Source organism: Ceratotherium simum, chromosome 13, assembly GCF_057802395.1.
Source record: "Ceratotherium simum simum isolate JZ-2026a chromosome 13, ASM5780239v1, whole genome shotgun sequence".
In the NCBI taxonomy this organism is placed as follows: domain Eukaryota; kingdom Metazoa; phylum Chordata; class Mammalia; order Perissodactyla; family Rhinocerotidae; genus Ceratotherium; species Ceratotherium simum.
This window is the reverse complement of record NC_141912.1, coordinates 6620220-6764398: the sequence shown is the minus strand read 5'-3', so window position 1 is coordinate 6764398 and position 144179 is coordinate 6620220. Positions and strand designations below refer to the sequence as shown.

The window sequence follows — 144179 nt, the reverse complement described above, 5'->3', positions numbered from 1 at the left end:
ATGTGTTACTAATGTCACAGTTGAAGAATATTTAGGGGTAACAAACACAAGTAGCCGGAACATGCCAGTACTGACAGTTGACCACATTGTTATCAACATTCTTAAGTGCCTGCAATTCTTGGAATCACAGAAGTTTATGGTTGGAAAATTCGCATAGAGGTTACCTGGTGGAGCCCTGCCATGGAGGTAATCCAGACACAGGTGTGATTTGCTCAAGGTCAGCAGTTAATGCCGACCTGGGATTAGGTGTTTTGATTTCCTGCTCAGTGCTCCTTCCCCCGCACCCCACCGCTCCCTTATTGCTCACACTAATATATTGCAGGTCCTATTTCTACAGCCTCCTCTAATTGGTTTATGTTCACAGGACACGCTCTTCAGGATAAGATTACTTCTTTTTTTCATATTACTTCCCCGTCCTCTCCCTCCTCCTTCAGTGTTGTAGAGTCGCTGCCGCTGAGTCTCCGGCTGAAACCAGTTAAAAGGGACTTCCTGCCGAGTGACTCTGCCCAGGCAGCAGGTCTGCGGAGCTGGGTGTGAAGGAGAGTCTTGGTTGTATTCTTTTGGAGATGTCTTACACATCAGTCTTGAGCTAATTTTGCCATGCTCAAAATGTGCCTGAGTTACTCTGTGAACACTCTGAATCACAGAATGTCCAATTTAGAGATTTAGAATAGAGTCTGGTGGTTCACTAACTATGCTCCAAGGAACCCTGGGGGGGCTCCTCAGGGAGTGCCTTCTGTTCGACCTCTAAGAGCAGGTTCAGCTGGGGAGCTGAGCAGACCCAGGTTTAGGCCTTTGTCCCCTTTCCTGAGTTATTCACTTGGGGTTCTGTGTAAGACTTCGTGTGAAGAAAGGGTTCTGTTGCTACAAAATAGTTTACAACAACGGATCTAGTCCAGCGGTCTCGTTTTAAATATGGAGAAAACGGAGGTTCAGGAGGAGGGAAGAGGGGACTGCAATCACTCTGCAAAGGTCCAGGAGCAGGGCTGGAAACCTGGTCTGCAGACTCCCCCAGCACCCTGCAGAGCTGACCCAGCCCTTCTAAGCAGCTGCATTATTGGCTCAATTGAGAGATTGAGCTACTGGAACCAGCTCTGTGGTGACTGCTCACCTAGGAAAAGAAGGGGACAAAATTAATACTCCGCGACGACTGTGTAACAGACACTGAAAATATACACATTCACTCGTTCAGAGCAGATTTATGTGCCAGCCACTTGGAATAGATACCACCTCTGCCTGCCACGGGTATTCTTTCATTTAAGCTTACAACAAGACGGCAGGAGAAGCTGCAACGTGTTTCCGGTGAAGGTTCCGAGAGGTTAAGTGACTTACAGGGTAGCACAGCTAGTAAGTGGCACAGCCCCATCAGAACTGACGTCTCTTGAGCTCCATATCTGCTGTGCTGGGCCACGTCGTGTGCTAACACATGTTTTATTTTTTTAAAGACTCAGGAAGTCAGCAGCTGCCGGTTGCATGAGAACCTTCCAAATACTTGAAACTCAGTGAAAAACAGAAACAAACAAAAAAAAAACCTTGAGATTTTCCCTTACCTATTTAGAAAGTGGTAGGTCTCCCCTCCACCCCTGTTCTCATGGGTCTTTATTAAGTGGAGGTTCCTCATAATCTGTCTCCCTAGTAGGGCCGGCATGATTCACCCCCACGCCACTTAGCCCGCCTCCTGCTCACAGTGGAAAACGTTGCTCATCCTGCTGCTTAGCTTCGGGGTGGGTCTCGGAGCAGCTGTCCCTTGGGGACATGGGCGAGGCTGAGTGCTGTGCGAGTGAATGTGAGAGATGCAGAGATAGCAGTCATGTGCTGTGGAGGGAGAGTGTTTGCGTGCACCAGTGCACGAGGGGGCCAGCCTTTGGTGGTGCAACAAGTTTCTAATTGTCCACGTATTTCAGAAGACAGTGTGTCTCAATAGAGTCCCAGCAACTTCGGAAGATATTTCAAGCCCTTTTTGTTCGGTCATATTTGAGGCTTCTTCCTGCTGGACTCTGTCCAGCCTCTGGTCCTCTAAATATTCTTCGCAGAGATCAGGAGCCATTTTGAATAAATTGGACTGATGTGGGTGCCGGGAAGGAAGAGGATGGTGGAAAGACAATGGGAAGGGAAGCACAGGGTTTGTGCCGACTCTTCTGGGAAATGTGATGGCTGCCAACCCTTTGAACATTGGCTTTTTCAACCCTAGTACTCAGGACCTTTTTTCTCTGCTCTTAGGGGATGTTAAAAATTAGTGGTAGTAATGGTTTGATGAGGACTTGGGCATGGCCATGTGGTCTAATATTAAGGCTTGCTTGCCAGCTATAGAGGTAAATACACTGTCCCTCAATTTAAAAATTAAACCATAACTCTTTATGAAAACATTTGAACTTAAATAGTAAGCTGAGTAAACTATTTCAAGTGAGCACAAAAAATTCTAAAGAAATTAAAACCACAGCATCTTTTGGCATCTTTCTTATTCATTTTTAACTAGTTAAGAACTTATGATCATATTCTCTCCCACCGAAAAGAGGTAATTTTCTGTATTACTGCTAAAGAAGGATGGTATACTTTCCTCTCCCAGGCAGCTCAGTCTAATATTTCATTCTTTTTTAGCAACTCCTTAGCAAAGGCAACGGCAACTCTCAGCAAAGTACCTCTGGGCAGGAGATCAATGCCAAAATAAGACCTGGGAGGGGGCTTGGTGGCCCTGGATGCCAAGAGGTGGTTGGAACTGCTGTGGTTTGGCCAGCCTAAGTGGTCCCTGCCCACCTGGCCCCAACGCCTTTTCACGAGGGCAAACATTTGTGACACACCCCCAAGACTCTATAACAATGTGGGCACACACCCTGGGGCAGGGGGCAGGCCTGTCTTCCTCACTTTGTGAGCTTGAGTGGAGTAGCGGAGGGAATGCACAATGAAAATATTTTACATTTGTGTGTTGCTTTCTGACCTGCAGAGTGCTTCTGTGTGCATTTTCCCATCGGAGGATTCCAGGCAGAATCCTGACGGGGATAAACAGGTTGTCCACCCCAAGGGACAGATGTTACTTGGAAGTGTTGGTATTAACTGAAGAGCCCTTTAGAGACTCTCCTTGCTTATACTGGGCCAACATAAATCACCCAGGGACGGCCGTGCATTGAGGGCATGCTACATATGGGAAGGTTTTCCTTCCTTTTTAAAGAGATTACGTCTCTATTCTCTAAGTGTGCTTCTTCGCCTCCCCTGTCATGGATTTCTTTCTTTCCAGGAAGCCAGCTCAGGTCACAGGACTGGATCCTTGAAAAGGACACTCAAGCGCATCGGGAATGGGAAGGCCTGGACCTCTTGGGGGAACATTCCTCCCAATTCTCTTAAGAGCTTAGAGATTTGGAACTGGTGGTAACTGGTAAAGTTTTCAGTGTTTGGTGACCAGCCAGGGTCCTGAGCTCTGGGAACAGCCTTATTTAGCTCTTTAAGATTTGGGTTAGACGCTCTCAAGAAGCTGGTGCAGGGGAGAGAAATGAACAATTGCCTCTTGCTCACAGACGGCAGCCAAGCAGAGAGTTCTGGAAGACTCAGCCGACAGCTGAGAGAGAGTCCAACGAAACAGCCTTGGACCAGCTTCCAGAGGAGAATGTTTCTTCCCCAACTGCTCTGCATCTGCCTGGATGTCAGCCAAAATCTGCGAACACCACAGCACTGGTGTGCTTTGGGTGAGGCTCGTGGCCATAGCGACAGGATGGGAGCGCCCCGGCCCTGAGAATGAACAGTGGATAAGATACGGATCAGGCAGGAGAGGCACAGGGAGGAGAGGGAAAGGTTGCCTGAAGAATGGGGCCTTATTGCCACTTGCCTTATTGCTGTGGATGAAGGAGGGACTAAGGTCCACCTCAGACTCAGATTGTGGCTCAGACAAATTCCTTCCCTCTAATGAGCAGGTGCAGCTCAAGCGAGGAGCTCATTAGACGCAGAGACTATAACCATCCCATTGACTTGTTCCCAACAAACAGAGCGAATTCACTGCAGCAGCATGGATCACGTGCCGCTAACCTGCTGTGGGGTATTCTCGACATATTTATGGCAAAAACGCTCTCCAAGAACAAGGTGTTGCCTAAGAGAATGCATGTTGTCTTCCCTTGACCAAATCTTCAGTAAGTCTCATTCTCACTCGGTGTGTAGGAGAAAGAATAAAACCCACCCCAGCGAGAGAGGAATACGTGCTGTGTGTGGGAAAGCTGCTGTTTGAGCACAGGGCTCAGGGTCAAAGATGTGAGTTCTAACCCCAGCAATGCCATGACCCTTCACATGACCTCTCTGTGCCTCAGTTTCCTCCTCCATAAAATGAAGGTGGTGAGGTAATCCACAGGACCTCTCCGGTTCTAAATTTCTCTATGTCTATGGACTATAGAATAAAAGGTTATGAGGTGCTTTCATTGGTTAACTGTTCTTCATTTTCTATTTCCATTTTCTTGAAGCCATCAGCTGGAGCTGAGGACAAGTTTTAAAAATGGATAGGTTTCTTTTTCTACCTTCTCTCCCTCCCTTTCTTCCTTCCTCTTACAAGTGTCATCCAGCCTCATGACTCGATGGCAGTTTTGCTAAGGTAGGCAATTGTAAAAAGTCACTTATCTCTTGTCAGTCTTATCTCCTCACCTCCAAGATGGCCCCGACATTCCTTAAGGCCTGGATCCCCTGGCTTGCTTTTCCTGCTCACCCATTCCACAGCAGGTCACCCATCAGAATTTCAAGCTGCTGGGCCCATGCCTTCTTTTGTCCCAGTGACCTTCACCTCAGTCCTGGCATCGTAGCATTTAAAATTGTTCATCTGAGGCAGTAATTCTCAACTCCAGCTCTGCAATGGAATCAGCCAAGAAATTAAAAAAAATAAAATAAAAATGAATGCCTGGGGGCCACCCGGGTGGAGCAAGTGGTTAAGTATGCGCTCTCTGCTCTGGCAGCCCAGGGTTTGCAGGGTCGGATCCCGGGCGCACACTGATGCACTGCTTGTTAAGCCATGCTGTGGCAGCGTCCCAAATAATGTAGAGGAAGATGGCCACGGATGTTAGCTCAGGGCCAATCTTCCTCAAGAAAAAAGGGAAGGATTGGCGTCAGATGTTAGCTCAGGGCTAGTCCTTCTCACAAAAAAAAAAAAAAAAATGCCTGGAGCTTCTGATTCATTGATCTTCACCAGTACTCTTAATGCTCCCCAAGTGATGCTAATATGGAGTTGCTCTGAAAGCTCCTCTTAAAAGGGAGTGAGCCTCCTTTTCTGAATGTAGGTCATTCTGACCATATGACCGGGGAGGGCTTCTTTGTATTCTGATATGGTTGCCCTTTTGGGGCATGCCCCTTAGATGTGAGGTCACTCCCTGAGGTAAGCAGACTCTAAGACGGTCCCCAATGATCCCCACTTGCTGGTATCCATGCCCTGGCGTATTCCCCTCCCCTTAAGCCTGGGCTGGACCTGGTTTGCTTCTAACCAATAGCGTACGGCATAAGTGATGGAAGGTCAGTTCCAAGATTTGATTACAAAAGACTGTGACTTCTGTCTTGCTTGCTCTGTCTGTCTGTCTCTCTCTGCCTCCTCCCTCTACCCTTGTAGAGCTCTGCTCTGAGGGAAGCAAGTTGATACAATCTGCTCAGCCCTATGCAGAGAACCATGGGTCAGGGAATTAACGCTTCTGGCCAACAGCCAGCGGGGACCTGAGGGCTCCTGACTCCCCAACATGAGTGAGCTTGAAAGTGAAATGCTCCCCATTAGAGCCTTGTGATGGCCATGGACACTTGGCAGCCTTGTGAGCGAGACCCTGTGTCAGAGTTACCCAGCTGAGCCGTGTCCAGATTCCTAGCCCACCAAGAGATAATAAAAGTTCATTTTGTGTGTGTGTGTGTGTGTGTGTGTGTGTGTGTGTGTGAGGAAGATTAGCCCTGAGCTAACATCTGTTGCCAATCCTCCTCTTTTTGCTGAGGAAGATTGGCCCTGGGCTAACATCCATGCCCATCTTCCTCTACTTTATATGGGACGCCACCAAGGCATGGCTTGATAAGCGGAGCTTAGGCCGCGCCTGGGATCTGAACCTGTGAATCCCAGGCCATCAAAGTGGAGCGCACGAACTTAACCGCTATGCCACTGGGCCAGCCCCAAACGTTCATTGTTTTAAACTAAGTTTTGGGGTCATTTGTTCCACAGCAATAGACAGCTAATACACTCCCCAAGAGAAGTGGATCCATAGACAGGAGTGTATTATTGGGAGGGCCAGGCTTTCTGTCCATTTTAAGGAATGGAAGGGTCTAAGAGCGTCTTCCCAGGGCTGGGTGGTAACCCAGCAGGGCCCACATTGCTGGGCTTAGGCAGGCAGATGCCCAAGAAGCTTCTCAAATGTCATTGTGCATTCAGATCACCTGGGGAATCTTGTTCAAATGTGGATTCGGATTCAGTAGGTCTGGCTGGGAGCCAGGGATTCTACAAGCTCCCAGGTGACACTGATGCTGCTGGTCTGGGGACCACATTTTAGGGGACAAGGAGCTGCACTGACCGGGTCGGGTTTCTCTCTGGTTACTTCCTTTTTAAATAGTCTTCTTTGTTCCAACCCTGACTTAGTGGTGCTTCAGGAAGCCAAGGAAGTGGCCTTTGCCCTTTGGGACAGAGTTTAGAAGGAGGAGCAGTGCCCCCTTGAGGCCACATAGGGGAGGCGGTGGTGAGGGAGAGAGACTTCTGGAGGGAATTTAAGATTTAGGTTGAATCACATGAAGTAGTCATTTACCTAAGTAAAAATGGTCAATTATTGGAGATTCTATAAAGTTCCAATTATTAAGGGATCAAAGTCTGGCTGCCCGTCCCTACCGAGAGGGCCTCCTTTCAGTGCCAGTCCTGGAGCGCCTGCTGTTACTTGAATAGATCCCTCAGCTGTGCTTCTCCAACTCTTCCCTGACCCACGTTCCCTGACCACAGAGGGACCCGAACCCTGACCCGAAGCATCCAAGAGAGAACCCTTGGAAGTCTTTTTTATTCAATCTTACTATTTCATGTGAATCAATGGAATGTGTTTATTATAATATAAAAATAATTTCCTTCCCAAATATGTGTGTAAAACTGCTGCTGCAGGAACATTTGGACTAGTGGGTGACCTGGGAATGCGCCTACACTCAGACTCCCTGACATCCAGCTCTGAACTTCCCATCTGCCACTCAGACCTCACCCATTTCCTCACCCTCGCTGACCGCCTGATCTCCACTCTGTTCCCTCCACATTTCCTTCTCACAGTCTGTCATTTCTCTTGTGCCTTCATGCTGGTCTCTGCCAAGCGTGGGTCCAAGATCAAACAATTTAACCATGCTCACAGTCACCCCCCAAGCCATGGACCTCCCACCACACCCTCCTGGACAGACCCACCCTCCTGGATAGACCCCACCGTCCCGGACAGACCCACCCTCCTGGATAGACCCCACCCTCCTGGACAGACCCCACCCTCCTGAATAGACCCCCACCCTCCTGGATAGACCCCCACCCTCCTGGATAGACCCCCACCCTCCTGGATAGACCCCCACCTTCCTGGATAGACCCCCACCCTCCTGGATAGACCCGCCCTCCTGGATAGACCCCCACCCCCTGGATAGACCCCCACCCTCCTGGATAGACCCCCACCTTCCTGGATAGACCCCCACACTCCTGGATAGACCCCCACCTTCCTGGATAGACCCCCACCCTCCTGGATAGACCCCCACCCTCCTGGATAGACCCACCCTCCTGGATAGACCCCCACCTTCCTGGATAGACCCCCACCCTCCTGGATAGACCCCCACCCTCCTGGATAGACCCACCCTCCTGGATAGACCCCCACCCTCCTGGATAGACCCCCACCCTCCTGGACAGACCCCACCCTCCTGGAAAAACCCCACTCACATGGCTAAACCCCACCATCAGTTTTCTCCCCATGGACTTTTGGGGTGCAGTGTTTTGCAGTGAAAAGGAAACTAAATGAGTCCCCTCAATTTCATGTTATCCAGCCTCTCATGGACTCTCCATGCTGCTCAACAGTTCCTAACTCACTCTTCTCTAAACTTGCCTGATGTTGAGTATATACTCAGGCTGTCCTAATAATGTAGATTTTTGGTCCCATCCCAGTTCTCCTGAATTAGTCTCCAGGGGAGGGCTTTGGGAATCTGCATTTTGACACTCTCGTCCAGGGATTCTTCTCATGAGGCGAGCTTGGGAAACACTGCTGTTACTCACCAAGGACGCCCTATTTTAGACCCCTCTGTGGCCCTTGGGGAGTTGTCCAGCCTCCCCTCTCAGCCCTGGCTCCCACCACCACCCCAGCCAAATTCAATGTGGCCTCCCTTCCCACTTAGAAGATTAAGGCCATCTGCTCTGTGCTTCCTAAGTTTCCCACCCTCCACCCTCACACATTCTCCACATTTCCTTTTCTTTCCCCTTCTCTCCTCATGGCTGACTTCTCTCCCGGGATCTCCTGCCCATCTCCTCTGCCACATCACCCTTCATTACCCCCTTTCATGTACATTCAGCATTTCCCCGATCAAAGGATTTTTTTTTGAATTGGGCTTTTTGTCTTCTCCTCCCCTCAAAAGAAAATATCTTACAGTAACTTAGCTTCTTCCTCAAGCTACCAGCTCATCTCCCACCTCCTTCTTACTGCTCTCTCCACGTAGGGGTCTCATCTCCCCCCAAGTGGCAGCCTCTCACCTCTTGCTTCTCTGGTCTCACAGGGGGCCTGCACAGTGCTTTGCAAGGCCTTTGCCATGGCCCTGGGTTAAAGCGGAGTCGGAGCCCCCTGCGGCATTGCAGAGCAGAGGTCATGGTTAGAGAGCAGGGGGCGCCCGGCTTGCCCTTGGACTGAGCACTCGGATTTTGCTTTCCCTGACACTGCTGCTCAGATCCAAGGCTATATCCTTAGTGTCTCCCTACAGATACACAGGCCGTATCTTTGTATGAATAACTACACAGAACCCAAGGAGAATGAGAAAAATGGCTGCTACGCGTGGCTCTGGAGGACGGAAGTTTGCTGAGGCCTGCAGGAGGGTTTCTTTGCACAGACTTGGTGTAGGTCCTCGGAGAAGACCCTCAGGAGCGGGGGAGGATCTGGGCCAAATTTCACCTTCAGACTGGGCCAGGGTACCCAGCACTGATTCTATTTACTCCCACCCACACCCACCAGCCTGTTAGGCACGTTTCTTTTGACTTTTAAAAAATCATTTATTGAGGTGAAACTCACATAACATAAATGTTACCACTTTAAAGGAACAATTCAGTGGCATTTAGCTACAAAGACCACCCCTATCTAGTTCCCAAACATTTTCATCACCCCAGGAGGAAACCCCAATTAAGCAGTTTCTCCCCATTCCCCCCTTCCCCCCAGCTCTGGCAACCACAAATCTGCTTTCTGTCCCCATGGATTTATCTATTCTGGATGCTTTATATAAATGGAATCATACGATATGTGACTTTTGTGACTGGATTCTTTCACTTCGCATAATATTTTCAAGGTTCATCCATGCTGTAGCTTGTGTCAGTATATACTTCGTTCTTTTTTTTTTTTTCTCCAAATTATTCCATTGTGATAAAATACACATAATATAAACTTTACCATCTAAACATACAGTTCAGTGGTGTTAAATGCATTCATAGTGTTGTACAACCATCACCATCATCCGTCTCCAGAACTCTTTTCATCTCATAAAGCTGAAATGCTGTCCCTATTAAACATTAACTCCCCATTCCTCCCTCCCCCCAGCCCCTGGCAACCACTCTTCTACATTCTCTATGATTTTGACTACTCTACTCATATAAGTGGAATGATAAGCAATTCTTGAAGCAAAAATGGGCTCTCGTTGCTCCACAGTCCTGCATGTCCTCATACGGCCCTGCAGCCCAGTATTCCCCACATTTTGCCTGATGAGAATCCTGTGGGGCTTGTATGACCAAGGATGACAGACCAGCCGGAAATCCCACATTAGTGGAGACTCCTGGCTGATTCTGACCAGAAACCAAAGAAAAAACCCGAAGAATCCAGTGCTTTCATCTTTCCCCTTAATATCTTCTCCTGAAAGATTTTTATATCTAGGCAGTTCTTCAACTGTGATCTGTGGTGAGCATTCTTTATGAGGACCTTATTACTGAACCCAGATTCTGCAACCTCCTGGAAGAAGGAAGTTGGCTAAATACTCAACTCTTTTCTCTTGCTTCATTTTGGTGACTTCAGAGTAGGCTGTTGGGACAGACAGACCTGAGTCTCTCCCATCTTTCTATAGGCATCTTACTAGAATCTTTGATCAATAGAGACCTGAGCAAGGAGAAGTTTAATCAGAGGAGAAGAAACTTGGATTCAGAGGATGGCTGAAAAGTCCCACTAAATGGTTCCTCAGAGTTGTTGTTCTCTTTGTTGCCTTGCTGATGAATCTAACAGGGAACATCAGCATGGAACCACCCCAATGTGCTCTCTCCCTCTCCCCTTTCTCTGTGCCTGCCCAGGACCCTCTGTATACCTCTGTCTACTTTGCTACAAGCTTAGACTGTGAGTTACACTGAGTCGGGGATTGTGCTTTATTCTCTTTTGTATCCATGATGTCTGGCACAATCCTTGCTCATATCAGAACTTGATAGAGTAGATCTTAAAAGTCCTCATCACAAGAAAAAAAAATTGTAACTGTGTATGGTGATGGATGTTAACTAGACTTATTGTAGTGATCATTTCACAGTATATACAAATATCAAATCATTATGTTATACGCATGAAACTAATACAATGTTAAATGTCAATTATACCTCAATAAAAAAAAAAGAACTTGGCAAATGTTGTTGATAAACCTAGAGCAGATATTTATTTATTTACTTTTGTGGAGCCCCTGTCTACCATAAACAATATTGATTAAAAAATGTATTACAAAATTCATGGGCCCCTGTGAGGCATGGTGAGTGATTGATTTAGAATTATGGGTAGAGAAGATGCACTTACATACTTATTTGTTGTCCTTTCTTTGTGAAGATTCTTCTTAGTGTCCAGGTATCATCACTTTCTGTTCAACTCCAGGAACCATCTGTCCGTGTTCTTTTTTTGTTAAAAATCTTGGCTAATTGTATCTCTCTCCTGTGACATGATTATTACTCACAGTGCCGTGGCTCTTCTGGACTTGTTTGTATTGAAACAACACAGATCTTCTTGCCTCTGCAGCTCCCTAATACCATGTATTTACTGGTGCTTACATCACCACTCCCAAGGCTGCCTGGTTTAGAGTGCATCTGTGTGTCCCGGCTTCCAGTGACTCTCCCCAAGTCGTTACTGTGCTTTGTTCATGACCGCAATCCCAAATCTCACCTGGAGCATGCAGAAAAATGTGAACAATTTTTCAGCCTCTGGTCATGAAATGTATTATTCTGAATTTTATAATGTGGGGAAGGGGCTCAAAATATTTGTGTTTGAAAGTACCTAGGAGAGTGAATCTTGAAAGTTCTCATCACAAGAAAAAATTTTGTAACTATGTATGGTGAAAAAAAATATTTATTATCTCTCAAAAAAAAAGTGAATTTGATAGCATAAAGGTAGAAGAACACATCTTCCAACTACATCTTCTCTTAACTCTTTAGACTATAATCCTGCATTCTTGGAGTGAGTTCTCTTTCTGTGTCGCCTCCACCCCTGCCTTCCACACATCACCACCAACGGGAAGGACAGGTCAGGGGCCCTGGGTGCAGCAACCAGAGGATCCCGTTTAGCAAGGAATGTCCATCCCTCCTCCAGCACAGGCTGAGCCCTGGAGAGCATGACATCGCCATGTTGACTGGAATCAAGAGTGGGCCTGGATTGTGTAAAAGGAGCCCTTCCTCCTCCTGCTGCTCAGGGTCACTAGCTTCTGCTAGGATGGTGGCTCTTCTCACCTGCTGGCTTGTGGACACAGGAGTTCAAGGTGCTCTGACATCAGCTATGGCTTTTAGTTCAATGGGAAGCGTTAAACTCCTCAGTGGTCAACTGGGAGTGATGGTAAGTGGGTCCCACTCCTGCTTCCACTCCTTGGTTCCTAGACCCATGTATTCTTCCTGTTGGAGACACAGAACCATCAATGTATCTCTAATTTAATATGTCCTGAAGGATGGCACTCTATCCTTTCAGAGGATTGCCTCTAAGCTGTCGTTTCAACTGCACTGTTTGAAGGCTATTCCAGGATTCTACGAGGCTAATTCTGGATGGTGCAGTATGTGATATGACCAGTGGATCCCACAGCCATGTGCCCACTCCTGCAAGTCCCTTTCCATAAAGTGGGTCCCCCGGTGTGAGGCTAGAATGTGTGGAATTCCATATCTGTGGATGAGGCATCCTGGAATCTCCTGGCTGGTGATGCTGACTGAGGCTCTTTAGGCAGTAAAGGCAAATCCATACCTGGAATATTTATCTATCCTATGAAGGTGAACTAATGGCTCTTCAAGAATGGAAGGGATCCAGTGGAGTAGCCACCAAGTAGCTACTGGTCTCTATATCAGGGCTTCAGCAAAGTCTCTGTTGCTGGCAGGTTGGACATTCAGAGGCAGCAGTAGCTCCACTGGCCTTGGTAAATGAGTCCATGTAGCTGGGCCCATAAATACCCACCATCTCTGCCACTGTGGCAACTCCCTTCATATATGCCCATTGCACCAGTTCTGGGTTGGCCAATGATGAAGGTTGGCTGATGTTAACTGGCTAAGTAATTTTATAATGATCTACTTGAGCATTGAGTGCCTCTCTTGTGATGGATACTTTCTGGTGAGTGTCAACTTGTAATACAGAAATCTTCAGACTTCATGCTAACTCCCATATGTCTCTCTACATGTTCTACTGGTCATGTGGGACCCCCCCACACAATATGGCCATAGGTGCAAGCTGGGGGAGGGGCCTTGGTAGAGCAATAGTGAGTAACTTGGGAGTCTGGCCTACCCAGCTCATGCAACTTACTTACTTACTATGTCCCCTATGGCCCTGCCCAGGTTTGATCTCAGATGTATCATTTCCATCTTGTCCCACCACTGACACCTCCAACCTCATAGGTCCACCAGATCATATGGCTTCAGTGGTGGGTGTGCTTGCACTGCAATTGGACCTACTGCAGAGCTCTTTCCTACTCCAGGCTCCACTCACAGTTAGCATCCTTCTGTGCCACCCAGTGTATGGGCTGGAGAAGTATTTCTACATGTGGAGTGTGTTGCCTCCAGAATCAAATGTGGCACACTAGACACATTCTCTGTGGTAGGGGATACAAGATGCAGCAATTTGTATTTTACTTTGGAGAGGATACTCAGGCACCATTGGACCCCCTAAAAACTTTGAAATGCAAGTCCCCGAATCTTCACAGGGCTTATCTCCAATCCTTTTTAATGCATGTATCTTACCAAAGTCTCCAGTGAACTAGCCACCTATTATTTCTTCTGTCCAGTCACCATGATGTCATTATATTCTGTGGGATGTTCAGGTGGTCCACATATCTTCAGACTATTTTATGACAGAAGGTGGGAAGGTTCATATAGCCCTGAGGCAAAGCTCTAATTGAATATTGTTTTCTATCCTATATGAAGGCAAACTATTTCTAATCTCCTTTCTTGACTGGAATTGAAAAGAATGCATCTGCCAGGTCAATAACTGCATGCTGTGAACTATATCCAGCACAGCTCCCGTGATCAGAGCTACTATTTGTTTAATTTGTTGTAGATTTTATTTATTTCCTAGGATCTATTCAGTTTCTGCAAGATCAGACTGGTGAATTAAATGGAGATAGGATTGGTACCATCACTTTGTACCCTGAGGTCTTTAATGGTGGTACAAATTTCTGCCATCCTCCCCAGAATGCATTATTGTTTGTTTGTTTGTTTTTCAAACCATTCTTCTTTCCAAGCCAAATATAAATTACTTAGGAGTAAGTCATCCAGAAATTCCACTTCATTAGCTCATTTAATTAAGAATGCCTGCCATGCCAATTGCTGTCAATGTCTATTTTTCTTAAATATTTGGACATGTGGCCCCTCCAACATCTTTTACTCTTAATGTTTGTATAGTTAGAAAAAGTTGCCATCAAAAGATGTTCTTACTCATTTTTGTAGCAAGTCGAGCTGGTTTTCCTCCATTTGCCCACCTTCCTCCCTATCTATTCTCTTCCCTCTCAATGTGTTCCATATCGGGAGGCTGACCCCTATGGACAGTATCACCACTTGGGATCCCTTGCCCTCTAGTCTCTTTTTGGATTTGGCCAATGGGAAGAACCAGCGGGGGATAAAAAGGCAGAAGAAGAGCGAAGTCAAGCGGTCTTTAACCCACATCTGTCTCTACTTTTCTTAGTTTCTTTTGTGGCTGCAGCTGCTGGCAGGGGTCCCTCTTCCTGGCTCCAGCTCTCATTGCCTTGGGTAACATCACGACCCCTCCAGATCTAAGGGAGGTGATGGCTTCCTGCTGTTGCTAGTCCTTGGGTGCCTCAACATCCTTTTCAGATTCTTTTATACGTATATGAAAAATACGAACTATGAAAAATGTTAAAGAGAGACAGTCTACCCCCTTCCACCTTCCTAAGGAGAAAAGATTTTGTTGGTTTGATTCAGGAAATTGATAGAGATGGGCCATGGGGAAAGGGAAAACATGAGAGTCTAAATTTAACTTGAAAAAAAAGGATTGCATGAGCTAGGACAGAGAGAGGAAAGTGAAAAGAATGGGTGTAGAAGTGGGTGGACAGGGCAGAGAGGGAGAGGGAGAGAGGAGAGGTGCAGCAGGCTACCATGAAATGTGGATGTGTGGTTCTTTGGGAGGGAAATGACAATGAGGATTTTAAAGAAGCTTTCTATGGATTATACAGTATGACTCCTTGCTGCCCATCAAGAAAATTTTCGGTTATGATCAACATTTCTCTTCAAGGCTATGGGGTTTTAAAACATGTGTTCTTTGACATTTGTCCCATCGAAAGATGTAGTCTAATTCTCTTCCCCTGGAATGTGGGCTTACTTCGAGTAGAATGCAGCAGAAGCGATTCTGCGTAACTTTAGAGGCTATGCCATAGGTGTTCTAGCCACAGTGCAACCCAGCTGACAGCCAGCCTCGACTGCCAGACCTGTGAATGAATGAATGACCCTTCAGATGGTTCTAGCCCCCAGCCTTCATGCCCACCCAGCGATGGTGAATGGAGCTGGGATAAGCATCCCTGACAAGCCCTGCCCAAACTGCAGATTTGTGAGCAGAATAAGTGTTGTAGTTGTTGTTTTAAGCCACTAAGTTTTGAGGAGGTTTGTGATGCAGCAGTAGATGACTGGAACAAGGAATAGGTGACTGGAACAACTGTTTTTGATTTACCCCCTGGCTAATGGGGGTATTTCCAGAGTTTTCTATTTGTTGTTCTCTACTATGATAGATCTTACCCCAAAGGCCAGGGACCCAATGTTGAAGCTAATCCAACTATCAGGTATATTGATTGCCATTGTGTACTTAGGGAACAAGCAAATGACCACAGGCATGTCAGTGGACCCAGCAGGACCACTGTGAGCTGGACATTAGCCAGGATGCCACTTATTGTCTGGCCCTGGAGGCCCCTACTCTAACATAATGACACTTTGGGTCTCCGGGTGTCATTGTCAACTCAGACCATGTGTCCAATAGTCCTTGAACTGTCTGAGAATTTCCCTTTCCCCAGTGATTAGTCACCTAGTAAATGACCTTGGGGAAGGACTATTGTTATGGGTTGAATTATGACCCCAAAAGAAGGTATGTTGAAACCCCAGCCCCCATACCTGTGAATGTGAGCTTATTTGGATATAGGGTCTTTGCAGATTTAACCACATTGAGTTCAGCTCATTAGAGTGGGCCCTAATTCAGTGGGACTTGCGTCCTTATGAAAAGGAGAAATTTGGTCAGAGAGACAGACGCGCATAGAGGAGAGATGATATGAAGACACAAGGAGAAGGCCATGTGAAGACAGAGGAATGGAGTGATGCATCTACAAGCCAAGGAAAGCCAAAGATTGCTAGCAAACCACTAGAAGCTGGGAAGAGGCAAGGAAGGATCCCCCTCCAAGTTTTAGGGGGAGGATGGGTCTGCTGACATCCTGATTGCAGACTTTTGGCCTCCAGAACTGTGAGAGAATAAATTTTTGTGGTTGTAAGCCACCTACTTGTGGTACTTTGTTACGGCAGCCCTAGGAGACTAATGCAACTATTGTCACAGTACAGCTTGCCACGGTGTTGCAAGGCTCTACCTCTTTAGTCAATGGGTTCCAAATCTGAAAAGTGGCTCAGAGCTAGAAACTAAACAAGGGGTCATGATATTTTATTGGGACATCCGTGCAGCCTCCTGGTCCTCTATTCTTGCCTTTGCTATTGTGGTAGGTATTAGGCAGGACCCTCCTTGGCTGCCTGTTTATTTTGCCTTGGCGGACACCATGCTCTGCTAACTATGTCCACAACTCCCTGATGGTCATGCCTCTATGGCTGCCTCTGAGATCTCACCAGTCAGTAAAGTAGTTGTGGGCCCATGGTTTCTGGTGGTTAGGTGCATCTTCCTGGCTGCTAGTACTTCAGGGCCCTCCGTCATTCTAACCATGGAAATTCGTGAGCCCAGCTCTGCGGTCACCCCCACTACAGTCAGCCCTGCCTGCAGAGCAGAGCCACCTCTGAGCGTCTTGGTGATGCTGGTGCTCCCTTACCAGCACATCCCTGATGGCCTTGGTAACAGGTGTGTCCTCTGTGCCTCCAGTGGAGCATCATGCTCTGGTGGGTCTTCTGCCTCACGTAATATACCCATTCCAGAATGCCCACTGCCTCTTCATCCCTTCCTTGGGCACCTGCCAGGGCAGCTCAGGTATTTCTACTTCACCTAGAATTGCCCATCGGTTTCTCCAGCAGAGAATTGTCCAGCCCCTGGGGTCCTTGCCAGAATGTTAAATCTTGACTCTGGAAAAATTGCCCTTGAGTTAACGCATTCCTGTTTTCTCTATTCTTACATTCTGGCCTCTTTGATGGAGTCCCCTCAAAATCCAGTCCCAGGTGGGCTGCCCTAGCTCATACCAGTAAATACAGCTAATTCTTGCAGCAACTTTGGTGTGTAATTTCTTTCCTGCCTATCAGGCACAGCACATCCCCAACTGGGTTATGCTGGACTTAACTATAGTCATCACCTTGGAGTGGAGAGAAGAGGTGGGGAGCTCCCAAGGGACACCAGGTACTTGGCAGGGAAGATTGGGAGAACCCTTGGATGAGGTACTGGTGCAGCCCCAGGGGAGGGCAGAGGGAAGGAAGGGCACCTGTGGTCTAAGAAAGTTTCTGATGGGGAGTCCTAAAGCCAAAGTCATTTGTTAGAGGACGCCCCATCTCCCAGACACGACACCCCCTCCCTTCTGAGTGTGAGACACTCAGATGCCTTGTTTATGAAATGAGACTGGTATTTATTGTACAGGAAGCTGTGAGGACTGAATGAGACAATGCCTGAGAATGTACTCCATTGACGATGGCAAATATATCCCACTCCCCTTTCTGTGCCCAAGGCAGATGTCACAAACTCATGAGAACGTTTTTTCCCAGGGGCCTGATTCAGTCCCTGAAACATTCTAATCTAATGGAGCAAGTGGTCTCTGAAATGAAATCTTATTCACAAGCAGGACGTAGGCATGGCCTGGCCCTCTGTCCCCAGAAAACTCTTTGTTGGGATTCCCAAGACATTTCAAGGGCTTGTTAACTGGTAGCTATGTCTAATGAGTATATTCTGTAACTTCCAGGTATTCTGTTAGGATACTATTATCCAAACAGTGCATAGCAAAACTTTGGTTCATTGGGAGGATATTCATTTCCTTGGGTTCGTTGACAATTTTTGATGTAGGGAAGTTGAGGGTGGAAGCTCCAGTAACCACGGTGAAGAGAGGAAGGGGGACAGCTGGATGTGTGTGTATGCAGAAATAGAGTAGGTGGAGCTGTGGGGATGGGTTGTGAAGAGTCTATTTCTCTAAGGGCTGAGGGTAAGGGTGTGTTCTTCTCCACGGGTCCCCACGGGGTCACAGGTCTGTGTCAACTGAGTGCAGGTTAGGAAATAGTGTGTTATGGTATTCAACTCCAGAGTCTCCTGTATTTAGGAGTAGAGTGAAAATGAAGGGAAAGGAAAATTTTTCTTCCGTCTGCTCCTTTCTCTTTCACTCTCCCGACTAATCAGACTTTCCTTGGGCAGCTCTGGGTGGAATGGAAGGGGATTCTCCTCAAAGCAGCCTGTGTTGGGTTCTATCAGGACATACACTCACATGCACACACACATGCACCACCACCACCACCAGTGTTGTCAGCAGTGTTCATACAAGAGGTGTTGCAAGGAGGCTGGAAGAGTCTCCACAGTCAGCGGAGCTCCAGGCCACGCCGTGTGCTAACGCTCACCAGCCAACACACACACACTGTTGACTCCATCTTCTCATTGTTTTATTTAAAAATTTTGTTCTTTTTGACTCAGGGAGGAAATGGGCCCCATTCTCTTCTCTTCCTCCCTTCCCCTAAAAGCTGTCTACATACATATTTTTCTATTTAACTCCTTGATGTCAAGGAAAGAGAATTCTCATAATTTTCAGGCTTTTACACTTCTGTCTCTAATGCCTGTTGACCTTGAAAAGAACTCTACTTGCCTTTAGACAGCCTCAGGAAAATCTCTTTTCCTAGCCCTGATTCGTCCTTTTGAGGAAGAGTTTGTGTCACAGATGCCTCTCTTACTGTAGGCTACACGAGGCCATGATGGTTATTGGTTAAAATCTGGGATTTCTATATTTTCCTTACTCTTCTTTTTTCCCTTGTTTCTTGTATAACAACCGCACATCCTTGATTTTTGCTGATTATTTCAGATAAGGATCTTTCTGCATTTAAAGAGGTAATTATTTTGTGTAACCTTGGTATTTGGATCCCTTACACACTCAATCATGGTAGGTTCAATGACATTTGTCAAATGATTAAGAGTAGGACCACAGGAAAAGGAAATTTTAACAATAGGAAAACTAATATTTATTTACATACTATAATTTGAAACATTGGAAATATGGAGAAATAGTGTTTTATTTCTTTGTAAAAAAATTTTTGAAAGTTTTGAACAGTGCTTACCTGCTTCTTCTCATTGTAAAGCTTATGGTATGGACCAAGCATCTTTTCTATACCTTGGTGAATTATTGTACTCCTTTCTAAATTTGGGTCAGCTTCCAACATTTTATTTTTTGCACTTTCAATGCCATGAAATATTTCCAAGAGTTCCTTTAATATGACTTTTTTTTTTTTTTTTGGCCAGCATCTTCATGCTTTTTGTCACAACTGCTTTCCTCATTTACTTCAATAGGTTCAGTAAGTCCCTCCGGCTGCATATCTAGAATCTCTCGAACAACAGCAGCAGCAACATTCCCACAGTCAGGTATTTCTTCTATGACTCCATTTACTTCTGATTATACTTTCACTTTCAACATTATCACTTTTTGTTTCTTTGCTACACTTTCATCTTTGTTGTCTAATTCTCTCTTTTGATTCTCCATTTCTGTAAAGTGTCACGTGGGTTTATCACTGGGAGATAAGGAAGCCACACAACTACATGCTTTGCTGTCTGTGTGTGAACTGACAACAGATGCGCAGTGACCACTCATCGACAGACTCTGAAGGAAGTGATGTGGTCGGTCTCCAATCATGATGCACGTCTGTAATTTACATAGTGATCTGTGGCCTGAAGAGCAAGCAGCAGAATTTGTACTTGATGCAAGTACTCAGTTAATACACTGTGTTAACTGAAATTGGAACCATGTTGTTGGGGGACTGGTGTTGTTTACTTCAGTTACCACAGGGTAACTTAAATTCATTCCTATGGGAAATATGAAAGGGAGGGCTGCCTGTATATTGCGTAGTGTGACGTGTGCCTGATAAGCAGGGCATAGATTGTCACTGGGCTTTTTTTTTTTATTATTCTTGACCCTCAATTTATAGATGTTCTTGTTGATGACATCAGTTGCTCATGGGTGAATGAGGTCGACTCCTCTGAGAAATGGCATTCCCAACCCTCCTCTTTGAATCCATTGCTCAAAAGCTATTAGAGGGAAATTTGCTTACCTGATGCTTTCTATAGAGGCTGCCATCTGTGGTACCCAGAGTGTGTTTCTGGTTGGTGATTCAGCAAGGGCAACAAGCGCTGGAGTTAAAGAAGCTGCAGGCTCTCTCAAACAATTTAGTGTGTTAATGCGCATTGTGAATCTCCCTGAGATATATCATGTTTCCTGCATTCTGAACTGCTATCATTTAAAAAGTGTCATCGGGTTAATAACAGCTTTATAGGAAGTGTCTGAGTCTGCCAGGGCTGCCATAACGAAGTACCACAGGCTGGGGGGGCTTAAACAACAGAAATTTATTTCCTCACTGTTCTGGAGACTGGAGTCCAAGATCCAGGTGCCAGCAGGGTGGTTCCTACCGAGGCCTCTCTCCTTGCCTTGAATATGGCCACCTTCACTCCGTGTCCTCACGTGGTCCTCCCCTTATGCACACACATCTCTTTGTGTGTCCAAATTTCTTCTTATAAGGACACAAGTCAGATTGTATTAGGGCCCACACTAACAGACTCGTTTTAATTTAAATGCCTCTTTAAAGGGCCTATCTCCAACAACAGTCACTTTCTGCAGGACTGGGGGTTAGGGCTTCAACATGTGAATTTTGGGGGGACACAATTTAGCCCATAACAAGAAGTAAAGAAACACTGTAGATCAATTATAAAATGAATTCTGATTTTAGAAACGTTGAAGAACAGGAAAAAAAATGAGTGCTAGAATCAAGAAAATGTGGTAGTGTATAGTATTTGTCAAATTTATTTGACCCTGGCACACTTTTTTTCATAAACCATCTCAATAAATTGGTATTCTATGCATTATACTTAATACAAAGTGTTGAAATGGCTGGTAAACAGACAGTAGGAAATAACTCCCTTATTTCTGTACACCATAGATAAATATATCTACTAAAAGAAGATTTTGTTTGGATTTCCTGGGTGTCTAAATATGTTCATAGGAAATTTACCACAATCATCAGGAGTTTAAACTCTTGTCCACAAGCACAAGTTTAAGGTGCTCCTTCTTAACTGCTGTCAGTTGCAGAATGGTCCCCTCCAATGGAGGTGAGCCCTTCCTTTCACGACGTTCCTTCCTTTCAGGGCCGCTCAGGTGCTAAATCTACACTCCATCAGTCAGGATTCTTTGGGTTGCACATGTGCCTCATCTATCTCAACTTGGAATGCCTCTAGCTTCCCATTGCAGTTCTCCTAAACCCTGGTGAGGGACAGCTGCAGGACTTCCCCTAGCACTCAAATGTGCTTGACCTGGAAATACGGGCCAATGGGGCTGGGGGCAGGAGCCAACGGATAAATGCTCCTGCCTCTCATCCCTCAGGCAGATGATTCTGAGATGCTCTATGGGTTGCTCCAACAGCCCTAGCTAGGTCTTTCTCCAGGCAGCTGCCTTGGTGGCTAGCTTGACAACATAGCCTTGTATTGACTTTTCCTATTTTCCTCACTCCTGCTCCCTAGACTCTCTTCCCAAATAAACTACTTCATGTAACACTCTGCTTCCAGGGAAACCCAGGCTAAAGCAGATGGGGTCTTATAACCAGCAAGACCTGTGTCCTGAGTCTTTGCCTGGGCTCCCCAAATAGGAGTGGGATGGGATGGGGTGCTGTGGTTAGGGTGGGGAAGGTGCAGGTGCCCAATGGAAAGGAGTGCTGTTTCCAGAAGCAGAGGGGAAATAAGCTGCACAGACCAAAAACAGGAGAGAGAGAATTATCCACTATCCATACAAAGGCCTTGAGTAGTGGTAGAAACTAGACTCCTAGAAATATGGTTGACTAAATGGTCAGGTTGGAAGTTCACCCCCAATTATGCCATAGTGGTATTTAGCATTCCCTCTATGTTCCACCCATTAGAGGATATGAAACAGTCACGTTTCCCAAATTCTTAGTCTCAGAACACACTTGTAGAGGACGTAAGACTATTATTCTCATTACAGAGATGGGAAACCAAGGAAAAGTGATTAATTAATCTCCTAAAGCCATAATAGAAAGTCATCGCTGAGTTGGGATTATGTTTTGGGCTTCCTGCCTGTTGCAGGTGAGCCCCACCTTTGACTGGAACCAACCCTGGGGAAGAAGTTTGCTGGGTTTCCGGAAGGCAGAGGTTCGCATTTGCATGCCCCGTGCTGGGGCTTCTGTCTGGGTGCAGCCAGGAGACTGCTGAAGTTGGTGTGCCCGAGGAAAGGGTGGGGAGAAACCATTCTGAGCCAGCCAGGCCCAGGAGGGTGCGGTGTCATCACTAACCATCTACCTTGACTGGACTTGCCCCCGCCGGAGAAGAGGCTCTCTGACGCCATCTATGACACCAAACAACAGAACGGGACTCATTCCTTCACAGACTGAGTCATGCTAACATACCATTCTTTAAAAGATCACTGTTTGTAGTAGAATGCAAAAAAAAATTGCCCCAATGTTTAGCTATTTTTTGTGTTGGTGAAAAAAATAAGGTTTTCAGGAGAAATTGTCTCCACTCAGGAATCTCAATGAAATACAGACAAAAACATGTTTCAACTTGGTTTTTTCTTATGGTGATTCTGATTTATTTTCAGCCTTTAGGGTGATGCCTGGGGCTGTACACCAATGGAGGGATAAATGGGGGGACAAAACGTATTTGACACTTATTAATGGCATTTACCTAGGTTACTTTTTTATGACAACCCTGTACGGCATGTACTATAATTATCCCTTTTGCAGATGAGCCACCTGGAGCTTAGAGAGGGTGGATAACATGAGCATCCCTGGGCAGGTTAAATGAGAACGCCCGGCTGTGCTTGACCCCAAAGCCTATGCTGTCTCCCCAGGCTTCCTAACCACACACAGTCTGGGTCTCGCACTGCTGATTCACACTGCCTGCTAATAGAGACACCCTGGAGGGTTGACTGCCGCAAGCCCAAACCATGGCTTTGTCATGTTATTTTCAAATGTGGTCTTTCCTACTGTTTATTATGGAGATCAGATTTTCCTCCTTCCCTACAAGTTATCTTCACACACACACACACACACACACACACACACACATACACACACACTCACACCCCTGCACCTGGCTGGGAGAAGTGGAAATGGGAGACAGCAAAAGTACATGTTAAATTCGAGTGGCCATATATCTTAGGCTGCTATAACAAAGTACCGTAGCCTGGGTGGCTTATAAACAACAGAAACTTATTTCTCACAGGTCTGGAGGCTGAAAGTCAGAGACAGGGTGCGAGCAGAGTCAGGCGAGGGCCCTCTTCTGGCCTGCCGACTTCTCGTTGTGTCCTCACGCGGCAGAAGGAGGGTGAGAGCTCTCTGGGGTCCCTTTTCTAAGGGCACTCATCCCATTCCTGAGGGCTCCACCCTCAGGACCTAATCACCTCCCAAAGGCCCCACCTCCTAATACCATCACATGGGGGGGTAGGATTTCAACATGTGAATTTGGGGGGGACACATTCAGTCCATCGCACCCCATTACACTGATTATAGGAGGAACACTTTCTCATGCTTTAGCCCTTCTGAAATCTCCATGTCTTGCACTCGCTGTCAACCAAGCAGCGTGTGTCCTAGTTGCCAACTGCCACTGTATAAGCATCAGAGCTTAGAGAATGGGTGTCAGAGGCCGGGAGGAAAATCCCAAAGACAATTGTGGAGCGCTTTTAAAAGAAATACGGCCTTCCCAAAACTCTCCTGAAAGCTCTTGAGGGCTCATAGGACAACTGTGTGTGGGAAAACATGGATTTCACAGGTCCTGCATTGAAGAGTGATTTCAAAGAGGCAGATTCTGAATATGAAAAAGTTTTAGGCATAGCTTAACCAATTTATTTAGCCTATATTTCTCTTTTTGTTTATGCAGAAGAGTGATACATGATTTTAAAAATTCTATGTCCAAATAAGATCTAAAAGAGCACTTTAAATACATTTAAAATAAAAATTCTAAGTGCTAAGAAAGCATCATGACACACAGAGTTAGATGTCACGTTTTTCCTTTCTTCCTGCTTCATTAAATAACAGGGTATCTTATACCAATTTAGTTTTAGATCCCATGAAATAGGGTAGTATTTCTGTTTTATGTTTCAATAGTCATCAATCTGTTTCTAATGTATTCATGGAAAAATATGTGAGCCATCTTGCCATTAAACTATTTTCAAAATCTCATGGAAGCCTGCCAATGTTTCTGTAATTTAGCTAAGAAACTCTCTTGCTTTGGGGAGGAGAAGTTTCAATATTGTAAGACTGTATTTCTGGGTATATTTTTGGTTAAGTTTTTGTTAATCCTGGCATTTGTCTAAAGCAATGAAAGGCAAGTAAAATTAAACTGCTCACATTATAAAATGTGCAATCTGGACAACAAAGATCTGGCTGTGCAAAGTCGGTGTGGCTTTGATGAAACAGTTCCGCTCAGCAGCCTTGCCTGTTGGCTCTGGCGTTGACTGACTGACTCACGAGGAGGGACACATGTGTGCCCCTGAGTTTCTGTGGTTGTGTCCCATGGACTGACTTAATATATTTAAATAGAAAATTTTAACCTTATCATTGGTACTGCAGGTATATTTATTTATACTATCTTTGCTTTTAGAAAAACACTATTATATCATAAAAATATTTCAACCCTAAATTACTTCCCACAAGCCTCAAGTTTCAGGCAGCTCATATCTGGGCATAAAGAGAAATCAATAGATTCTGGCTTGAAGGGCAATGGACTTTGGTTTTCGTCACACTTTTAGAGATAACAAATGCCTCGCATAAAATAGATCCATTCTTCCCATTTTGCACCATTCTTTCAGTACCAGCACTGCCATGCAGTCAGTATGTCTGTGCTAACAGCAGTTTCTTGGCTTGGAGGAAACTGCATTTCCCAGAAAGCAGCATGCAGACATCCCCCAATTTATGTGTGCCTGCATTCACCACAGCTCCCGCAGGAAACGAACTCCCTGACCTGGGGTTTGGCGCCCCGTCGGCCTTTCGAACAAGCAGCTCCTCTCCCTCCTTCTGCCCCCAACAGTGAAACCGGGATCCTCAGGGTCCCCTCCCTGCCCACTGCAGCGGGAGCCCAGGCCCTTCCTTCCATGTGCACCCTCCTCCCTGCCATCCGGGAGCCTCTAGGGCTCCGGGTCTGGGCCAGAGTTTGCTCCCATGGCCCCAATACCTGAGGGGGAGAAAGGTTTCAGCCCTTCAGTTGGCTTTTAGGGAGTCCTGCAGACGCACCACCCAAGCCTCGTTGTGCTTATGGAAAAACACATTCCACACCAACTTTCAAACCAGCATGTGGAGCACAGTGACTATGAGCTGCAGCCCTGCACAGGTTTTGTTACATGAATCCAGTGACATTAGAAGAGGTTGGGCCTGGCGGCTAACTCCCTCCTCCCGTAAGAACCTCTTTTTAGAGCTTTGGAAGCTTCCACAGGGAAGGAAGGCCGACCCATTCCATGCCTGCCTTGTTTGGCATCTGGAACAGAACTGGGCGGATGTGGAATTCCAGCGCGGTTCAGGTCAGCGGTGCAAGTCCTCGTGGGCCTGCCGGCGAGGACAGCCGGCACACCGCAGGCCTCCAGGCAGCGTGCGGGGCACGCCCGGCTCCTGGCAAAGACAGCTGGGGCTGGTGCAAGCCCATTCTCAGGGGTTAATGGGTGTGAAACTGGTATTTATCAGCAGTGCCTTTTCACTGTGTGGCTTCTGCGAGTTCCCACCTTCTTTCTAACCTCCGCAGGACACCGTCCCTTCCCCGTAGTTCAAATAGTGCTAGAGCTCTGGCTTGGTCTCAAGGTTACTGGTGCCATATCAGGAAACATTTCTCAGGTACTCTTATCGAAATCAGCAGGTGACTGTTCTCCGGCCACGGTGAAAGCAGAGGCCTGCTCAGGTAAGCCCTGGATGGTGAGCCAGAGTCAGGGCCATCAGGGGGGTGCAGAATCTGAGGGGCCTGAACCACAGGGTGGGCGTCTGGAAGCATTTTCATGCAGATGAAAAAGGAAAACCTCCAGGGCCTCTTGGCTGAAGGAAGAAGAGACTCTAAGCAGACCTGGTGGGCGTGTGAGATGGAGGAGGGACTCTGTGCCTGTGTGTGCATGTGTGCGTGTGTGTGCGGAGGGCCTTTATAGACTGGCGATTATGACGAGCCTCAGGACTCTGCTGGTGAGTTTGCCATATGTCATGCCCGTTTCCCAGGTCAAGTCTCTTCCTATGATGACTGCTGTTTACCCAGCACGCACTACAGCTCCAGCACTTCCTAGGACTTATCTATATGACCTCCTTCAACCCTCCCAACCATCCCGGCCATCGGTACTATCACCCCTACTTAACACATCAGGAGACGGAGGTTTGGGAGTTTACCCTACTTTTCCCAATCCTGAAGCCAGGTGGCTCTGATGCCATAGCCCACGAGCTGTTCTGCCATTGTTTGTCTCCCTGGGGACTATATGGAAATAGGGGCCACTTCCCCTCCAAAGATGCAGTAGAGAAAGGAGACTAAGAGCACATTCCCAGATTTCTCAGCATTCTTCACAATATGTCATCAGAAATACAAGAAAAATGGCTGGATGCTGAGATTCAGGGACAGAAAACCTGTTTAACTGGAGACCTTCCCACTGTCTTCTTTTCATTGCCACTTCTGCATTCAGTTAGCCGCCCTGCTCCCCTGCTTAAAAGCTTTGAATGGTGCCCATTGCCCTCGGGGTCAGGTCTCCACTCCTTAAGTGGCTTCCCCAGTCCTCCAGAACCCTTCATTGTCTGAGCAGGCACACTATGTTCTGTAGTTTAAAAGGTGGCAATAATGCCGTATCAATTAAACGTTTCTCAGGAAAGACCATCAGACCAGTGGGCGCATGAGAAAGACACTGGGTGTTGCTGTGGGAAAGGACTTGGTCTGAGTGACTCAGGACTTGGGAACAGCTCTCCTACCTCAACAGAACAGTGCTTCATCTTCTTGTCATTTCCTGAGAATCCTTCAGTGTTCCCAGCCTTCCCGGAGCTGGGGTCAGTCTGGCAGCTTGGCTGGGTCCTCCTCGTTTACACACCATCCCCACGCCCAGAGGGAGGGCGGGTCTGACAGGGTGTGGGGCTTCAGCGTAGGGGCGTGTGCCCACTCTACTTCCTAAAACGAGCTGGGCTTGGGAAAATACTTACTGAAGATCTGGCTATAGCTGAGAGAGTTTGACAAGCCTTTGTAAGGCACAAACACTCTTTATCTGCAGGATGAGGTTAGTTTCTGTTTGGGCCTGCTGTTTTTGTAAGAAGGAAATCGCTTTCATAAGCATCAGATTAGATCCAGGAAGCATCCGCAGGACAATGAAAAGCTGATAGAGGTAGAGCATCAAGATTGCCTCGTTGGTCACTACTGCCACCTCCTGGCAGAACATGTGAACTACATAGTATGGGCTTCCTAGGAAAATGGCGTTAAGATTCACCCCACTCGCCCTCTTTTTACCAGGTCTGTGTGGTGCAAAAAGGAAATGAGAAGAATTATTTTTTAGATAGAGTATTTGTTGATATATTTAATATTAGCAACGACTATAAAGCCGACACAAGAATGATGAATTAAAACATGGTGGATTATTCCCGATAGGGAAAAGACTTTATCAGAGGAATTTATTATACCTTCTGACTCAGTGTTAGCTTTGTCCAAAGTAAGTGTTCAGCCCTTATCTGAGTTTCTAAGACTTCCTGCCCACTTTCTAAAGCTGAATTCTTAACAAATTTAGGTTAATCTACCAATCATTTTGGACAATCAGTAAAAATTAAGGACTTAAAAGTGAAAATTGCAACATGAAAAATTATTGGGTCTAAGGCACGTCTTTTAATTATGAAATAAAAAAATGTCAGATTTCGTATCAGTTGTTATCATTCTTTCATATTGGTTTTATTCTTAGGATCTTACTCTCTAGAAATTTAAATTTTTAGTTAGGTGAAGGATTATCGTAAAGCACACAGTACACATACATTGACAGAGGTAGAAACAAGTTTTTCCAGTTACTTAAATTGTATTTTGTGTGGAGGGAGGTTGTATTTTACCTTGACTATCAATCGTGCTAAGATCCACAGGGGGGTGATTTCAGGGCTATATTAAGGATATTGGCAGAGACTTTTCAGAATCATTTCTCTCCTTCTTCCTCAGCAACAGAAACTACAGAATCTTAGCTGGTCCATGGCCACTGTGTAAGTGTGGGTGTTCTGAAAAGCAGATGCTAAGAAGGGATTAAACATGTAAGGAAATTTTTAGGGGGAATGTCTATTAGAGAAGATGGGGAGTGAAACAGAGGAAGGCTGAGAGGACCACCAGACCACAATGTGGGTCTGACCCCAAGTACAGTAGACAGGGAAGGAAGGAAGGAAGGCTGGATGGAAGCATCTTAGACTCCAGTGTAGTTCTCAGGAAAATTCTGCAAAGATGTTGGGGTCCTTGTGATAGGCAGATTTCAGAGATGATCCCCAATGACCTCTGCCTCCTGGTACCCCTGCCCTTATATAATCCCTTTCCTTTGACAGTAGACTGCACCTGGTGACTAGCTTCTAAGAAATAGAATATGACAAAGTGAGGGATGTCTCTTTCCATGATGCTGTTACAAAAGACGGTGACTTCCATCTTACTCAACTCTCTCTCTTGCTAATTTTGATGAAACAAACTGCCATATGGGAAAATTTCATGTAACAAGGAACTGAGAGCAGCCTCCAGCCAACAGCCAGGAAAGAACTGAGGCCCTCAGTCCAGCAGCCCGTGAGATGCTAGATCCTGATAACCACTGCTGGGTGAGCTTGCAAGCAGCTCCTTTCTGTGGCCTCAGATGAGACCACAGCCCTGGCTGACACTCTGATTTCAGCCCGTGAGAACTCTTGAAGCCGGGGGCCTGGGTATACCGCTCCTGAATTCCTCACCTATATAAACTGTGAGATAATAGATATGGGTTGTTTTAAGCTACTAAGTTTTGGTGTAATTTGTTATGTAGCAAAAGATGATTAATACAGTTCTCAAGCCGATGCTGCCCATCAGAGAAGTCTTACGAGTTCTAGTAATGAACCTGCCTTAGTACTCCTGATGCTCAGTCACTGACTGGGTGTGGCCTGTGGGCAGCATGGCTTCACTGTAAATGTGGTGGTGGGTTTCAGAGTGTAGCCGTTGGGGCCCTCGGACAATTACATTCCTGCAGTCAGAGATGTGAGAGGCACATTCTCATTGCTGCTGCGGACCCTCAGAGCGGAGATTCCATTTCTCACCCCCTGAGGCTGGGATGGCCCTGTGATTGAATTCCGGCCAATATGGCATATGTGTAAGCTGCATATACAACTTTCAGGAAGGGTCCTTGAGAGAAAGGTTTACTCCTTTCCCGCCCTTTCTCCTCTCTTACTGGCTGGAATGTGATGAGATGACTGGACCTGGACAGGCTTTTGGACCTTGAGGCAGAAGCCACCTGTGGAGGATGATGAAGACACAAAATAAAACAAACCCAAGCTCCACTGATCATGGACTGCTTAGCTTTATGGGAGTGAGAAATGAACTTCTAACTTGTGTAAGTCACTGCTTGATTTTTCTGTCCCTTGACACAGAACTCAATCCTAACTGAAAAAAAGTCTACATTTTGCAGGTGAAGTCTGAAGGTTAAAGGAGTAAATATTTCCCAGAGGATAAATCATGGCACAAAGAAAAGTTTATTTACCCAGGACTATTACTGGGAGATAATATTTATTCCATATGGCGAGGGGACAGCAGATCTCATCTTCCTGTGCTAAGAGGCTGTCCCTCTCAGTTAGCAAGGGCAAGAGCAGGAACCACTCATGTTCGTCGTGGAGAAGTCTTTGAAAACAGCACGTGAGAGAGCAGCTAAGATCCCCCCACTGCATGCTAGGCTAAGAACATCAGCCCCAGAGCTAACAGAGTTTGTTGAATGAAGGGACTACAAAGAAAACCAGCTTGATTTTAATTGTCTGTCAAATCCGTTGAAAACCAACTTTCTCTAAACTAATTCTTTTTGAAGCTTTCAAAGCTTGAGGACATAATAAATGTTACCTGCACTGAGCTTGTCATTGATTCATCCCAGAACTGTTCTTCAGCCGTGGCACAAGGAGAATTTTCTGGAAGGATATGGCTGTTCTCTGATGACTTTCAAAACATGAATTTACCCATCAAAACTTTTTGGCTATGTTAGCCAAAGCAGTTTTAGCTCTCACATGTATTTTCAATGTATGGCATCTGAAGGGTGGCACATCCCACGTTTACTCAGCATTCCACGGGTTAGGAGGCATTGTGAGGAGTACAGCAGTGGGGCCTGAAGTACACCAGTCTGGTTCTATCCTTGGCTCTGTGACTGAAGTGCTTGGGCTTAATCGGTGAAACTGTTTCCTCACTTGCAACATGGGGTTAATAACAGTCCCTAGCTTATGGGACTGCTGTGAGGATTAGGTCTGATAACACATGAAAAGTCTTAGAGGCTCAATGGAGGGCTGGGCGTGTTGTAAGTACACAGTAAGTATTAGCTATTTCTGTTAACATTAATACCCAATCTCCAGCCAAGTGTTGTCCAATATGGTACCCACTGGCCACATGTAGCCATTACGCACTAGGAGTGAAGTTAGTCCAAATTGAGATGTGCTGTAAGTATAAAATACAGACTAGATTTTGAAGTTTTAGTACGAAAACAAGAATGTAAAATATTTCTGTAATAATTTTTTAATATTGATTACATGTTGAAATGCTAATATTTTGTATATATTGTGTTAAATAAAATACATTATTAAAATTAATTTCACTTGTTTCTTTTTCCTTTTTAAAAAATGTGGCTATTAGAAAATGTAAAATTACATCTATGGCTTGCACATCAGATTTTTTTTGGACAGTGAACCAGGAAATCATGGTCCACTTGGTCAGTATCTGGTGGTCATTAGGGGCTATGACAAAAGGCAGAGGTCCGGGGAGGAAATCAACTTCCCAGGGCACTGTGGGTACTCATACAAGGCACTTCTACAGATTTGACTGAGGTCAAGGGATGGTCGTCCGAGGGAACAGCGCTCAATCACGTGAGTCTAAAGACAGGCTGAAAGTCTGGGGGTCCAGACAATGGAGGTTGAGAGAGGGGCAAACCAGGATCCAGCGTGGAGCCTAAGATCCAGGATGGAGCATACTGATGACAGAGAACAAAATGTAGGTAATTACCAGGGACCTCGACCAAGGGGACAGCAGTTTAGGGGCACTGCAGTTAATTAATATCTGTTAATTAACAGATAATTAATATCAGTTATAATTAATTATAACTATAAGTAATATCAGTTAATTAATTATAGTTACAATTAATTAATAGTTAAAATTATAGTTATAATTAATATCAGTTAATTAATATCTGCAGTTCAATTCAGCAGATATTAATTACAACCTCCGACGTGCCCGGCCGTCTATTAGACATTGGGGACAACACAGTGCCTTCCTGCCAGGTGCTTACAGTCTAGTGGGGAAGACAGATAAGCAGATAATTGTAGCACAGAGGGATCAAGTGCTGTAACAGAATGCGATGGGAGCTCCTTGTCGGGAAAGCTAGTCCATCCTGAGGATAAGGAACAGTTTCCCAGAGAAAGCAACATCTCAACTAAGACCTGTGGGGAAGCAGCAGGAAAGGAGGGAGGAGCATGTGCAAAGACCACAAGGTCAGGAAGCCACTGTGCGTTCTGGGAGCCGCCAGCGGCGCAGTGTTGCTTTGGAGCAGATGTTCAAGGAGAACATGGGGTGGCTGGAAGTTTGTTGGAGGTGGGAATGGCTGGAAGCTGGAGAGATTACAGAGGGTGGCATCACAGATGAAGGGGTTTGAGGGCACGAGGCGGGGGGCTTTAAAGAACTTTGAGCAGTGGCGTGACATGACCAGGTTTGTGCTTTGGAAAGATCTCTCTTAGGACACTGTGGGAGTTCGGCTCTGGGTAAGATGGATTAAACATGCTCCACCCTGTCTCTCCCGCTGAAATCAGCTATAAAGCCTGGACAGAATACATGGGGCAGCTATCTGAAGACTCTGAATAGTAAATAGTAATAAGGGGATTGGGGAAGAAGATCAGCATTTGAAGTGCCACTAAACAGGTGGTGAGTTTCCATTTTTCCTTCTCTGGCATTTCCTGGACTCCACACAGCCTGAAACCTGGAAGGCAGCATCAGCGTGGAGAAAGATCCAGAATCTCTTTGGTTCAGGTCGAGGAGTGGGAAAGGGATCTCCTAATGCTGAGAGATAGTGGGGACACCCCCATTTTTTTTCCCTTTTCTCCATCCCAGTACCTAAGCAGTCCTGAGGTGGCAGTAAGGGGAACCCGAACTCTAAGAGAGGGCAAACTTCCCCCTAATTGGAGGAACTGTGGTTCCAATACGGTGGGCTAGACCCATGTTGCTTTTTTTTTTTTTTTTTAACTCTTTCTTCCATCGCTTGGTCCCAGACATGGACTCGGTTGCAGCAAGTGTGTGGCAGAGTGAGGTAAATAAAGCCCCAACTTTCTGGCTGGAGTCTAAAAAGAGGAGCCCTAGGGGACCTGAAAATATTGAGGAGAACATGGAGGGGAAGGAGCTCAGGAAAGCAACCTCAGAAGGGTGTTTATGAACCCTCAGGCTCACCACAGAGCGGCGCAAGTGTGGATCTGACTTGAGACAGAATGTCATAGACTTTGAGAACTGACCCAGCACCCAAGCCGTCCACTGGGTGGCAACCATATGGGACACATCTGAATAGCACTGCAAAAGCTTTGAAAATGGTACTGACATTTAAACCACAACAATAGAAGAGCGGTCAGAGCTTGCAGCCTGAACCCAACAGAGTCTGCTAAACAAGGCAGTTTGCCTGCCTAAACAAAAACATCAGCATTCCCCACAGGTTTGAAATAAACCATAGAGTCTTATAATATCCAAATATATTATCCAGGAAAAAATCCAAAATTACTTAGAATACAAAGAACCATGAAAACCTTAATTTGCACTGGAAAAGAACCAACAGATGGCAAAGCCAAGAGGTCACAGATGTTAGAATTATCTGACAAATACTTTAAAGCAGCAACTATAAGAATGTTCCAGGAAATAAGGGCAAACCCTCTTGAAATGAGTGGAAAGATAGAAAGTCTCAGCAAAATAATAGAAGATACCAAATGGAAAAAAGGACCAAATGGAAATTTTAGAAGTGAAAAATACAATAATCAAAAATTTAAAAAATGAATAGGCTCTGTGAAGATGACAGAGTCAGTGAACTTGAAGATAGGTTGATAGAAACGATCCAATATGAATAACAGAATGTTCAGCTTCTAACATTATTGAATTTTACAGCCTGACAATAGGCTTTGGGAAAGGAAACATTTTCTAATATTTTTAACTCCTATTTAGCATCTCAAGAACCAAACCTTGGGGGGCTCAGATCTCAGAGGTCATTTCCTACTGTAGAGAAGATGCCTGTTATAGTTATTCAGCTTGCTCTGCTGGGTAGAAGAAAGAGAGAGAATTCATCCCTACTCATCCTGGGTAATGATGAGAGGAAAAATAGTGAGAAAGAGGCAGGAGAGGTAGCTGGTTGGAAGGTTGTTGCAATTCTCTTATCTTTGTGCTGGAGCGAGTTGAGAGTGTCAGAGTCTTGGAGGTGTACAGGAGCTGGCTTGTACCAGTTCTTGAGAGCTGATTTTTAAAATTTCAGGAATTTTGCAAGCCGAATGTTAAATAGTTGGCAGCTTGAAATTGGACGTGGTGGGAATATTTGCACCATGATAATAGGCAAACACTTCAAATCCCCAGAGAGCCTGTTGTTAAGCTACCAGCACACCACTGGTGACAGATGGATCAAAAAGAACATGGGAGTGGGTAGAGGCTGGGGTGCACTTTCCCTCTTCACCGTTTGGAACGCTGGAGGAAAATGCTATACAGGGATTTATGACCACCTGGGGCAATCCAGCATGGTAGTATGACATGACTGGACAGAGAGCAAGTCTAGTTAACACTCTCGACTCTACCTAGTCTCTCACATGGCCTAGATGCTGCGTTGAAAGCCCGTGAGCCGGCCATGCGGCCTGCTGTGGTAAGGTTAGGGGCCCCACCACAGAGCCTGGCCAGGGAATTCAGACTCGGTCGTCTGTTGGCCAGTGAGAGTTGAGAAAAGGCTGATTGGGAGGAGGACCCCCTGGGAAAGAATGGGCCACAGGTTCACGAGGCACAGACATCATCAGCAGACTGTCAGATCCAACAGACAAGATCAAGCCCACTCTACCTTAGCGCCAGACGAGCATGGGGCTGAGGATTGTCCAAACCCCTTCATTCCACCACCACGGGCTCACAGGAAGCCTCCTTCCCATGTACCAGATACCATCTTGGAATAAGTGGGCATAGAATTAAGGGGACTGAGATATAATTCCCCCAAGAATGAATAGCAAAGGGGCTGTGTAAGTTACTACATCTAACTAAGGTTGAAAACCAGTCCATCCATTAATTATCTTTCCTCTGCTGCCTGGTAGGTAGGAGCTCAGGAAGAAAACCAGAGTAGGTATAGATCAGAACTAAAGAGACCATGTTTCCTCTTCCTGTCTGCCTGGTGCTGTAAATTTGCCACCCAGAGACACTTGGAAAATAAACGAACAGCATAAGTTGTGCTTATTCAAATGTATAATTCATGAAGTTTTTTTTTTTAAAGCTCAATCATTCTTTGCAAACTGAAGTTTGACGTCACCTTTATTTTGCAGATGGAAAGGAGGCTGGAGCTATTGCAGCTGAGGGATTTGAAGAGAGAACGACTGAATCGTGGGCGCCTCTCCATGAGGTGGGGCTTCACTCTTGGGCTGCTAAATCCAGAGACTAAATTTTTACCATTTCTCCCTGGAATAACCAGGATCAGAGGGAGTGGCTCATCTTAAACTTGGGAGAGGATAATTGATAAAGAATACTGAGTTCATTTAGTTGTTGTGAAAAATGTAAGTGCCAGTGGACTGGAATGCTCAAAGATACAGGATGTTAGGGCCAAAGAGATGGTTGAGATCATTTAGTCCAGAAAACCGAGACCCGGAGAGGTGAAAACACAGACTCAAAGTTAGGCGCTTGTCCATGGTAGGGTTGGACCTCAAACCATGACCCCACTCCCATTTTATGTAGGGACTCTAAGATTCACCCACCTCTGCCTTTGCAGAGGAGTCTGTGTGAGAAACTAAGTCACAACTGGAAGGCTGCTTAACGACCATGGAATTAGAGCAAGAGTTTATTCCCCTTGCCAAGCAGAGGGGACTTGCACGTGGGCCCATCTTTCAGAGACACAAATTGAGACTTCTCTGCTTCTCTTTTTCTAAACTCCATGAAGAAACACCATTAGGTCTTCATTGGGTCATAAAATGCTTGGTTAGGTTATATTATTTTTGAGTTAAATACTAAGCCCAACACACATTCTTGATTGGATTTAAGTATGTCCCAAGTCCTTTAATAATAATAATACCAGATAATGATGATAGCTCCCATTATTAGACGTTTGCTGTATATATGTTGTGTTGCCTTGAGTACTTTACATGCTTTATCTCTTTATTGACAGACTTACAAACCATCTCTAAGGGTCTACTGGTTCCACCTCAGAATATGGTCTTTTCTCCACATCTTGGCCCTTTATGACCACAGCGTGGAGCTGTATGGTTGACCGGCCACATCGGCAGCTGAGCGTCGTGTGGCCGCCTCAATATCCCACCTCTTCTCTCTCAGCCCCGGGGCCCCCTCATGCCTGTGTCTTGGAAGGCTTGGGGGGCCCTGGAAGTTCCTGGGCTGACCCGGGAATTCTGACAGGACTCTGACAGGCCCACGCTTGCCCTTTCACGGGATTCGGCTCTCTGTTGGCTTGCGTGCTAGGCTGCTGAGCGCCTTAGAGACACTTGTGTTTTGTGCTCAGCAAGAAGAAGGGAAGAATAGAGGCCCTGACTGAAAATCGGGAACGTTTTAGAAAAATTGAACCTTCCAAGCATACAAACATAAGACAGGAAAATGGCTGTAAGTGGTCTGGATTTGTGGTCTACACCGTAAGATCTGGAGCTCTGTGGGTCAGTTCACAGGAGCGAATGGCACGCGAAGCACCTTGCACGCCCTGAATCTCTGAGGGGGCCAGGCTGACAGGGTGGAAAAACTGAGGCAACAGATGCTTGTGGGGCAACCGGGCTGTCAATGAGCTCCTGGAAGCCACTGAAAAGGAGACTTGAGGGGGCGGAGGATGTGACAAAGAAATGAAGAAAGAAATCCTGGCTTAGATTCCAAGGCAGATGATAGCACATTGCGGGCAGCCTGGCCTTCTTGCTGTCTCTCCCTGGTCTGACCATTTAGATCAGAAGAGCTGATGAAACAAACTAAGAACTGACTGAAAGACCGTATACTTCATCAAAGCTCCTCTGTTTGGTATTTCTGTTTCATTTCTTAATCAATGATCAAAATTTTAAAAAAATCCACAAAGACCTTCTTTTAATTGTGGTAAAATACTCATAACAAAATTTATCATCTTCATCACTTGTTCAGTGGCATTAAGTACATTTGCATTGTTGTGCAACCATCCATCTCCATAACTTTTTCATCCTCCCAAACTGAAAGTCTGCACCCATTAAACAGACCTCCCCATCCTCCTCCTCCAGCCCCTGGCAACCCTCTTTCTACTTTCTGTCTCCATATAAATAAGCCCCATGTAAGTGGAATCATACAGTATTTGTCTTTTTGTGACTGGCTTGTTTCACTTAGCGTAATGTCCTCAAGGTTCATCCATGTTGTAGCGTGTGTCAGAATTTCCTTCCTTTTCAAGACTGAATAATATTCGATTGTATGTATACACCACATTTTGTTTATCCATTCATCCATCTATGGACACTTGAGTTATTTCTACCTTTTGGCCATTGTGAATAATGCTGCTATGAACATGGTGTACAAACATCTATTCAAGTTCCTGCTTTCAATTCCTTTGGGTACATATCCAGAAAGGAAATTGCTGAATCATGTGGTAATTTTATTTTTAACTTTTTGAGGAATCTCCATACCATGCACAAATACTTTTCCACTGACTCTGCCAGCTCAGACAAACCCATTATCTCTCTATAACTATGAATGATTCAAGATTGTCAGAGATTTGCTGTTACTTGGTAGCCGTGGGTTTGAATATTTTAATTTAATAAGGGAGTCATTTCATTTTTTAAAAATCTAGGAAGGTTCTCGCTGAAGCCAGCCCATCCTTGGGGACCCTGGCCTGTGTTCCCCAATCTGGTTTGGTGAGGAAGACAGAACAAGGGCTTCCAAAGATGTCCCCATCTTTATCCTCAGAATCTGTTGCCTTATATGGTAGAAGGGGCTTTGCAGGTGTGATTAAGGACCTTGAGATGTGGAGATGATCCTGGATTATCTAGGTGGGTCCAATGTAATCACAGCATCCTCAGAGGTGGGTGAAGGAGGCAGGAGAGACTCCGGGAAGATATGACTTTGGAAGAAAGACACAGAGAGATGCATCGCTTTGAAGATGGGGGAAGAGGCTGTGAGCGGAGGAATATGGGTGGCTCAAGGGCGAGGAAATGGATTCCTCCCTAGAGCCTGCAGAAGGAATGCAATCCTGCCTTCATCTTGATCTAAGACCAGTGAGACCCATTTCCCACTTCTGAGCCCCAGAGCTGAAAGATAATAAATTTGTGTTGCGCAAACCACTCAGTTTGTGGTGATTTGGTACAGCAGTGGCAGGGCACTAATCCAGATGGTGCCATAGGGTCTTGTGTTCACATTTTGTACTTTCCCTGTCTTTTTGCCCACCAAACCAGAAGTGCCCTGAGAGTGGACACCGTGCCCCAGCCTCCATCACATGGCCTTGTGGGAGAGGCGTGGTGAGCACTCACTGAAGAAACACGGGTGCCTGTGTCGCACTGTGCGTCAGCACAAAGAGGAGGAAGGGCAAGCCAGGCTCGGGCAGGGCACCATGCTGCCCCCAAAGCACGAGGGCCGTGAGGCCCCGCCTTCACATAGTTCAGGAGCTTGGACAACAGCCCTAGAGGGGGCTGACGCCCTGCCCCACTCCTACACCCGGTCTCCCTACTTTATCAAAAGCGTGGTTCTGCTAAGAATAGCTCTGCTTAAATTACTCTGACCAGATACTAGTTTTAATCGTGGTACATGGGTAATTTATTTAACCTCTTTGAACCTTATTAAAAAAATCTTTTGAATGGAGATAGTATTACTTCACAGGGTAGTAATGACTTTTAAATTACCTAACTTATGAGAAAGTGTCTAGCACAGTGCCCTTAAAAGCAAGCCCGTAATAAGCACTTAAGGACTGAAGAAAAACCATTTCAGATAAATCCAGGGTCACGGTGCCCAAGGCCCCTCATTCTCGGTGAAGCATTATCTTCTCCTGTGTTCACTCTTTCTAGGGTATGTGAACAAATTCATTGGCTTGCCTTGCATCAGAGCACCCTGCCTCCTTCCTTCCTTTCCTTCAGAAAAAGAGAAAGAGAGAGAGAGGAAAAAAAATCCCTTCTCAGTATTATGAAGCTCAAGAAGGCCAAGATCTTGGCTCTCTGTATTTCTCTGATAAGAGATGTTTTCCTGTCCCATTAAGAGAGCTTGAATCTGTTCCCAGCCTCAGTTAAAGGGACTGCTACCCTTACAAAGAACAAAGCATTTTGAGAAAAATTTAAACAATGCCTTTGAACATTCTTTTATTATAGTGTCAATGTCTACCAAAATTTCAGGATCAAAGAAATCTGAATAGATTTATACAACAGTGAACACTTCGCAAAAAATCTTAGATTATTGTGAAGGGCATGTCAAGTATTAAACATTCATGGTTCCATTTTCTTTTCCTTGCCCACTAAGGAAAATAGACTCAGAATGAACTCCTTTTAATTTTTTTCTAATTAAAAAAATTTTGGTAAACTACACATAACATAAAATATGTTGATGTAGAGGTTATTAGATTGGGCCCAAATCCAATATGACTATGTCCTTATAACAGGGGAAATTTGGACACAGAGGCAGACATGCACAGAGGGAAGGTGATGTGAATACACACAGGGAGAAGTCCACTTGAAGACGGAGGATTGGAGAGATGCATCTACAAGCCAAGGAACGCCCAGGGCTACCAGAAGCCGGGAGAGAGACACAGAAGAGCTCTTCTCTAGCACCTTCAGAGGGCGCATGGCCCTCTAAGCAATGACTTTTGGCTTCTAGAACTGTGATACTATCAATTTCTGTTGCTCTAAGCCGCTCAGTTTGTGTTACTTTGTTACGGCAGCCATAGCAAACTAACACAGCGTGCAATTGACGTTATTTTTCTTCCTTAGGTCATTCATTCAACAAATACTTTAAGTCAAGCACTGGTGATTTGTTAAAAGGTGAACAAGACCTTGTTTCTGCTCTCAGGTTGCTTGTGTCCCAGTAGGGCAGACAGACAGTGAGTGAACAGTTACAGTAGTATGTGGCTAGTGCCGTGCCATGGTCAAGACAATGGGAGGGTGTCAGGGTAGCCCAGCGAGGGGCCTTTAACCCAGCCTGGGCATCAGAGATGGACAGCTTCTTGGAGGGAGTGATATTCCAAAACGATGACGTGGTAGTACTTTGAATAAGAACAAGGCTGTCATGGAGCAAGGTTGTTAGTGACTTTTTGTTGTTATAGTGGAACAAGCTCGGTTCCAAGTTGATATGAAAAGTGACAGGGACCAAGCAAGATTAGAGGGAGGCCGATGTGTTTGTTTCACTTAGCAGTTTTGCTTCTAGAATAATTTTAGCTAGGATGCCTCCATGCTAAGTTTGGTTGGTTGGTAGTGGTGAGTGGGGACTGGGATAGGGTGGGGTGATGATGAGACCAAGGACCATCAATCACCAGGCAGAGACCAATGTCTTCTTGAGGCAGAATATTCCCTTTACTTAGCTTTCTGTCTTCAACATGTGCCAGGTGGCTGGAAAAGATCTCAAAGCTTGGCCTTGGCCACTTGGTAAGGTTGTGTAGGTTGTAGACTCCACAAGGGGACATTGGGGACTGAAATCCAGTATGTGCCCACTTACCAAGCCATGTGTCTAAGCATGAGCTTATGTCTGCCCAGAGGACGGGTACCACTTTGCTTGGCACAAAGATGTCATCCTCTTGCCAAGTAATATGCCACTGATTCTGGTTCCACCCAGATGGGGCACCTTTTTCTGATTCACACAAAAGTACCATCTATCCTAGTGGTAGTCCTGAGTGCGGCATTTGGTCTCACTGCCTGACAAGGCATTTGTTTCTTTGAAATAAAGCCTAGTCTACATGTTGGAAGGCTGCTCAAGGAGTCCTTGTTATTCAGCTACAGACTGGCCCACGGCAACTCTAATTGTATTCCCATCTCATTAGCTAAATTACTACCTCCCAGTTAACTTGCTAGTCTGAACCTTTGCTATACGGCTTTTGGCTCATGCCCCTGAAGGTGAGCCCATACCTGGTTTTTGTGGAGCCTAGAAAAGAAGGGACACAATAAAACTCTAAGCATTTCGCTTACAGATGTTTGTTATAAATACTGTCTGTGTAGCTAGGGCATATACCTAAATGTCGAATACTTTGTAAATTACCCTGAGTTGGAGTTTCTTCTCTAGACCCCACCACAAATGTGCTTTGGGAGTTCGGTAAATGGATATGCTGCGGGGCTTGAGAGGTAGCTTCAGTCCAGAATAGAAACAGACAATAGGATCTAATGCTTATTGTCAGGAGGATGGCGAGGAAGGGACTGTATTCACAATAGGAGCAATACATCCTGTCTGTCTTCGAGCAAAGGGAAGAACAATCATATGGGGACAGTGCGGATGTTACGCGTAGGTCCAAATGGACTTTCAGATGTCAGTGGGGAAACAGAAGGAGCGGGGTGGGAGCACTTGTTAAAGAAACGAGATTCCCAATCTGGGAGCTCTGGGGAAGGGACATTCTGTTCACCAACAAAATTGGAATTTCTCATGTGTCAATCTGTGTGTTCATGTGGAGACACTCTAACAATAAACTTGGTTAATATCACTGACTTATCACCCCACTTGCGTGTTATAGAATCTCTCCAGGCTCTCCTGACATTCTATGCTGGTTATTTCTGGGCACCTCGTGTCAGCCCAAGAGCAGTTCTTTCCTGTTTCATTCTCCAGCACCCTCCTCCCAGGGCCATCGTCCAAGCTCTCGAGCTCCGTGAAGGTGGAGCGTTGCTGCCATTGTGTGTTTTGGGGGCAGCATGGCGCCCGTGCCCAGGCCTGGTTCTGCCTCCCCTCTTTGTTGTGCGTCCCCCAGGTTTGTGGAGCAAGCCATGCTGGGTTCTACCCTCTTGCCCCTGTGCCACACTGCCATGGGGGCCCCACAAAATGCCATGGGTGCCCTGGGTTTCTCTGAATGAATCCCTTGTAGAGTCAGCTCCTGGCTCAGCTTTTGGCTGCAGCTTCTCTCTCCTCGAGGCTCTGTCACAAATTGGAGGTCTGGGTGGGGAGAAGGGACACCAGGCTCTCCTCTCCACTCTGCCTCTGCACCCAGGAGCTCACCTACAAGGAGACGCTAACATCAGCACTTCCACCCTGAAAATATCCAGAAGACACAACGTGGTGTCCTCCGCTAAGGTGAGGATTGGTTTCCTTTCCAAGTTGTGCTGATTTTTAATTACTAATGTCTTACAGCTGCTCTCCAGCCTTGAAAGGCCTCTGGGAACAAGCTCCCTGAGAGCAAGAACAGGTCGACTGGCTCTCAGCGATGGCTTTAGTGGCTTGTCACTGATTCCAAGATTCTGGAAGCCTGAATGTGGCTGTGAAATACTGAAGTCAAAACATATAAAATATTGAGCGATAAAATCTCATGTAAAAATTGAACAAAAAAATGACAACTGCCCACAGACGGCCCTCAGAGTGTGAATGTAAAGGGAAAAAACACAACACGGATAAGCAAACAGTTTGGTACCTTGGGAAGCAACAGTGGGCAATCCAACATGATTATGAAAAACTGCGGCTAGCGAGCAAGTCTGGAGTGACAAGCACCTTTCTCTTCTAAATGATTCTAGATGTGACGTTGGCCACCCAGGCTGGTGGAGAAGCCATTACTAAGAGCTACAGACGCTGGTCAGGTTGGACTTGAGACCAGGAGACCAACAGGGTGGTTTCTATGTTAAGATGTGGGAAAAGGAAAAATAGAAGGGAGGTGCTGTGGTCTGAACGTTTGTGTCCCTTCCAGATTCATATGTTGAAACCTACCCCTCAATGTGATGGTGTTAGGAGGTGGGAACTTGGGGAGGTGATTAGGTCCTGTGGGTGGAGCCCTCATGAATGGCATTAGTGCCCTTATTAAAGAGACCCCAGGGAGCTCCTTCACATCCTTCTGCCATGTGAGGACACAGCAGAAGACAGCTGTCTAGGATCCGGGGGCCAGGCCCTCACCAGACACTGAATCTGCTGACACCTTGGACTTCCAGCCTCAAGAACTGTGAGAAATAAATTTCTGTTGTTTACAAGCTCCCTATTCTATGGTATTTTTGTCATAGCAGCCCAAGTGGACTAAAACAGGAGGAGAGGTTACAAAGACCATGATCCTGGCTCTGGTAAAAGTGATGGCTCATGAGTGTTATTTATTTATTTATTTTTTGAGCACTATGCCAGGCTCTGAAAAGTAATGGTGGGAAGAAAGCTGGAGGACACAGAGTGCCAGGCGCCCATTGGCTCCACCTGTCCAGGCCTCCTGGCACCAAACCCAGGGAGAGGCTCGGGGGTACCTCCTGCTCTTCACCTTCAGAACTGCTGCTCCCCCCTCTGCCCTCTGCCCTCTGCCCTTCCAATCTCGGCTCCCCTCACACAGTGTTTGTTCGGGTTTTGATGCTGCCTCCTTGCTCTGATGCCCAGCTCAGCCTGGCATCCCCTCTCTCTCCTTCCTTCATCCGTCCCACACTCCTGGAACCCTGCACAGAACCCTCACCCACTGGGGCAGCCCCACACCTTCCGCCACCTAAGGGGACTCGGTCAACGTGAGTCAGACGTGAAAAGGAGTAAGGACTCACCCGGTAAAGAGAATAATCTCTTACAGGGAGGGGCATAAAGGAGTTGTTCAGGAGGGTGACAAGGGGACTCTTTAGCAGGGGGATGGGCTTTGAATGGCGGTGGGAGATTTGGGTCGGCAGTCAGCCTCAGCAAACACTGGTTTATTCCTTGAGTTTCAGAGATCCCAACTAAGTATTAACAGAAAAGCCTGCGTTTGGGTGAAATTCTCTTTTATTATATATTTTATTTAGTCTAAAACTGAGTTTGTTGCCTAATGGAGCAGAAATACAGTGTGCTCCCGTCCTCGGGAATGGAACGCCAGGTTGACAGCCTGGGAACCATGCTGGACTGCTCCCATCATGAGCACCAGGACCTCCAAGGTCCCATCCATCCTTCGAGGGCCAGCTCATGTGCTCCCTCCACAGTGAAGCCAAACCATGTCATTCCCCATGAAACCATGAAACATGTTTCATTCTTTTCTTTTGTTACTTACCATGGGCTACCCATCACAGGAGATTTTCAATACTTTCCTTCTTCCCTTTTCCTAAAATGTAACTCGATTTTGGAGAGGGATTATATTATATATTATTCATTTTCTATGTTTTATGTTCTATTTAATACGGTGGCCAGAAAGTAGTTGGTGCTGAATAAATATTTACGGAAGGAAGGAAGGAGGGAAGGAAGAAAGGAATGAAGGAAGAAGGGAAGGAAGGAAAGAAGGAAGGAATGGAGGAAGGAGGGAGAAAGGAAGGAGGGAGGGGCGCGGGATGGAAGGAGGAAGGAAGGAGAGAGAAAGTGAAAAAGCACCTATCCTAGTCCATCCATCCAGGTGGATTTGACAGTGAATGACCAAAGAGTTTTTTGGTGAAGAACATAGTGAAGTTCCTCCAATTTATGAAACTCAGTGGTTCAGTATACTCCTTAAGCATCATGGTCTTAAATTTTTTTTTTGTTATGCTCTCATTAATGAATCAACCTAACTCCTTTTTTTGCCTACTCTGGTGTTTAGCTTCTTTGCTGCTTGACTTAATTTCTGTAAGCCCACAACTAAAACCATAAAGTGATCCTTATTATATAGTCTCCAACAGCCAAGGCAGCGCCAACCAGGAAGAGCCTGGGTTTGGAGTCAGACAGATTTGAATCAAGCTTGCTGAGCTCATGAGCTGGGGACAGTGGGGCGGATTCCCTCACTTCTCTACCCCAACTTCCTCTCCTAGGACGTGGGTCATCGCGTTACCATCCATGGGTGGTTATTGAGAGTAATATCAAGATGCAGGTCAAATATCTCGCTCAATGCCTGGCACATGGCAAATGCTCAAATCATTGTTACCTTTTCAACAATTATTATTACTGTTGTTCTGACTTCTCAGATGTTGTCTTTATGTAGTCACACATTTTAATTGTTTTAGCCTATCTTTATGTGGAAACTTTGTTGTATCCCTTTGATCATTTCTCTGGCCCCCTCTCAAATTTTTTGCACAACTTCTGAATAGAAGAAAAGGAGGGAAGGTCACAATAAAATGATGCGTGGCATGGATATTTTCTTTCTTTCCATTCTTGGCTGGGTTTCAAGGAATCCATAAAAATATCGCTGGAGGAAGAAATCGCTGTTTTCAGCTGAAATAACACTGATGCATAAATTCTTTTCCTCAGGAATGAGGAGACTAAAGTATTGGAGGAAAGAATTTGGTTTTGTCACACATTTTCAAGGAAAGCTGGGTTAGAGGAGAGAAAAAAAATTCAGGCTGGTCCGCGTGAAGACAGCTGAAGGCTTCAGCTCCAAACGGAACCACTGAAGATGTTTACAAACTGGATGTAAAATAGCTCTTTCCCAAATCCTCTGGAACCCCTGCTAGCCAGATAAAATGATCAGGAAATTAGACAGAGGAACTTGTTTTGCTGACTGAGACTGAACTGCTGAGCCGATAAACTCTCCCTCCTTCACAAACCCGGGCTAAAATCAGGATGTGGCCTTTTCTGTTCTCTCACTAGCTATTTTGGGTTATTTTTTCAGATGGCAGTCATGATTCTTAAACTTGCAGATGTTACATTTAGTCTTCTCATCTTGAATGTGTATCTTTTTTGCAGGAAAACAAGTTTAATTAAAAATTACACACATTTTCTTTCCTAGGCCCTTTTGGCCTGGTTATAATGTTTCTTTTGGGAGGAAAATTTGTACCTGAATGTTTCCCTTAACTTCTTTTCAGAGTTCACTGCGGGAGCATGTAGCTCAGTGAACACGCCCCTGCTCCAGGTCTGATGAAACCAGCTAGGCTTAGAAGAAATCAAGGAACAATCAAAGGAACGTGGGCTGGTGGGTGAGGGCGGGGCTCGAAGACAGTTTGCCTGGAGAATGCAGGAGAGAGGGGAGAGGTGAAGTAGGAAACGGGGCTTTAGCTCCACAGGCGAATGCCCACCTGCTATGGACTGAATGTGTCCCCCCAAATGCATTTGTTGAAACCTAACCCCCAATGTGGTGGTGTTAGGAGATGGGCCTCTGGGAAGTGGTTAGGTGATAGTGCCCTTATAAAGGGAACCCAGAGAGCTTCCTCCCCCTTCTGCCATGTGAGGACATGCTGGAAAACAGCTGTCTGTGAACCAGGAGCAGGCCTTCACCAGACACCGAATCTGCCAGAGCCTTGATCTTGGACTTCCAGTCTCCAGAACTGTGAGAAATAAATGTCTGCTGTTTATAAGCCATCCAGTCTGTGGTATTTTTGTTATAGCAGCTCGAACAAATTAAGGCACCATCACTTTTATTATATTTTATTTATGCTGGGCACTGTTCTAAGTGCTTTCCACACATCCTCCCATTTAATTCTCATAGTATCTCTATAAGGGAGGTGTTATTATCCTTGGCACTGATGGATGAGAGACTGAGGCTTAGAGGATTGAAGTCACTCACCCAGTTAACAGCCGGGGGAGAGTTAGAACTGAAAGGAGATTTTCCTCAAAATATAAGGAAGAGCCTCTGGAAACCAAAATAATTGGAGCTGGCTGATTTCCACAGGAGTTCTTGGGTTCTGGGGCACAGCATAATCATCATCATCATCATCATCATCATCATCATCATCATCATCATCTTGAACCAAAATGATTTTTTTTTCAGGGAAGTTTACTGAGAAGAAATTTTTAGAATACTTGATGATGATTTTGAAACAGTAGCAAGCTCTGTTTATGAGAAGATGAGAAGTAAATTAAGTTCTTCGTCAGTGCACCCCCCCCACCCCCCACCCCAGGCACACACATAGATGGCTAACCTAGGAAAGCATGCCTGGGGGCTGCCCCCTTCCCCCTTAATACCTCCTGCTTCCTGGGATCAACTCCAAACTTCATCGTAGTTACTATGTTCTGCCAGAGGGTTAAATAGTGGTAATGATTCTGGCGTTTCTCCTACCAAGACTGTTTGTAGTTTAATAGGAGACTCACAAACAGTGAAAAACTTCCTCAACTTGCAGGAATGAAACTCATAGTGAAATTTAAGGCCCATGACAGGACATTAAGGACGAGCATATTTGGGGGCAGAGAAAAACATTCTTTTTCTCTCAAATCACACCGTTAGTGCCTCTGCTGTGTACTCATGTGTACCCAGTCATGGCTAGGGTCAGCCCCATACGTGGGAATCTGTGTTTAACCCAAACCTATAGCATCTGAAACACTCTCTGTCTCTGTCTCTGTCTCTCTGTCTCTGTCTCTCTCTCTCTCACATACACACATATTGTCAATGAATTTTAAGAAGAGAGTCAAGAACAGGAAAGGGAACAGCTGAGCTGTAGAAAGATTAAAAAGTGAGCTTGTTCCCTATTCCCTGCCCGTCTCTGGAAGCTGTGACAGTTGTCCTGAGCCGTTGGAACGTGTGAGTACTCTGAATGGACCCACGGCCTTTATTGGACTCAGGATGTTTACTGAAAAGGGAGTGGGGGAATGTCTCGCTGGAAGGAACGAAGAAGGATCAGAAACTCAGTTTGCTGTTTGTGTCCATAACAGTGTCACCCCCCGTGTGCTCAGGGGTGTGCTCCGAGCCTGGCACGGCCACAGTGTGTCTTTTCTCCCAAGCATTTATGGGCGAAGGCAGGGTCACTGCTATGATTTTGTCTCTCCATAGCCCAGAAAACCCCAGGTGCTGGTTTTAAAGTCTTGAGTCACCAGGCATCTATGACCTGCTGTTCCAGGTACTTGAATTATGTTCAGACCGTAATTAATAGCAACAGACATTTTTTAAACTATGGATTTTTTTCTCTTTTAATTTCTAACATAATGGGACTTTTATGAATATAAAAGGCCTGAAAATGATAAAGTCAACCCAGTCACCCAACTCCAGTCCCTTAGCAGGAGCAAGAGGGCCGGACGTTGGGCCCAGAGATGCTGGAAGGAGAGGGGTGGGGAGGAGGGCACAGGATGGTGAAGGGGCTGCGGAGCCCACCATATGATCCTTCACATCTGGGGATAGAACACGACCGGGCTGCCAAAATGGCTCTGACCACAGACAGTCAACCTGCTCATCTACAGCGGGCATCGAAGGAGGTGTGTCTGTATGTGAATGAATGTGTCCATTGTTGGCATGTGGCTTTTTAATATTTTGGGGGACTGCAGGCTCCATGGGGACAGGGACAGGGACAGTGTCTGTTTTGCTCCCTGGAGTATCCTAAGTGCTGAGCAGAGGGCTGGGGGCATATGTGCTGAGCAGTTATTCTCTGAAGGAATTAATGAACATATTGACAAGAGCCATTGTGCTGAGGCCAGGGAGAGCCATGCTTTCAGGGATGAAGGGATAATGAGGCTTGCTCAAGCGAGATTTTGATGTCACTCTTTATGAAGTGTCATCAGCTTCTCGGGCCTCACGGTCTAAGGGCGTGAGGCTCGCCCAGGAGAAGGAATGGCACGTTTTCCCAGTGCTCTAATCTTAGCAGCACCGTCATTGTCCTGAGTCTCTTAGAACTACTTACGCTGTGCCAGCACCTGGCACTGTGTCTGGAGGAAATTACATTATAACTACAGTATTGTCCTACGATTCTTTGAACAAACCATGAGGAACAATTGTGGGCCAGCGTTCTTTATTCGGGGTAGCTGAGGAAGCGCTCCTAAGGAGCTGAAAATCAGCTCGGGCTGCTGTGAGGTAACCACTTAGAGAAGAAAGATGGACCCCTGAGACTGCTTAGCTTTCCCAGGACCAGGAGGCTCCTTAGAAGCAGATAACTTCAGGGGCTCCATTACATCTGTGGAGTCTGGGGCCCTCTGGTCCTGGGGGCTGCACCTGGGTGAGCCTTGCTGTCGAGGCTCCCTCTGTCGTCGACTGTTCTTCTCACACAGTAGATTCAGTCTGAGAGCTTGGAGTTCCCATGAGACAAGCTGGCTGCACTTTGGGGCTGCTCAGGAGCAAATGACAGTAGCATTGGCGCAGGCCACGGTGGAATGGTTTTCGTTATACAGTTCCAGCAAAACCTGGTATTCTCCCTGAAAGGGACACAACAAAAACATGAGGTGTGTGTCCCACGGAACTATCAGCCATTCAGCAAACAGTTACTGAGCACCTTCTACATGCAGGCACTGTTCTAGACACTCGGGATAAAGTAGAACCAGACAAACCAAGCCCTGCCCTGTGGAGCTCAGGGGCTCGCTGGAGAGACAGACGATGCACGTGACAATTAACTGTGTGTGCTCTGTCGCATGCTGATGCTATGGAGAGAATGCACGTGGCGGGGGTGGGGGTGGACGGGAGCATGCCGGCTGCTCTGGGGGCTGGTGGTCCCATGTCTGAGGAACAGAGAGGAGGCCAACGGGGCTGCAGGGAGAGAGAACCACAGGAGGAGGGAGAGGAGAGGAGGTGGGGACTCTGGCCTCACTCTGAGAGGGACGCAGGTCGTGAGAGCCTTTTCCCCAGAGGAGTGGCCTGATCTGAGGTCTGTGTTAACAGGATCCCTCTGGCTGCTGAAGAGACTGATGGTGGAGAGGGTGGCAGCGGTGAGACCAGGTAGGCGGTGACTGCCGTGAGCAGGTGAAAGGTGGTGATGATTTGGAGCAGATGGTGGAGACGAGGAGAGCACATTGGATTCTGGACGGATTTTTTTTTTTTTTTTTTTTAAAGAAGAGCCACTATGAACTGCTGAGGAAACCCATGTGGGTGGGAGAGAAAAAGAGGGTTAAAGATGAGGCCAAGGATTCTAGCCTGAGCAACCAGAAGGATAAAGTGTCATTTGCTGAGATGAAGAAAACTGTAGGGAGCAAAATTCAACTGCATGAAACCAAAACGCTCTATCACAAAACGTATAGCTGCTTTTTAGGGTTCCTTTCTGGCAACAACACTCCACAGAGGACTCCGTTTGTCTGCGGCAGCAGCTGCTGGCCAGGCTGTTTCTGGAACTGCAGAAAGAACCCGGGGTTGAGCCACATCTGTTTTGCTCACTGCCGTAGACCACCCCCACCCAGCCCCACGGGTCACTTGGTGGAAACGTGTCTGCAGACTCACCAGTCTGCAGAAGATGAGCTCTGGGAGGGGGGGAGGTAGTGGTGAACAGGGCAAAGGGCCCAAGAGGGAAGGACGCACAACGGACTCCTGGCACCTCTTGACGTGCCTGTCACTCGAAGAAGAAAGGGGGCTTAGTCTGTATAAGCCGGAGGGAAGGAGTAAATCAGACCACTGTGTAGAAGTAGCATGAGAGGCAGTTTTTGTTAGAAGAGAACAATTTTCCAGCAATTAGCAGATTCCCAAGAGCGGGTTCCCCAGCACTGAGAACTGTATTCTGGAGAGCCAGGCTCCTCTCGGGGTGTGAGGACTGCATCAAGTGACCTAAGGCGCCATTCAACTGGGGGATTCGGTGACAGTACGGGCTCCCCTGGGTCTGCTCCAATGTCGAGCAGCTGCGGTTTCAGAAGCAGTGTTAGGGATTTAACCAAAGCAGTGTAAAAGTTAGAGAATTAATTATGAGTAAAGACCAGCTCAAATTTGCATCAGATTGTGTTTAATTATCATCATCTACTTTTCTCTTAATTGTCCATGTGAATTTAAGGACACGCCCTACAGAATAATTAAAAACCAAATGAATTTTTCATTATTGTGTTATAAGCCTAGGAAAAGATGTAGTATTCGAAGGCAGGGGTTCTAGATTATGAATTACAAGATGTATGTACTCTGATTTAAGAGGTGAGAGTATTTAGGCAACTGTGCCTTGCATAGGTGGGTGGAGGAACATGCTGGAAGGACAGAAGGGGCAGAGTAGGGACAATGGACAGATTGCAGTGGCCTTTCTGCTGGTGAGGAGGGCACTGAATCAGAGCATTAGGAATTTGTGGTTGTATCCTTGGCACTTACGTAGGTCAGGCTGTATCTACAACTTGTTGTCCATGTGCTCTGGAAGCCCTAGGATCTTAAATTCTAATTCAGAAAACAGCAGTCATAGACAGATGCAGGGCTCCAGGCAGGACTTCAGTCTGGGCCAAGGGACTGGCTGTGTTAAAAAGAAAATAATACGAAGACACTGAAGATTGACTGCCGAGTGGAAAAATTTTCGGCCAAGCAGGGACGGAATTAGCACAGAGCCCATCTCTTGGGGATTTGGTGGGAGGAGAGGATCTGGGGTAGGACTTTTAAAATCAAAAGGCTTCACACTGTGTCTCTGTCCCATATTAGGAAACAAAGTCTGTGAGCCTTGCTGGCTGGCTGTCAGCCAGGGAAGCCTGGGCTGGCTGAGCTGGTTCTCAGCCAGCGTTGGAGCCTATGTTGGGATTACGGCCTCCAGATGCCTCTGCAGCATACGTGACAGGTCTCATGTGTCTCCTTTGGGTTATGTACCCTGTCAGGTCTGGCCAGGTGTCAGCAGGCTGAGGCAGGGTCAGAGCTAGCGAGGTTTCTGCTTCCCCAGCCTGGGCATCAGATGGGGAAGAGGTAGGAGGACCAGGCGCTGAGAATCTGCGGATGCTTAAACAACCAGGCCAAGTGCCAGGAGACCTGACCACTGTCTTTGCCCTCACATTGGCTAGCATTGTTGAGCACCGTCATTGGTAAAGGAACGCAGGTGCTGCACTCACCAAGCAGCCTGGTGACTGCAATGAAGCTTTTACATCTCTGGTAAATTTTCTCTCAAAGTGATTCTGTGACTTTAAGTTCTTTCCCTCTCTATTTCACGGCAATTGCTAAAGGGACCTGGTTTAAAAAAAAAAGCCAATAATGCAAGATTGAAATCAATTGTTTGCAAATTGTAAGTCAATCTCCAGTGGAGGGGGGGAGGGCGGGGGTGGTCAGAAGGAAAATGGGCAAGGAAAAAGAATTCAAATAAGCAAAGATTTAAAGAAAAAACTATCTGGAGAATTTAGGTCCCACATCCTGGAAGTGAAGAGAGTTTGCAAAACTCTCCAATTATACTGAAAGGCCTGAAGAGAAAACCCTGGAGAAGAGCCCCAGAAGAGGAAGGGAAGGCAGGAAACTGCCCGGTTGCTGGAGCAATGTTAGTGAAGGTCTGAGATGGTCTAAAGCCATGCCAGCTTTGAACCTAGGAACCCAGAGGCGGGCCAGAAAGGAAACATACAAGAGAAACGAAACTAAGTTCAAGAGACCCTTGATGGAGAAGGAGATCCTTTTCTAGGGTCATTTACAGATTTTGGAAGACTGAAAGGATGAAGTGGAAAATTAAAAACATTAAAATGATTACATTTTAGTGATTCTTTTTATATTATTCTATCAGATTCCCTGAGGAGTAGCATATTGAAAATGTATTGCTTATGTCAGAGCTGCTTTGATTCAGCCACTTTATAAAGCCACATTATTTTGAGCAAAAAGGAATTAGCAGAAAATTCTACTCTTAGCTGTGAGGCTCACCAGTGAATGCTCAGGATATGGGCATTTTATTTATTTGGTGGCAGCCCATGATTAGTAATGCAAGGATGGTAACTGGGGGACTGACCGTTAAGCCTGCATGGTTGTGTGTTTCTTTCTTTCTTGGAACAGCCAGCTTTACCGAGCGCCAGTAATTGCATGCATGTGGCTGACCCGCGCCCCCCACCCACCCCAGCTGCTCCAGGCATATGAAGCCCCGCAGACACAGCAACCCTGCAGGACAGGATACAGGCATCCCTCTCAGTGGGAGCTGTCTACCCAGAGGATCCCCAAGGGTCCGACAGGACATAAGTTAAATTCCAAAATGACAAAACCGGTGTGTTAAGTACGTGTAAGTGCCCACTACGAGGTAAGAGCTGTATTGAGAAAGAGTGTTCTTAGTGATGGCCTATGGGAAAGTTCTAAACTGTTCAATGCCCTCCTCCTCTTCTTCCTCCTCCTTGTCTCCTCCTCCCCCTCCTTCAAGAAACTGCTCAATACAGCAATTAAGTAACAAAACAAAACAGAAAACCAAAACCTTACCACAGGAACTTCAAATCCAGGATTATTGATGGGGCCAGCATAATAAATCTGCTCTGAAAAATACATAAAATGTACATAATGTTATTCCATCATTGAAAACAAAAATGATTTGCTCATATGATCTGTGCTCACCGTGTCCTGGGGATCCAGTGATGAAAAAAAAGTCTCCGTCCAAATGTTGCTTATATTCTAATGAGGAGGCTGACAGTACATAAGTAATGAAACAGGACAGTATCTAGATTGTAAAAAGTGCCAGAAGGAGACACGCAGGTAACGTGAGAGAGGCAGATGGTGTGACGGTTGAGAGGCCAGGCTGGCGCCAGGCGGTGCAGAGTTAAATCCCGAGACCACCTCTACTGTTTGACTTGGACAGTCATGTTCTCTTTGGCCTCAGTTTTCTGGTTTTTAAGATGAGTATAATAATGATAATAACAGTGCTCACTTCATGGAGCTGTGAGGGATAAAAGAGTTCATTGGTATAAAGCACTAACAACAATGTCTGGGAAGCACTCAGTAAATATTTGCTGAAAGGATGAACTGGGAGATGCCATGTTTGATACAGTGGCCGGTCAGGCAAGGCATCTCTAAGGAGATATCTGAGCTAAGCCCTGAGAGACGAAAATGAGGCTACCGTTTAAAGAGCTTGGAGAGAAGCATTTCAGGGCACCAGAATAAGGACACAGGCCCCGATATGGAGAAGAATTTGGGAAGTTGGAAGGACAGAGGGAGATGGGTGTGTTGAAGCATAGAGAACAAAAGAGGCTGTGTTGAGAAGAGAAGGGAAAGATTGAGGGAAGACATATTTCAGGATCTCGAGGACATGGTAAGGAGAAAGGTAGTAGTAAGCCAAGTGAAAATACCTAATTTATGTTGTGAAGAGATCATTCTGCTGTGTGGAGAGGCGTAGAGTGGAGGGTCTTCATTCGCGAGGTGAGCGAGGGATTGGTGAGCATGGTGGTGGTAGACACAGAGCAAAATGAATGAAATCATGGCTATATTGGGAGATAGGACTTACCAATGAGTTGCATATGGAGAATGAGGGCATGGGAAGGTTTTGGCTTGAGCATCTGGGTAGATGGGCGTGCCACTTACTGAGATGAGGGAGCTGGGGAGGAAGGAGTTTGTGTGTGTGTATGTGTGTGTGTGTGTGTGGTGTGACTTAAAGAGCTCTACTTCTGGGAGGTGGCTATTAAGGGTACTTGAAAGCATTTGGATACACGATTCTGGAATTTTGGGGAATAGGTCAGAGATAGAGCTGTGAATTAACATGTAGATGGTGATAAAGCCATGGGATAGGATGAGACCTCCCGTAGGAAGATGGAATTAATAGACAGAGAAAGAGAAACAGCCAGGACCACTCCTGAGGCCCTCCAACATTCGGATAGAGAAGAAGACTTACAAGAATTCTAAGAAGGAGTGGCGGTGGAGTGGCGGCTAACCAGAGAGTGTGGGATCAAAGGAGCTAGGAGGTGAATGCTTTTCAAAGACGAGGGTACGGTCATCTGTGTTGAATGCTGCTGAGAGTCTGCATAAGATAAGGACAGAAATGTGCAGTGGATTTGGCAACATGGATGTCATTTGGTGGCCTTGATGAGAACATTGGAGAAGTGAGAACAAAGGCCCAGATGGGGTGAGCTGAAGAGTGATATGGAGGTGAGGAAGTAAAAAAGATTTGCTCTAGAGAGAAGCAGAAAAAATGAATAATAACTGGAGGAGGGTGTGGGGTTAAAAGTGGTTTCTTTCTTTAAGATGGGAGATACCATCTGAAGGGAATGACCTGGTAGAAAGAGAGAGACTGAAGATGCAGAAGAGAGGCAATGACTGGAGGGATGAAGTGTTTGAGAAGGTGGCAAGGGAAGGCTTTGCCCAGTCTCCTGAGACTACTTCCGTTTTCTCAGTTAAGGTCATGGACAAAGAGGTGGGGGAAGGTGGAGGGTGAGGGCTGTGGTACATTGAAGAGCAAGAAAATGGTATACAACCGTCATCATGGACAGTGGGGAAGAAATTTACTTGAAAAACAGTAGGATTCCTAGCCAATGTTGAATACTTTTTTTGAGGTTTGTGGCCATGAATTTAAAGATACTTCAATCATTCCAGATGTATATTTTCTCAGCAACATTGAGTAGCTCTGATGCAAGAATAGAGAGGGTAGATGGTTGGGCTGGAGTTTTGCTGGACAAGAATGATAAGGAGAGAAAGACCAGGCTGTTGGGAATAGATGCAGGGGAAAGCTTATAATAATAGACCGTGGACTCTGAGGAGGGTAAGGAAGAAAATGAAGGCAGGAGGGGTTGATGGATAGTAAAAATAGTGGTGGAATTGGCTGAATGGAGTTTCCATTATTGAATCAAGGTCCTAGGATAGGTAAGCTGGAAGGATATGGCGAAGCCAGAGGGCAGAGGCTTGACACTGATATTTCAGAAGTGGTACATTTACTGGTGATGACAAAATGCAGGATTGACATGGGAGACAGTGGTTGAGGTGGAATGATGGAAATAGTTGTTGGAAGCATGGAGGTCAAGGAGCTGAGACATTATGGTGCTGGGGGGCCATCCATGTCAATACTGAATATTGAAACCTTGTGCAGCTCCTCAGATAGTGACTGCCTCCTCTGTGATTCTCCAGCACGGTGCACTTAGCATATGATAGGCAGAGTGGCTAAGAGCACAGACTCTAGGGTCAGACTATTGGGGCTGGGCTTGAATCCGGGCTCTTCTTCCTACTAATTGGGTAAAGTACCTAACCTTTCTTCAGTTTCCTTCTAAGGAAATGGGGTGATAGTAATTCTACCTCAGAGAGTTGTGAGCATCGAATAATTTAATACATGTAAAACTCTATAACAGCACCTGGCATATGGTAAGCATTCAATAAGTGTTTGCCATTAGTATATTCATTCACCAATCCACACTACTGAGCATCCATCTAATAGAGGTCAGGTACTATGCTAGGTGCTGGATACAATAGTAGACAAGAATATTATGTGAACTGTTTGGATCACTGGCTATCCAGATTTGTAATCATTTGTTTATAGGGCTGTTTCCTTTACTAGCCTGGGTTTCTGTGTCTTCTTGTTTGCATGGCTTCCAGTACATTGCACAGAGTCTAACACACAGCAGGGCACAATATGTAGTTATTGAATGAGGTTATTGAATGAGCAGATCCAGACCCAGGCCATGGGTTTGCCAACTAACTTAATTCTTACTCCTGCTATTATAGTCCTCTACTTGCTAGAAGGGTCTGGGCCTGGGTGCTGATACAAGAGACTGGATCAGGGAATGGGCCATTCAGAGCAGCCAATCTGGTGATGAGGGTAAAGGGATGGCAGAGGAGGATAGAGATGAATAAATGCTTACTGATTTATTGATGGCGTTAGGTACTGATCTCTTTTAATAGCACGGTGACTTCCTGCCTCACACAGAATCTGGCGTTTAACTGCTGTTCAGTAAATATTTGGAGACAGACCAAACTCTTTCCATTAAAAGGAGCTTTAGGCCAGAGGTAGCGTGGCTGGTGCATGAGCAGCTGCCCATATGAAACAATATCAAGGACATGAGGTTAATTCTCCTTTTAAAAAGCCTCCTCAGGGCCCGCCCCATGGCTTACCGGTTAAGTGCTCGTGCTCCGCTGCTGGCGGCCCGGGTTCGGATCCTGGGCGCGCACCGACGCACCACTTCTCCGGCCATGCTGAGGCCGCGTCCCACATACAGCAACTAGAAGGATGTGCAGCTATGATGGGCAACTATCTACTGGGGCTTTAAGGGGAAAAAAATAAATAAATAAAATCTTTAAAAAGCCTCCTCAGGCAAACTGAGACCTAAACTTCTTTTTTTTTTTTTTGAGGAAGATTGGTCCTGTGCTAACATCTGTTGACAATCTTCCTCTTTTTCTTTTTTCTCCAGTACATAGTTGTATATCATAGTTGTAGAGTTGTAGCTCTTCTATGTGGGACGCTGCCTCAGCATGGCTTGACGAGCGGTGAGTAAGTCCATGCCCAGGATCCGAACTGGTGAATCTCGGGCCGCCGAAGCGGAATGTGTGAACTTAAACACTATGCCACCAGGCCAGCCCTGAGAACCGAACTTCTACCAGGAGACCTGTTCTTAGCATAGCCTTTGGCTTCTGTTAACTGCCCACGTCCTCAACATATCTATCCTTCCTTTCCATGGTCAATTCCTAGTACCTTACAAGGATAACATGGAGACATGGTGGGTGCCAGATGGAAACATTCCTGTTTCATTGCACTAAATATACTGGTCCATTCATTTTTAAAAGGAAATAAATATTTAATCGTGGATATAAGCAAGAGTTTTGTTGGAAACTACTGCTCTGGATGATTATCATGTGGTATTAGAAACAGAGATGTTGACTTTCTGGAGTCTACCCTTAAGAATCTTCCAGTGCAACTGGAGAAAATACAATAACTAGTTAATTGTGTGGGGAGTGAGCAGTGTGGGTGGGTGGTGTATCTAACAAGTGCAGAGGGTTGAGAGGAATTCATTTGCAGAGCTGGTGTGTTGTACAACCCAAGGGCATACCATTCATGTCATAATCCACGTGAATGGTGCCTCCTGAAGTTGTGCAACGTGGTGGCCCAGCTACCAGTATATGATTTCTTCTTAGGAAATTCTCTCTTTCCCCGTGGATACCCTCTGACCCAAGACAGGACAATCTGAGCAGAGGGACAAAGAGACCCAGGATCAATCTCTTCTGGCAAGAGATGGTTTGTTTCATTTCAACTCACCAGTCTCTAGAGCTACCTACTTTCTGCTTGGCTTGCAGCCTTCTTACTGATTCTGTGTCTTCTAGATAGCTTTTCGAGAAAATCTCTTTGCTTTGGTTGCCTAGAATAGGTTTCTGCTGCCTGCAACTCAAGGACTGCGACTGCTATGGGCATGAACCAGTTAAAATCACTCATGCTGGCCTTCAGGGTATGGGACACAGCATGGCTCAGGAGCAGAGTCCAAGGAGGGGGACTGAGCGTGCCATCCATGTCCGGTCTGGTGGGGTTCCCTTGGACATGTTTTATTGTGTGCTCTATGCTTCCCCGTATTGTTCTAAGGTGGTGTAGTGCAAATAACTTCACCTAGGAAGCAGACAGACTTGGGTTCAGGACCCAGCTCTCCTACTCACTAGCTAAGTGTTTGTCAGCAATTGCTTAACCCTCCTGAGAGTCACCTTCTGCACTTGCAAAATAGTAATAGGAATGCCTCTCCTGCAGGGCATTGAGAGGACTAGAGAACTCGTATGTAAACTCGCTGAGCAGAATGGGGTCCCCAGTATGGGTGGAAACAGGAGTTATTAGCTGTATTGTTATTCACTGGATGTGAAGAAGAGTAACGTAGTGAAGCTCACTTGGCGAATGCTGAGGGGCTCACCGAGACTAGGTTTGGGACCTTTTGGCCCAGCCAACATGCACCACTGCTAAGTTCCGTCCAGGCCTTTTTTGTTGACTCCTGTCTTAAAAAATGGATGAGTATGGCTTTTTGAAGAATACCATTTGAATGACATCTAACATTTTGTTACGCTCAGTTAATGCTCTGAGATTTGCTAATTTGTGCTTTTTGCTAATAACGGGTTCTTGACTGGGGTGAGAGATTGTCATTACATTGGCCGCTTACACTTTACGGTTTCAACTGGAGCTTTTCTGGGGCCCATGAGGTTCCTGAGAATTGCTGCAAGTAACTCAGGAAACTGTCTTTTTTTTTTAACCTGATGAAACAACACCTAAAATTAAATTCTCGCTCCTTCCTTTCTCAGATCTTCTCCAATTCTGAGAGTCTTTTAATTAACATTCTCACACTCCAGTTCTATAAAAAGAGCCCCAGTATATTTGTCCCCACTTCTTCCTTTCCTTCATTTGAAATCTTTATCAATTTTTAACGTGTAGTGGATTAAAGAAATTCACCTCCCTGATTCTGAAGACATGAAGTCATTTCTGAGAATCGGCACTTTTTTTTTGGACCCAGATCTTTGTGTGGTTGGCACACAGTATCTTTTTAGAGAGGAGATTGATTTTTAAATTGTGGAAATAAAAGGTCCCAAGGGGCTTCGGGTTAGACTGTCGTGGGACTCACTGCTGCATCCTGCCCTGCAGCCCTTTGTTCCCAGTAACAAGCACAGATCAAGTGCGTGCTGATGACTGGATTCTGTCAGGCGGCGTTCCTGCCATTTTCTAGCCCTTGCTAGTATCTTTTTGGAATTCCTTCCAGTCTTCCAAATTTATTATAAAAAATGTCATCAATATTTAAGCATTATTAGGGGGCTTGACAATGTAAAAATAGAGTTACAATTTGTCATAAACAGGCCAATTAGTATATTTAGAACAAAGATTTAAAAAAATATATCATTTATTCATATACTCAGGATTTTGAGCCTCTTTCCTACCTGCCGGGACCAGCAGGGGATCGCCCCCCCAGGTGGGGGGGAGGGCAGTGTTGAACTAGAAGGATGCCGCCCTCACCCTGCCCTCCAGTGAGTGGGGCAGCCCGGGTTCTGGGAAGGCCCCCTTACAACAGCACCTATGAGCAGTGGCCCCACAGTGAAGAGGGACAGGGGAGAATGTTCCTGGCAGACCCATAGCTTTGTCTCTGGAGTGTGAAGGAGAAGTGCGTGGCTTCACTGAAGTGAGCTCTAAACACAGTCTTCATCCCTCTGCCTGACTTGGGGTGGTTCCTTAAAGAGACCTGAATGTGGCAGACCACGAAGGCCTGGGCACCGCTCCTCATCCTCTCCTCTCTTTCTTCAGCCTCTGACCCTGGAGGGTGTGGTGAGTGTCTCCCGGTCCCACGGGATGCTGAATTAGTTTCTGGTTAGGGTGCTCATTTGAAATAATAATGCACTTGCCTGGGAGTGGGGACTCAGAGGAGTGTCCACTGCCTCCGGGGTGAGTGTGGCCGTAGATAGAATCCCCGTGGGGCCCAAAGCCGGGAGGTTTCAATGGATTCCGGACAGTGTGGGTAGGAAGCTCCAGGCTTAGCCTAGGCCTGGTTTTTATTTTTTATTGTATTTTTTTGGTGTGTCCTAATTTGTCAGTTTCTCCGTCTCCTGGCCATTTTGCCTGTTATTCCCTAGAGCCTCTGCAGTTACGTATCTCCTGAGGGGAGGCCACCAGGGGACTTGAGTGAGGTAAGCATGTCTATACCATCTCAGAAGTGACCTTGCACCACACCACGTACAGTTGCACAGACCAGTCTGGCCAAGAGAGTGAGTAGGAGCAGAAATCCAGCTGCTGCCCCACTGGGTCAGGCCGTGCAGCCTGGGGCTGGGCTGGTCCCATCAGTAGGTACTTCTGGTGTCCTGTGCCACATCCCCTAGCCTGCTGTGAAATCACGGTAGCTGTGGTGGGCATCAGCCGCACCCTCCAACGTCTTCCCAGGTCAAGTGCCTGCCACCTCTCCACACTTTCTGCTGCACAACGGCCCAGGTAGGGCAACCAGGGAGCACAGGGATGTTATCCCCTGGAGGGAGCCCTCATCCAACGAGGACTGGAATCCGAGGATGAATGCCATGCCTCCTGACCTTCAGAGGGACAATTCTGACACATACACTACAATTCCCCAAGGGTCCCAGTGGGACCAAACCCCAGTTCCCCACACTGGTAATCAGCTTCCCAGTACATCACTTCCTGGCTTTCCCTCTTGCCCTGAGTTCCTCTCTCCTCTCTTACTCCTGCTTCCTGGCAGTGCTTCTCAGTAAACTACCCCCATCCAAGTCCTTGTCTCCGGCTTTGCTGGGGGGACCCCAAACCAAGAGTGCTTCCTGGCAGAAGGTGCATCTTTTCCTAATTTGTACGAAGCCCACATATGAGCTAGTGGTGGTCCTAGACACCTGCTGTTGATATACTTGGACCTGTTTCTGATGATGGAGCCACCCAGCCTAGAAGCTAAAGCTGAACACCCTGGAACCTGCTCTCTGACTCTTGCTCCAAAGAGCAGGAAGGAGAATGAATGCCCTGGATTGTCCCTGTGAAGCCTCTGAGCCTCATGCTTTGGGAGAAGACAGGGGCTGAGAGAGAGGGACAAGGAGGTGAAGACTACAGCTGGGCGGGTGAGTGGCCATGAGGGAGCCGGCAAGTATGGGAAAAGAGGGGGCAGAGGAAGGCGGGGAAGAGGTGCCCAGCAAGCCTCTCGGTTTCTGTTTTCTTCGTTCCATTGGGTGGAGTTTTACTATCACTGAACAGTGGACCAATGTGGTGGAACCTATAACAAAGTGTACTCTAATAAACTGGATCTGCAAACTTTGGGATTCCTTGGCATGTCAGATGACCCTTTTATTGGGAGGATTATTTCTGTTCTACTGGGAGCTCAGCAGTTACAACACGTTCAGTTTTATTTCCGTGGTGTCTGGCCACTTTGGCTGTACTTAGATCAGCGTGTTCTGGGATCATTGCTGCCGTCCTTCTCAATATCACACTGTACCTGGGAGCTCATACTGTCTAACTAGAGTGTGGATAACTACATGAATTATTGTAGCTTTGCCTGTGCTAACAACTTTGCTATCTCTCCCTGTCCGTTCACGCAGGCTGGGGGATCTTCTTTATGGCCTTTCACGACTAGAGAAACTGAAAGTTATTTACAACTTGAGAATATTCACTGTGTACTTGCAATGGATCATTTCTAAAACTATTAAATGAGAATCTTTCCATGGCTTATTTGTTCATGGTCCTGCTCCTTACAGCTCTCCAGCGATTCAGAGATGTGCTCGTTATCCCTGCTCTTGTATTCCTAGTGGCATGCTGGCTTTCTCACAGTGACATACTTCTATCAAGGACTCATTGCTATCTTACCCTCTTTGTGTTTCAGGAATGGTTCCAAGACAGGGGTCGTGTCATTGACTTCTAGCCAAATAGTTTCTCCTCTAGTAGAGGACATGGCAAGTGGGAGCTTTACAGGGTCTAGGAAAGGGTGACAATAATGGACCACTAGGCAAATCTTTTCTGAGCAATGGTATGATTTCCTAACAGAAATACTTGAATCTCATCTCAGGTACCTGAGCAACTGTGTCATCTGTGATGTTCTCAGAATTGTTTGACTTCTGTGAGGGCATTTTCATTGAAATATAGAGTTTGAATTTTCCTTGGATTATGCACAATTATTTGGCCTCTTCACGTGGTATATAGAGGTCAGACAAAGTGTATTGGTTTTACATCTGGGGGCTGTGCAGGCTAGTAATATTGTGTCCCTCCTCCAAAGTTGTCCATGTCCTAATCCCTGGAACCTGTGAATATGTTACCTTACTTGGCAAAAGGGACTTTGCAGGTGTGATTATGTTAAGGATTTTGAGATGAGATTACCCTGAATACCTGGGTGAATCCAATGTAATCACAAGGGTCTTTATAAGCAGGAGGCAGGAGATGAGAAGAAGGAAAAGGGGAGATGAGAATGGAAGCAGAGTGGAGTGATGTGGCTACAAGCCAAGGAATGCCAGCAGCCTCTACAAACTGAAAAAGTCAAGGAAACAGATTCTCCCCCGGAGCCTCCAGAGGGAACACAGCCCTCCCGAAACTTTGATTTTAGACTTCTGACATCCAGAACTGTGGGAGAATACATTTGTGTTTACTAAGTGAGTTACTAAGTTTGTGGTCACTTGTTGCAGCAGCAGTAGGAACTAACACAGTGGTCTTGGATCAAGAGAGCAGGCTCCAGGTGACAGCCCTGACAAGGGGCCAGGACTGGTGGCTTGTTTGGATTTGGACTCCCAACAAAGTCCCTTCAGAACCACGACACCAGCATAATCTAGGATTTCAGCAAAAGGAAAGGAACTTGGGCTAGAGAATGAAATTTCCAACATAAATTCATTCAGTTGAACTCAGGACAGATTGTTAAAAAAAATTTAGAGCAACATAGAAACTACCAGGTCAGTGATGTCCAACAGAACACTCTGCAAAGAGGGGAATGTTCTATATCTGCACCATCAGTATGGTAGCCGCTGGCCATAGGTGACTATTAGGAGCTTGAAATGTGGCTAGTGTGACTGATGAACTGAATTTTTAGTTTAATTTAAATGTAAATGATTTAAATAGCCACGTGTGACTACTGGTTGCCACACTGGACACTGCAGTTCTAGGTCAGCCCTATCCAACAGAAACATAACATGAACCACAGAAGTAATTTAAAGTTTTCTTGTGGCCACATTTGAAAAAAAGGAAAAAGAAACAAGTGAAATTAATTTAATAATATATATAATTATTATGTAATGTTTTAATTATGTAATGTTGTAATTATGTAATGTTTTACATACATTACAATTTCATTGTGTAAAAACATAATTAAAAACATTACAATTTCAATATGTAACCAATATAGAAAGTATTAATGAGAAATTAAAAAATTTTTCATACTGTTTTTTTGCACAAAGTCTTCAAAATTCCATGTGTATTCTACACTTAGAGCACATCTCACTTTGAACTGGCCACATTTCTGGTGCTCAATAGCTACATGTGGCTGGGGGCTACTGTACTGGACAGTGCTAATTATCAAGTCGTTGGTGAGGAATGGAGGCCCAGAAGGTGAAATGACTTGTTTCCAGCTGTATTCCTCCTGCAAGACTTTTTTGTCTGTGTTGCCCATGTTCCACCCGAGACATGGGTAACTTCTGGCTGTAAGAAGTAAAAGAGAATTTAAGGTTTTTTTCTTACCAACCAATTTCTGGATTTCTATGGATTAACACTTACTATAACCCTCAGAATACAACTTGCGAACTGGTGGGCTGATTGGATTCCCAGAAATGGAAATGAGGAAGATGGCGATGGGAGAAAAGAGAAGAGAAGAAATTGATCTCCAGAAACCTGGGGCAGCTGCAGGAAAGAGCAACGTGATTGGAAATAATGAAACAGACATCACAGGGGGTGGCCTTTCTCAGATTGGGAGTCTCTCGGATCCACGCACATCAGAGCCCTCAGGATGTTTGTTAAAGCAAATATCAGCAACCCATGCGATCAGAGTTTTGGAGTGGTATACGGGAGCTGGGAGTCACCTTCTTAATTGGCTTCCTAAATGATGACTACATGAAAGTGTGTGAGTCTTTGAGCCAGACTTATGAAATTCCGTAACAGGCAGAGAATTTGTAAAGGAGCTTGTATTGTCTTAGAAAATTAGAAATGCTTTGGTCATAGGTCATCATTAGTCTCACTAAGATGGGTTCAACTAAAATAAAGAATTGACGATGTCGAAGGGCAGTTTCAACACGTTATTGGCTCATTTACAAATGGGCTTGAATTTGAGGGTGGAGGGAAAGCTCTCTAGCTTTTAGGATTCCTTAATAGGCAATATGTTTCCCTTCTTTTTTTTTTTTTAGCAAGAAAAAGTCCTCTTTTGCTTGGTCATTGCTGTTACCCTCTCTAGGGTGATCATTGTTTCTACTTCTGTATTTTGCAGTTCAAGAGTGGAAGTTTTCTGCTAATGCAGTAATAATCCACTGTTTTTGTTGATTCTCCATGAATTTGCAGCAGCGGAGGCTGCCCAGCAATCGCGTGCGGGAGATCCACAGCTGCTTGAAGTATGCAGATGTGGGAGGTCAAGATTTGGCCACCCTGAAATCTATCTCTTTACCTTGGTTGTTTTCTCTAGGGACATTTGACCTCCCCCACTAACTGCCTAAAGAATTTGACATGGTGGCTCCTTCCTGGAACAGATCTATCATGATGGCTGTAAAGATAATGTAGGATGGAGGTTACAATAGGAAAGGCACCAACAAGCCCCTCTTATCAGAAGTTCTGTCTCTCTGGCCACATTCTCTGGATGGCCCTGCGAGGAGTTGCCAGACAATCATTTACATTTATAAGGGAAATCTCCATTTGTAAAGGTATCTCCCTCTCTATTTTGGGAAGAGGGGGGATGGCCTCATTTCTAGAGGCTTATCAATGTGGAAGCTGAGGCCTTAAATCTGCATAATAACCTTACCCTTGTTTACTGTGCTTTAGTGGTAATCTCCTGTAACTGACTCCTCCCACCCCCAAAATCCTCCTTTGTCATTGGCTGAACATGGTATTTAAGACGAGAATTTCTGCTATTGTGTTGAGAAACGCAGTGTCCCTGCTTTCTCCCATGTATACATGTTATTAAACTTGGTATTATTTTCTCCTGCTAACATGTCTTGTTGATTATTTGGCCAGCCATAAGAACCTTAAGGGAAAGGGCAGAGGGAGATTCTCCCTCTTCCCCCGACACAGACAAAGAATAAAACATGAGGAGAAGAAAGGCTGAAGGCTGAGGAGATGGTGCTTCAGATTTCCACTTCCATGAGAAATGTGAACCGGCTCTCACCCCAGAGGCATGGGGGCGTGGCGACTCTGCGTTGTCAGCCACCGGAGAATACGCAGCTTGGACCAAAGGCATTTCCTGACACCTCTGAGGAAAAAGGTCTTAAACTTCTAAGCCTGAAGGCTCTACTGCCTCTCCAGGCCTTGTTAAAATGCAGACTTCCGTTCTGAGATTGATGACTTCAGGGGCTCAGAGCCCTTGCTTGAGAAATCCCTAATCGGCTACATGAAGTAGCTACCATTTATCACTTATTGAGTGCTTACTGTGTGCCAAAGTCTGCTCTAAGGACTTTGCATACGTTATCCCATTTTATCCTTATAACAATTCTTATGGCACATAATATATAATAATATCCTTATAACAATCCCGTGAGGTCACTTGTATTTTCCATATTGTACAGATGAGAAAACTGAGGCTCAGAGAGATTGAGTAATTTGCCTGAAGTCACATAATCGTAAGTAGCAGTAAAGGTCCAGCTCTACTAAGGTCTAGCCTCAAACCCTGTGCTTATCCATGACTAGGCTAGTGGTTGTCAAAGTGTGGTCCCTGGATGAGCATCATCAACCTGACCTGGGGACCTGTAAGAAATGCAAATTTTCAGACTTCTCTCCAGACTTACTGAATGGGAAACTGGGGGTGGGTCCAACAATCTGTGGCTAAACAAGTCCTCCAGGTGATGCTGACGCATGCTCGAGTTTGAGAATTCCTGGACTAGGCTAAGCCCCCTGTTCTCCAATGCAGCACTGCAGTGTAATGAGGCAGGCAGCAGAAAATTCTTGGAGAATAACATTGATTTTGGTAGCATGCTGCCTGCAGCTACAAAATGACAGTCGGGATGACGATGGCAAGAGAAAGAGTACAATTTCCCAGGTGGCAGAGAACCAGCACTCCCCTCATAGGTCTGTTGATTTATCCATGGGAAATGGAACCAAGACACGTGAGTTCCCATCTAAGCCACTTTGTCACCTGGGCTATTGGCAGTGGTCGATGGAGGACAGGACCAGAAGCTGGGATGGGGAGAGATTGAGAATGAAGTGCAGGGACCAGCGGAGCAGACAGCCTGAGGCAAAGGAACTTGTAGAAGCAGGTGGTCTAAAATGGCCCAGACATTAAAGGTCAGCAAACAGATAGGACAGAAGTGGTACCCCAGAGAAGACAGATTTTAAAATTGAGGCCTCAGATAAAGCTGTTTATTGCTCTTCTCTTATAGCAGGAATCAATGACCGCATTCCTGGGGCTTGTATTCGTTACTGTGTGTGCAGTGAATGCAAAACAGCTGAATAGTGAGGCCCCCAGTAGGGGCGCTCGGCTGTGGGTGTGCCTTATAGAGGTCGTCCGGTCGATGGCCTAGATGAATGGTGGAGCTTCTTCTCGGGAGCACTTGCCCGGAAGGTGTTTTTGCCCTGTCTTCTACTATAGCAGTGCAAGGTAAAGACATTTTGCTGAAAGCATTTATGAGAATTTTCCCAAATCTAGGCAATTTCCAAATTTCTTCCATTTCCTAGACCTGTGAAAAAGGGCGCGTAGAAACAGAGATAGACAGGGCAATAGAAATCTAGCTGATGAAACCTGAGTTGCTCGTCTAGACAGAACTGTTAAAACAAAATTTTGAATAGTTACAGATGGTGAGATGAAGAAGGTTCTGCAATTAATGATGCTCAGAGGAAGGGCAGGCACAAGTGTTCATCATGAACCGGGACAGAAGAAAAACATCCTAGCTAATGAAAGGAAAGGAGGACAGGTAGCCAACATGAGCGCCACTACATCTTATTTGTGTATATAAAATCAGTGAGTATTACAGTGGGATCCCTTAGCTGCTACCAGGGATAACATCTGCCTTGTGGGCAATGTCATGTCAGACTTTACATATGGTTCTCTGGGGGCCTATTCTGTCATATATTGAAATTCATCTAATTATGATGTATTCCCCGCTTTGAACAAACACTTAAAGTAGGAAAGTTCAGATTTACACAAAGGATAAACCAGGGAGCAATTATTTCCTGAACTAGAGGATTCTTCAGCTTGCAAAAAGTGTCACTGTGATATTTATTTTAATTACAAGCTTTCCAGATGCATTTAAAATTAAGTCCGCAACTAATTTTTTTCTGTAGCTTGCATATTGCATGAAATGAAGTATATCAATATCTGTTGTATGTATTTCATAATAGATTTTGGTCCTACTGGAAAGTGGTTAGCACATGCACACAGGGACAGGTGCATCACGCATCAGCGGTTCTTGTGGGGACCCCTGTCTTCTGCACCTCTCTGGGATTCTGACACTCACTATGTCAAGTCCTCTCAGCTTTTCATCATGTTTCATCCATGTCAATCACAGCTGTCAAGGTCTCAGAGAAGATCCCTTGACCTACAGGTCTCCTAGTTTATGATCATATATAGCCAGTGTACACACACACACACACACACACACACACACACACAATTTACTTATTGAAAGCCTCTAAGCCTTTATTTTAATTTCAATTGGTTTTGGCAAGAGACTGAGTACAACTGATATCCAGAAGTCAATCCATGAAGCAACAAACAAATCATTTTTGAAAGCCAATTACTTGGCATTTCAACATTGGCTGAATCCAATGCCTTTTGCCTGGGTTGACCTACGCTGGCCAGAACTCAGAATGGTTTGGCCAGAACCAGGTCTGACAGCTAAAGTGTCTTTTGTCATCAAGACATTCATTCTGTTTACTTGATGGCTTTAATCTTGGTCTTTGCCCAAATCTCCAGGTTCATTTCCAGTTGAGAATCTCGTTTCTACATAGCCCTACACAATATATTCTAGACAGCCAAGACAGAGCCACCCTGTTCTTTTAAGTAATTTCCTCTCCATTTTTTATTTGGTGGGAGCATGTCCTTGGAGGGGCTTGTCCCTACTTCCCAGACTGACACTTTAGTTTTATGTTTAACGGTAAGTCCTACGATCGATGTTGTGCTCTATGTCACTCATTGTTTCACTCTCGTCTTCCTGAGATGGGATATTCTAGGAAACTCGTTGAACAAAACGAACCCCATTTTGTTGAGAATGGACGTCAAGGTGTGCTGAACTCGTGCTAAATCAGAAAAGAATGAAAAGGGGAACTCAACTCACTTCCAAGCTAAACAGGGCTGTGGGGTCTCTGTGGTGTCGGTTAGTGCCGACAAACCCAGACTTTGGGAAAGTCCCTATGTCAGCAGATTGTGGGACAATCTTGTTGAGGCCATGGGGACAGACCACATCTCTGTGGACAGATGTCAGTTTTCCCTGAAGGGAGCAGACATTCCCACGGCCACTCATTCTGGAAGGAAATGAAGCCAGGGGCAGAAAATGAGAACTTTAGAGACTGAGCTTAGACAGAGATAAGAAAACAAAACAGCATGAAAAGACACAACAAGAAAAGACTTCTTCAGTCACCGGCCAGGAAATCCTGGGATCCTGAGCGGTAGGCAGAGCATTGGGCTGGCTGCCTGCTGACTTCCAGTGAGCTGGTTTGAGTCAGAATCCTCACCTCAGGCTGGTTTCTATGAGTTTATAAGGCAGATGTGAGTTACGCAGGCTGCTCCACCACCCGCCTCAAGGCCCCTCAGGTTGGGGAGGAAGCAGAGGGAGACAGGCCATTGCCGCGTTTATTGCATGCTTTCTGTCGTGCCGGGCATGTTCTACCTCTGTTCTTATTTAGTCTTCCACTATTACCCAACAAAGAGTATGATTACTCCCATTTTATAGATGAAGTAATTGAAAACCAGAGATTAAATGATTCTCCAGAAAGAAGAGCCTCTGTGCCCAGCCTGTAAATGGTAGCTATGGGGAGGGGAGGAGACCATCAGTCCTGCCCTCTAGCTTTTTCACAAGGCGCTCTTTCTTCTTTCGAGCTGCCTCTCTCATCAGTCCGTGTGTTAAGTCCCCTTTCTTTGCCCTAAATCTGATTTGTTGGCACCAGCGATGTATAGTTAAAGCAAAGTTGTTGGCGTTTCCCTAAGTAGCTTGGATCTGAATTTATCCTGAGCTTTAGGTCAGTGTTCACCATAGTGAAGGCCAGAGGGTGCCTGTGCTCAACAATTCTCGTGAAGAGCCTGGAATTCTGACTTATCTCATAGTTTCACTCTCAGACCTAAGTGTGCAACAGAACCACTTTGAGCAGGTTTGGCAAGCTATGGTCTGTGGGTCAAATCCCACCCAATGCCTGTTTTTGAGCAGACATGAGCTAACAATGGTCTTTACATTTTTAAATGGTAGGAAAAATTCAAAAGAATAGTATTTCACGTTATGGAAAAATTATATGAAATTTAATTTCAGATAATATGTCCATAAATAAAGTTTTATTGGCACACATTCATGCCCACTCATTTCCATATTGTCTATAGCCATTTTCACGCTTCAACAGCAGAGTTGAGTAGTTGTGATAGAGACCATATGGCCTGGAAAGCCCAAAATATTTACTGTCTTGCCCTTTACAGAAAAAAATTTGCTGACCCGTGACCTAAAGGGCTTGTTAAAATACAGAGTGCTGAGCTCCAACCCCAAAGTTGCTGGTTCAGTCAGTCTGGGTGGGAACCAAAAATGTGAATTTCTAATAATTTCCTAAATGATGCTGGTCTAGGGACCACACTTTGAGAAACACTGCCTTATATAATGGCTGGTTATGCCCAAAGATGATCATTTGATTACTAAAATTTGGTCATGTGTTTTAGATCTTTTTTCCAGTCCTGGTGGAGGGATGAAATGAGTTATACTTCTCCAGCAGAGTTTTCTTTATGTTCAAAGAGGGTATGTAGCAGATAGGTCTAGAGCAAGCCCTTGGAGCCCAACTTCCTGGAGAGAGAAACTCAGCTCCCCCACCTGCTGGCTTTGTGACTTAGGGAAGTTACTTAACCTCTCTGGGACTCAATTTCCTCATCTGTTAACATGAGGCTAATAACAGTAGTTTCTACACTTCATAAGGTTGATGCAAGCAGTACCTTAGTTAGTTCACATAAGGTACCTGGAAATGTTCCTGGTCCACCTTGAGTGCTCTGACAATGCTAGTTGCTGTTGTGCAGTCCCTGCCTGGGGCTGGGGTAGCCTCCTCAGCCTCTGCCGAAGGTTGAAATCACCTGGCCTGGGTCCTACCCCCAGAGATTCTGATTTAATTGGTCTGGGGTGTGAAGTTTTAGAATCTTCAAAATTTTAAAGGGATATTATAATGAAGCACTGTCCAAAATACATATAGAGTCGCATGTCTAATTTTACATTCTGTAGTAGCCACGTTTAAAAACGTGAGATTAGTTTTAACAATATGTTAATAATAATGTTTTATTATTGATAAATAATTAATAAATAATATATTAATGATATAATTTATTTAACTCAATATACCCCAAATATTATCATTTCAGCATATAACCAATATAACAGTGATTGAGATATTTTACTTTCTTTTTTTCAGATTAAATCTCTGACATCAAGTCTGTATTTTACACTTAGAGCACATCTCGATGTAGACTGGCTACGTTTCCACGGCTGTGTAGCCACATGTGGCTTGTGGTCACCACATAGAAGAGCAGGGGTCTAACTAACATGAGACCAGGATTGAGATCCTGGGGTAAGGGCACAGTTGGTGATTGTGGACCAGACCAAAGCTATCTAATGGCACAGGGGTCCCGCCGGCATTACTGTTCTTAACTTGAGGAGTTATGAACTCAGCTTTATGGTTAGTAATTAGGTGTGGCCATTAAAGACATTCAATATAATCCCAATTTAGTCTTAAAAATTGATGCAGCCAGTTTGAAAGCAGCCAGATCAAATAAAGCAAATGAATCTATATGGTCTGAAGCCCCCAGAGGAGAGAAAGGAACTAGGGGAGCATTAACAGAGCAGGAAGTAAAACAGTGGTCTATTCTGGTTCCTTCTCATTGAACCCACAGCTGGGTAAAGGGGCCTGTGGGCATCCCAGGGAGAGAGTCCAGAGTGGGTAGTGGACGATCCTTTGACAGTCTATGCAACACTTTGATTCAGAACTTTCTGGATAACTCCAAATATCATGGAATATTAAGTAGGCTATGATTATTTTTGCAAACTCTTACTTACCCTACAGAGGAAGAGAATTCATCCTCTCTATTCTTTCCTACAATGATCAATTAACATTTAACAGAGTAACCTTGTAAATTTATTATAAAAGCAAAAGAGATTTCCAAAAAGATGAAAATAAAGATGGGCAGTTCCACCATTGAGAGATAACCACTATTAGAACCTAAGTGTACACTATTTTAGTTTTTTTTGGTGTATACATGTACAAACATTTTAATAAAAACAGTATCCAATAGTGAGTACTCTTTTATAGCAAGCTTCTCTGTCATTTAACAATATTCTTATGAGCGTGTTTTCATGCAATTTAATAATCACCTACAACATCATTTAAAAGCACAGCATACTGTACCTTTGCTTGACTGAACAATGACCTACTTCTCAATCTCCTATACTTGGACATGTGGGCAGTTTCCCCTGCATTGCAATCACACCATAAATGATAATGCCAAAGAGCATCACATAATCTTCGAATCCAATGAACTCTTGCCTTAGAGCTAGCTGAGGAAGATGCAGAAGAAAAGGAAACAACATTTTATCTTCACAGTCTTACTCAGCCTGACCCATTTTGTAGCTTCATCTGGCTTAGAGAACAGCCAGCGAGGTGTAGGTTTGCAGAGGAAGGCATCGTAACGCCACAGAAATGGTGTTGAACAACTCAACTGCAACTGACACCACCATACGCTGCCTGCAGTGGATGCCAGGCCTTCTCACTGCTCTGCTAAGAAGGATCTGCAAACCCCAGAGGGACTCCACATCCTGCTTAATATGTCCACAGCAGCTTGGGGACTTCAGTTCTCCTTGGTGCCATTTTTTTCCCCTTCTGATGTGAGAATTAATCACATTTTTTAAACAAAATCATTCCTGCAGTAGGTTTGTGGGTGGGTTAAAAAAATGCAATAATGCAAGAAGTCTCTGAATTTAAGATTTTAGTTTCTCTGGCTTATAGAATTTACATAATTATTTGTTCATGCAACATTTGTATAGCACTTTTCTGATTGTTTCACACTATATGAAATTTCCTGGCAATTCCCCAGGTGCCAGCTTCTTAGCCTGCTTGTGCAGTTATCAACCCCACGGCAATAAAACAAATAAATAGCTGCAGGCTGCCCAGCATGTGGATAAGGTAATCACCAGCCTTTCGAGCTGCTAAACTCAATTGGATACCTCAGTTTGGGGGAACAATATCTCTTCTGTTTTATTAATTCTATTAAAACCATTTCCAGAGGGAAAAATATTTAGGTTTTCTTAAACTTGGAGGACTAAGACAATTTACTGTTTGCTAGGATTTGATGTGCCTTGTGTCTTTGTGGCATGCATAAGCATCATTAGATAGTCACTTTTGGGGTGGGCTGGTATATGTGCATTCAATCAGTCAAATGCAAATTCAATAAAACAAGTATTTATTACATCTGTACTCTGTGCCAGGCTTTCTTTGTCAAGTCTGCAGAGACAGAGAGGGGCAAGAAATATTCGTGCCTTCAAGGAGTTCACAGTTTAATGGGAGACACACACACACACACATTATCTAACTATAGAATACAATTTCAGCTGAGATAAGTAGGAACAAGATGCTCCAGGAGCACCAGAGGGAGTAATTCATTTGGCTGGGGGTTGGAGGAAGCTTTCTGAGAAGTGATACTTGAGTTAGGTCTGGATGGAAGACAAATGTAGAACGGGCATTAGAGGTTAAGGAAACCATCCAAAGAAGGTCACGCGTGTTAAATACAGGGTGTGGTCAGAAAGTGGCACAGGATTTGTTGAAGCTGTGGCTAAACGTGCATGTGGCACAAGATGTGGCTGAAGAAGCAGGCTAGAGTCAAATTTGTGATGGACTTTGGTCACTACAGACCTTAGAACCTGTTCTATAGAAATGGGAACTCTTGAAGTCTTTCGGAAAAGGGGACACATTATCATATCTATATTTGAGAAGACTACCCTGCCAGCAGTACGGAGGCAGGGAAACCAGTTAGGAAGCCATTTTCATCATCCTGGAGGGAGATAGGGAAGCTATTCAGGGAATAGAAGGAAATAGGAATGAAGGACAGCCCAGTATGGGTGCTTTCTTACCAAGCTGGTAGTACTTCCAAGCGTACGTTTTTCCATATTGAGTTCAAGAATACTTATTTTGGAGAAAAACTGGAAAGATAAGCAAAAGACAAGAGATAGGACTACAGATGCTGGCTATAGGTGGCAGCCTATGAAGTTCTCAGTCTTTCTTTGGGGGGGTTATTATTTAATTATCAGCTCAAGATCCTTTGAGTTCCTCCAATACAGTCTACAAAATCAGAAACGCTGGCAGACCTCAAGTGCTAATATTCTATGCACAAATTATATATATAAAAAGAATGCTGAAAAGCCTGTAACAGGCTTTCAAATAACCTTAAGGGAAACAGGAAAGTAATTCTGTATTAAATTTCCCAGATTTTGCATGTTCCCACAGGTTGAACCTGTTGGGGATGAACTCTACCTCTCAGGTGTCCTGGGCATTCTGCTTGTAACTCTTGGATGCACACGCCACACACAGCAACCTGCAATAGTTGTTTTGGGGATCTCTAATCTCCTCTAGTCCATCAGAATGTCCTCGAAGGCAGAACCATTCTTGGTTCATCTTCAGGCTCCCCAAAGTGCTTGTACAGAGTAGGGACTTAGTGTTAAAGGAAAGAAGGAGGGAGAGAGAGAATAAGGGAGGGAGAGAAGAAGGGAAGGAAAGAGGGAAGGAAGGAAAGAAGAAAGGAAGGAAGGAAGGAAAGAAGGAAGGAATGGAGAAATGAAAGAATGGCTGACTGGGGGGTGAGGAGTTTTGGATAGGCATGGCAGAGGACACGTAGAAAAGGTTAAATGGGGACCATGGTAAAGAAGAGTTCATCATACTGAGGAAATACTGAATGTGACCAATTACTCAGAAATATTTCCAGTAAGTTCAGAGAGCAAAACTGACTAATCAGTTGATAGTAGGTTAGCTAGGAAGGAAAAAAATGTCCCAATTTGAAACAAAGTCAGATCACTAGCCAGCAGGAGTTCTTAAATGATAATTTTGAATAAACTCCTGGCCCAAAGGCACATTCATACTTTTTGTTATTTGTTCTTTTGTTCATTTATTCTTCAGAAGCTAAAATTAGGGCCCTAGAGCCAGCGTGCCTGGGTTTGAGCCATGGGTCCTTCACCAGCTCTGTGACTTGGTGTAAGTTGCTAGAACTCTCTGTGGCTCAGTTTCTGCATCTATAAGGTACTGATAGTCCTAACTCATAAGGTTGGGATAGGAAGTGAATGATTTACTGGATGCAAAGCTCTTAGAACTGTGCCTGGTACGAATGCCTAGTAATGTTGGCTATTCTACTCTGTTTGTGTGCCATATTTAGCCCTCCCTGTGCATCAGGCACATTCGAAATCCTGGGAATAAAAAGACAAAGATGATACTACCCCATCCTCAAGAAGCTCACAGTTTATTGGGGATGACAAAAGGGAATAAATGATTATAGGCCAACATGGCAAGTGCTATAATAAATTTAATGCATCCCACACATCAGGGAGCAGAGAGGGGGTGAGGAGGGAGGGCTGAGCTGAGGCTTGTCATCTACACATCACAGCTATGTCCACCAGGCTCCATCTGGCCAGCATTCCCTTAAATGCCTTGTTTTCTTTTCTTGCACAAACTTCCTTTGTCTGCATCCCTTAGTATGGGAAGGGGACCCTAATTTCTTCTAGATCCTTTGTTGAGAAAGCGTAAGTGGGTGATTTCTCTCAGTTTCCTCCAGTGAGGAAATAGATAAGAGGATGTTTCTGGAATGTGAGGTTAGGGGTATGCTCCCCCTTGGCCAATGGGAACAGGAAGGAAGCCCTGGAAGGAGGAAAACAACTAGGGAAGGACAGTCACAGATCAGACCTGAGTTTTAGTTACATAAACAGAAGCATCTCAGGGCCTTGGTGAAGACGGTGGATGCAGACAAGGAGGAGAGGAGAGGTGGGGACAGGCTGGAGTGACGTTCCTGGGCTCTTTGGGGTATGTACGGCTGGGGTGGGGGGAGGAGGGAGCTTATGAATTGGAGAAAGAGAAGATAATGGGTTTTATGCTTCTGTGCTCTGAGTCTAGCTACCTTGTGCCCCTGCCAGTCAATGACGCCAATGGGAAAGACCACAGTAACAATGACATTTAGAAAGCTTAATTTTGTTTTCTTTTTCAGATGCATTGCTGGATCGAGGAGACCCTGTAACTAAAGAGATCACTTAGGAGAAATCTGGAAACACTTCGAACCTCAATGGATTTGGGGAAGCTGCTGGTTCTTTCTGCTGCCAATCCTTTTTTATCAGATGCCACTACTAACAATAACAATTTCCTGTTTGTAAAGTGCCGCATATGCATATTTCATTTGATTTTCCACTCGCCCTGTAAGGTAGGCCCTGTGGGATGGGCCTTATGGTTATTTTTATATAACAAATGCTGATAAGTGAGGTTAAGCTTGTCCAAAAGTAAGAGGTAGAGCAAAGACTCCGGCCTGGGTGTCCAACCGCGGCTGCAAGCTCTCGTTCATCTCTCGCTGGGCCTCAGCAAGCAGTTAGCAAAACAGACCACTTACCCCCTTTCCTTCTTCCACAGAAGGTAAACTTGGGCAGATCCTCTTCACAGATGGGGTAGGAGTAATTCAGAATGGATGAGCCTTTCGTGAAGAGAGCTACGTCAAGAAACAGCTCTTTGATGTCCTCTCCTAAAGGGAAAGAGAAGACCAGCTTTATGATTAGTGTGGGTTTCGCCATATACTAAAGCATTCAAAATTCATAAAAGCATGAGCCAAAGGATCTTTTATTTTCAGAAGTATGCAGTGTATGGGGAAGTTTTTTCTTTTCTTGGTAAAATGGCATTTAGGCAATGGTATGGGGAATTATGGTGACAGGCCTGGGTACGAAACACAGCCCTTTCACAAACTTGATCTGTTTGGAGCAAGGTAGTTAATCTGCTGTACTTCCCCACCCTGATGCCATGGCCCCTTAATGTGACGGCTGCAGGTCCGGCTTCTACAACTTCTCAGCTACACAGTATTGTGCACCTCCCCTGACAGCAGTGGGATGTGGTTGAGCCAGCATACCCCTACTGTTGCTAAGCAGATGTACTGTAGTTACACAGGAAGCTTCAGGGTGCTTGCAGTGCTGGCTTCTAATTCTCTCTGCCTTTTTCTACATTCCTCCTTTTTATGTTCTACCCACTCCTCCTTCCATTCCTCTTTTCTCTCTCTCTTTTTCTCTCTCCAAAGCATTTACTGAGCTGCTGCTGTGGAGTCCAGATATTGTGCAAGGTTCTGGAAATATGAAGCTGCAAGAGAGTTCTTGGACTCTGGGAATGTTCCTGCCATTTCTTTGGAATGATTCCACATGCTAAGTTTATTAAATCCTTCTGCTCTGGTTTTGATAAAACTGTTTTAGAAAAAGGAGAAACCCTAATAGCTATAGCAATATGATGACTAACTGTGATGGCATGGCTATATAAAAATAGACAATCAGAAAGCATTCTAGTTCATTGATTTGGGGTGGGGGAAGAAGATGTTGCATGTCTTTGCCTGTGTCAAGGTTTAAGAACTTCTTTTAGCTATTTGGGAAATGAAATAATGCAAAGACAAACCATGCTGCTGGTAGTAGATGTGTTTGTTGCTGAGATAACAAAGCAAAAGCTCTCTCCTGAGCAGACGTCAATACTTAGGCTCAAAATATTTTCTTTTTTTGCTGGATATACTGATTCCAGGTCCTTATATCATCCGAATGAGTGCCTAGAGTCTTTTTAGTACTAAAACACAGCATTAAACGAGAATTCTACTCTCTCTGGATATTACCCAGAGAAGAGGCTGAAAATGAAGATAGAAATAGAGTTAATTCCACAGAGTGGTGGGGAACAGTGGCTTAGCCAGCCAGTGTAGTGAATATAAGTAACTAGGTGTGTGGTCAAGGAAGAGGTTGTGCAATGTTTTATTTCATGTCCATAATTTTTACTTACTCAGAATGATTCCAAATCTAATGTTGAGATTTGATTTTAATTGTTTGGAACACTGGTCAACAGAAAAGCCAAAATCTTGTAATGGATCTGCCAAGAAGAAAAAAACAGATTAGCTGTAAGTATACTATATACTCTGCAAACTCATTTTCAAAATTAACACCAATTATATTATTTTTTTCTGTATGAATCACTAAAATTGATTCAAAAACACGTTGCCCAACACTTTTTCTGCATAAGTCCATGAGGCTTTCAACAGCCCTCCCAGTCTCTGCAAAGTCAACGTTCGTCAACGTCTCATTTACTCTGATGGTGGGGTCTCAATCTGTGAAATGAGCACAGTGTCTTGATGGGTGAGTTACATCTTTGTTTGTTAAAATTTTTATCATTGTTTAAATTCTTTTATTTCCTGAACTTTTGGCCTTAAAATTGCTCATTGATTGCACAAAACATTTCACAAAGTATTTATTATTATAATTAAAACAAAGAGAAATACAATAGTCCTCCCTTAACCAAGATCTCACTTTCCATGGTTTTAGTTACCCATGGTCAACCATGGTCCACCAATATTAAATGGAAATTCCAGAAAGAACGATTTATAAGTTTTAAATTGCACACCATTCTGAGTAGCATGATGAGATCTTGAGTCGTTCTGCTCTGTCTGGCCTGGGACGTGAATCATCCCTTTGTCCAGCGTATCCACGTTGTATATGCTACCCGCCCGTCAGTCACTTAGTAGTCATCTCTGTTGTCAGATCGACTGTGGCAGTACTGCAGTGCTTGTGTCCAAGTAACCCTTATTTTATTTAATAATGGCTCCAAAGTGCAAGAGTAGTGATGCTGGCAATTTGGATATGCCAAAGAGAAGCCATAAAATGCTTCTTTTAAGTGAAAATGTGAAAGTTCTTGACTTAATAAGGAAAGAAAAAAATCATACGCTGAGTTTACTAAGATCTATGGTAAGAATGAATCTTCTATCCATGAAACTGTGAAGAAGGAAAAAGAAATTCATGCTACTTTTGCTGTCACACCTCAAATATGTGTGTATAGGAAAAAACATAGTATATATGGGGTTTGGTACCATCTGCGGTTTCAGGTCCCCACTAGGGGTCTCGGAACATATTCCCCTGCAGATAAGGGGGGACTACTGTATTTGCAGTTTTTCAAAGTTAAGACCTGTCTTTATAATTCCATCCCATCCCATTCAATGTAATAATTTTTTCCAAAAATTCCACTATATGCAAGGTATTGTGTTAGATTTGATAGGGACTACAAAGATAATATATTTTACACATAACCTCTGCTCATTCAAAAAGCTCCAACGGCTCATCTACGCCTTCAAATACAGTCCAGAAATATTCTACTGGCCCCACTTTGCATTCTCCACATTGTGAATCCAACCTTCATTCCTTGAGACTGGGGTGGCAATGTAAGCACCCTGAAAATTCCCACAGTGTTTTTTTTTTTTTTTTTTTGTGAGGAAGATTAGCCCTGAGCTAAAATCCATGCCAATCCATATCTTTCTGCTGAGGAAGACAGGCCCTGAGCTAACATTTATTGCCAATCCTCCTCCTTTTTTTTTCCCCTTTTTCTCCCCAAAGCCCCAGTAGATAGTTGTATGTCATAGTTGCACATCCCTCTAGTTGCTGTATGTGGGACGCGGCCTCAGCGTGGCCAGACAAGCGGTGCCTCGGTGCGTGCCCGGATCTGAACCCAGGCCGCCAGTACCCAACGCTACGCCACGGGGCCGGCCCCCGCACAGTGTTTGATTTGCTCATGGCTTTCTCCAGTTCCTAATGGTCCTACTTATGTGGCCATTTTCTAAATACTCGAGTCTTGTTCATTCCTATCTTCTTTGTGAAGGCTTCCCTGATAGTCCCAAAAATATTCTATTGCTTCTCTGAATTCTGAAAACAGGTATGTCTGAAATACTTTTTAAAGTGTCCAAACATGTATTAATCTACCTTGTACTTCGCTCTTTGCCTTATCCCACAACACTTAATCTAAACACAGAACTCCTGAAAGGCAGGAGCCCCATGATTTGTTTTGCTTGTTTGTTTTCCATTCCCTCTTCCTTTATGTTTCACACTGGACCTGAGAGAAGAGAGTTGGTTTTAACTGAGGGTCTACGTTGTGCCAGTCACTGAGCTGTGCACTTTGTAAGAGTTTTGCATTTAATTCTCCAGAGTCCCCAGTGTCTAGCACAGAGCCTTGCAGTTGGACACACAGTAAGCACTCCACACATGCACGTAATGAATGGATGAATGGGCCAGGTATTAAGCTATTATCTCTCAGCTCCAAATCCAGACTTCTGAACTCTGCTTTGTGAAGCTGGGGCTCTCTGCAATCATGTTTCTCCTTTGCCATCTGCCAGAGAGGTGCCAGCGGGAGACTGAGGTTGAGCGGGAGGAGGGACTTGCGCCTTCTTGCAAAATTGCTGATCCTGGAGAGTGTCACCCAGTGATGGACTAACACCCTGGCAGTGGCAACTGGTTCCAGTGTTCAGCTCTCTTTTGCACCTTCCCAGAATTAGCTGAGGCTCAGCTCTGCGGGCCACTAAGCTTCTGTGATGACAGTGTCTCAGAAGCTGTCACCGCTTCCCCCGAAGTCTGTGTCTCAGCTCCACAGGGTTCTTCGTTCAAGCTTCCAGGTTCTAATAACCCCAATCTCTGCCCTTTGCTCTCCTAGCCTTCGGGGTGCTAGCTGCTTCCTCACTGTCCCTTTTTTGCTTTTTTAATTCTCTAACAACTGCTTAACCTATTCCCTATATTAAATTCTCTCTGTTACAAATAACTAACATGGTCTCTCTTTTTCAGATAAGACCCAGACTGCTACAATAAACGACAGTCTTGAGACATAGGTATGATTTTTCTTATTTCATAGATGGGAAAATATAGACTCAGAGAGGTTGTATTAACTTGCAGAGCCAAGATTCAAACCTAGACTCAAAAACAAACAAACAAATAAAAGATTGCCACCTAGTATTGTGCAGAGACATTCACAAAGTAGAGCCTCAAGGACATATATTAATTTTTTGATTTGTAAGATTGCCTGGAATATTTTGTGTGCAGACATATAGCATCTGGTAATTCTCTTTCATAACTGGTTTCAATTTCAGCTTAGCTATGAGCTCACATTTGTCAATGATAGTGTTCCAGACAGTTTTATCATCCACATTGCTGACCTGGAAGATACATAATTGTCTGTGGTATCTGCCGTGAAAATGATCACTGGGCAATTTCAGCCTTGCAAATCTAATCTAGGTGCACTTTTGTTGGATCCAACCCCCTCTGATCCGGTCACTAATTTTCCCGGGGGGAAAGCCATTTTCTTTTATCCTCATCTTCCTCCTTCACAAGCATCTTTGTGCCGTCCCAGGGCTTCTTTCAGCTTGGAAAATGGGAGCAAGGGTGTGGAGACAATTGTGCCTGCTGCATATTTGGCACTCAGCACTGAAAAAGAGAGGCCAACTAACAGAAGTCTAGGAAAGTGCATCTTCACAGTCTTGAAGTTGTTATCTGAGGAGAGATAAAAGGGGCTAAGTATGTATTGCTTAGCTAATTAGCAGTTACAGAATTACACTACATGTTTATTAATGTTTTAAAGGTATAGCTAGAGAGAATAAACTAAGAGCAGGAGAAGAAAATAAAATGTCTCTTTGATACTGGAAAAATATTATTGTTAGGAAAATAATCTTAATAAGGAACAAAGTCACAAGGAAAGCAGTAGGTGGCTTCTCTCTGACGATGTGTATATAAAAACAGAAAGATAGATTGCTTAAAAAGTGCTTAGGGGTTTGGTGATCTTTCCTAGCAATTTTACTTTTATCCTACTTCAATTTTATATTTAAAAGTGAATTTTATATTTGAGAGTGAACATGCAGTTTGCAGTTGTCTTGGGGAAAGTGACATCAGTTCCTCCCATCCCCCAATCCCATTCTCACAAACTCACTTCCTCCCCTGTATTGATCCGTGTTTTCACTCAGGCACTTTGCATGCTCTGTATTACATTATACTTTCTTGCATACCCCCGTCATTCCTCTACTAGATGCTGCAAGCGGGCTCCCACTCTCAGGGCCCACAATAATGTCCTAAGATTATATTAAGTTCCAAGTAATTGTTTGCTGAATGAATAATAAGGGCTATGTGTAGTAAACTTGTTGAGAACTTGAAAGCAGGGTTTCTCAATCTTGTCATTATTGACATTTTGGGTCGAATAATCTCTTTTGGGGGGCTGTCCTGGCCATTGCTGGATGTTAGCAGCATCTTTGGCCTCTACCCACTAGATGCCAGTAGCATCTCACCCCAACTCCAATTATGATAACGAAAAATGTCTCCAGACACTGCCAAATGTCCCCTGGGAGACAAACTTGGCCCTGGTGGAAAAACACTGCTTTAAAGAGTTACTTCCTTAATTACCAGATGAAGGCCTCAGACTCATCTACCAAAATAAAAGACAGTGGGTTGCATTTTTTAAGTAGTTCTCCTTATCTAGTATGAGAACTAATGCTGGGGAAGGATGAGGGGGGAGACATTCCCCTGGAAACTCGCCTCAGGTAATTTTTAACTCATATAAATTAGCTTATCTGAATTGGGATCTTCTGAAAGAACAGAATTGGAAAGTTAATGAAAGCTGGTGTTCCAGGGTTTCCAGAGCAGAGATAAACATTTCCAGCAGACACTTCATTGTGTAGCTGCAAATGAGCTGCGGAAAGAAGCAAAAGCTTCATGGTGAAGTACACAATCTATTCATTTACCATAGTTTTCCTTCGCGTCTATGTTACACCCCTTTCCTGTCGACATCTATGGCCTTGCGCCCATAATAGTTTCAGAGAGCGAGTCCAGCCTGCCCCCACTCTGCCCCTGCTACCCAGTGCCCCAGGCCACGTGTGCGTGGAAGCCTCCTCTACACAGCTGAGAGTGAATCCTGCTGGGCTGAGGAAGAGGCCCCGGGAAAGCAGCCAGCGGTGTTTGCCTTGCACACTAAGGGCAGCAACAGTCACCTGCATCCTGGAATGGTTTTTGGCCTCATTCACAGGGTGGAACAGACTTAGGTAAACAGGTGGGCCTTAGCATGAGCAGGGTCTTAACAAATCTCAGCTCCAGAACCGTTCTGTGCTTTAAGTTCTGTCGGTGGCCTGTGCTGTCCTTGGCTGGGCTAGAACCGGGCGATTGTCCAGGAGAGGTCAAGCTGCCTTGGTAGTTTTGAGCCAGTGTTGGCGTCTCAACTGGAATAGGGGGAAGAAAACAAAACCCAAGGGCGCAGCCTCTGGAAGCGCAGTTCCTCCCCCGAGGACAGTAGGTCCGCAAGCCTGACGGGCCCTGGGCGGTGTGCCCTGCTGGGCTCCCTCGGGGTGGTCTCAGGCAAGCCGTGTAGCCAAGTCCTGGAGCCTGGGCATCGCTCAGGCCCTGCAGCCTCTGTTGCTGGTTGGGTGGTTTGAGGGACAGAGAGGGGGCCAACTCTCATGCTGGCAGTCTCATTTTTCATATTGCATAGCTCTGCTTGAGGTATTTTTTTTTTAACCTTACATTTTGAAATAGTTATATTCTCACAGGAAGTTGCAAAATGATACAGAGAAGTTTCACATACCCCTTACCCAGCCTCCCCCATGGTAACATCTTACAGGCAGTACCATATCAAAGCCAGGAAATTGACATTGCTACAACCCACAGAGCTTATTCAGATTTTACCAGTTTTCCATGCACTTGTGTCTGTGTGTGTGTGCACCCGTGATGTGCTTACAGTTCTATTGCTTAGGTTTTAAAAACTGTTGCAAAGTGGGTGAAGAATTGGCTTTCTTGCTCCCATGGGAAAGAATTCTTACAGGAGTGCCACCCTGAAGAAGAGCGGGCACCCCACTAGCTTCCCCAAGTCCACGGCCAAGTCCATCCCCAGCTTGTCCACGTTCTTCCTGCTGCATGAAGGCAGTCTTGCTCTCTCACCTGTGTCTGTGTCTCTCCCTCCTCACTTCTCCTTCTCCCCTCCCCTCTCTGTCTCTCCCTCCTTTCTCCTCTCCTCTATCCCTCCTTCCCTCCTCCCCTCCCTCCTTCTCCCTCTTCCTCTTTTTCTCCTTGCACCCCCCAGTACTTGCACGAAACTACATCCTGAGACCCAGAACACTGACTTTTCTTCTGACATACCTTAACCTTCCTGGTTCAGTCCCTGTAGCCCACATGACTTTAAAGCTGTTATTGCTTCCTGAATGTGCTGTTGGCAGAAAACAGGCTGACTCTGGGAGTGTTAGATATTACAAGGCACATGTCATAGCATGCGCCAGTAGAGGCCCAGCTTGGAGAGGGCAGAGAAGGACAATAGAGACAGCGGAGGCCTTACCATCAGCTTATAGCTTAGATGTACTGGGGAGATCGACTCTAATAGTGTATGGAGAGGGCCGGCCCCGTGGCTTGGTGGTTAAGTGTGCGCGCTCCGATGCTGGTGGCCCGGGGTTCGGATCCCGGGCGTGCACCGAGGCACCACTTCTCTGTCCATCCTGAGGCCGAGTTCCACATGCAGCAACTAGAAGGATGTGCAGCTATGACATACAACTATCTACTGGGGCTTTGGGGGGAAAAATAAATAAATAAAATCTTTAATAGTGTATGGAGAGAAGAAGAAAAACTTGGGCAAACAGAGTGCCAGTAAAGCTGATTGCTTAATAAGATAGCACCAATGACTTCTTGTTATTTAATAAAAGGGGTATACATAAGATTCTCCAGAGAAACAGAACCAATAGAATCTATATTCTATATGTATGTAGAATATATATAACATATAAAGAGAACATATATGTATATAGAATATATATAATATCTATCTCTCTATCTACTTATCTATCTATTAAGAGATTTACTTTAAGGAATTTGCTCATGTGACTGGTTTGGGGCTGCTGACAAGTCTGAAATCTGCAGGGCAGGCCAGCCGGTCGGAGACTCAGGTCACGTTTCTGTGTTGCAGTCTTGAGAAGGAATTGCTTCTTCTTAAGGAAACCTCAGTCTTTTCTCTTAAGGCCTTCAATTGATTGGATGAGGCCCACGCACGCATGGAGGATAATCTGCCTAACTCACAGTCTACTGATGGTAATTGTTAATCACATCCACCAATACAGCACCATCTTGACCCAACAATTGGACCCCAGAGCCTAGCCAAATTGACGCACAAAATTCACCATCACAGGGGGCCTTTTGTGTCACGTTGCACAAATCCTCAACAGCCCTTCCAACTGTACATTCACAATCCTTCTTGCTCTTATATGATCAATAGTTAGCTTGAGATTCAAATGCCTCTGAACGCTTCCATACGTTTGTGGGGTGGATTTATTGAGCCCCTACCAGTGGCAGGCTATATGCTCAGTGCTTAGGATGTAGAGATTAGCAGAAGCCGTCTTAGTTTTCAAGAATGTTATAAATAGGGATGTCCTGTTCCCCTGGAAGCATAAAGAGTGAGCTAGTAACTGTGCCTGGGGAGCCACTGATGATTTTAGAGGAGAGGGTGATGTGATCTGATCTGTGCTTTCATTGTCTGCAATGATTTCTCTCCTTTCTATCCAAAGCCTGCCTCACTGGGAAACATTACCTCATCCCAACAGCTTCTTTCTCTCCATTCCCATGAATTTATGAACTATGCCAGTTATTTAGTAACATAGACTACATTGTGTGGTGACTAAATGCTTTATCTGATAATGCCTTACCTCTTCAACCAGGGTCAGATCCTCAAGGGCAGGACCTGTCTATCATGTATTATTATATTGTATTGTATCCTCTTATACCCATCGTGTCTGACATGCATCTCCAATGGCAGATGCTAACTCAGTGTTTGCTGGATAAATGGCTCTTGCTTTTATTCTCCACTTTCTGCAAACATGTTTACTGCTATCTGCAGGGTAAAAATCAATTTGGTCAATTTCCGATAAATGTCTTGTGCTACGTTTAGATCTCACATAGGAAAACTTTGCCTCTCTTGCCTTCCACATCTTTACAATCCAGCTCCACCACACCCCTCTCCAGGATGCCACCTGGGGTTCCTCGTCTGTCCTTCCTCTGGTCTCTCACGGCACACCGTGTATATCTTTATTATACCTTTGTCATTGCGCAGTGTGGTAATTACAGCTAGTGTGCATCTCTCATACATTACACTAGGGTATAAGCTGTCAGAGATTAGGAACCACGTTTTATTTATTCATCTTCAGATAACCAGTGCCCAGTCTAGTGGACATGCCCAAAAATGTCAGCTGGTTGGATAAATAGATGAAAGGAGAGAAGGTCAGATAGTTTGATGACAGCAAAAGAGAAATTGAACTTTTACTTCCAGCTTTGATGGGTGCCAGCAATTACTTGGGAAGCCTGAGTTGTGAGGCCAGTGATATTGATCCCTTGCCATGCTTGGAAAGCTCTCTGGGAAGGTACTAGTGCATTACCTTTGTCATCATAATAATGGGAATATTTGCTTTGGCACTTATGATGGAGTTTCCGAGTGTGGTTGAAAATGTAGTCCCAGGCAAAATAGTAGTAGATAGAATTCTGCCATCTTTCGGAATTCTTTTCCAAATAAAACAAAATAACAAACAGATCTTTCTTTTGACTTCTTCCTTTAGGTTGGATGATTACCGATTCTGCAAGCCTGTACTCTGTTTATGACACAGATCTAGTTGTGCATGGATCTGAAAGTTTGCTTTTTTGCATAGCTGTAGTTTGATTGGGGTGTTTTAATTTTCTTGCGTGATTCATAGGATAACAATCAAGGGTCATAGTAGATCCCTAAAAAGAGGATGATGCATAAAGCTTCAGTGAGACGCCATTGCTGGAAATTCATTACTACCACAACACAAAGTTAACTTTCCTCTTTTCTGTCCTTGATGCCACTGTGGTACGTTCCTTCCACTCCTTCCCTCATACTCCGTCCCTGCTTTTGAAGAGAAAGAAATGACTTCTAATGTGGTAAATACACTCTAGCTATGTTGTTCTATTATTTCCTAATCTCTTCTTTTCTCTACTTGTCAAATCTTATGACTATAGAATAGCACAGCAAGGCCCCCTAAAGGGCCATTATTATTTCAAATAATAGTTCCATTCCCATTCCAGTCTCTTCAGTTGACATTTCATTGGGAATTTACTCACATATCCAAAGTCAAATACATGATCTGGCTTCTTGTTTCTTCACTTGGATATGTAGATTGTGTATTCAAAATGCTTAAACATGGTTCTTGATATCAAACGCAGTGAAAAAGGAATGAACATCATCCCAGTGGAATATCTACTGTTCGTAATGTGAGAGGGCAAGAACTCCAACACCCTGCAGGCTGCCTGGGAAGCCTGGTGAATGCGCTTTTGAGTGTAAAGGTTTGTTTGGGCTGCCAAATTCAAAATTCTGGATCCCTCACTTGTCTGCTTCTAACTGCAAAAGAGACGGAATCCTTTGGAATTCATTATTGATGGAAAAGGGGAATGAACCTACCTGGCCCCTCTGGCCTCTGAATCCCACTCTCTGTGAATAACTTGAGTTTGGTTTCCATCAGCTTAAGAGGAGATGGTTTTTGTATCATAATATAAACATTAGAGACCATAAAGAGATAAATGAGATGAAGATGAGCTTTCCTCTAAAATACTTCACCAAATGTCTCAAGGGAAATACCAACCCATTCGAGGCTATTATGCTTGCCTTTTTGCATTGTGGGAGATCAAGATTTGGCCACCCTGAAATATATCTCTTTACCTTGATTGTTTTCTCTGAGGGACATTTGACCTCACCCACTAACCGCCTAAAGAATTTGACATGGTGGCTCCTTCCTGGAACAGATCTTCTATCATGATGGCTGTAATGATGATGTAAAATAGTTGTTACAATGGGAGGGGCACCAAGCCCCTTTTATCAAAACACTCTATCTCTCCTTGACCACATTATCTATAGATGACCCTGAAAAGAATTGTCTTCTTGCCCTCTGAAGTCCCAGACCACTACCTACCCCCAACACCTTCCTCGCCTTTAGCTATAAGACTGAAGCAAGTGGCTTAGACAGGGGGACAAGTTGCTCATTTCTGAGTTTCTCCCATGTATACATGTTATTAAACTTGGTATTATTTTCTCCTGCTAACCTGTCTTGTTGATTATTTGGCCAGCCATAAGAACCTTAAGGGAAAGGGCAGAGGGGGATTCTCCCTCTCTCCCCACAGCTTCTTAGGAGTAGATTGACGATGAACACCAAATGCACAGTTTCTTTGTGTGTTACCAAGAGGGTGTCCTGGTGCTGCATAGCACGGAATCTTACCATGCGGATGAAAGGAGACTTGAACCTGTCTTAGAGGTGAGAGAGAATGCATCTTAGTGGCTTGAGAATGGGAATTCCAACTTAGCTTCTCATTCATTTTACCGAGTACCTGACATACATGGCAGGAAGAGCACCAGGCCTTGGGGATACAAAGAAAATCAGAAAATGCTTCTGCTCTCATCTGGATTATAACACTTTCATCATCTAATTATACTACTACATGGCCAAAAAATAGACTCAGTAAAAGATACATGTATACTCTAAATTTCTCATTTTATAGTCAACATATAGTGAACATTTTATGGTCTCTGTGTGCAAGACGTGTCTCCCAAGGACTCACTCCATACTACCTGGCCCTGTCCCTCTTCATTTAAAACTCAGTCTTAGTGACAGTATTGCTATTCATGCTTTCAACAGTATTTATTTATTTATTTATTTTTTGTGAGGAAGATCAGCCCTGAGCTAACATCCATGTTAATCCTCCTCTTTTTGCTGAGGAAGACCAGCTCTGAGCTAACATCTATTGCCAATCCTCCTCCCCCCGACCAAAGCCCCAGTAGATAGTTGTATGTCGTAGTTGCACATCCTTCTAGTTGCTGTATGTGGGACGCGGCCTCAGCATGGCCGGAGAATCAGTGCCTTGGTGCGTGCCTGGGATCCGAACCCGGGCCGCCAGTAGCAGAGCACGCACACTTAACCGCTAAGCCATGGGGCCGGCCCTCAACAGTATTTATTAACTGTTTAATATGTTCCGGACACTGCTAGCTGCTGTGGGACCAAGGCGGGGCAGGAGGCTTTTGACTAGGCCAGTTTACCCAGAGCCCTACTGTCTGCTGAGTAGTGACCAAATTACCAGGCTCCCCCAAGTCTAGAAGCATCTGGGGAACTCTGCCCATTCTGTTTGCTGTTGATAACTGTTTAACTCTCTGTTACTGATCTGGAGTCAGTCCATGTGGGATAGAAAAATGGAGGAAAACTAGCCTGTTCTGTTTTTCTAATGGGAGATTAGACTTCAGAGCACGCATCTCCATTACACTTGGGTGTGGGATTCGGTGGGGTGGGATTTGGATTTCACTAGATAGCAGACCCCTTCCCTGGGAGGGAGCCCATGGGTGGCTCCACAACTCCTTGATTTAGGAATCTTGGGAACCGTGGCAGTGTTTGGTGACATCAAGACATAGCCAGGATACACCTGTCTTATTTCATTTCTGCATTTCCTGCAAATCTGTCTTCTGACGGGGCACGAGCACCGGGCCGTGATGTACAGGTGGTTTACTTGACGGTGCGTGTGGCTGTGAAGATGATCTCTGGGACTTTTCTTTTAACGCTGGAAATGCTGAAAAGCAATTCCCTCCTGCCTTTGGAAGTCATGAACTGGGTATGGTTTAAAAGAAAAAGCTGAGGTATTTTTCTTTAAATTTTTTTTTTTTTACCTTGAAAACCCTGCAATGAGACACTCCAAAATGAACTATGAAATAGTACTGGAAAATGAGACCCCCAAGTTGGAAGGCACTCAAACAGTTACTGGGGAGGAGCAAAGAACAAGTACAAATAACGCTCTTGCTAATGATGCAACTCAACTAAAGGTGGAAGGACGTCTGGGGCTGAAGTGCATGAAGGTGAAAGGAAAGAGTGAGGCTGTACCACACACACAACTGGAACACGGAATGTGAGAAGCATGAGCCAAGGTAGACTGGAAATTGCAAAGGATGAAGTGGAACATTTAAATATCACAGTGCTTGGTGTTAGCCAACTAAAATGGACTAGAATGTGACACTTTCAGTCAGACAACTACAAAGCATTCTACTGTGGAAACGACAAACTCAGAAGAAACGGAGTGGCTCCGTTTACTGAGGCAAGAGGGAGCACAGGCCATTAGGGCTCTAACGCAAGTTCTGACTGAAGAATGTCAATCGGACTTCTGGGAAAACCTGTTAACATTACTATCATCCAAGTCTATGCTCCAACTACAGATGCTGAAGGAGATGAAGTTGAAAGTTTCTACACAATTATCCAAGGAGAAATTGATCATGTATCAAAACAAGACATGCTGATAATTAAAGGTGACTAGAACACAAAAGTAGGAAATAAAGCAGAATCAAACGTTGTGGGGAAACTTGGACTAGGGGTCAGAAAGAAAGCAGGACACCAGCTCGTGGATTTCCGTGAAGCCAACAATCTGGCCATCACAAATACATGCTTCAAGCAATGCAACAGACAATTGTATACATGGACGTCACCAGATGGCCAATATAGAAATCAAATAGACTATGTAATTGGAAGCAGGAGATGGAGAAGCTGTATTCTCTCTGCCAAAACAAGACCAAGAGAAGATTGTGGTCCTGACCATGAACTGTTAGTATCAAACATCAAAGCAAAGGTGAAGAAGAGCACTACAAGAATCACGGTGCCAAAATATAATGTAAACAGCATTCCCAACAAATTTAAAGTCCACCTAAAAAACAGATTTGCATTGTTAAACCTAGTTGACCAAGAACCAGAAGAGCTATGGACTGAAACCAGAAATATTATTAAGGAAGAATTTTCACAGTCACAATGCCTGAAGTAAAAAGAAAAGAAAAATCAAGATGGATGACAGAAGAAACGCTAAAAATTGCTAAGGACAGGCAGAAAGCAAAAGCAAAAGGTGACAAAAACAGGGTTAGAATCCTGAACGCAGTTTTTCAGTGATTGTCATGTGGAGATAAAGAGAACCACTGTGATGGCCGATGCACAGAGACAGAAGAGAACAAAAAAAAAAAAAAAGGAAAAACAAGCAGTCTCTTTCAGACGATTCAGGAAATCAAAGGGAAATTTAAATCTAGATTAGGAATGCTGAATGACCAACAAGGAAGCATACTATCTGATCAGGAGACAAAAAAGGGAATGGGAAACTGTACACTGAAGATCTATACAGAAGAGACAAAAGGATGACAGATGCCTTTGAAGAAGGTCCCTATAAGGACGAACCCGTAAGTCCAGAAAGTGAAGTGAAAGCTGTCCTGAAAGTACTGGGAAGAAATAAGTCACTAGGGTAGATGGGATATTGATAGAATTATTTCAAGCCACAGAGACTGCATCTGTCAAAATCCTAACAAGAATATGCCAACAAATATGCAAAACAAAACAATGGCCTACAGACTGGAAATGCTCAATCTACATCCCACTCCCCAAGAAAAGAGATGCCAAGGAGCGCAGTAACTACAGGCCCAGTGCTCTAATTTCCCATGCAAATAAAGTGATGCTCAAGGTGCTGCAACAAAGGCTTTTACCTTACATGGAGCAAGAAATGCCTGCTGTCCAAGCTGGATTTTGAAAAGGAAGATACATGCAAGATCTAATTGTGACTATTTGTTGGCTACTGGAGTGCTTCAAAGAATTTCAGAAGAAGGTTAGTCTATGTTTTACAGACTACAGTAAAGCCTGTGACTAGCTGGATTGCGAAAAGCTATGGGCTGCTCTGAAAGAAATGGGCATGCCTCAGCACTTGATTGTTCAAATACCTATCCCGTATTGTGGACAAGAAGCCACTGTCAGGAAGAAATACGGAGAAAGAGAATGGTTTCCTATAGGCAAGGGTGTCAGACAGCGTGCATTTTATCTCCCTATCTGTTTAATCTGTATGCAGAACACATCATAGGAAAACTGGGCTAGACTCAGATGAAGGGGGAGTAAAAGTTGGTGGAAGAAATATCAACAAGCTAAGATATGCAGATGACACCATCTCACTGGCAGAAAGCAGCAGTGACTCGAAATGACTTCTGATGAAAGTGAAAGAAGAAACTGCCAAAGCAGGACTGCATCTGAACATCAAGAAGACAAAATCAGGACTACAGAAGAACTACACAACACAGACCATGAAGCTATTGAAATTGTTAAAGATTTTGTTTACCTTGGTTCAGTCATCAATTTAAATGGAGACTGCAGCCAAGAAATCAAGAGAAGATTGAGATTTGGAAGGGCGGCAATGAAAGAATTAGGAAAGATGATCAAGTGTAAGGAAGTGTCACTAGAGACTAAGGCCAAGATTATCCACACCCTCGTATTCCCAATTACTATATATGGGTGCGAAAGCTGGACAATGAAGAAGGCTAACAGGAAAAAAATTGGTTCATTTGAAATATGGTGTTGGAGGAGAGCTCTGTGGTCACCCTGGACTGCCAGAAAGATGAACAAGTGGGTCCTACAGCAAATTAAGTCTGAACTATCATTGGAGGCAAAAGTGATAAAACTGAAGCTGTCTTACTTTGGGCACATCATGAGCAAGCAGGATTCTTTGGAAAAGACAATAATGCTGGGAAAAGTAGAAGGCAGCAGGAAAAGAAGAAGACCAAATACGAGATGGATTGACTCCATAAAGGAAGCCATGGGCATGAGTGTACAGGAGCTGAGTAGGGCAGGACATTGTGGACATCACTCATTCATAGGGTCACCTGGAGTTGGAGCTGACTTGACGGCATGTAACAACAGCAAAGGTGTTTGTCCTTGGCATCTGGTGTGGTGGAACATGATTCATGAGTGTGGAGGGATTGGTAAACTGCCCGAGAGGTAATACTGGACATCAGCCCTGTCTTTGCTCATTTGTAGAACTGGATTTGAACCCAAAATACTGGAAGTTTCTAAAATGTATTTGAATCATTGATTCTCTCCTCAGTCTTGTGAGTGGCAAGGACATCAGGCATTAATAACCCCATTTTGTGAAGAAAAGGCTGAGATTTAGGGCAGTGAAGTGACTGTCTCAAGTCTCCAGACTCAGCCTACGGTGACTCTGCCCTCACATTGCCATATGCGAGAGACAAATGGCAAGTGAGGCCAACCAACTAAAAGAGAGAAGCAGAGCTTTGCACAGAGGCAAAATGAGTCCAAACACAAGTGCCAAGACCCGCTCCTTTTATGCTCCAGGTCGATCATAGAGAGGGACAAGGTAAACCCACCTTCGCAATTTTGCTAGACTTGCTTGTCGGCCAGCCTTGTTGGCTAGGATTGCAGAGGTTGCTGTTACTCTGCAAAGGGGCAGCTGTTTCTCAACCCAAAGGACACTGGCATAGATAGCTCAGATGAAAAAGCAGAGGCGTTAGGAGGTTTTTGTGGGAATTAAGAAAAATAATGCACATAAAGCACCCAGGCCAGTGCTAGGCACATAGTAGATACCCAATAGTGGGGCAGAAAAAGGGTGGCTAGAAGGGCAATATTGACTGTTCTCATTGCAGCTGTAGAAAATGAAACCAACTTCTTATTAAAATTTTCTTTGCAAAATAAGATCACTCTAGGTTTAAAATAATTTAGTTAACTTCAATAGGTATTTCTGAAACAAAACCTTGCTGTCAGCTAGCACTTCTCAGCCCTTGAGATAGAAATAAGATTGCACTGAACACGATTTGTGGTTGGGGATGTTCTTCACCACTGGTTCTCAAACTTGGCTGCATGTTGGAATCATCTGGGTGCTGCCTGGGCATCGAGATTTTTAAATGCTCCCCAGGAGATTCTATTGTCCAGCCTCATTTGAAAACCACCGTTATAGGCCACACCAAGTTTTGAGCTCCGTTCCCTGGGTGTATGATCTTATGGGTGGGCTCCTAGATCTACTGTGCATCACTCCAGGATGAAAGTGGAATTCCTTCATAGATTTCCTAAGAAATATCCTTAAAACCTTTACTTAAGTTTTATAGAATTTATGAAGATTTGCGGGGGGGGGCGGGTTTCAGGGAGGCATCCCACTGCCCCCAAGCTACCTGTCACCGTATTCCTGGCTCCCTCCCTCCCTCTTTTTTCATTCCTCTAACTTCTTTCTCTAGAGAAACAACAAAATATTTCCCTCAGTGCAAAAATATCTGTCTCGGGCCGGCCTGGTGGCTTAGCGGTTGGGTGCGCGTGCTCTGCTGCTGGCAGCCCGGGTTCGGATCCCGGGCGCACACCGACGTACCGCTTCTCCGGCCATGCTGAGGCCATGTCCCACATACAGCAACTAGAAGGATGTGCAGCTATGACATACAACTATCTACTGGGGGTTTGGGGGGAAAAAAAATAAATAAAATTATTAAAAAAAATATATCTGTCTCAGTGCTGAGGGGTTGGAACCACATCAGGCCCCCAGGGGCCTCACCCAAGTGATTTGTTAAGGAATTCTTTCAAGAAAGGCAGGGATCTGCTTAGTTAGAATCCTTGTAACAGCCCCTAAGAGAACCTTTTTCTGTTTTGTTTCAGGAGCATCAACTCTGTGCCAAACACTAACCTAGGCACAGAAAGGTTTGAGATGTGGGTCCAGGGATGAAGAGGACAGAGATAAAACGATGGACAAGAGAGCTGTTGGGGATGGGTGAGCACAAAACATAGGGCGTGCCATACAAACTCCACATGTGGAGAAGAACGTGGAAGCACAGCCGCATTTTGGTAGATGAGAGTGGGAGATGTGGGGCCGGGAGAACTAAGACTGGAGAAGCCCCGGGACTGTTAGGAGTGGGACCACCTGCAGGGCTCGCTCAGAGCTCTGTGCTGAGGAGGAGACCAATCCTTTGTGGATGGGGGTCCAAGCAATTCCTGAAATTAAACAACTTGCGATTGTAAATAAGACATCCGGCCATAATTAAGGAAATACTTCAGAGACAGGAGCATCTCTTGTGGCCTAGTCAGCTTCACCCTCCTGCGACCTCTGTGCTATAGAGGCGGCCAAGGTCCATAGTCGCGGGAGTTTGGGCATCATGCTCCCCGTGGATGTGATTTGGGTGGAATGTGTTGTGTTGTGTTGTGTGCATCCGATGTCTCTACAGAAACCACTTGACATTGGGGGACAGGATGTCAACTCATCCCTTTACTTTTTTCCTGAGCACTATTTTTCCTCTCGAGAGGCTGCCTCTGTTCCTGGACACAAGCACAAATACAGGCTACACAGAAAGAACAGCATTTTTTTTTTTAGGAGAGAGGTAGAAGAAATCCTTAGAAGCTATAAACTCTCTGAACAATAACTCCTTAAGAATTTGAGAATGAAAAAAATAATACAAACCCACACACAGTCCCTTTACTATTTCTGAATTCCTTCCTCCAACAAGACTTTGTCTGGCTCATTGCACTATGTGAAAGGTGTGGGATGAATGTTTGTTGAGTGAATGAAGAAATGTTGATAAACAATCAGACAGAAGAAACGTAAGGGACCACATCACCTTAGCAGTAATTGAACAGTAATTGATTTTGGAAATGGCCCTCCCTCTCCTTTATCTCCTCAAATATTTTGCTACCACATTTCCCTTTTAATAAGTCTTAACTTCAATTTGCCCTCTCCTAATACAAGGGGGCAAAAAGATTACTTTCCCTCTCATATTTCTCAGTACTCACACTTGGGAGGAAATATTCCTCAATTAGATTGTGTTTGGGACACATATTTTAAGTCAGAACAGCTATCAGAGCATGCGAGCAATTTGATTTTCCCTATTTTTGGTAGATGCTGAGAAAATACAATGGGAGGTGCTACTTCAACAGAGGAGACAAGAACCAGATACCTGTTGTTGGTTGATCCAGTCACAAGATTTTTGAGCCCCTGCTCTGTGCTGAGTACTCTGCCAGATGAGGGGGCTACAGAGATGATTCAGCTTTAGACACAGCCCTTGACTTCTCAGAACACGGAGTGTAGGAGAAAGAGAAGGTAAACACGATCAGTCGCCACCCAGGGGAGCCACAGTTGTGCGGAGAACAAGGGAGGCGCATGTCACCCAGCGAGGGTGATCAGGGATGGCCATGAGGGGGGAGATGACACCAGAGCTCAGGCTTGCGAGCAGCGGAGGACCCTGGGGAAGGTAAGGGGAGAGGCCTCTCTTGTAGCTCTGACCACAGGCGGGTGCTGCTCTAAGCGCTGTCTGTGTATTAGCGCGAATCCTCACGGAAGTGAAGACAGGGATACTATTATTATCTCCATTTTACAGTCGAGGTAACTGAGGCAAAGAGGTTTTACAGAAATTGTGCAGGGTCACACGTCTGGAAGAGCTGGCGTGGGAACCCAGACAGACCGTCTGTCTTCAAAGTCTATGTGAACTCTTTTGTATGAACCTCAGGGCAGAGAGAAAAACATATACAAAACGCTGAAGTCCTAAAGAGTGTATAATTTCTGGAACTTCACATTGCCGTCAAAAGCCTTTCACAAAATCAAGACAGTTCTGCATTTGTGGTATTCATCTTGAATATTACAAATGCAGCCAGTTTAGGTTCTTCTTTGAAGACTTGAGGTCAGAGGTGGGCGGTGTTCGCAGGGACAAGAACGGACCTTAAAGATCCTAGAATCACTACTGGAAGGATCCTGGAAAGGCCAGAGACTTATTTTTTTCCCTCTATTGCTTAAAATGGTACCAGAAAGATTTCCATCTTCTTCCCATCTATTACCAAAGAAGGAACCAACCTGGGTGAAACACGAGTTTCTATGGCTGTTGGGCTAGGACGATCGTCCACCGTCCTCATTGGCCCTCATCTTGCAGGTAAACTTGGGTGTTCTTACCCCTTCGTTTTAGGGCACTCCGTCTTGGAGCGGTCCTAGGAACAGCTTCTTCCACTTAACTCAGAATTTAAATATGGGGCGGACAGCTGGCAATCACTCTGCCTCATTGAGCTTTCGTGTCCCCATCTGCAAAAGGAGGAACTTGGCATCGTTTTAAGCTTCTCACTTCCTGCTGGTGCCAGCTTCTCAGATGCCCTAGCAGCCAGGGCTATCCAGCCTGCATTGCGGGGGCTTGGGGCCTGCACTGTTGATAGTACCCCTGCAAGTGAGATGCAGGGACTTAGGCTCAAAGCTAGAGGCCAGGCCTTTTTGTTAACTTTTTTTTTTTTTTTTTTGGTGAGGAAGGTCAGCCCTGAGCTAACATCTGTGCTAATCTTTCCTCTTTTTGCTGAGGAAGACCGGCTCTGAGCTAACATCTATTGCCAATCCTCCTCCTTTTTTTTTTTCCCTCAAAGCCCCAGTAGATAGTTGTATGTCATAGTTGCACATCCTTCTAGTTGCTGTATGTGGGACGTGGCCTCAGCATGGCCGGAGAAGCAGTGTGTCAGTGCGCGCCCGGGATTCGAACCTGGGCTGCCAGTAGCGGAGCGCGCGCACTTAACCGCCAAGCCACGGGGCCGGCCCTTGTTAAACTTTTTATTTTGAAATAATGATAGATTTATAAGAAGTTGCAAAAAGAGTACAGAGAGATCCTGTGTATTCTTCACTGCTGCCCTTGTGGTAACATCTTACATAACTGGATACCAAAGCCAGGACATGCACTTGCGTGTGTGTGCGTGTTTGCACACACACATGTGCATGTGTAATTCTATGCAATTTTATTGCGTGTAACCACCACCACAATCAAGATATAGATACAAAGGATTTTCCTCGTGCTGCTCTTTTATAATCACTTTCCTACCCCTGGAAACCACTAATCTGTTCTCCATCAATATAATTTTGTCATCTTGAGAATGTTATATAAATGGAACCATACAGTATGTAACCTTAGGAGACTGGCTTTTTTTCATTTGGCACAATGCCCTTGAGATCTTTCTGGGTTGTATGTATCAATAGTTCATTCCTTTTCAGTACTGAGTGCTATTCCACAGTGTGGATGTACCACAGTTTGTTTAATCTTCACCCTGTTGAAGGACATTTGGCCAGTTTGGGGCTGTTACAAATAAAGCTGTTATGATTTTTCACAAACAGGTTTTCGTAAGAACATAGTTTTCATTTCTCTGGGATAAATACCCAGGACTGGGATTGCTGGGTTATATGATAAGTGTACATTTAGTTTTATAAGAAATAGCCCAACCATTTTCCAGAGTGGCTGCACTTTTTACATTCCCTCCAGCAATACAGGACAGACCCAGTAGGCAGGTCGTCTTACAGAGAACCTCCTGCTAGAGAAGCTTGTTCCCTAGGGAGAAATCAGGACAGGGGCTTGTAGTCCAATGTGAGTTCAACAACTCTATACCAACTCAGCCTTCGAGGTTCTGGCAAGACTCCTTCCGTGCATGAGAACGATGTTCCCAGGAATGATTGGTATAATAATCACGCCGTGAAATGCATGAGCAGCCACAGCTAAGTGTTATTAATGCCTGGATAGGGGAGAGGGTGGCTTAGATGACTGTAACATGGACCTTCCTTACTTAGCCACCACCCTTCCTTCTCCATGCTGCGTTAAGGGTCCCCAAGGCAATTTTGGCCACACTCCGTCACATGGAGGCCTGCAGCATAAGTGTTAATTCTTGAGATTTGTTTCCAAAATGCTTTCTTGTATGAGATCAACTTCATATATTTTCCTTCCCCCTTGAGGACTGTTCTCCCTACACATGGAAATGAATTGTCCACTGCAGCCTCCAATCCCCCACCAGACTCACAAGATGAAAAAAATCAATTTACACTTTTCCTAGGAAGCAATCCTATTGACATTGCTGATGTGTTGTCTTAGGCTGCCATAACAAAATGCCATAGACTGGGCAGCTTAAAGAACAATCATGTATTTCTACAGTTCTGGAGGCAGGGTGTCCAAGATCAAGGTGCTGGCTGATTCGGCTCCTGGTGAGAGCCCACTTCCTGGTTTGCAGATGGCTGATGTCTCGATGTGTGCTCACACAGCAGAGAGAGAGAGAGAGATCCCTGGTCTCCTCCTCCTGTAAGGACACTAATCCATCATGGAGCCCCATCCTGGTGACCTCATCTAACTCTAACCACCTCCCAAAGACCCCATCTCCAAACCCCATCACATTGGAGGTCAGGGCTTCAACATATAAATTTTGGGGAGACACAAACATTCTGTCTACGACACGTGTAAAGATCCTCTTCTTCACTGTTAGCAGGTCAGCGAAGGGCCATAGAGTGACAGGGTTCCTGCATGTGACCCTGATTTGGAATGAGCAGGAGAGTGCACCCACAGAGAGGCATTTGAATGAGGCGGAAGGTTCAAGGAGGATCACAGACTTGTTCTTCATCAGAGAATAAGAGGCCTGACAATATCTCCAGGGCACGGAATGCAGTCTTCCCAAAGATATCAGGGAGATTTCCTGAGAAGAAGTGGGTACCCAACGGGAGTTTCTACCAGGATGTCTTGTACTGAAATCAGGGAAGCAGAATTCCTCATTTCCAAAACCTATTCACCCTTTCTTCCTGCATCTCTTACATGGTGAGATGGAGCCAGAATGGGTCTGCTGGATGTCCCAACTGCAACAGAGCTCTCCCTGACGGGAAGGAGGGAGCGGTTTCTATGGGAAACTCGGCACTTTTCATTTGCACTTTGTCATTTGTGTAACACAGACCACCCAGGAATAGGATCCTGTGGCAGGACTAATATAGGCTTATAAGCACTTACAGGTCGATGCTGGAGGAGAAAAGAACCAGCTGCCTTTGGCTTTGCCTCTCTGCTAACAAAACAAATTCCTAACCAAGGAAAGAGCTCGTTTCTCTGCTTCCAGAATCAATACAGTCCTGGTATTTCCCTCCTGATTAGAGGATTAAAAATACTTTTGCTAAAAATATAAAAAAGGATTATATTGGAGGACAGAAAACTGACAGGAAATATAAGATGGGAAACCTGACTTGAGATTAATAAACGAGAACAGTGCGCCTTCCAAATAACCACAGCCTTCCTGCCCCCACCGACCCTGCAAACAAGTGAAACGCAACCCATGAGTTGCTAACAGCAAAGTTGCAAGCAGACCCTGACTCAACACTTCACCCTTCTCTTTCACGCCACTGCTGTAACCATTTGGATATGGTTCAGCCTTTTCTTGCCCTCTGTTCGTGTGTTTTCAGAACATTTAAAAACTGTTATTGTATGGAAACATCACTAGACAAAACCAGTGAAACTAGAGCAATTCTTCTCAATCCCTTTGCCTGGGCTTAAGCTTCAGAGAGGCGGAAAGTAAAGTCCTCCTGGGCTGGGAAATGGTTTTTGACACAAAGAGTCATAAATAATAGATGCTCACAACAGTCTGTAATTGTAAAAAATTGGAAGCAACCTAAATATTATCAAAAGAAGGGATACAGTTGTAGTCTATACAAATAAGGATATACTCTACAGCCATGAAAATGCATTAACCAAAGCCCTGCATGCTAGCTATCTCCTGCAATAATGTAATAAATTGGTCCAAAATAAATTGTTAATTCAACTCTCTTATTAATTCCAACAAGTTTTAGATTAGGTTTTTTTGTGTGTGTGTGTGGAGATCAGCCCTGAGCTAACATCTGCCAATCCTCCTCTTTTTTTTTTTTCTGAGGAAGACTGGCCCTGGGCTAACATCCGTGCCCATCTTTCTCCACTTTATATGGGACACTGCCACAGCATGGCTTGACAAGCGGTGCGTCGGTGCACACCCAGGATCCGAACCAGCGAACCCCAAGCCACCGCAGCGGTGCGCGCGCACTTAACCTCTTGTGCCACCGGGCCGGCCCCTAGATTAGGTTTTTCTATGTAGACAGGCATATTGTATGCATATAATGATATTTTGTATCCTCCTTTCAATCCTTAAGCACTTTATTTTTCCTGTCTTACTATATTGGCAAGGGCCTTCCATGCAATGTTGAATAGAAGTGGTGATGGTGGGCATTCTTGTCTCGTTCTTGGTTTTAAAGGGAATCTTTCCAATATCTTTTTTTTTTTTTACCTTTTTCCCTTGGCATTTATTTATTTATTTTTTATTGTGGTGAAAAACACATGACATTAAATTTATCATCTTAACCATTTTTAAGCATACGCTTCAGTACAGTGTTCACATTGTTGTGCCACAGATCTCTAGAACTTTTCATCTTACAGAACTAAACATTATCTTTACCCTCTCCCTGAAAAATACAAGGACAAGGATGTCAGAATGCTTTATGTTGCATCACTAGCCTCCTCTTCCATGTGCTGTTATTATCCTGTGGTTTTGTGCTAAACTATTCACTGTGGTAGGCAGCCTCCAACACGGCCCCTGATGATCCCTCTTCCTGGTATCCATGCCCTCGTGTAAACCTCCCCCGCTGAGTGACCCAGAGACTTGCTTTTAGGCAGTAGAACATGGCCAATGTGTTGAGAGGTTGCTCCTGAATTAGGCTACCAAAAATCTGTGACATTTGTCTTTCTTGCCCTCTCTTACTCGCTTTCTCAGAGGCCTCACTCTGGGAAAGCATGGTGCCATGTTGTGGAAAGGCCCATATGACAAGAAACTGATGTCTCTGGCCAACAGCCATTGAGGACCTGACTCCTGCCAACAGCCACGTGAGTGAGCTTGGAGCGGGCCTTGTGGGGCCTGCCTATGGCCACGTACTCAACTTGAGTTTGGAAGCAGATCTTGCCCCAGTCAAGCGTTGACATGGTTGCAGCCCAGATCAACACCATGATCAGCCTTGTGAGAAACCCTGTATCAGAGACTCCCAACTCAGCCACCCCCAAATTCCTGCCCAGAGAAAACTGAGATCATGTTGTTTGTTTTTTTAAGCTGCTAAGATTTAGGGTTTTGTTGTGCAGCAATAGAAAACTAATACTTTCCTGTTTCAAGTTAGACGTTATCATCATCTTTACATTCATTGTTTATTTAAGTTTATAAATTTGCTTGCCCTTCCGGCTTGCATCTCAGAACTTACTTCTGGGATCATTTTATTTCTGTCTGAAGTATCCCTTAGAAAGTTCTTTTACTGAGAGTATTTTGGTGGCAAATTCTAGATTTTGTTTGTTCAAAAAAAGTCTTTAAGGGGCCGGCCCAGTGGCATAGTGGTTAAGTTTATACGCTCTGCTTCAGCGGCCGGGGGTTCGCAGGTTTGGATCCCGGGCGCAGACCTTCACACTGATCATCAAGCTATGCTGTGGTGGTGTCCCACGCACAAAATAGAAGAAAAGTGGCATAGATGTTAGCTCAGGGCCAATCTTGCTCACCAAAAAAAAAAAAAGTCTTTAATTCACTCTTATTATTGAATGATAGCTTTATATAGAATTCTAGATTGATTGTTATTTTCTCTTTTCTCTGATTATTTTGCTGTTTACAAATCTGCTATCAGTCTAAATATAATTTCTCATTAGGTAATTTCTCTTAAACCAGTTTTTTTTCTTTTGTTGATTCGTGCTTTTACTCTGATTGGTCTAGTTGTGGAATTCTTTTTATGAATACTGCATGAGAATTGTTGTGCTTACTGAATCTGAAGATTCATGTCTCCCATTAAGTCTAAAAAATTCCAGCATTTTTCCTTTAGAAATTGCCTTTTCCCCATTTTCTCTACTTTGTTCTGTAGCTATAGGTCATAATTTTTGTTTCTTTACTTCTCTGTAACACATTTTAAGTAATATCTCCAGACCTTTCATCCAGTTCATTAGTTCTCTCTAAGCTATTTTTAAATCTGTGTTTTAACTTAAACATTAATTTATTTCAACAATTAAATATTTCATTTTAAGGGCTTCTATTTGATTCTTTTTCAAAACTTTCTGATCTTTTTTGACATTACCGTTTTTCCTTGCTTGTGTTTTAGATTTCCTTTTTTATTTCTTTAAACAAATGACACATTCTTATTTCATATTCTGTATCTTATAATTTCTTTTTTTGAAATTGCAAAACTGGCATTTGAACACGTTATCTCATTTTTTTAAATTATTTTTTTATTTAGATAACATTGGTTTATAACATTATATAAATTTCAGGTGTACATCATTATTACTCATCATTTCTACTTCTGTATAGACTACATCGTGTTCACCACCAAAAGTCTAGTTGTCGTCCGTCACCATACACACGTGCCCTTTTACCCCTTTCACCCGTCCCCTTACCCGCTGCCTCTCTAGTAACCAGCAATCTATTCTCTGTGTCCATGTGTTTGTTTGTTGTTGTTGTTGTTTTATCTTCAATTTCTCCTTTTATGTCTGTTAATATTGCTTAATGTATTTAGGTGCTCCTATGTTGGGCGTATAGATTTTTACATGTTATATACTCTTGTTGGATTGTTCCCCTGATCATTATGTAGTGCCCTTCTTTGTCTATTGTTACAGTTTTTGTTTTAAAGTCTATTTTGTCTGATATAAGTATTGCTACCCCCAGCTTTCTTTACATTTATATTTGCATGGAGTATCTCTTTCTATCCCTTCACTTTCAATATGTGAGTGTCTTTAGGTCTGAAGTGTGTCTCTTATATGCAGCATATATTTGGGTCTTGTTTTTTTTATCCGTTCAGCCACCCTACGTCTTTTGATTGGAGCATTTAGTCCATTTACATTTAAAGTAACTATTGATAAGTATGTACTTATTGTCATTTTGTTACCTTTTTTCCTGGATAGTTTTGTAGTTCTTCTCTGTTCCTTTCTCTTGCTCTCTTCCCTTGTGATTTGATGATTTCTTTAGTGTTATGTTTGGGTTCCTTTCTCTTTATTTTTTGTGTATTTATTATAGATTTTTGGTTTGTGGTTACCATGAGGATCATATGCAATAACCTATGTAAATAGCAATCTATATTAAGTTGATGGTCTCAAGTTCCACTTCTTACTAAAAGTCCCACACTTTTACTCCCCCCACCCACGTTTTATGTTTTTGATATCATTTTTACCTCTTTTATTTCTGTGTATCCCTTAACCTCTTATCATGGAGATAGAAAATTTTAGTACCTTTGTCTTTTGACCTTCATACTAGTTTTATAGGTATTTAATCCACTACCTTTACTGTATATTTGCCTTTACCAGTGATATTTTTTCTTTGATAATTTTCTTATTCCTATTTGTGGCCTTTTCTTTTCCACTTAAATAAGTCTCTTTAGCATTTCTTGTAAAGCTGGTTTAGTGGTGATGAACTCTTTTAGTTTTTGCTTGTCTGGAACACTCTTTATCTCTCCTTCCATTCTGAAGGATAACTCGCCCGGTAGAATATTCTTGGTGGTATGTTTTTTCCTTTCACCACTTTGGGTATATAGCGCAACTCCCTTCTGGCCAGGTTTCTGGTGAGAAGTCAGCTGATAGCCCTATGGGGTTTCCTTTGTATGTAACTTGTTGCTTTTCTCTTGCAGCTTTTAGGATTCTCTCTTTATTTCTCGAAATGTTAACCGTAATGTGTCTTGGGGTGGGCCTTTGTAGGTTCATCGTGTTTGGCACTTTCTTGCTTTCTGTACTTGAGTGTCTGTTTCCTTCCTCAGGTTAGGGAAGTTTTCAGCTATTATTTCTTCAAATAAGTTCTCTGCCCCTTTGTCTCTCTCTTCTCCTTTTGGGACACCTATAGCATGGATGTTAGTGTGCTTGATGTCATCCCAGCGGTCCCTTAGACTTTCCTCATTATTTTTAATTCTTTTTTCTTTTTCTGTTCAGCTTGGGTGATTTCCTCTACTCTTTCATCCAGATCACTGATCCATTCTTCCATGTCATCTACTCTGCTATTGATTCCCTCCAGTGAATTTTTTATTTCCATTATTGTATTCTTCAGCTCTGACTGGTTATTTTTTATATTTTCTAATTCTTTGTTGAAGTTCTCACTGTGTTCATCTATTCTTTTCTCCAGAGCAGTGATCAGCCTTGTAACTCTTAGTTTGTACTCTTTATCAGGTAGATCATTTATCTCTGTTTTGTTTAGTTCTTTTTCTGAGGATTTGTCCTGTTCTTTTATCTGGAACATATTCCCTTGTCTCCTCATTTTGCCTACTTCTCTGTGTTTATTTCTATGTATTAGGTAGATCAGTGATGTCTCTTAATCTTGGAAACGTGGCCTTATGTAGGAGATGTGTTATGGGATCCAGCAGTGTGTTCCACTCTGATCACCTGTGCCAAATGCTTCAGAGGTATCTCCTGTGTGGGCTGCATGTGCCCTTCTGTTGTTGCAGGGCTGCTATTGCTGTGGGAACATGGGTAGGCTGGTCTGGTCTCTTGCATGGCTGGCTGCGAGTCTGGTAGTGTACAACTACTGCAGGCTTGCTAGTGAGTGAGTCAGGCCCCCAGTGTGGAGGATTGCTAGGTCCAGGGGTGCACAACTGCTCTAGGCCCCCACTGGGGCTGGCTGCATGGCCCAGCGGCACTCATCTGCCTTGGATGCACTGGTGGGTGGGGCAGGTTCCAGTGAGGCTAGCTGTGTAGCATGTGGCAGTTGCCAGCTTGCTCTTGGGCAGGGCAGGCCCCCAGAGCAAACTGGCTATGTGGCCCTGCAGTGCACAGCTGCCTCAGCTGTGCCGACGGGCAGGGCAGGCCCCCGGTGCAGCAGAGCACAACTGTTTCAGGCATTGGTAGGCGGGGCAGATCCCTTGTGTGGCTGTTTGCAAGGCCCAGTAGCTCAAGTCTGCTGTGAGCTTGCTGGTGGGCAGGGCCAGTCCCTGGGACAGGCTGCCTGCCCTGGCTGCACTCAATTGCCTCCGGTGCTCTAGTGGGTGGGGCAGGCCTCTGCATGGGTTAGAGGGAGGATTCCAGTGGTGCCTGCCGGCATCTGTGTCAGCACAACTGAACTAGGTCCCTGGAGGGTGGGCCGAGCTGCCTCCTGCCTCTCCTGGTTGTGCTCTGAACTTAATAAGCGAGTCTCTTTTACCAATGGACTACGCAGTTTTCTATCTGGTGTCTTTGTACTGGTTTCCAGGTCAAGTGAGTCTGTGCATGGGCCCTTTAAGAGTAGGTTTCCTTTTCCTGAAGTTCTATAGTTTTCCTGAGTGTATTCCCTGTTGGTTTTCAAAGATAGGTATTTTGGGACCATGTCTCTCTTGTGCTGGATCTAAGGGCTGGGGTGACTAATGTGGAGCTCAAATCCCTCCCTCCTCCAGGAAAAGCTCTGTACCATTGAGATTGCTGCTGCCTGTGAAGCACCATTGCCAGGGCGTGGTTTTTTTCCCTCAGCGGGACTGTATCTCTGCCTCTTCTGCCCCTCTTTGTGTTGTCCCTTGTCGTGGAGGTTCTTTTCATCCAGTTTCCAGATCTCAGAGAAAACCGTTCCGCAGGTAGGTGTCGGTTTGTTGTGTCCATGGGATGAGCCAAGTTCAGGATGCTCCTATGCCACCATCTTCTAAACTCCTCTTATATTTTCTAAATATAACATATTTAGGGGTATAATTCTGCACTTTTTTTTTTTTTACTGCTGACTTTCCCTCTTGGTGGTTTATTTTCTTGTGTTTTACAATTTTGGATGATGAGCTCAGTCTTTAGAAATCCTGTGAAATCTGAACTGAGGATGTGTGTCCCTCCAGAGATGATTTACATTTCCTTCTGCTAATATGCCCCAGGTGTTCCCAATCAAGATCCACTTTAATTTAATTTCTAGGCTTGGGATTTCCTGGATTATAAAGGGAATATGCATTTGGGCCTGTACTCTGTGTGATATCAAGTCTGGAGCTACTAATTCTCAGGGAAGACTTACTTTCTCCAGAGGCCAGGCAGAGTTAGATAAGTTTCCTTATCTTCCACTTTTGCTGAATAACGTATTTCTTTTTCTTATCCACTTTTTTATTGTAAATATAACTCTTTGAAGGTCCTAGTTTCATGGAGGGGTCAATTTCCCATCTTGCACAGCACAGGGCATTGTTTACAGACTCCCCCACAGCCATTGAAGCCTAACTGGTTCATGGAGACAAATTTTGTGAGGGTGGACACAGCTTCATTGTTGGCTTTCCATTCTGATTTTGGGCTTTCTCTTTGTTTTTGCTCCTGGAGACCTCCCATCCTTTTTTGCAAGCTCAGCTATGCATTTAAAAAGATTTGTGTCACATTTTACCCATTATTTTCAGATATTTTATAGCAAGATAGTGTTTTTGTGATATGTAGACCAGAAGGTTGCCCACCTCACACGGCTTCCCTAGATGCTTAGGTCATTTTTTGTGGGCTATCTTGGTCTCTCTTTATCTAGCGTCCTATTCATCAACGCTTTCATGTGTATCAGAGATTCAAACACACAAGGATACTGTAGCAGGGCATTTTTTCTTTCCAAAGCCTTCTTCCTTCAATCACCTATGCCTCCGGATATTGGTGTGAGATTGTCCCATACACAGTCAAGCCAGCAGTGCTGGGGAGTTAATGTCCCTAGAACAACCATGACAGATAGTTCCTAGATCAATACCCCAGTTTCTTCTCCTTTCAGATCTGTCCACTCTAAGGCATGTTTCACCGGGTCTTCCTGAGGTCCCCAGAAGGACCAAGCCCCAGTTGCCCACAGTGGTTACTTGGATTGGCTTCCTTTTCTTCCCTGTCTCATTTCTTCACTCTCTTCTGGTGCTTCCTAGGATTATTTCTCAAATAATTTTTGCACTCAATTCCTTGTGTCAGGGACCATTTCTGAGGACAGTCTAAACATAATATTTAAACCAGTTCCTCTAATTTATAGTGAGTATTAACTATGCATATGGTGCTAAATGTTGTGGATTCAAAGATAAATTCAAAGAAATAGTTACAGTTCCAAAGTAATTTATACTCTAAGCTTCCTGCTTTCTTGCTGTCTTTTAGTAATACACATTTTAGTGATGTTTGCAGGTCAAAAGAAGCATCTCAACAGATTTGAGTCAAAATTGGCACAAAATCTAATAAGCAATTCCAGGTGTTTGGATGATGGAAATAGCATGAGCTGGACATACTTGAATACTTGATTGTTGAGCTGGTAAGAATATTCCAAATTGACTACGTGGATACCTAACTATTACCTATTTGGCATTCTTGGGGATTCATGTGGTGTCATCACTTTAATACAGAGGATAGTCATGATGAATGGTAAGAAGGTTTCTTAGAGATGCTTTGAGTCCAGGAAGGAAAGGTCTTCTGGTGAGGGTGGAGAAAACCGGCATGACCAGATTAAATCTCCCCCCTCTACAGCAGAGGCTGTACACGGCTAGCCCCCGGGTTGCTCCTAGCTTTCAGATGTATTTTGCTGGCCTGCACAATGTTTGAAAACACTTGGACTAGTTGCCATATTTATAAATTAGGAAGTTGTACCTGTAGATTAGGAACTCTAGCTTCTTTTGAAAACTTAGAAGATTGAACAGCAGAGCTCCCACAATCTCACATGGTGATCAGATGGCGCTAATGGTAGTTTACTCCTTGAGATGAGGCAAGTGCTATAGTCCCTGACACTTTCTACTGTAAATTACAGCTGACCCACTTCACTCATAACTTGCCTTTTCCGTGAGCGTATTTGAGTTTTTGACCCCGGCTCTGCATCTTCTGGAATGAGTGAGATGTAGGGAGATGACTGGTTTGGCGGGAAGATAACTGTGGCTTTCTCTCTCTTGCTTGTTCTCCTGTCACTGCTTTCCAGGATTCTGAATGTCTGCTCCCCAAGGATGGCAGCACTGAGACCTGAGATCAGGCAGTGTTTCCACAGGAGCCTCCTGCTCATTATTTTGGTTATTGGCTCTAAAATCTCAGACAGAATTTTGTTAGGACACTTGATACTTGCTAGCAAGCCTGCACTCTATTCAACCACTGGTTCAAATAAACCGGGAGCTGTTGGCAATTTTCTCCTCAGGTATTTTTTTTTTTTTTGGAAATGTAACTTACACAAGAATTGCTCTTTAATTCAGTTAAAACCAAAGCCAAGTGTGAGACGGAGAAGCTATTGTTCACCCTGGAGAAATGATCTTCCGGCCCACTCTCCATACTGCTTGGATTCCAAACAGCTCAGTGTGGGTCAGGCTAGAATTGAGTCTCCAGAGAATTGTGGCTCCTAGCACTTCCCTTTTGGAAGAGCCTCCATCCAGGATCCAGACCCGAGCCAGATGACCCCAGTGGAGGGGGGAAGGAATTGGGTGCTTGTTTGATGGCTGAAGTTGGTTGTACTCAGCAAGCTTTGCTACATATGGAGAACAGACCAGAAGAAGCAGCTGCTGGCATCAAACTTTAGGGCCTTAGGGGCTCAAGTCACCGGTTATATTTTTGTCTGCTGTCCTCTGTCATGGTCATTTGTTTTCTAAATGTTGTTAGATTCTTAATGAGGCTCATACCACAGAAGAAGGCAGCTCTCATTCCAAACAAGCTCTGGCTTGCACTGCTCTATGAGACTATGCCATTTCCATGTCGTCTGCAAAGACAGTACATTTACGGAAATGCTGGTGCTCTCAATATTATAAATGGGGCCCAAAGATCTTCTGTATATGCGAAGGCTCTTGTTATATAGGGGCCTGGGCAAGAAGGGATGTGAGCATATTGCCTTAAGAGAAGGGCTGCAGAGAAAGAGGGTCCTTTGCGCTTTGGGGATGTGGGGATGAAGGAGAGGGTCTGGTCTTGGTGTACGTGGTATCTCTGACCTGAAGTTGAGTGAGTTCACATCATGGCTTTTGTGCTGGAGAGAGGAAGCAGAGCTGACCTGGGAGGGTCCTCTTGGTTCCACTGCTGTCTAGCTTTGTGGCGGTGGTTAGGACACATTGCCTCTCTGGCTCAGTTTCCTCTTCTGAAGGAGGAGCCTGGACTGAAGCCCTGAGGTTCTGTCTGGCCATAACATTTCCCAATGCTGTAAGAGGTCCCCCGAGTACCCTCCCTATGTGCCTGCAGAACACCAGGCTTGTGGAGAAATCGGTGGTCATGTGACATCCCCCACCCCCCAAGCCTGACTCCTCTCAGGGCCAATTCACATTTATCTATACAATAGATGGCTACAAGGCAGACTGTCAGAAACTGATCGTTTGGCCTCACAGAGCATATGGCTGCACCCAAGAGCTGCTTTAGGAACCTCACCCTGTGCTGGAGCATGCTTCCCTTTCCTCCATTTGCAGATATACAGCTACTGTGAACTGTGATTAGAAAGACCACAATCCTCTACGACTACATTGGCCACAGAATTGTAAAGCCCAAAAGCCAATGTCAGCATAGCCCGTTATGCTCATCTCTGACCTAGAGGGGGTAGGGCGGCAGGAGACCCCTGGGAGCTTCCTCTCTTTTGCTGGTTGGGGCAAATGGCATTAGCAATACCAGGCAGTTGCTGGGAAGAAAGAAAGACAGTGCCAGTTGTTTTCATCTCTTGAAAACCTCATCTTTCGTGATTCTGTCTTTAAGAATTACTTAGCAAGCATGTCTGGGTGATGCAGACTTAGCACCGTTGGGAAGCACTAACATTACATCCCAAGCACCAGATGGGCACGAAGCCTCGTTCATAGTTACTTGGAGATTCAGAGTGTTTCCACTCACATGGATAAACCAGAGAGAACTATGTGGTTTTCTCTATCTTTGTAAGAAGGTAGGAGTTAAGGACAAAGAGTTGTGAATGAGCCAGAAAAAAAAAGAACAGAAGGACTTGGGAAAAAAATAGAACAGAAGGACTGATCGGCTCAAATGATCCCACATAAAAATTAGACAGAAAACCAGACAAGAGTCACATCAGCACCAGCAATCACGTAGAATATACAAGTAGAAAGATGATCCAGCGCTATGTTCTAAGATGATGAATCAGCTAAATGTTGTAAAGATGAGCCTTAACTGTGCAGACAAAATGCATCGTCTCCTCTAAGCAGCCCCTCTAATGTTTTTTGACATTACCGCAGCAGGCATAAGTTTCCAGCCAGCTGATAGACCAGGTTAATGCATAATAACACTGGGACAAGGAGACCATCACGATGACCCAGCAAAACACACATCATTTGAGGAAAAAGCATCAGAATCCAGGGAACTCTGTGGAAGGAGGGGGCTCACGAGTTCTTCAGGATGTAATAGGTCAAGTTTAAGTACAGAAAGCTCAACTTGCTGATCAGCCACCAGGCCCAGAATTAATTGATTAGTAACTCAAAACCTGTGTCCTTGGCTGGACTGAGGTGATAGCCTTTATCTTTGGTCTGGAACATACTAGACACCTAGGAAAATACTAAAGTAAGTGTTATTGTAACCCCAAGAAGGTGTAAGAATACAGGTAAGAATAAATATCAATGTAAACCTGATAAACAAATTTAAACTCATTGTATCAATATTTTGACACTAGTTTAAGAAAAAAGGTAATAATAAATGAAATAATCACTGTGATAATTTATGTTTGCTTTGCCTGCTTTTAAAGATTTTAAGACATTGAAAATTGAAAAAGATCTGCTGTATTAGCTTAAATGCTTAAGACCAATTCTTTTTTTTTTTTAAAGATTTTATTTATTTATTTTTTCCCCCAAAGCCCCAGCAGATAGTTGTATGTCATAGCTGCACATCCTTCTAGTTGCTGTATGTGGGACGCGGCCTCAGCATGGCCGGAGAAGCGGTGCGTCGGTGCACGCCCGGGATCTGAACCCGGGCTGCCAGCAGCGGAGCGCGTGCACTTAACCGCTAAGCCACCGGGCCGGCCCCTTAAGACCAATTCTAATAATAAATTTGTGACCAATGTATGTATGTTTGTGATAAAATTAATTTGTGAAATTTACAAAGTTTTGATTTATTAATTATGCAAGTAGAGTTTAATTGTTTAAAGGGATTTTTTAATATAGTATGAGAAGACTAAATGGAGCACTAAAACATACAAAGGAGCCCTATAAGAAAGATCCCAGCTATGGGAGAGGATTGTAATGGCGGATAGGCAGACGGAACCCTGATGATTCTATTCTGGATTTCTCATGGGAGCTGGCGCAGTTCCCCCCTGGCCAGAGGGGAGATGTCGGGCTTCAAATAAGGGAGCCCATTGACAGCACTCTGGCTCAGCAGGCAGCCTGTGTGAACCTTCCACTATAAATTGTGCTTGGAACAGAGCTTTCTAGGCTGAGGATTCTTTTCTTTTTCCTCCAAGCCATTGCATAGGTTACCACTCATTTCTGTTCTGAAGGCAGAGAAGCACTGCAGGGGAACTGGTGCAGAATTTCAAGAAGGAATGCACAATGATGCCTTCTTGGATCCCACACAAGGCTGGCAGATGCTGACTAGCACATTGCCCACTGAGCATGAATCTCCCATCAGCCGCACCCAGACCAATGTGCAAATAATTGTTTCCCAGAGGATCCCTGAGTACTTCTTCTGATCCCCATTAGGCTGCTCCAGGATCCCAGAGCAAAGCTACTGCTTTGCTTTTATGCATGACTGCTTTTATCAGTGTTGCTGAGGGCTCTGCCAGCTGGGTGTTGCTTTGTCACCGGGAACCTGGTGCCTGCTGGGCTCTGCCAGGTGCTCCAGCCGCACAGGCTGAGCTGGGAAAGGGCTCTCTCATCTTGGCTTTCCTTGGCCTTGAGAAGAACAGCTGCTTTTGTCCTCCAGACTCCTCCTTCTGCAGGCCTGAGTCTGAAGCCTCACCCAGGACCTCACACTGGTGGCTGCCTTGGGAACGTGTCCTCTATGCTGTAGTTTCTACAAAAATAGCTGCAGAGCTGGAGGACAGCCACCACCCCCTCATCTCTACCTCTCCACAGATTCTCCTCCAAAACATGAGCAAAGCTGCCCATCAGGATTTTGCCTGAGGATGAGCCCGGAACAGCCCTGGGAGGACATTTCCTGCCTGCACAGAAGAGGCCTCTTAGATTCACAGACTCTTGGCTTTTTTCCCTCTTTAGGTCCCTACTCACTAAGTTACTCAGCATCTCTTTTAAAAAGTGCTTAGGAGAATTAACATGGCCTTGGAGGTTTGGCTGTAAATGGTAACAACAGAACAGATGTGGGGAGGAATCCAGTGGCCTGGTAGCAGGACACACTCACTTTCAACTTTTTTCTGTTCCCATTAAAAGAAATCTGCATCTCAATGTTGACATTCTTACATATATATGTATATATATATATATATACACATATACTTATCAACTTCCTGTCTTTAACTTTTGGCAAAGAGACCTCACTCTGCTCAAGGCAGCTAGCTGTATAATCCTGCATGTCCAAGGTTATTCCTCTGGAATTGCATCTTTGTTTTTCTGGCTATTTGTCTGCTTTTCTTTAATTGCACAGTATTTTTATCCCCATTAATCTAGGAAAATAATCTATGAGAGAAATTGCTTTCTGTGTGCAATATTTTAAAGAATTGTTAAATGACTATGTGGCCTGGACTGTTTTCCATTATTACTATTTCTTGATGTTGCTTCTTTTGTGTTTGTCTTATGCTCCATTTACTTCAGAATTACTAGATTTTGAGGAAAGCAGTTTTTCCCCCTCCCTTTCTTCCTTAGGGCAGTTTTAAAAATTTTTCCTCTAAGCATTTTATCCACATGCCTGTTCATTCTGCTGGGCAGCTGGGTCGTGTGCAGTTTACCCTGTATCTTGGAGGAGATGTTGCCAGCATTGCTTTGCATTCTTGAAGTCTGATTAATTGTCCTGTTTGACTATCTTGATGGATTATTCAGGTGCACGTGGCCTGATTTTGACTTTGTAATTAAGGACTTTTTGGAGGTCAGATAAAGTGCCCGCCCTGTAGCAAACTTCAGTAACATGCAAAACCTATTTAGGCAGAGTGGACGCTGCCGATTGCCTTCAGGGAGAGGAGAGCAGGTGTTGATTGCAAGTTTGAAGCATGGTGACTGGATGCCATGGTCCCCTGACCCTAGAACCTCCAGGTGGCTGGCCGAGTCCCATAGAGACCACCCACAGCCCTCAACTTACTGCCAGAGATAGGCTACCCCTCCCCACTCACCAACTTTTCCACAGAGGAAACTGCTGCTGGGTGTGAGGGAAATAGGGTTTCGCTGTGAAATAAGTGTGCTGACTGCATAGGAGGCTCTTACTGTAAAATTTGCTGTTCTTACTGATAAGAAAGTGGCCCTTCATTCGCTTCTTTTAACTTGGGGAGATGTCATTTCCAGACAACTTGCAACAAAAGAGAACTTGGTACATACAGCTGAAAAATGTCGATGTGAGTGCCCCCTCTCCTCTCTGGCTGCTGCAGGGCCCTGATGGATACTCTGGAGGAGCTGAATTGGCCCAGGTCTGAATATGTGCAGAGAGGGGAGGCTAGAGAGGGAGTGGGGAGAGGAAACAATCCTTGAGTCAGAAGACAAATCTCTCTTCCTTCTCCTCCTTCTCCGTCTTTGCCAGTCCACAGAGAACTTAGGGTTCTTACCTCTTCACCCTGAGACTTAGTATTTGAGCTGTGCCTTCCCCCTGTTGGCACGCTCTGTCTCTGGGATCCGATGGCATGGGTTGCTCCGTATTAGAATTCCATGATACAGCTTTAAGTCGCTGGGCACGGAGTCAGACACTAGGTTTGTATCATTGCTCAGGTATGTTGCTTTGTTAAGATAGTTAATATGTATAAGCTTCAGTTTCTATACCTGGGAAATGGAGATAAACATCCTATGTACCTCATAGGGCTGTTTATAAGGATTGAATGAGACCTTATAAATGGAAGGACTTTATAAATTGTAAAATGTTGTTCAGAAGCAAGAGATTATTATGGCATTGATGATTCTCAAAGGAATCCTACAAATTCCTTGCATTCATGGTGGTTTTGGCATCAAGTTCACTTGGCCATGCAGCCTTTCTATGGCTGGAATCATCCGGAAGATCCAGAACTTGAGGCTCTCTTCTGGTGAAGAGCTCGAGAGATTCCTTTTTAGCTTCGACCATGGAGCAGGAAACTTTTTCTATAAAGGGCCAAATAGTTACTGTTTTAGGGGCTGTGGGCCATGCAGTCACTGTCACACTACTACTCAGCTCTGCCGTTGTAACATGGGAGCAGCCACAGACAATACATAAACAAATGAGTGTGGCTGTGTTCCAAGAAAACTTTATTTATGGACACAGAAATCTGAATTTCATATAATTGTATATGTCACAAACATTATTCTCTTGAATTTTTTAGCCATTTAAAAATGTAAAAACCATACTTAGCTCATGGACCACACAAAAACAGTCAGGAGGTGGGATTTGGTCTGTGAGCTTCATTTGCCAACCCCTGCCCTGCCCTAGACTATTCCCAGGAGCCACCTGAATGGCCAGGCTGACTGTGAGTATCAGAGAAACCAAAAGGGAGACATTTAGGCATGTGTCACAGGTCCCTTACTTTTTATGACCATCCTCTCTGCCTGGTTGATGTCAAAGCATGGTAAATGACAACACTGAGGTCTACACTCAAGGCTCTTGCCAGAAAATACAACCCAGATCTCTGCTCTCCAACTCTTATCAAAAATCCCATAACAGCAACAACGACAACAATGGCAATAATCATAATATTTATGGAGGGTTGCCTGGAGCACATGCAGCTCTTCCATTCCTATAGGCAGTCTAACTTTCCCCTTGAGTAACCCAGACCTGCAAGTGCTGCATGCATGGAAGGTTCTACTGTGGCCCTTTGAAAAATCAATCCTGAGTTGCATTTTGGTGATGAGCCATCGGTCCACACCGAGGGGCACTGTGAGAAACAGAGGGTGTGAGACACTGCGGCCTCTCATATAGAGATGCTGTCCAGGATGCCATCAACTCCAGGGAGAAATGCCTCTCACAGCTCGCCCCAGGAAAAGCTGAACATTTCCTTAAAAACTGGTTCTACTTTGCAAACAATGTAATTTCCTTGTTTGATTTGGTTTTAAGACAGCTCATAGTCAGACATACCTCTAGTGACTGTAAAATATCTTACAAGTCATCAGCAGAAAAGATTTATCGGGCATGTAGCATGCGTGAAGCACTTTTCATGCGGTCCTTTTCACCTAATCCTCACACAGCCCCGAGAGGTAGCTAAGATTATTACCCTTATTTTAGTGGGTGGAATAATGACTCCCGAAGATACCCATGTCCTAATCCCCGGAACCTGTGAATGTCACCTTATATGGCAAAAGAGACTTCGCAGATGTGATTAAGTTAAGGATCTTGGGACAGTGAGATTATCCTTATCACAAGTGTCCTCGTAAGAGGGAGGCAGAGGGAGATTTGACGCAGAAGAAAGGAGATGCTATGCTGCTGGCTTTGAAGATGGTGGAAGGGGCAAGATGCCAAAGAATGCAAGGAATGCAGCTGTAGCAGCCGAAGAGGCAAGGAAAGATCATCCCCTGGAGTTTCCACCAGAGTGTGGCCTTTGACCAAGTGAAACTGACTTTAGACTTCTGACCTCCAGAACTCTAAAAGAATAAGTGTTCTTTTAAGCCACCAAGTGGTAGCTTGTTACAGCAGCCATAAGAAACTCACACACCCACGTTCCAACCAAGAACAGGAGACTTAGAGAGTATTGCTCAAGGGTTGGGATGAGGTTTGCTGACTCCAGACCCCAACCTCTTGTCCTTCACACTGCTCATCTGTTGTATGTGTCCTGACCTCCCTGGCTTTATTATCCCCCTTCCCTTCCCTCCCCTCGCGCTGCTTCTCCCACTACCAAGTTCATCTTCCCAGCATACATATCCCGTAGTGTCTTTGTGCAGTAGAGGCAGCAGATAAACAAATACATTGGTTGACATTTGTGGCATGTGCGTGGGGTGGGGTCCCTGGGCTTTTTCTAGCCCTGGGAATTATCTTATGATTTAACACAAGAAAGGCCATGACTGCTTTTGTTCCCCCTTTTGCCTTTGTAAAAACTGTTGCTCTCTTCCTTGCTGTAGTACTAACAACTGGACAGAGCAGGACTGCTTTTTCAGAAAATGTTGCTTACTTCCTGGTCAGTATTCAGAGCCCGGTGACTGCTTAAGAGTTTCCTTCTTTCCCTTCAAGGATTTTTGTATTATTCAGAACAGCTTCTGGCCTAGGATCTCCTCCTCTCCCCGCAACTAAAATGATAAAATGAAAAGAGATGGGGAAAATGAGGCACTAAACCCAGAAAACAATGGATCCTTATATTTTTGTCAGCCGACCTTCCCACAGCAGCATGCATATTGGGATTCTAGAAGCCCCTGACATGCACTAAGATGTCTAAACACCAGGGCTGGGTGGAGCATTACAACATGTAGCCTTTGCACTGTTATCGATGTGAAGGCCTTGTGGGGCTGCCCCACTGTGAATCCAGCAGCTGAAGGGGGACCCTCTCCATCTGGGGAGGGGCATGCAGCCATTCGGCCCTGGATAGCTCAAAAGCTCTCAAGAGATGAGGCAGGGCCCATCCCTGGAGAAGCTCCCAGGACACTACTTTCCTTCACGCTGACGACAAAGTGTACCAAAGATTCCAACTGACATTAAGGCTGTTGAAATCATGCTGTTTCAGGCTCTCACCTTTTTTTTTTTCTTATTACTGTTCCTACAGGATACAAATCCTGCCTCTAGCCACAAACAGCTTTCAATCTAATATCCATGCTCCTACCCATTACCTGAGGGATCTTTCCAAAATGCATCCTCCTCATTGCCAAAAGGATGCAGCTCAACCTTGTCTAGGTCTCCTGGTATATTAGTCAGGGTTCTCCAGAGAAACAGCGAAATATACATATCTGTGTGTATCTATATGTACACATTTATATATATAGATATACATACATACACAGATATATAATCTAGAAAGAGATTTATTATAAGGTATAGGCTCACGCAATTGTGGAGGCTGAGAAGTCCCTGCTCTGTTGTCTGCAAGCTGGAGACCTAGGAAGGCTGAGAGCCAGACAGCCAATAATGTAGAAGGCCTGAGAACCAGGATCGCTATGAGCAGAAGATCAATATCCCAGCTCAGCAGTCAGGCGGAGAATGAATTCAACCTTCCTTCACCTTTTTGTTCTATTCAAGCTCTCAACCAATTGGATGATGCCCGTCCTCATTGGTGAGGGTGATCTGCTTTACTCAGTCTACCAGTTCCAATGCTAATCTCCTCCAGAAACACGCTCACAGACACACCAGAAATGATGTTTAACCAGCTCTCTGGGCATCCTGTGGCCCAGTCAAGTTGACACATAGGATTCATCATCACACTGGGGCTCTGCTCCCATTTCCCACCTCCTCTCTCATCCCCCCCTTGTGTTCCAGCCTTTCGCAGCTCCCTGAACTCTGTGCCTGGCCACGTCTCCCTGCCTTCACAGGCTGTTCTCTCTGCCAAAGTTCTCCTTCCCACTCCCACCTCTAGTCCACTTGCCATCCAACGAAACTCTGGACAGCAGGAGAAAAACAGCATAGACTCTGGAGTCAGGCAGGCCTGGGGTCAATTCATTTTAATTCCACAAATATTTACTCAACACCTTCTCTGGGCCACTGGGGATGTAATTTTGCCACTATTGCCTGTGTGGCCTTGGAACAGTTAGCTAACACCTCTAACCCTCAGTTTACACATCTGTAAAATAAGAATAATGCAGAGAAAGCATTTAGCATGGAGCCTGCACATATAAACCTTCCATGAACATGAGATGTTGTAATTACTATTTTTATCATTTTTTAAGGTTGAACTCAAGCTTGATGATCCTTTCTCTGACAGATTTTGTCCCCAACCTCACTCTCTCCAACCACCACGTCTCCTAGTGCATGACATATGTCTCCATTTCAGCCTTCACACAGAACATTTACCCTGTTGTTTAATTGTCTGATCCTCCCACTGCTCTTGGACGAGAACTGCGTCCCCTCCATTCCTATTTTCCTAGTGCCCAGGGAAGGGCTTGTGCCCGACATTGATTGACTCCACAGAACAGCTACCCATTCAGAGGGAGGAGTTATGCCCAGAGGCGGGTGATATGCTCTTGGTTTTTTCCTGATGCATCCACTCCTCTTGCCTCTCCTGGCAGCGACCTGAAAGGCTGTGCCAGGCTTGGCTGCAGGCTGGTCAGGGAGATGGACCCACCATGGCAACCTTTTGTGGGATGATAAACTGGAAAAACAAATCCTGAGCAGTCCATTCATCTCAAGTCTTGCTTCTCATCCTACACCTAAAATGAATAGATGCAGCAGAAAGCATTCCATCCCCATGGGGAGAGCAAGAATAACGAGATCAATACCTCCAGCTTCCAGCTACTCACTCTTATTTGCATTAAAATTTTTTTTGTGTGTGGGCACTTCAATGTTCCCTGTTTCTTCTTTTTAAAGGAGTAAAGTCAAGTGGGACAAATGGCCCTGGAGACCAGCCTGACCGTCTGGACCTCTCTGAGGCAGCTCTGGCTGCCGTAGGGATCAGCTATCTGCTCAAGAGCAACATCTCCACTACTCCCCAGCTTATAGTGGGGCCAACTTAGATGCTTAATGAGCATCTCCTTTCTACCTCCTTCAGTCCAAACAGTATTTTGCCCCGTTTACCTCCAAAGTGTCGTATTTCACAATGTCATGACTTTTCATGAGCCAGTCCCTCTAATCTTCATTCAAGATGTGATCCTGAGGCTGGGCTCATTTCTCCCCATTCAGGTCCCCTTTATGGACTGAATTGTGTCTCCCCAAAATTCATACGTTGAAGTCCTAATGCTCAGTACCTTAGAATATGACTGTATTTGGATATAGGGTGTTTAGAGAGGCAATTAGGGTTAAATGTGGGGGGCCTAATCCAATATGACTGGTGTCCTTCTAAGAAGAGAGAGAGACAGACTAGGAATGTGTGGGCACAGAGGAAAGACCATGTGAAGACAGAAGAAGAAGACAGCCATCTACAAGCCAAGGAGAGAAGCCTCAGGAGAAATCAACCCTGCCAACACCTTGATCTTGGACTTCCAGCCTCCAGAACTGTGAGAAAACAAATGCCTGTTGTTTAAGCCACCCAATTTGTGATGTGCTGTTATGACAGCCCTAGGAGACTAATATACACCCCTAAGGGTTGGTTCAGACACTGATTACGCCCATTCGCTGCATTCTATTCATTGGATTGCAGCCTCTGTTGGTGCAGCTGTTTGCCCCATTGGGCTGATGACAATGGCTCATTCCCTTTTGTTGTGTCTAGCACTAGAGGAAACTGGCATTGACAGCTGCAAGATAAGCATTTGCTGAATTAATGAGCAATGCTGCTATGACAGAAGCTCTAGGAGTGTCATAAGAAGGACAGGAATCTTCTCTTTTAGCATAAGGGAACTTTCCACTCAGCTTGCACACTAAGTAAGCTGGAAAGGCATCCCAGGTATACAGCTGGAGGTAGGGTGCTATTGGAAGCCTCTTTTCCTAATTGTGAACTGGTGAGGTTTCATGATTTGGTAAACTCATTGGTCATTTTGTTTTTTTTCCCGGCTCTGTGGTATTAGTGAGTCGCTATTTTAGACTCTCAACGTCTTTTTCTTGTCCTCTTTGTTGGTCTCTTCAGGTTCTCTCCCACCCACCCCTCTTTCTCCCAAGGGCTCCCAATGCCCCTCACAGACCTGCTGTAAGTGGAGAAAGTGTTCGGCTGCTGGCCGCTGGCCCCTCACCCTTCACCTGCCTCAACAAAGCGCTAAAGCAGCTCACACGTGGGCCTTAATTTCCCCATAAACACAAACGGATGTTTTGAAAGTCCTTACCACAACTCTGGTAGAGCACTTCCAAGCTCCCATCCCTGCAGGCTGTGTGTGTGGGCCAGGCTTCCCCACCACCGCTGTCAGGAGACAGTAGAGTCCAGACGAGGAAGAGAGCCGTGAAACCCTTCATGGCGAGGGCGTGTGTGTGATCAACAGAAAAATAACAGGCCCAATAAAAAGGGCCTTCGGGGTTCTTCCTCTCCCCTCACTGAAGGGGTGACATGCTCAGTTTCACTTCTCATATTTGATGCTCCTGGGGAACCACTGTGAGATGCAAAAGGCAGTTAGCAGAAGTATTTGAATATTGCTCCCCCAGGACCTTGGGCACTTGAATCAACAGGGTGAGGCTAGTCTGGGTCTGGGGTGGGTTGGATGGTGACTTTCTGCTTTCATGGGGAGGAGCTAGCAAGTGGTGCATGAACTTATACCTTGGGCCCCCCAAAACAGTCTTCCTTAGAGCCCCCACTCCCAAGTGGAGCAGCGAACTCAGGAAAGGTAAATCACAAGCCACCAGGTATTTTCCATCAGCCATGCCCTTCCCCCTCTGTGGCTCTGCAGGCCTCTGATGTGGGCCGTGGACCAGGGACCTGGCTGCAGCTAGCAGGCGGCATTTGGCATTTTGAGGGCTGCAGAATGACATTTGAAATCTGGAATGAGGCTTTTGCCCTATTGGCATCTCTCTCTCCTCTGGCTTCAACTCCACTCTCCAGATCAGGATTTCATCAGCAAATTGGGCAGCTGTGAAAACAGGGGCTTGTTCTGGGAGCAGCAGATGTGGTCTCTGGAGATGAGGTGGAGGGAATAGCCCTGAGAAGTGAGCTGTGTTCTATTTCTGGGTTCAGCTTGGTGGAAGGGGTGGGGGAGAATGGGAAAGTGAGGGCTCCTTTTTAAGACTGGCGGTTTAATTGTTTTGGTCATTGGTGAGATTATTAGTGTCATGTCCCACTTTCTTTTCAAAGCCAAGATTCTGCTCTCCTATTTCACCACTTCTGTTGTCCTGCTTGGAGACAGCAAAGTTCATCAACTCTGATTCCCCACTCCCACCCCATGTCCACCTTAGCTTAAGAGAAACAGAGTCAGGGCCATGGCCAGCAGATTTTAGGAGCAACAGAGAACATTATTTCTCCTGGGAGGAAAAGCACGTCTCTGAATGCACTAGGTGAATTGATTATATCTGCTAATGGCTAAGAATTAACTCACCTCAAACTTTTTTTGAAGTAAGTGGAATTTAATTACCAATGAAGACAAACAAATATATTGACTTAATTGATAGATACTTTGCATTTCTTGGGCGACATCAGGGAGTAGTCATTTGGGGAAGGGGCAGATCTAGGTTGATCTTTTTTTTAGGTGCTCATCTGCAAATAAGTTCAGCGATGTCGGCTTTCAACAGTGGTTCTCAAAATATGGTCCCTGGACAACAGCATCGACTTCAACCAGGAGCTTGTTAGAAATGCAAATTCTTGGGCTACCTGCAAGAGCAACTGAATCCTAAACTCTGGAGGTGGGGCCCAGCACTCTGTGCTTTGATAAGCCCTCCGGTGAGCCTGACGGCATGCTCATGTTTAAGAACCACCGGCTTTTGTGGAACTCAAAGTGGAAGTTAAGCCCCAAAGGAGAGGTGGGTAAGTTGCTCTAATAGGAGACAAGGTAGCCACGCCTGCTCTGTGGGAGTGGAGGCCAGCTCTGCTGTGAATAAGAGCTCAGGAGGTGAGAGCCTGCAGCTTATGTTGAGAGCTGTGGCCCTGGGGGAAGCACTGTGACCACTGGTAGGTCCAGGGCAGGAACATGGAGGCTTTCCCTTGGGACCTATGAGGCTCCAGGAATTGATGAGAGAGCTCTGGACAGGGAGTGAGGAGAGCAGTGGAGGCTAAGCCGTCCACCCTGCAGAGCACGGAGTGACCAACACACCAGCAGAAGGACCAGGAGTGCAGAGCAGGGAGCAGGCGTCCTGGTGGAGAGCTGTGAGCAGCCAGCAGGGAAGCTGTGTCACCTGAAGACCGGGCCACGGATTTTTGTGAATCTAAGCACCTGGTGATGAAAAGAGTCATAACTCAGGGATTGCACTGGCATTTGGAAAACATTGAGAATGGACCATTGAGAGGCTCTGGAGGCATGATGACGCCAGAGCAGTGGCCCTCAGACTTGAGTGGGCACCAACATCAGCTGAGGGCTTGTTAACACACAGATCACAGACTCTACACCTAGAGTTTCTGACTCAGGAGGTCTGGGACAGGGCCTGAGAACTTGCATTTCTAGCAGGTTCCCAGGTGATACTGATGCTGCTGGTCTACGGGCCACAGTTTGAGAACCTCTACTCTAGATTGTAGGATTTGGTCCTTTGTAGAGCGTACAATTTTTTAAAAAATCGTATTTCTTAACAAAACTTTTTTTGCTGCGTGATGGACAACATTTTGTGTATCACATAGCACACTCATGTAGGAGTAAAGAGTAAGCCTCTTCCTCTAGAAGTTCTGCTTACTGAGAACCAGGATTTGACTGAAATTGTCAGTTATGGCTCACCTAGTTCAATCAATCCACAATGTCTCAAGGAGTTCTTCAGCTGGAAGCTTTACAAAGGCAACAAAAGAGTTTACTGAGAACGTCCTGTTCCCTAACCACAGAATGAAATTAGGATGGGTTTATGATAGTTATTTAAAGTATGGGTATACAGATGCAAATGGTAAGCAAGTGCGCTGTCAGCTCTAGTTTAACTCCCCACCCCTCAGCGAGTCGTGGCTCAAGAAGCTGCGCTGTTCCGGCCTCGTCCAGATTTCTCTTCCACTGTGCGTGATAACCCTCTTCCTCCGTGTCTCAAGCTGCTCTCTTTTCGTAGAGGCTTGCCTGGGGATGGTGCCTTTCTTTCCTTGTGGAGTAAAAATGCTATCAGCATGGCTGTCACTAAACGTGTTCTTAGGGAGAAAACTAATGTTTAAGGAGACGCTTTAAGAATAAAAGGTGAGACTTTGAGGGCGAAAGTCCAGCTACATAAATAGGGGAGACGCTGCTCCACGTGAGAAAATAAGATGGACTAGGTTTGCTGCAGAGAGCGGGGAAAGAAGAGGAAGGAGCGGAGGGAAGCGAGGAGAAGTGAGCAGGTGCAAGGCTGCTGTGGGGGGAGTGAAGCGGCCTGTCTGCAGGAGGGACAAGCTGAAGGTCTTTTAAGAACAGATTCTGAATTGCTTACTGTGCCATGTGCCGTGTGACTGCCCTCTCCACTCTGTCACCCACACAAAAATACTGCGTAAGGTGTGTGTGTGTGAACTCAGGGAAGGGCAGCGTTTATGTTTGCATCAAAGAGCTGTGTCAACACAGCCCCCTTGGGAAAGTGAACCAATCTGGGGGTGGGCACTGCACTTCCACAGTGCACGGAAGGGGCTTCCGGCCAATTCTGTCCACATTTCACATATTGGCGGATGGCAGGTAGCCCTAACTATTCTTTATCATGAAATGCTGATGATATAGCGTTCTTCGTCTCCAGTGGCGAATGTGTTTTCATCATGATTTGTGTTCAACTACGGCTGCTCTGCTTTAATGTCCTTCAGATATTTATTATATTTGGCAACAATTTGCCTTTGTGTAGCACTCCCACTTGGCTCCTTTTCTCTCTGTTTCTGCCACACTACAGTGGGAAGAGACAGGTTTGATCTCTTCTTGCTTCTGTCTTCCAGATTGAGTGCAACCTAAAAACAGCTCCCCTCGTGTGCAGAAGTCAGGAAGCCGTGCTACTTCCTGTGTAGCAGTATATAGCAGCCCCCTGGGCTGACTGCTGAGGTTTTACTTTTTAACTATTTTCATACCCACTGTTGTGCGGGCTACATGAATATCTTGTAGAGCTAGTGACAGCCTGCTGAGGTTTTCAGAAGAGTCTTTCCACAATCTTGCAGATTCTGGAAGACTCATCCCAAGGAAAGTGTGAGATCCCCATAAAACCCATTGGATTCTTGATATCATATATTATGTGTATGTACCTGATCAAAAATGATAGAAACACCCTGTTTTCTACAGAAAACAGAGAAAAGTGCATCTATTTGTCTACTTGCTTCAGATTCATCCACTCATGTATCAAGTAAATATTCATTAAGCATTCTAACATGCCAGATACAGTTCCATGCACCAGGACAACAGCAAAACAAAGTCCCTATTCTCACAGAGCTTAATTTCTAGTGGGAGGAGACAGTCAACAAATTTCTTTAGTACAACTGTTTAATAAAAGGAAAGAAACTTCACTTCTTGAAAAATTGCTTAGATTTCACATAGAAAATTGGATTGAGCTTAGTGAAATATTTTCAGCTGACTATTGCATGTATACACTAAACCTTTTTTTTTTTTAATTTGCCCCAGACTGGTAGTTCATCAGGGCTTTCCGATAGCTGTTTGCTCCAATAGACAAACTGTAGCAAGTCTATCTGAAATACTGCCTCCTCCAATTTCCTTCTTATTGACCTATTTATTATCATCATTAATGCTTAGTTATTCTGGGGACACAATATGTAAAGTACTTGGTTCCTAAATGGGTCTATAAATTCTATGATAAACTATAGACAGAAATGATTTTTGCTTGTTTGAGGAACGTGTACTTCGGGCCAAGGAAGAAGCGGGCTTTATAGATCAATCTGATCAATTTCCCAATGATGAAAAAGGCAACAAATTGCAATATCTGATTAACGCAGGAGAAACTGCTCTGAGATTCGGAGAGGGACGGTCTAATCTGAAAGGACTGATGTACGTTGTCTAAAAGTTCTCTACAGCATGGAACAAATTAGAAACTGGTAGCTAAAACTCTCCTTAAATTGAGAATGTGCTCAAGATTTCCTTCTGATAAGATTGAAGTGATTTTAAGAAGCCGAAGGAAAAGCATTAGGGAGGAAACCATAAGTATGGTAAAGAACGGAGCGAGTTCTTCTATGTGGTCTGAAGAGGGGTCCTAATTTGCTGTTGTAACTTGAGACCTGGGCTCAGGATTCAATATGTACCTCCAGCTGCACGTGGTTCCAGAACTCCCAGCTGGTCATTATGGGATCTGCACTTGTCACATTTATGCCAAAGTATTTGAGAGCACGCTTTGCTGGACTGGCAGGTGGCAGTTGGCATAAATAACTTACCTGTTCTTTGCATCAGAACCTGGAAATTTTCTTGATTTCTCTCTCCTGGTGTAGCTGCTGGATTCGCCTAGACATCTTCTAAAGCATCATAGAGAGCTCTCTATTCCCTGAAGTAGTCAGCTTACTCAGCAGTGCTTTTGACGTGTAAATAATAGTCTTTGAAGTAGCCTGTGTTTTTTCTACTCTGGAATGAATAAGAATAGCCAAGTGAGCGGGACCCCATAATGTGCAGGCACTCTTCTGAGCACTTTAACATATAACCCCTCACTTATCGAAGCCTCAAAACAGCCTTACAATGTAGGGGCAGCCCCATGACTTCCCCATCCACAGCTTTGAAATCTCGAAGTCTTGAGAAAGGAAAGATTTTTTATTTTGGAACTCTTTTGGTGAAAAAATCTGATCTAAACTGATGAGACTTTATAGACTCATAGTTTTAAAGTCTTAATTTATCTCACCTAGGTAAATACCAATTTGTTTCACTGCAGAAATATTAATGTGATTGATTAATGGGTAATGTACCCTACACCAGACCCCACTGGGGGTATTATGAAGTATAAACCCCATCACCTTTCTAAAATCAAGAAATTCTGAATTTTAAAATACATCTGTACCCAAATATTTCAGTTAAGTGATTCTGGATTTGTTCTATGATGATCCTCATTCTCCAGATGAGGAAACTGAGGCATAGTTGGTAACTAGTCCAAGATCACACACATGGTGGGGCCAAGTTGAAAGTCAGATGGTTAGACTCCAGAACCCAAGTTCTCGACCCTTGAGAAAACAGCCTCTTTGCTGCTGTGCCTTCATGCTTGCTCATCTTCCCCTCTAGCAATATTAAAGCAAATTATCCCCACCTCTTGGAAACTGATGGGACTTGGCCTCTGTAGCTTCAAGGGGCAGACTGATTCTGGTTTCTCTCTCTGTCAGAAGAGTTTGAAGAATGGGAGTAGGGAGTGTGTGTAAACTGGAGTAATGCAAAGGAAAGGGATTTGCAGTCAGATAGGCCTGTTCTGAAAGCTTGCCTCTACTGTGTGGTATTGATAAGTCACATAACCTCTCTGAATGTAAGTTTCTTTGAAAAGATCAATAATTATCAATAAATAGCAATTGTTCTTATTAATATATATATTTGTGTGTGTGTGTGTGTGTGTGTGTGTGAGGAAGATCAGCCCTGAGCTAACATCCATGCTAATCCTCCTCTTTTTGCTGAGGAAGACGGGCTCTGAGCTAACATCTATTGCCAATCCTCCTCCTTTTTGTTTTTTCCCCAAAGCCCCAGTAGATAGTTGTATGTCATAGTTGCACATCCTTCTAGTTGCTGTATGTGGGACGCGGCCTCAGCATGGCCGGAGAAGCGGTGTGTTGCTTCTTAACCGCTAAGCCATGGGGCCCGCCCCAATATTTTTAGTTTTAAAGGAAACCAGATACAGGGAGATGCCTTGAGCGACAGGCTCAAGAGTTTCTCAGTAATCTAGTCTGTAGACTTTGCTCTTCGGCCAAAGTCAGGCCCTACACCCCATGGTAAGTGACTAAATGGATGTACCTATGTGGGACATAAATATCTTCTCATTAGAAGAAATATCTTCCCATTAGAACTGTGAAGTGACAATGGAAAATGGGATCTTGAAAGTTCAGAAGAGAGAGGCCGTGGAAGGCGGCCAGTGCAATGATGAGCCCCTGAACGAGTCTAATGAATGGTACCTTTCCTCTCTCCTCTGGACACCACTGAAACAAAGGTCAGACAGTTTCACCGCAAGCTGCTTAATATTCAGAAACTGAGCTCTTTGCTTTTCCTTTGAAGCTTGGATATGTCAGCTCCAATTGTAAGGTTATTGGTGAATAAAGTGGGAAAAAACCACTTTGTACTTTTCAGGCAAAACATGGCCATGCCCTCTGCTCACCTGGAATTTAATTGTGTTAAAAATCCATAGCTCTGAGTTGTCACTTCTTGCTCAAAAAGCTGGTATTTCCTTTGTTTGAGCTTTTGAACTACAAGATTGGAGACTCCCCAACAGAGAATCAAAGATGAAGTCACTTAAAAATAGTCTGTGCTTCACCAACTCCTTCCATTTGATTGTGTGAGGATCTCTCATTCCATCCATGTCTGTCCATCCCCATGGCTCCCCCGCTCCCTGCCCAGGTGAGGCTCCTCATGGTTTCCCAGGACCCACTCCAGCCCCCTCTCAAATCCATCCTTCAGTCGGCACCCAGACTTAACCCGCTGAGATGCAAATCTGTGAAGGAACACCCTGCCAGAGCCCTTCAGTGGTGCCCCCTGAAGGTGTCCCCAAGGCCTTGCCTGGTTTGGCCTCTCCCACTCTAGCACTGTGACCCTCACTCAGTTGCTACAGCACCCTGCTCCCCACTGTCCAGCATCTCCAGAACATGACGTCACCTCACTCTGGAATGCTCTTGCCCCCTTCCTTGCTTTAATGCCTACGCTCCCTTCAGAGTTCAGCTTAATGCTTGATTCCTAGAGGAAGCTGCTCTACCGCCATCAGGCAACTCCCTCTAAAACAGGCTGTGCAGCCGGGTGGACCTCACCTCTGCAGAGACTGCTCATGGGCCATCATTTGTCAAGGTCAGATTCCCTCATAATATATCAGGAAATCTTCCCCCCTCACTCCTTCCCCTCTTTCCTTCTTTCTCTCTTTTTTCCCCTGACAATTGTATGCCCAGTGCCTAGGTACATAATGGGTACTCAGTGAAATAGTTTAGTATGAATGGATGAAATACAGAGGGTGGCTATGGTCCAACAAGCTCATCCTTTTGACCTAGGCAACTGGACTTCTGGACTTAGTGGCCCATTACAAGTGAGGTAAAGCAAGGAGCTCTCCCTCATCTGAGAGTCTATGATCCCCAAGAAGTTAACAAAGTGTAGTGACATCCTTTTCCGAAAGTATATCACAGTTTCCTTTTCTTTCTTTTTGCTTCTCATTCTTAAAGTAATATATGCTAATTGAAAGACTCTAGGGATATATGGGAAAACTCTTCCCTTTAGGAAGATGGGGCAGGGAACCTGGAAAGAGAAGAAAAATAATCACTCATAATTTCAACACCCAGAGATAATTACTATTGACATTTTGTGAAATATCCTTTCAGCCCATACATACACACACACACATACACACACACACACACACACACACACTGGATCATACTATACAAACTGCACATACTGTAACATACTACACTACTTACACTGGTCATTTAGAACCTTCACATACATGGTGAATTTGACAGGGGTGTCACGACCACTCAATGGTAAATGATAGGTTTTTCAACATAGGGTGATGGGAAAACTAGATATCCACATGCAAAAGAATGAAGTTGGACGCTTACCTTACACTAAATACAAAAATTAACTCAAAATGAATCAAAGACTTAAACTTAAGAGTTAAAACTATAAAACTCTTAGAAGAAAACATAATGGGAAATCTTCATGACATTGGATTTGGCAATAACTTCTTGGATATGACACCAGAAGCACAGGCAAGAAAAGAAAAATTAGACAAATAGACTTCACCAAATTAAAAACTTTTGTGCATCAAAGGACACTATCAAAAGAGTGAAAAGACAATACACAGAATGGGAGAAATTAATTGCAAATCATATATCTGATAAGAGATTATTATTGAAAATATATAAAGAACTCTTGCAACTCAACAAGAACAAAACAAACAATGCAATTCAAAAAAGGGCAAAGGCCTTGAATAGGTGTTTCTCCCAAGAAGATCTACAATACATGAAAAGATGCTCAACATCATTAGTCATTAGGGAAATTTAGATCAAAACTATAAGATACCAGTTCACACACATTAGGGTGGCTATTATATATATATAAAGTGATACAATGGAAAATAACAAGTGTTGGTGAGGACGCAGAAAAATTTGAATCCTTGTGCATGGTCATGGGACTGTAAAATGGTACAACCACGGTGGAAAACAGTTGGCAGTTCTTTAGAAAGATAAACATAGAATTACCATATGATGCTGCAATTCCATGCCTAGGTATGTACCCAAATGAACCAAAAGCAGGGACTCAGATACTTATACACCAATGTTCATATCAGCATTATTCATAATAGCCAAAAGGTGAAAACAACCCAAATGACCATTAACAGATGAATAGATCAACAAACTGTGGTACATACATACAATGGAATATTATTGAAGCTTTAAAAAGGAATGAAATTCTGATATATGCTACAACATGGATGAACCTTGAAAACATTATGCTGAGTGAAAGAAGCCAGACACAGAAGGACAAACGTATGATTTCACTTACATGAGGCTCCTAGAATAGGCAAATTCATAGAAACAGAAAGTAGAATAGAAGTTACTAGGGGCTTGGGGCAGGGAGAAATGGGGAGTTACTATTTAATGGTTATAGAATATTTGTTGGGGGTGATGAAAAATTCTGGAAATAGTGGTAATGGTTGCACAACACTGTGAATATACTTAACGCCACTTAATTGTACACTTAAAGATGTTTAAAATGGTAAAAAAAAAATTGAGCTAGTGTTAACTTTTTATTCTGCAATAAATGGCATAGAAAAGAAATTCCAAACTACAATCTACTATTGCTATAATTACTTTTAAAGAAAGGATATTTTAACACCAAAAAAGGGGAAGACAGACACATTTTCAGATTAAAAGACAGTTCTTCACAATCAAGACAGTTGGCAACCTCACACCAACATTTATATTATTCTTACTTTTCTTGGGCCTGGTAAAAATGTTTCATGTCCCTCCTCATGTCTGTGGGCAGGCATTTCAGAACCACCGCTCATCACCTCAAAAAGGTATTTTGAGCTGAGTTGATGACACTAGGGTCATTTTATAGTGGCATAGAGCCATGAGTGATCCTATATGGCACAATCTAAATTCTTTACATTATCCCTGGCATATAAACTATGAATTTTATATGTAATTTTTGCAACAGTCTAACAATCTGTGATAGATAGTGAAGAAAGGGATATTCTAGAAATATATTTCTATAAAATTCATGTCTTTCACAATGACCACATACCACTTACGCAATTTAAAAAGTTAAAAATAGTGTTCAACTCATTGCTGCAAGTAGAGGTTGTTACTTTCATTTTTAATACCATTTCTTCAAACCTTAAAGGACATCTCCAGGGTCTTCAAAGTCAGCTTCCCATTGTAGCATCACCATTTTTATGTTTCTTTTAATTTTCACACTTTCCGTGGCAGGAGGAAATTTTAGAGTGATCAGTTTTTTTGATTTTTGTAAGACAGGGATGTTTCGCAGCTGTAGTGAGTTGACTTTGGAAGATTCACATAAGATGTTAAAACCGACCTGTCAGGAAATATTTCCGTAAATCAACATGTCTTTATTAAAATGTCAATTGTGGAAATACATATATATTTCCTCCTTTAGTGAACAGGAGAAGAACATCTCTCCTGAGCACACCTCAGTGTCTGAATTTTCCCCGAGGATGGAGCTTCCAACAGTTGGAGAATATGGAGAACACACGCATGGAAGTAGTACTCACATTTCATTAGTTGAACCTCAGGTGTGATCATGGCCTTGGCCTTTGGGGAGAAAGGCAGAGCAGCCCTTCTCTGGGAGTCAGATATGAGACCACCAAACTTGGGATGGCTCTGGATCTTATCTTGCAGACTTTACCTCACTGGATACAGGAGGCCTGTTTGCATTGCGTATTTTTATTTAGAAGATCAGTTACAACAAGGAGGAAAAGCTGAAATAAACTGCTTTCTGCAACCTTTTTTCTTTTGCAATAGCTTTCATATTCAAGACAGAAGACTCCACTTAATTCAAACTGGGAACAGATTTTAAAATGTCAGGGACAGCTGCGGAGGGATTCTCTCCAAGTCCCAGGGCTCAAAATACTTGTCAGGCTAGGAGAACAAGGAGCAAGAAGCTGTCCTCCAGCTGTTTAAACAGAAACTGATGCCTCCAAAAGATCCCCTGGGAAGGGCCCCGCCCTTCCCCGCCCTTCCCCGCCCGCCAGCTCTGGGGCGGAGCTCTCTCGGTCTCCAAGCACCCGCGTTTCCACGCTGCGAACTGAGAAGCTGTGCTCGACTCGACTGTCTCTCTCCTCCCCTGGCACTGTGGGGTGGAAGGGGCGTGAGCCTGAAAAGGAGATGTTCGCGGGGTGCCCGCCCTAGTCCTGCCCCCTGGCGGTGAGGAGCTTCACTTCACCGAGCCCCACTTTCCTCACACGTGTCATGGCGATGCTGGCCTCCATTCTCCAGGGGGAGTTTGAGAGTAAATGAAGTAGTCCATGAAACAGCATCTGCTGTATACTAGGCATTCAATAACTGTGTGTTTTTTACATCCAAAACCCTCCTTTTTTGCATTGTTTCTCAGCCCATCCCTCCTTTGTTGTTCTCACTGCGCCTCCTCAACCCCCGCCTGCGGTCCCTGCTCCTGAGCTAATGGAATAGCCTCCGGCCTGGGCTCCCTGCCCGGAGTCTCTCCTTCCGAGCCCCCCAGGGGACAGGGTGCTCTGAAGCCCACTGGACACTCATCTCCCCGTGCACAGAACCCTTTGCGTGTCCTTGTCTACCTTTACGATGGAGCCAAGCTCCTTGGTTTGGTATTGGCTTTAGTGGTTGATTTTCTCAAAGTAGTTCCTACCTCTGCCCTCAGGACTTGCCTGTTTGACCTCCCTATTCACACCAAGTGGTGTGCCCTCTGTCTCCTTTTGAGCAGGCCGCGTGGGTTCCCACCTCCACCCCTTGTCCGTCCCACTCTTCCCCCATTTCCCCTCCTTTCCTCTGCTTCAGAGCTGCTTTCCCAACACCTTGTCCCGACCACACCGGCCCGGGTGCGCTCTCTCCTCTGATGTCCATCGCACTGCCTCACCACCGCCTCCCGTCGCGCTTATCAAAGGGTGCGCTCTGTTTTATATAGGTTCTGTCCCCTCGTCTGCAGTGAGAGCTCCTTGAGGGACTGTCATATACAACTTTAGCCTTTAAGAATCTAGTGGAGTGCTCTTCACAGGACCAGTAAATCAGGGTTACTGAGGAGAAGCAAAATGGGATGTGTAGAAAGAGAGTTGCCCTGACCCGCACCCCAGTTCCCCTCCCGATGCGTGCAACTCTGTTGTGGATAATTGCTCGCCATTATTTGCAGGTGGGCTTCACTCTTCATTTATTCTTCAATAAGTTTTTATTAAGCACCTACTATGTGCTGGGTACAAAGGTAGGCACTGGGGGTGCAGTAGTGAAGAAAGCATTTCCTAAGTCTATTTGCTTATAGAAACTTTATTTCAATTCACTTTGTGAATATTTGGAGAAGGCAGGGGTAAATTCAGGTTTTATGGAGCTTAAAGCTTTTGCAATTTATAGGCCCTCTAGAAGAAAAAAAATACAAAATTGCAAAAAGAAATGAATATTTAAATTGAATATTTAAAATGATAAGAAAAGTAATATAGGGCCGGCCCAGTGGCTTAGTGAGCGCTCCGCTGCTGGTGGCCCGGGTTCGGATCCCGGCACGCACAGACGCACCGCTTCTCGGGCCATGCTGAGGCCGCATCCCACATACAGCGACTAGAAGGATGTGCAGCTATGACCTACAACTATCTACTGGGGCTTTGGGGGAAAAAAAAATAAATAAAATTATATATAAAAAAAAAAGTACTATATCATTAAATTTAAAATCATTAAATTTAGACTGCTGCCAAATACCACAAACATTGCAGTATCCTCAAAAATAACATTTTAATTAACTAATTATCTGATTCTGCTGTAAGTACTTGTTTCTCCTAGATTTTTTTAAATTAAACATACTTAAACTAAAAAAAAAAAAATCAAAAACAGCCCACTCATTTCTCCTACCCCATATCTCCTGCCTCTGGTAATCACCAATCTGTTTTCTGTATCTGTGGGCTTGATCCTTTATATATATATATTAGATTCCACATACAAGTGAGATCATACAGTATTTGTCTTTCTCTATCTGACATTTCTTTGGCATAATGCCCTCGAGGTCCATCCATATTGTTGCAACTGGCAAGATTTCATTCTTTCTTAATGGCTGAATAATATTCCGTTGTATATATACACCACATTTTCTTTATCCATTGGTCCATTGGTGGGGACTTAGGTTGTTTCCATATCTTGGCTAGTGTAAATAATGCTGCAATAAACATGAGGGTGCACATATATTTTTGAGTTAATGTTTTCATTTTCTTTGGGTGAATACCCAGAAGTGGAATTGCTGGATCATATGGTATTTCTATTTTTAATTTTTTGAGGAATTTCCATACTGTTTTCCATAGTGGCTGCACCAATTTATATTCCCACCAACAGTGCACAAAGGGTCTTTTTTCTTCACATTCTCGCCAACACTTGTTACTTCTAGTCTTTTTGATAATAGCCATTCTAACAGGTGTGAGGTGATATCTCATTGTGGTTTTGATTTGCGTTTTCCTGATGATTAGTGATGTAGAGCATCTTTTCATGTATCTGTTGGCCACCTGTATGTCTTTGGAAAAATGTCTATTCAGATCTTCTGCCCATTTTTTTTTTGGAGAGGAAGACTAGCCTTGAGCTAACATCTGATACCAATCCTTCTCTTTTTTTTTCTGAGGAAGATCAGCCCTGGGCTAACATCCATGCCCATCTTCCTCTACTTTATATGGGATGCCATCACAGCGTGGCTTAATAAGCAATATGTCGGTGCACGCCCAGGATCTGAACCTGCGAACCCCGGGCCGCCGAATGGGAGCATGCGCACTTACCTGCTACACCACCAGGCCAGCCCCTAGATCTTCTGCCCATTTTTTAATCAGATTGTTTGTTTCTGGCTATTGAGTTGTATGAGTTCTTTATATATTTTGGATAGTAGCCCCTTATCAGATATATGATTTGCAAATATTTTCTCCCATCAGTAAGTTACCTTTTAAGTTTATTGATGGTTTTCGTTGCTGTACAGAAACTTTTTAGTTTGATGTTGTCCCACTTGTTTAATTTTGCTTTTGTTGCTTTTGCTTTTGGTGCCAGATTCAAAAAATCATCACCAAGACCTATGTCAAGAAGCTTACTGCCTATGTTTTCTTCCAGGAGTTTTATGGATTCAGGTCTTATGTTCAGGTCTTTAATCCATTTTGACTAAATTTTTGTGTATGGTTTAAGATAGTGGTCCAGTTTCATTCTTTTAAAGGTGGCTGTTCAATTTTCCCAACACTGTTTATTAAAGAGACTATCTTTTTCCCATTGTATATTCTTGGCTCCTTTGTCATAAATTAATTGAACATATATGTGTGGGTTTATTTCTGGGCTCTCTATTCTTTTCCATTGATCTATGTGTCTATTTTTCTGCCAGTACCATGCTGTTTTAATTACTATAGCTTTGTAAATAGTTTGAAATCAGGGAGCATGATGCCTCCAGCTTTGTTCTTCTTTCTCAAGATTGCTTTGGCTATTCAAGGTCTTGTATGGTTCCATTCTAATTTTAGGATTGTTTATTCTATTTCTGTGAAAAATGCCATTGGAATTTTGATAGGAACTGCATTGACTCTATATATTGCTTTGGGTAGTATGAACATTTTAACAATATTAATTCTTTCAATTCATGAGCATGGAATATCTTTCCATTTATTTGTATCTTCTTCAATTGCTTTCATTAATGTCTTGTAGTTTTCAATAAATAGGTCTTTCACTTCCTTGGTTAAATTTATTTCTAGGTATTTTATTCTTTTTGATCCAGTTGTAAATGGGATTGTTTTCTTAATTTCATTTTCTGATAGTTCATTATTAGTGTATAGAAATGGAACAGATTTTTGTGTATTGATTTTGTATCCTGTAACTTTACTGAATTCATTTATTAGTTCTAACAGTTTTTTGATGGAATCTTTAAGGTTTTCTATATATAATATCATGTTATCTGCAAATAGTGACAGTTTTACTACTTCCTTTTTGGATGCCTTTTATTTTTTTTCTTTCCTAATTGCTCTGGCTAGGACTTCAATACTATGTTGAATAAAAGTGGCAAGAATGGGCATCCTTGTCTTGTTTCTGACCTTAGAGGAAAAGCTTTTAGCTTTTCATCATTCAGTATGAGGTTAGCTGTGGGCTTGTCATATATGACCTTTATTATGTTGACATACATTCCCTCTATACCCACTTTGTTGAGAGTTTTTATCATAAATGGATGTTGAATTTTATCCAATTCCTTTTCTGCATCCATTGAGATGATCATATGATTTTGTCCTTTGGTTTGTTAATGTTGTATATCACATTGACTGATTTGCGGATGTTGAACCATCCTTGCATCCCTGAAGTAAATCCCACTTGATCATGGTGTGTGATTCTTTTAGTGTATGTTGAATTTGGTTTGCTAATATTTTGTAGAGGATTGTTGCATTTATGTTCATCAGGGATACTAGCTGGTAATTTTCTTCTCTTGTCTGGTTTTGGTATCAGGGTAATTCTGACCTTGTAAAATAAGTTTGGAGTTCCCTCCTTTTCTATTTTTTGGAAGAGTTTGAGAAGGATTGGCATTAATTTTTCTTTGACTATTTGGTAGAATTCACCAGTGAAGCCATCTGCTCCTGGACATTTTTTGTTGGGAGGTTTTTGATTACTGATTCAGTCTCCTTGCTAGTAATCAGTCTGTTCAGATTTACTATTTCATCATGATTTAGTCTTGGTAGGTTGTATGTTTCTAGCAATTTATCCATTTCTTCTAGGTTGTCCAGTTTGTTAGTGTAAAGTGGTCTCTTATGATCCTATGTATTTCTGTGGTATCAGTTGTAATGTCTCCTCTTTCATTTCTGATTTTATTTATTTGAGTCCTCTCTCTTTTTTTCCTGGTGAGTCTAGCTAAAGTTTTGTCAATTTTGTTTATCTTCTCAAAGAATGAACTCTTAGTCTCATTGATCTTTTCCATTGTCTTTTTAGTCTCTATTTCACTTATTTCTGCTCTGATCTTTGTTATTTCCTTCCCTCTACTAACTTTGGGCTTTGTTTCTTCTTCTTTTTTTAGTTCCTTGAGGTGTAAAGTTAGGTTGTTTGTTGGGACTTTTCTTGTTTCTTGAGGTAGGCATTTATCACTATGAACTTCCCTCTAAGAACTGCTTTTGCTGTATCACATAAATTTTGGTAGTTGCATTTTCATTTTCATTTGTCTCAGGGTAGTTTTGATTTCTTCTTTGACCCATTGGTTTTTCAGTAGCATGTTGTTTAATCTCTATGTATTTGTGAATTTTCCAGTTTTCTTCATGTAATTAACTTCTAGTTTCATACCATTGTATTCTGAAAAGATGCTTGATATGATTTTAATCCTCTTAAATTTATTAAGACTTGTTTTGTGGCCTGTATGATATATCTTGGAAAATGTTTCATGTGCACTTGAGAAGAATGTATATTATGTTGCTTTTGGGTGGAATGTTCTATAAATATCTGTTAAGTCCATCTGGTCTAATGGGACATTTAAGGCCAATGTTTCATTACAGATTTTCTGTCTGGGTGATCTATCCTTCAATGTAAGTTGGGTATTAAAATCCCCTACTATTATTGTATTGCTGTCTACTTCTCCCTTCAGGTCTGTTAATATTTGCTTTATATATCTAAGTGCTCCTATGTTGGGTGCATAAATATTTACAAATGTTATATCTTCTTATTAGATTAACTCCTTCATCATTATGTAGTTGTCTATTTTTTTGTCTCTTATTATAGTCTTTGTTTTAAAGTCTATTTCTCTGATATAAGTACAGCTACTCTAGCTTTCTTTTGGTTTCCATTTGCTTGGGATATCTTTTTCCACCCCTTCACTTTCAGTCTGTGTGTGTCCTTACATCATTACAAAAATCTCCTAGATTTTTTTGGCTTCACTCTCTTCAGATGGCAATTTAATATTTTCCTATAAAGACACTAGAAAGATAATTTAGTCTTTCCTCTAGCATTGCTAATTGAAGTTTTTTTTGAATTATTAATAATTTACAAAAAAATGATGTATTTAGTTTTCCAGTTTGTTATTCGTTAATTGTTAGAATTATTATCAAATTTTGGAAAACATCTATTGAGCTTCCTTCACATAATAGCTGTAACATTTAAGGACTTTTCAACTTTTCTTGTACACTGATTAATCTCTAAAAATTCTTTGAGTTGGCAACACTCATAAGCCATTTTGTCATCAAGGCTCTTGTGACTTCCTATGTGTTTTAGATTATTGTTGTTGCTATCAGTGGTTTGTACCAAACCAGTAAGAGTTAAATATTTTCCCATTTTGCTAATAGAACTTACCCTTCTTCATTGATTGGAATATCAAAGAACCCAAAGAGCCTATTCTTTACTTCCATTCAAAATGTATCACTTCTTCTTAGAAATTCCTACGTTTCATTTAATATCAAGAAAAAAAGTTTTGGCTACAACTTACTTCTCAATATCCAAATAATTCCTACTGATCACGTTGCTCATCTTGATAGCTTTTGTTTTGTATACTATTAATTTTTAGCTGGATTTTTCTTTTAGTTTTTTAACAAATAAATCTAATGATGACCAAAATAAATACCCCTTTTCTATATCCAAATTGGTACTCTATAATTTTTCACTTGTTTTATTGATACATTCCAAAACCACTTGCCAAATTGTAGATAAAACAGTGTCTTCAAGCTTTATCTAAAACACCTTTCTCTTTTTAAAAAGAAAAAAAGGGTGATGGTTTGTTTATGATTGTATTAGCTGAGTCATTAAGTATATTTCTATAGGAAAGAGCTTCCATTTTGACTAGGTGCCTATAAAAACTGAATCCTCCACTTACAATTATAAATGTCTGATGATTGGAAACATTTTCCACAGATTCCATTTCAAATCCTATTTCTTCCCCATGATTTACATACTTCTACTTGGTGCTGTGCAGAGTCTGTGAGACAGTCACCTTCAGGCCTGAACCTTCTACTCAGTGCTGGTGGGTCAGTAGAATGGGTAGTGGGAACGTTCCTGGATGTATTTCCTACATCAGAACCACCTTCCCTAACTCTATACATGTAAGTGACTGGAAACCACAAAAATACCCCACTTAGCCAACCAATGGATGCCCAATTCAATCTCCCCTTAGGACCATCCCCCAAATGCTATCAGCCCCTGCACATCACCCAACAGGAGGGGAAGTGTGATGGAGAGTTTGTCAGGGTGGAAGATGGTAGTCTTAACCAATCCTGGGTTTTACAAATTTTACAAATTATGACCATGTGGACACGCTGCTGAGGCCCCTCCATGGTCTTGGAAAGGGCATGGAAGTGAGTGCCCTGGAGCTGACTTTATTCACTTCACAGTGAGTCTACCTAGCAAAGGGCAGTTGTTAGTCTTATGCTGGCCTCCAAGGACTTGAGTCCTTTAGAACAGTGCTTCTCAAAGTGAAGTCAGTGGACCAGCAGTATAAGAGTCTTGTAAGAATGCAAATTCTTGGGACCCACCCCAGACCTACTAAATCAGAACTGAGAAGATCTTTAGGTGGTTCTGATGCAGACTAATGGCTTGAGAACCACCGCTTTAGAATTATGCTATCCAATGTGGTAGCCACTAGCTGCATGTGGCTACTAAATTAATTAAAATGAAATAAAACTAAAAATTTCTAGTTCTCAGTAGTCACATGTGGCTAGTGGCTATCGTATTGGACAGTGTAGAAATTAAACCTGTCAATCATCACCAAAACTTCTAGTGAACAATGCTACGTTAGAATATATGTCATTCCAGGTTTGCCCCCATGCCAAACTCCCTCCCACGTAGGGCCCAGTTATATATCTCAGCTATAGCATTTACACACTGTATCAACATTGTTTATTAATATGTGGACTTCTCCATCTACAAAGCTTGTGAGTTCCAGGTCTCCGTGTTATTCATCTTTATATCCACAGTGCCTGGCCTTGAGTCTAGTTAAATAAATGCTTGTACGGTCATGTGTTGCTTACCGATGGGGATACATTCTGAGAATGCATCGTTAGGTGGTTTTATTGGTGTGCAAACATCGTAGCGTGTAGTTACACAAACCTAGATGATATAATCTACTACCCACTAGGCTATATGGTACTAGTCTTATGCGACCACTGTCATATATGCAGCCCGTTGTTGACCAAAACATTGTTATGCAGCTCATGCCTATATAAAAAACAAATAACTGGAATATACCAAGATAAACTATTCTTATCAAAGGATGGAGACATTTTTCTGTGTTTCTACTGTAATTCTAATTTGTATGTTTATCTTGTCTTCTGTAAGAATGCTCTATATTTATTATGAATGCTCTGATTTGGGGAAACTAAATCCACTTTCACTTAAGGAAGGCCACTGGCTTCAAGTTTACACTTTTACTCCAAAGAATAAATGGGAGCACCTTCTATTTACTGAGTATGACTTTTTTGGAATCATACTCTCTAGTGAAATAATCTTTTTTTTTGCAGCAATCCCAGGCTGTTCTTGAAATAAATAACACGGGAGGGGAAAAACACTGACGATAATGCCATGCAGTCAATAACACTAAGATAAGAGCCAAATTATTCCTCCTACTTAAATCATTTTTATCTAGCTCACAAAAGGAAGATAATTTAATTTCAGGAGATTGGAAGCATTGATTGAGCTGTGAATCCCTAAGGCATTTATTAGACAAATGAGACCAATGAAAAAGAAATGTGTTTTTCATCTTTACTTTTCCTAAGAGATTTATAGCCAAACTTAGGAAAGTTGATTTTTAAAATTTAACTTTTCCCCCAAAAGTTGACATCCACAGGACATTGTAGATAAAGATGTAACAGAGGAGCTGACAAAAGATGTCCCTTGGGTTTTACGCTGTATCATCACCTCTCAAACCTGCAGTCTTTGTTCTGAAGCCAAAGGCTGCAAAGCCAAGGAGCAGCCATAGCTCCCATCTATTGCGTTTCAAATTGCACAGACTTTGCACAGATTAATTACAGCCATTATTACAGGGCACACCAGCTACACATAATTATTTCCCTCTAGGATGAAGAGATTTAAAAAAATTTTTAATTCAGTTCTCGTTAATGTCTCAATTTGGGCTTAGTGGAGATGAGAATAGAGACGAATTTGTCTCCGTGCATTTCAGCCTTCTTCAGTGTTTAACTACAAGGAACAAAACAAATCCTTCCTCCCCAGCAGGCTGTAAACACACAAATCTAGCCATTTCTTCATGACAACTGCACCTCATCCGGCTTTCTTCTGATTCCAACCACATTTAGTTACCTGTATTTGCTTGCACCAAAGGCAAGGAAACCTCATTAAGAGTGGGGAACGCTGGCAGGGGGGCAGTGAGGACAATACCATGCTATGTGCAGGGTGGGCCCAGGATGTGCCTCTAAAGAGATGAGGCTGCAATAGGCAGGATAAGAGGAGGGACTCATGGTCAATACTGCTCAGGTAAGTTGCCTCACACTTGCTTTTTTAAAGAAAGTTTAGAGATTTCTCATGCTTGGAGTTTTTGGCCAACACCTTCCCTGGTTTTAGCCCAGATACTTCATTGCTGCCAAGTCTGAACAAGGGAAAGAATCCTGAAAGTGAAACCAGGGCCAATTTAGCCCCATTGCTAGGAAGTGTGTCCTCCTCACCTCCAAGACAGAGGTCTGGATCTCTTCATAGGAGGTGGGGAGGTGCAGTGGGGAGGCACACATTCTAGGGACAGGAAGACCTGCCTTCAACACCCACTTCTGCCCCTTAGAGGCTATTAACTGACCTCTAAGAACCTCAGTTTCCCTATTTGTAAATGATGAAGTACTGTAATAATAGTTATGGAAATTCATAACTCTATAAATTTGATGACTTCCTCTCCCATTCAGCTAAGCTTTCCCACTGTTTGCATGATCCTTAAAGCTATCCCCATAGCCACAGGTCACACTGTGCTATTTGGCCATTGAGTCACTTCTAATTCCTCTCTCCACCCTCTCAGACTTATTCCAGGTGTAGGCATAGCCCCCTACATATGCACAAATGTAGTGACTCTTCCGACCCATAGGCCCTCAATCTGGTCTCGGGACATCTCTGCTTAGCCGTCTGTAGGCTTCCAAGGGGGGAGTGGGTATTAAAGACTGGTTGAATCCCCTTTTCTCTGTGCTCCTCCTCACTGAAGCACAACTGTAAACCCCAGAAATAATGCAAGAGACAACCAAAGGAAAACTCTGGAAGAAAGAAGATGAAGTTATTAGGGATCCCAGGACTGGAGGAATAACATAGAGGCAGGGCATCTTACATCCCCCCCAATCAACAGAGGCCACCCAGACCTGGCATTTCCCACCCCCAACCCAGCAGTGGAAGGCAGCCCAGGGAGGCTGATTCCTCCTCCACATCGAATGGGAGTCCCTCTGACTACCTTAATGTGCCAAATACCACTGGCTTTTGGGAGTCCCACCAACAGTAAGCAGCCAAGGGAAGCACTCTTCTGCAACAGTGGATGGAATCAGTGATCTTGAGGACAGAACAATAGAATTCACCCAATATGAACAACACAGAGAAAAATAGACTGAAACTAAATGAACAGAGCCCCAGGGACTGTATGAAAATAAAAAAGATTCAACATTTATATCATTGGAGTGTGAGAAGAAGAAGAGAAAGAGAGTGGGCAGAAAGAGGATTTGAAGAAATAATAGCTGAAAACTTTCCAAATTTGGCAAAAGACACAAAATAAGAGATTCACAAAGAGGAGAAAACCCCAGACGGGATAAACCAAAAGAAATCCATGCCAAAACATATCATGAGTAAACTTTTGACAACTAAAGACAAATAAAAATTCTTGAAAGCAGCCAGAGATAAACAGCACATTATCTATAGGGGGCACCAATTTGAATGAGAGTGAGTTTGTCTTCAGAAAATTTGGAGGCCAGAAGGAAGTGGCATGATATTTCTAAAGTGCTGAATGAAAAGAACTGTCAACCACAAATTCGTAACCTAGTAAAACTATACTTCAGGAATGAAAAGGAAAAAAGGCATTCTGAGACAAAGGAAAACTAAAAGAATTTGCTGCTGTCGTACCAATGCTTAAAGATTGGCTAAAGGAAATTCTTCAAATAAAAATGATAAAAAAAAGTATCATGAATCAACAGGAAGGAAGGGGAACAATGGAAAGAGTAGAAATACAGTTACATATGGTAGACTATCCTTTCGTCATGAGTTTTTCAAATTGCATAGTAAAGAATTAACCTTACCTAAAGAGAGGTCTGGCCTTTGCACTTGACTCCTGGGAGGTAATCTCTAAGCCTTTAGAATCTCCTACCTGATAGGAGTGTCTTTGTTTACCTGGGGACCTTGGGTCACATCAGATAGTTCATGCTAACAGTGACTTATGGTGGGGACTTTGGGCCACCTCGTATCTGCTCAACTTCTGGAGGGGCTGGAGACTAAGGGCGGCCACCTAGCCTACATAACCAAGTCCAGTAAAAACTCTGGACACTAAGACTCGGGTGAGCCTCCCTGGTTGGCAATAATCTTTGAATATTGTCACACATCATTGACAAGAGAAATTGGCACTGTGCATGACTCCACTGGCAGAGGACAACTGGAAGCCCCACACATGGAACTCTCCTGGACTCCGCCCCATGCATCTCTTCCCTTGGCTGATTTTAATCTGTATCCTTTTGTTGCAATAAACCATGACTGTGAGTATAATAGCCTTCAGTGAGCTTGTGAGTCCTGCCAGCAAATTATCAAGATCCCTATGGTCTTGGAAACCCCCGAACTTGCAGTTGGCATAATAAGTGAGGGTAGTTGCGGCACCTCCAAACTTGCAGTGTCAATAAGTTAGGGACTCCTCAACTCTGCATATCATCTTTGAGGACTGAAGCAAAAATTATAACACTATGTTATACTCAAGATAACAATATTTAAAAATGAGGAAGGCAAAGGGACCTAAATAGTAGTGAGCTTTCCACTCGCCTCAAGTATTTATGTTGGTAGTGGTAGATAGTTATAAGCCGCATATGTATATTATAATATCTGGAGCAACTACTGTGAAAACTGTACAAGGAGATACATTCAAAAACACCATAAATAAATCAAGATGGAATCCTAAAAAGTGTTCATGTAACCCACAGGAAGATGAGAAAAGAGAAACATAGGAGTAAGAAACAGAGAAAACAAACAGGAAATAAATAAGTGGCAAACTTAGACACTAACATCTCAGTATTTACCTTAAAAGAAAGTGGTCTAAATACATCAACTGAAAGATACAGGTTGGCAGAGTAGGTAAAAGAAAAAAAGAGGACCAACCTATATGTTGCTTCCAAGAAACTCAGTTTAGACTCAGTGACATGTGTTGAAAGTAAAATGATAGATATGAAAGCAAAGTGAAAGATAAATCATGAAAACAATAATAAAGAAATCAGGAGTGATTACATGACTATCTGAAAAAGTAGAGTTCAGAGCAAAGGAAATTACAAGAGAACAAGAAGTACATTACATAATGATAAAATGATCAATTCATCTAGAAGATATAATGATCCTAAACATGTATGCACCAAAAAGAGAGCCTCTATCACAAAACTGATAGAGCTGAAAGGAGAAATAGACTAATCCACAGTTATAGTTGGAGACTTCACAACACCTTCTCAGCAACCGATAGAACTACTACACAGAAAATCAGTAAGTACACAGGACATCTGGACAACACTATTGACCAACTGAATTTAATTGACATATATAGAACACTCCATCCAACAACTGCAGAATACACATTCTTTTAAACTCCCATAGAACATTCACCAAACTATATCATATCCTGGGCCAGAAAACAAACCTCAGCAAATTTAAAAGACTTGAAATTATACAGAGTATGTTCTCTGACCATAATGGAATCAAACTAGGAATCAATAACAGAATGACAACAGGAAAATCTCTAAACACATGAAAATTAAACAACTCACTTTTAAACAATCCATAGGTCAAAGAAGACGTCTCAAAAGAAATTTTAAAACACACAGAACTAAATGAAAATGAAAATACCAGATACCAAAAAAAAAAAAAGTGAAATGTAGCTAACACAATGCTGAGAGGGAAATTAAAGCACTAAGTGTTTACATTAGAAATAAGGAACGTGTCAGATTAATAATCTACATTCTTACTTCAAGAACTTAGAAAAAAATAGCAAGATAAACCCAAAGCAAGCATAACAAAGGAAATTATAAAGAACAGAAATCAATGAAATGGAAAATAGGAAAATAGCAGAGACAATCTATGAAACAAAAAGCTGGTTCTTTGGAAAAAAAAATCAATGAAATTAAAAAACCTCCAGCAAGATTGACAAAAATAAAAAGGGTGAAGACACCAACCACCAATATCAGGAATGAAATAGAGGATATCACTACAGACCCCACAGCCACTACAGACATAACAAGGGAATGCTATGAACAACTTTATATTCATAAATTTGAAAACTTGGCAGGAATAGATCATTTCCTTGAAAACAGCAAGCTATCAAAACTCAACCACAATAAAACAGATGATCTGAATATACCTATAGCCATTAAAGAAATTGAATTTACAATTAAAATCATCCTGAAAAAGAAATCCTTAGGCCCAGATGGTTTCACAGCATGTGTTAGGGGTCCCGAAAACTGCCTCTAGGTTCAGTGTTTCATTAGCAGGACTTGTAGGACTCAGCGTATTGTACTCATGGCTAAGATTTATTACAGCAAAAGAGTACAGAGTAAAATCGGCAAAGGGACAGACACATGGGGCAAAGTCCTGAAGAAACCAGGTGTAAGCTTACAGGAGTCATTTCCCAGCGGAGTCAAACAGTTCTTAATTCCTCCAGCAAAGAGTCATGTCAACGCATGTGAAGTGCTCTCTACCGGGAAACTTGCCTGAGCCCAGGAGTCCAGGGTTGTTGTCGGGGTTGCTCATTTACGCACATAGTGCCTGCGTGAATGACCACAGTCATTGAAATTCCAGATGCCCGGAAGGAAAGCAGTGGTTCAACATGAGCCACATCACACCAACAGTTTAGGTACAGCGAGCCACTCTTACTAGCAATGGACGTGTGTAAACTGAACTTAAAAGCACAATAGCAAAAGATGTTCAACATCACTAATTAGTAGGGAAATGCAAATCAAGCCTACAATGAGATATCACCTTACACCCATCAGAATGTTTATAATTAATAAGACAAAAAATAACAAATGTTGGAGAGGATGTGGAGAAAAGGGAACCCTCATACACTGCTGGTGGGAATGCAAA

At 44.1% G+C, this 144179-nt stretch overlaps 1 protein-coding gene across 1 annotated transcript; it reads right to left on the bottom strand.

Moving 5' to 3' along the window:
• Nucleotides 1-47966: 47966 nt before the first annotated feature.
• Nucleotides 47967-119087, bottom strand: LY86 (lymphocyte antigen 86). The gene is made up of 5 exons (XM_004432145.3): nt 118909-119087; nt 76580-76666; nt 75174-75302; nt 52282-52334; nt 47967-48383 (listed from the first exon to the last, which is right to left on the bottom strand). Exons 1-5 carry the CDS (start codon nt 119033-119035, stop codon nt 48300-48302), a joined length of 480 nt encoding a protein of 159 aa, XP_004432202.1. The 5' UTR covers nt 119036-119087; the 3' UTR covers nt 47967-48299.
• Nucleotides 119088-144179: the final 25092 nt, after the last annotated feature.

Coding starts and splice junctions, on each gene's coding strand:
- LY86 (XM_004432145.3), bottom strand. CDS start 119,035: ATGAAGGGTTTCACGGCTCTCTTCCTCGTCTGGACTCTACTGTCTCCT. Junction 76,667..118,908: donor AGTGCTCTACCAGAGTTGTG/GTAAGGACTTTC, acceptor TCTTCTTGGCAG/ATCCATTACAAGATTTTGGC. Junction 48,384..52,281: donor CTGGATTTGAAGTTCCTGTG/GTAAGGTTTTGG, acceptor TGTCCCTTTCAG/GGAGAATACCAGGTTTTGCT.